The sequence below is a fragment of the Tenrec ecaudatus genome, chromosome 2, assembly GCF_050624435.1.
Source record: "Tenrec ecaudatus isolate mTenEca1 chromosome 2, mTenEca1.hap1, whole genome shotgun sequence".
In the NCBI taxonomy this organism is placed as follows: domain Eukaryota; kingdom Metazoa; phylum Chordata; class Mammalia; order Afrosoricida; family Tenrecidae; genus Tenrec; species Tenrec ecaudatus.
In genome coordinates this window covers 173604047-173729543 of record NC_134531.1, presented here as the reverse complement: position 1 = coordinate 173729543, position 125497 = coordinate 173604047, and the positions used below count along the sequence as shown (strand labels likewise).

Sequence of the window (125497 nt, the reverse complement as noted above, 5' to 3'; positions counted from 1 at the left end):
ATTCAACTGTGTGGAACATAACAAATTTTGGATAACTTTGAGAAGAATGGAAATTACAGAACATAATGTTATCATTTGTGACTTGTATATGGACCAACAGAAAGTTTTGAGAACAGAACAAGAAGAGAATACATGGCTTAAAATCAGGAAAGGTTTGTGTGAGAGTTATATCCTCTTACCATACTTATTTAATCTATGTGCTTAACAAGTCATCAGAAAAACTAAATTATATGAAGAATTTATCAACTGGATTGAAGGAAGGTTTACTAACAACCTGTAGTATGCAAATGACACAACCTTCATTGCTGAATGTGAGGCAGAATTGAAGAACTTGCTGAGGAAGATCAAGAATTGTCACTGTAAACTCAATGTAAGGAATACCAAAATTCTCAAAACTGGACCAATAGATAGCATCATGATAAACGGAAAAAGGGTTAAAGTTGCAAAGGATTCTGTTTGATTGTAACCACAGTCAATGCTCATGGAAACAATTCAAGAGATAAAAAAAATGTATTGCATTATGTAAATCTTCTGCACAAGACCTCTTTAGATTATTGAAGAGGAAAAAAATGTTAATTTGAAGACTAAGGGGTACCTGACCCAAGCCATGGTATTCTCCATTGCATCATATGCAAGTGAAAACTGTACATTCAATAAGGAAGAATGAAGAAGAATCCGTGTATTTGAATTGTGTTGCTGGAGAAGAATCTTGACTTCCAGGAGTGCAAACTGATCTGTATTGAAGGAAGTAAGGTGAGAGTTCTCTTAAAATGCAAGCATGAAGGACTTTGTTTTACATATTTTGGACATATTGTTAGGAGAGACCATTCCCTGGAGAAGGACATCATGTTTGGTAAAGTTGTAAGGCAGTGAAAAGGAAGTAGGCCTTTAATGAGATGAATTGACACACTGACTGCATCAATTAACTCAAGTATATGACCAATTGTGAGGAGGTGCAGGACAGTGCAGTGTTTTATATTTTTTTGGAAAGGGTCCCTATTGGTTGGGGATAACTAGACTGAACCACAAAGTCAAATGTCTTTGCAGATTCAATACAAGTAAACAAGTCTCTGGTATTCCCTGCTTTGAACCATGATCCATGTATCTTAAGCAATGTTATCCCTCGTTATGTGACCTCTTCTGTATCTGATCTGAACTTATGGTATTTGTCTTTAAAGGTCCTGCTGCAACTTTTGCAGCATGATATTAGCCAAACAAACAAATTCTTGCTTAAAATCATCCAAGTGTATTGTAAGATGTCAATATTTTTGAACATGTTGAAACTTGCTTCGTAGTCTAACATGTGATCTAATCCTGAGTATGTATGTACTGTGTTGACTAGAGAAGAATATAAACTGTACTGCTCTTGGACGGAATTCTCTTCATAAGTCTAGAATATCCAGTTGGTTGATTGCATTGTTTAACTTTTCTATTTCTTTATTAAATTTTTTTTGCCTGATGTGTTAGGCTGGGTTGACTAGAGAAACAAATCCAGAGACATTTATATATGCATAAGAAAGAACTTTATATCAAAGTGTAATTGTACATTAAGAAAATGTTCCAGTCCTGTCCAGATAAGGTTTGTAAGTCCAATACTAGCCCACAAGTCCATAAATCTCTTTGGACTCGCACGGCACAAGCAATGATGCAAAATGTAGGAAGATCACAGGCCAGTGGGTGCAGAATCTTGTGGATCCTACTGCGGTAGTAGTGTATCGGTGCTGGCATGGCTCCTCCAGCTCTGTAAGGCTGTCTCCTCAACAGGAAGGTGAAACAGAGGGAGAGTGTGGCCCACATCCAGAGAGAAAGAGAGAAAGTCCCCAGAATCCTTCTAAGAATTCCATACCCACAAGGAGGCATCATCAGACTATGACCTGATTGACAAGCTAGACTACCCATTCACTTATTTATTAAGTTGACATGAAATTATAGAACTACCACACCTGATAAAATGTCGCTCTTCTGGAGTGGTGTGTTGCAATCTCCAACTCTTATTACTGAGTTATTTATCTCTGTTTTCAACTGTGTAGGAATTTGACTGGTAATTTCCAGGGTCTTTCCTTGATTGTGTGTATGCTTATTAAGGTCATATATTCTCAGTTTATTTTTTCTTTAATCATTATGTGGTATCCATTCTTTTTTCTTATTATGTTATTTGCCTTGAAGTCTTTTTTTTTCAGGGATTAATATTGCCACTCCAGCTTTATTTTGGTTGACATTAGCTTGGCATATTTTGGGTTATGCTTTTATTTTTAGTCTATTTCTGTCTTTGAGTTTAATGTGTCTCTTGTAGGTAGCATATAGCTAAATTCTGTTTTGTATTATATACCTTTCGATTGGCACATTTAATCCAGAGACATCTGGTGCCATTATTAATATATATGTATTTGTTGATGTCACTTTGCTGAGTGTCGGTTTGGTTTCTATTCCTTTTTTAGCATATGGTTTATTGATGTCTTTGTTCTTCCTCTGTTTCTCTGTTATTTTTAGTGCTGCTTTCATTGTATTGGTTTCTGAGTGAAGTTGTATTGTGTGATACTCTCAGGTTGTCTGCTTCTGTTTTTAATTCTCTTCCCATAGTGAGTTGGCTAATATTTTTAATGATGCTGGTCCAGATTCTATGAATCTCTTTGTTTTTATCCTTGTCTGAAAATTTCTTTATTTCTCCCTTACATTTGAGCAATGATTTTGCTGACTACAGGATTCTTGATTGGCAGTTTTTTTCATTCAAAATTTTATGTATGCCCTTCCATTGTCTCCTTGCTTGCACAGTTTCTGTGGAGAAATCTTAGCTTATCTTTATCTGTTTTCTTTTGTAGGTGACTGTTCATTTTCCCTATCTGCCCTAAGGATTCTCTTACTTTTACTTGAAATGGGAGAATTTGTCTACAATAAAACTAAGCTGCCAATGGGTTGATTCACAGAGATAGTATCTGACAGACCAAATCTGCCCTGATGTGTTTCTGAGACTACATGGTAGTAGAAAGACTAATTTTCTCTGTATGTAACTCTATGGGAGTAGAACGCTTTATATTTCTCCCTAACACAAGGCAGTCTTGGAAAAAGCTAGTAGAATTTAGTTAAATTAAATTATATTGGAATTTGGAGTTAATTTATTTGCTCTAACTCTACCTATAATATAATAAATGTGTTTTGCTCTATTTCAGTGGTTCTCAACCTTCCTAATGTGATGACCCTTTCATACAGTTCCTCATGTTGTGGTGACCCCCCCAACCATAAAATTATTCTCCTTGCTACTTCATATGTATAATGTTGCTACTGGCATGAATTTTAATGCAAATATATGATATACAGGATGTATTCTCATTGTTACAAATTGAACATGATTAAAGCAAAGTGATTAATCAAAAACAGTAATTATATGTTGTGAAATGTTAACTTCTAATTGCAAACAGATGAAATTTTGTCTTGAAGCATGGTGTAGCATGGGTAACAGCCTTCATTCTGGGTACTCCTATGTGGGCGTATCTGCAGGTGGGTGGACCCATCTGGCCCGGATAGAGACCCCTGTGAAAGGGTCATTTGACCCCCGAAGGGGTCTCAAACCACGGGTTAAGAAACATTGTTCTGTTTGGTCACAGCACCTGGGCAGGTTTAAGAAAGCCCAACAGGTTACAACCAATGCATATAGTAAAATTAAAACAGATGGCCAGCAATAAAACTAAGCCCATTCTTTAATTTGATCTTTTGACAGTTATTATGAAGCTCAACATAAGTATGATTCTAATGGCCAAAATACTCATAACTCACTAAAATTCTGTTTTCAAGGGGTAAGAAACCATTGAATGAAATAGTTCAATAATTTTAAACGTATATTTAAATTGAAGAATTGATTCATTTGGAAGGTCTTAAAATTATGAATGTTTATGTCTTGTGTATTTTAGAAAAGTTGTTTTTAAATTGTCAAAATCAAGCATATTTGGTTTCCTCTGCTTTGCCATCATCAGACACAGAAAAATTTGTCTCTATTATTTTTCCAATTCTGGGGGATTATACATTTTAATCTAGTTTTATGATTATAGAACATTAAAGAAATGTAATAAGATACAAAGATGAGAGTCCATCTTCCAAATAATTAAATGAGAGTCTCTCAAAGTAGATCAGATAATAATTGGCTATATTGATAATAGAACTAAAAGAGCTCTGATTTGTTCTAATATTATATTCTGATTTCATTCTAGTATTTTATAAAATTTGAGTTGAAATTCTATTATTAATATTGGATACCAGAGAGTAAACAAATATATTTTAAGTTATGGTTTTATGAAAATCATTCTTTGGTACATCTTCAAAAATATTCTCTGTAACCTAGATTATTTCCAGAAAGTGGCACCTTGATTTACTGCTAACCTCGCTTATTTATTTTTTTCTTAAGCAGGGCAGTAGGGAGGTCTTGTTGATATATGAAAAGAGAGGCAAACGTTCCACTTTGTAATTGAATAATGTTAGCTTTATTATTATAATAGAATACAATATGACATAAAATTAAGAGCTTTTGCTAACCTCAGTAAAGCAATACATGCATCTGCCATAAACAACCTCAATTCATGTTTGGTTTTATTGCCACTTCACTGCACCAAAGTGCAATAAACATTCACTGTCATCTTTGAAAGAAAATCTGGTTGTACCCAGGAACTGTCCTCTATAAGAGTATCTTTATTCTCAAGGAAGACGTCTCATGTATCACATCGTTTAGCAAAGCACTGTAGAAAAGCTATATAGAATAATTGGTCTTTGATAAGCTGTGCAATCAGTTTATACAATAGAATGCGATTCACATATACTAATAAACTAAGAGATGATCGATACGCAGTCTTTGCATAGCAGAAAGCAGACTAAGAAAAAATATTTGCATCTAATGTTCAAAATACCGACTAAAAGTTAGCCAGGAGGAGTTTGGGAGATACGCGCTCAATAACACATTGGGTTATCGCCGGAAAAGAACAGCAACACAGACATTAGAGCCATATTTTATTTTACTTTCTATACATAATATCTACACGTGGTATCAGAGGATGAAACATCCCTGATCCAGCCTTTATTTGTATTAATTTTATAACCTTAGGCAGAACCAAATCAAACAACAAAACATTTAAAAGAAAAATCCGTTTGTTTAAGAAAACACAAATGGTATATTGTCCTCCATCATTGGATAGCAGCTTTTTGAGAGGAAAAGAGAAAATTGCTTAAAACATAAGTATGGATCCCAACTGTCTTATTTGGTAATTATGCTAAGAGGTTTATATAATAATGTTCTAAACGTGTATACCGTGACCTTGGATTCTGAATGCTAAATTTAAATATCTGTTTAGCTCTATCAGACAAAGGGAGACTTCAAAAAATGCTTTCTGCATAAACAGTTATCTCTAAAACACCTGGGCAGAATGAGACAGAATTTTTCATAGGAAGTATTAATGGACCTCTTATTTTTTAAAGCCCTTACATAGTTTACCTACGATTATATTGCTACAGTATAAATGAAATGTAATAATATTACTCAAAAGCTATTTTCTGTACATACTTTCATGTGATTTTTAAAATATGTAATGCTACATATGTTACACTGCTTATTGAAACAGTATCAGCAAAGAGAGCAGTAATATACAGTTGCTATTATTTTCTTCAACAAATGCTTCTCCATATTCTTTCTAGATTACAATAACCTAAAGTCGAGAGATGCTGCATGACTTGAGTAGATAGCAATTGATCTACTACTGACACCAGTTTGAAATGAGACGCCTTCGTTATGTAAGTGGCTTTATGTTCACATATTTAAGTCGCTCTGACAATTGCAGGCTCTTCTGTTCTTAAATGCAGGCTCTAAGTGGCTTTCCACAGCATTCAACAACATTCTAACAGCGGTGAGTCTTACACAATATTTTAAGAACATAATTTAAGAAACAAACAAAAAGTTAAAAATGTACAATCTCATGCTGTATATTTACATATTTAATTTATAGATTCTATTTTTTGTTTGCTAGTCATAAATTTTAATCTAAAACTTTTAATGTATTGTATATAAAAGAATACATTCAACAATTCTAGAGTTTGCAAAATATTTTGCCTTTCTGAAAACATCTTCATAATAGGAATCAAGTGATTGCTGGACCCAGGTACTAACTAGAAATGAGATGACAAAAGGAATTTTTAAATGTTTTTTAAGAGTATTTTAACTTATGTTATTACATTTAATTACTATTGAAGGTATGTCTTTGTTAAAACAACTGATCATGGAGACTAGTGGTCAAGCTCAAGAGACAGTGAAAAAGCCTATTTAAAGCATATCTGCCCATTTTTAAAAATGTGCTCTACAGTGATGGACTGCACTTTCGCATATGGTAATTCCATGACATTTAAAATAGCATTTAACAACAAAATCATTGCATTAGGCATTTTAAAACAGATAAAAATACGGGTATTTTCTTTTAGCTTTGGAAACAAAGTGTTAAAGCTAAACATTTTAAAGGAAAGAAAAGTATAAGCACACCATAGTTTGTGCAAGAAATACATAATTTTTTCTTTCTCTTCCTTAAACCTGTAGATTTTATTCTCTTAAAATCCTCACATAAAAATATTTTGACATATACAGTGTTTTTTTAAAGACTATTTGGAAATATATATCTACAACTGACCTAGGGATTATAGTAAGTTTTCTTTTTCTTCTCCTAGTTTTGTTGACCCTCCTTCCCTCTCCCTTCCTCTCTCTCTGTCTCCTTCTGAGGGGAGTTTGCTCTCCAGTCCCTGCTCTCAGAATCCTGTCTCTCAGTGGTATTCTCTGCTCTTCCCTGGACTACCAGACAGGGGTCTCTTGTTCTTTTATGGGTTATGGAAATAAGGAAACCTTTAAATTCTTTAAGACAGAGGAAATGAAGCAGGTGGGAATTGCTGCATTGAGAACAGAAAGCAAATCCCAGTGCAGAGGACTGAACAATAGACGGTGACTACAGGTGCCTATTGATGTGGAGTAGGGGCTTTCAGCTGAGGCTCTCTGTTTAAATAGGTAGCCCAATAGACTAAATTAAAGATTCCAAATAGTAGTGGAAAAGCTATTCTTGACAGTCGGTCAATTTTGCTGACACTATTAAAGGTTTTCTTGGGTTCCGGTGGTTTCGTTTCAGGCTTGACTTCTTTTGGTTCTATGGTTGCGCTTTTAGCAATGGTGGCTAAGCCAGGGTCACCCCGGGCCAAGTTCGGGGTATAGCTGGTTGCAGTTGGAGCGTAAGTGTTGTTTTTCTTAATCAGAGGGTCTTTCACTTTCTTTGGCTGTGGGGGAAAGAGGAAAGAATTGTGTTAGTAAAATGGAGGAAATGATTATAGGTTACCGAACAAATGATCTCTTATTTGCAACCCAAAAACTGCAGTTGCTTTGAAATGGAAAAAGTGTAATGTAATATAAGTGGTATAAATTGAGACTATGGATATCACATTTTTTTTAAATTTAGATTTCCCACCAAGAGATGGCATCTATTTCCCCAGACTTTTATCTAGACTGAGCTGGTGTCTTTTGTGGAGCGATACTGTGCAAGTTCACCACCTTCCCATTAACAAGCGGCTCAGTCTTAGTCTTTGCCTTCCTGTTATATAAAGGAACACGGCATGTACAGAAGTCCAGTCAGTGCTACCGCAAGACCAGGGCACAGGCACCATGAGAGGTCCAGCTGAGAGCACACATCTGAACCCAGGCTTGAGGGAGAAACCGTCTTGGACTCCCCAGCCTCTCGGAGCCCCCAGCTAACGATACCATTTTAGAGCACAGATTGGTCAACAGAAGTACCATCGTGTTGTTGTCAGACTGGAATGAAGAATCACAAGCAAGTAGTTGGTTACTGTTTAGGCCAATATGTGATTGCTTTGTTTGTTTTGTAGGAATAAAATTTGGGGACAACTATCATCTAATCCTTCCAGATTTCATTTTCAATTTCAGTACACATAAACACACAAGTAGTTTTAAAAGGTTTGTAAAATTTCCCATTATCTTTTAACTCCTTTTCCATATTTCTATGAGCTCACTGATGTATAGTGTGTGCATGTGTGTAGGTGTGTGTAGTGTGTTTATGTGTAGTGTGTGTAGGTGTGTGTAGTGTGTGTATGTGTTTAGTGTGTGTATATGTGTAGTGTGTGTAGGTGTGTGTAGTGTGTGTAGGTGTGTGTAGGTGTGTGTAGGTGTGTGTAGTGTGTTTAGTGTGTTTAGTGTGTGTAGTGTGTGTAGTGTTTTTAGTTTGTGTATATGTGTAGTGTGTGTAGGTGTGTGTAGTGTGTGTATGTGTTTAGTGTGTGTATATGTGTAGTGTGTGTAGTGTGTGTAGGTGTGTGTAGTGTGTGTAGGTGTGTGTAGGTGTGTGTAGGTGTGTGTAGTGTGTTTAGTGTGTTTAGTGTGTGTAGTGTGTGTAGGTGTGTGTAGTGTTTTTAGTTTGTGTATATGTGTAGTGTGTGTAGGTGTGTGTAGTGTGTGTATGTGTTTAGTGTGTGTATATGTGTAGTGTGTGTAGTGTGTGTAGGTGTGTGTAGTGTGTGTAGGTGTGTGTAGGTGTGTGTAGGTGTGTGTAGTGTGTTTAGTGTGTGTAGTGTGTGTAGTGTTTTTAGTGTATGTGTGTAGGTGTGTGTAGTGTGTTTAGTGTGTGTGTGTGTGTAGTGTGTGTATGTGTTTAGTGTGTGTATATGTGTAGTGTGTGTAGTGTGTGTAGGTGTGTGTAGTGTGTGTAGGTGTGTGTAGGTGTGTGTAGGTGTGTGTAGTGTGTTTAGTGTGTGTAGTGTGTGTAGTGTTTTTAGTGTGTGTATGTGTGTAGGTGTGTGTAGTGTGTTTAGTGTGTGTGTGTGTGTGTAGGTGTGTGTAGTGTGTTTAGTGTGTGTATATGTGTAGTGTGTGTAGTGTGTGTAGGTGTGTGTAGTGTGTGTAGGTGTGTGTAGGTGTGTGTAGTGTGTGTAGGTGTATGTAGTGTGTGTAGGTGTGTGTAGTGTGTGTAGGTGTGTGCCTCCTTATCTCCAGGTTCTGCATTCTCGTATTTAACCAACTGCAGCTTGAAAATATTCAAAAGAAAATAACTCAATTAAGTGGTTAAAGTATTTCCTCAAAGGTTAAAGGGAAGTATAAAATGCTACTTATGGAGCATTTTTGTAACAAGTTATTACAAGTCATCTAGACATTATTGAAAATATTTAGAGGGTATGTATAGTACAAAATGAAACAATTTTATATAATTTTCCTAGCATATTGTTCTTCCTAGTATTTAAGTCATGATTATGATAAGAGTCTTGAGAAATGTCCCGGGATTATTGAAGGAAGATGGTATATGGATGTAGAATTATATAAAATATAAGTACAGGTATGATTATGAATATCACGATGCATATTAAAGATGTGATTATACTTATAGCTATAATCATGCAATCTATGTACACTAAAGATAGTGGATTACAGATTAATATAGATTAAACATTTTCTTTGTTATAAAGCACTGGAAAGAAGGATACAGACTCATAGATTAATTTAATCTGAACAATTAACTAACCAATAAATTGGTCAAATTCCATGCTAAACAGAGTAAAATCAATTCACCTATTAATCATTATCCACTGATATTTATACACCAGAATAGTAAGGGCATCCATTTTCCTCATGTGCAAAAATGTTTTGAAGTAGAAAAGCAACTTTTCTCCAAATTAGCACCTCCTCTCACTAAATCTAAGAAATATTATTATTTTAGTGGTTTATTATCCACAAAATTTAAAACTGGAAGACTATAAAACTGGACTACATCCTAAAACTGAGCATGTCAGGATCACCTCTCTTCAGAATTGGCTCTCTGTAAGATTTCTGCCTCGGGACAAATGGAGGTCCTCATTGCTCAGAAAAATATCTGGCCATAGCTGCATTTCACCCTTCCACCTTCTCTCCTAGTGATAAATGCAGTGTCTTTTTTTCCCACTGCACCTGAGTAAAGGTGCTTGAGTAACAAATTCATATATATCTATTTTTTACTATCTTCAAGCATCACTCATGGCTACGTAAATGTTCAGGGGCATTGCTAGTTTAGACATCTGGGAGCTGTGGAGCTTTCTTGGCTCTAGCTTCATTTAGAAATCACTGGAGAATCCAAATAATTTTTCTGTGACTGATGAATACTTCCATTCAAGGTGCTTTTATTTAACTTTATATTTCTTAGCTATGCATAAAATGATGCATCGTATATTTAGCATATTAACTGTGATAGATGTTACTTCCCCAAATTTTCTGTTACCAAAAGTATTTGAGTAGCAGTGCTTATAGACTGGTATAAGCATAAACACAGTTAAAGCTATCTCTTTAATACAAAGCTTCTCCGGTACTTTCAACACTGTCACCTTCTGGATCTGTATGAAGTATCATCCAATTGTATGGCTATTTAACCACAAACCTGTATTTCAGGGACTGTCTTGTGACTAATACTCTATTGAATCAAACTTGGGAGAAACAGTTGCATATTTAGTTATAACTCTTGAATTATTCCAGAACTCTTAACATGTCTGTGTCCCTGACTCTGTCCCTCATTTCTCAGTCATGACGCTTACCTGTATCTTGACAGGCTTTCTTTTCAGGACCCAGAAACAGAAATATCCTCGTGACTGCGACTTAAAATCCACACTGTGAAATAGGTTCCAATGGAAAGAAAAACAACTGCTATGTTGGGGACGTAATTTTTTTCTGCAATGAGGAGTTTCCCTTTTCTTTCTGTGTGTGTTTATCCCCAAAGCAACTCTCTCTTTTGGAAAGGAAAGTGTCTTCCCTGCCTTGAGCTCACTGAAATCATATACTGTTTGTGGAAAACTTCCATTCAATTTGGACATTATAGTGGCATTAATGATTAAAGTGACAAGGCTTGCAGAACAATGAAAAGACTATGATGTCTAAGTTATTCAAATTATGATGCATTTGGTAAATAACAGTTTTGGGTAAGTTCATCTGCTCTTAATGTCAATTTAAAACTGCTCAAAAATTGATAGAGACTACAGGAAAATACTTTTTGTGGAAAACGATTTAGTGTCTGACCACTGTCTTCTCTATTTTAAATATCTACTCATTCAAACTACCTCTCCCTTTAACACAAACAAAATTCTCCTAGCAAATAAACATGCATGGCATAATACAAACTGAGTCCCAATTATCCTCTCCCTGAAAGCTTCATCAAATCTGTCAGAAATAAACTGTCCGCTTCATAGGATTAAGGAAGCGTAGTAATATTTCTCACGGTCCATGAGAAAGCATTTACCTTTTCTGGAACAACGCTCTTGCCATCCCAAGCATAGCCTCTCTTGGTGAAATAATTTACTGTGGCAAACTCAATCAGCGCCGAGAATACAAAGGCATAGCACACGGCGATAAACCAATCCATAGCTGTAGCATAGGCCACCTTCGGGAGGGAATTCCTGGCGCTGATACTCAAGGTTGTCATGGTGAGCACAGTCGTTACTCCTGAAAGGAAAGAAAAGAAATGAATCAGTACTTTTTGTATTATAAAATGTCATCTCTGAGGATGGGTCTACAAGTATTTTGCCCCCAAAGACACTAACCTTACCATGTAGACTATGGTTTCTGGTTTGGTCCATTTTGGTTTTGAAGGTAGGAGCATTAATTTAAGTCCAGTGTAGTTAAGGGTGTTTCATATGTTATTTTTAGAGGAAAATCCTGAAAAGATAAACTGTTATCCAAAAGCTAATCATAAAATGGTGAATTGTTTCCTTTGAGGTTCTTGATAGTTGTGTGCTGGTGGAAAGGATACACACCTCACTGCTCCCACTTCTGTAAATGGACGACTCTGCGCCCTCAGGACTCTTCAGCACTGTGTCAGTGCCCTCTCAGGGTTTGAATCAAGAAAGTGCAGGCGGGACAAGTGATTGTGTGTTGAGGGGCTGGCAATCCACGAGTTGCCATGAAATGTGTAAAAATTATTGCATGTAAAACATGTATTTTATTGTAAATCTTTCCCTAATTTAAATTTATCTCAGCAATGAGCTATTCTATTAATGTTCACATACTATTATTACTGGTTCTAAGCTAACTATATTGTTAAATAAATTATTTGAATACCTATATATAATTAAAAGGTTTTCATATAACTTGCTCAGCAGTAGCAAATACCAAATTTGAATACAAAACTTTTTGGTTCATATAGTCAATTTTTTCTCACATAAATACTCATCACAGTAACAATAAAAATTATCTTACTTTTTATAAATGTCATATCTTTCCTATTCTACAAATCTGCCCCTAGTGATTAATATCACCTCTATTCAAAGCAGCTTTCAAGTCAGGCTTGTTTCATTTACTTAGATAATTACATGTAGTTACATGAGCTTACATACATAGGAGTGCTAGTATCCATTAATGTTTTTATTTACTATCTTCTTTCTGTTAACTTACTATCTGCACCATAGTGTGCACAGGGCAAAGTTTAGAGTTGGAAATTTCCATTTTCAAAATTATAATATATGTAATTTACGATGATCCTGGTAGCTGCATTCTTTTGAAAAAAAATCTTTACCTCTTCCAGTGACTAGTTCCAACTCCCCCATTTGCTAGCTATATCTATGGTTAAATGTGTTTACTACTCAAAATCTAAGTCATAGAGAATTATTTTAAACATTAAATAAGATAATCTAATAAAATGGTGAATACCAGTATTAGTCTGTAAATATTAATTCTGTTATTAAGCAATTCAATGTATTTTTTTCCATAAATCTTTTCTATAATGAATCACCTTTTCCAATTTTGATTTGTGTAGGCGGTGTCAGAAGTAATTTGGGAATGGATATTCTTAAACCAAAATTATACACAAATTAAGAGTTATTAAAAACAGTCTTAAGAGTGCTTGTGTGTGTTGCAGCACAATTCTGCGAGGGAGTAGTAGAAGAGAACACTGATTTATTGAGCAGCTATTATGTTCCAAGCTTTGGCTTGACAATTTAGATATTTTATTTTTATTATGTAGTCTTCCAAACATCACTTTTTCACTTTCATTTACAGGTGAATTTACTGGAGCTCAGAATTATGAATTATTTTGTTGGCCAAGGTCATACATTGGTTATCCAGCTATTATTAGGTCAATTTCCTTACATGCTAATCTCCTGTGTAAGAGTGAAAAATGTGCTTCATGGGATCTCAAAGGCTGATCATTCTTAAGTGGACTACTAGACCTTTCTCCTGAGTGTGCTCTGACTGACAAGATTTAGTTAATACCTGAGAACATTCACCGTTTGCACAACTGAACACTGCCTTGCAAAATCGAACACACCTAAAAACCTGTCTGGTTACATGAGCACATTGGCTTCAAGCACAAAGAGAGTATGAGAGGTCTAGAACAGGATGCTTCCATTCTTTAAAAGAGACTTCCGCTTTGTGGAAGCCTGGATGTTTTTAAATGCATTATTGGGATATATAACCCTTTTGTTAATATAGGCTTCTTTTCCTTTCTTCTTTTTTATTTCCTTAAATGTTTGTGACCCTCTTGGCCATTTCACAGAGCTCAGAGGAAAGTGCTGAGATCAGACAAAAATGAAAGGAAACATATGTTCTAAATAAATGTTAAAAGACCAAAGGTCTAAGAAAATTGTATTTGTGACTTGGTTCAGATCAAAATATTTGAAACATGTATCTTGAGACACAGGGGAAAAAAATCACCAGGGCTGAAATCTATAGTTATGGTCATCAAAAGGGCATGAGCTGGCTGAAGTATAAGATCATTGAAAATGCTAACAGCAAGATTTTTGATGTATAACACACACTGGAATGCTTTATTGAATTTTCAGTCCATGAAATTGATTACTTGAAAATATACATATTTCACTGTATTTCTTGGCTACCTGATTAAAATACAAACAAAATAAGCCAAGAATTGAATATGCTCCATGCTCTAAATTAAAGGCGCTCTCATGGCATAATGAAGTAAGCATTATCCTGCTGACTTCAGAGTAGGTGAGTCAATGAGGCCATATTTCCCCTTCAACATTAAACCATCTCAGTAATAATTAGGAGCAGTTCTACTCTGCCAGACAGGGCTGCTCTAAGTTGGAATAGAGCCAGGAACAGTGCATTTCATTTGGAACTTAGGGGCCCTGGTGGTGTCGTGGTTATGCATTGGGCTGGAATCTGTGTGAACAGCAGCTCAGCACTACCGGCAGCCCCACAGGAGAAATCCTGGGCTTTCTACGCCTGTACACAGTCTTGGAAAACCACACTTTGAGGCAGCATTGACTCAATGGGAGTCAGTGAGTGAGGGAGTGAGTAGAGAGCATACACTAGACACACCGATAGGAGAGAAATATGTGAGAAACATATGAAAGATGTATATATGTGAAAGAATATAAATATGAAATATATATAAATGTCTACGTATATTTTATACATTCACCACACACATGTATGTGTATCAATATATATAAAAATTTGACCAGAGTTCAATATTCAATTCTAACAGAAAGCATGTTCTTTACATCTAAGCTGAGATCTCCTTAGACTCTCAAAGATTTGATGGCTTTCAGCTCAGAAGTACTTTATCAAATTCTGAAGACAACACAACTTCCTTCATACTAGCAATTGGTCCTGCATTTTTAATCCATGAGCGACAATACATTTTTTCTAAATTGTATGTTGACTCAATGACACTCTGTTTTTGATATTTCAAAGAGTATTATCATTGAATCAATGCACATTTCTAGCTTGGACTATAAACAACCTGAGTTGTTTTGGGGTAGAACAAGGTCTTTATAAAAGCAGATGTCTTATGGATATTTGTGGCATGCATCTTGATAATTGCTCTTTTCACCCCTAATTACAGTTAATAATGCATTCTAAATGAATGATACTAACCCTAAGGGCCCCATCTTCTCTTTGGTGACTGCAGCAAGATCAAATTGGATGGGAAATTCTATAGAAGGAAGAATCTTTATCAAAGGGGCAGTATGTGGAACATATTTTTAAAATCCAGGATGGATTCTCCTAAGACTGAATGAACCTCTAAAGCTATTTCTCTGCGATTGTCCTTTAACCTTAAACCTTGAACCAAAAGCGATCTTCTGGAGTTTTCTTTGAAACAAATAACACCCTGCCATAGAGTTGATCCTCGTTCACAGTGAACCTGGAGAACTGTCCATTAGTTTCCAAAATTTTAAATCCTTACAGACGCAGACAGCCTTGTACTTCTTCATGGGTTGCAGCTAAATGTGCAAGCAACTATTTGACCAGGGCTCCTTACACAAATAATCGACACTAATCAACCAAATTTACTATCATGAAGTAAATTTCAACTCATACTGTCCCTGTAAGGCACAATAGATATGGCACTTTGAGTTCTGAGATTTCAAATCTTCACAGGGGTACAGAAACTCTGCTCTGTGGACCTACTTCTGGGTTTGAACCACTGACTTGGTTAACAGCTCAATTTGTAGCACACTAAGCTACCAGGGCTCCTTGGCTTAATTATTAAAGCATATCCACCATGTTCTTTTAAAGAATTATGTATATGGGATGGAATTGACAAAAGCAATTCAAAAGATCAGCTGAGAGTATAGTTCTAATAATTTATATGTTTGGTGGTGGAATAAGTTGAAAAAGAATAGTAAGATTGTTGTACAACTTGAATTATGGAAGCAATGTCAATGTACTGTACATAAAGAAATTGTTGGAATGACATACATTTTTCACTGGATAGTTTTACACAAGAATTATATAAATGGAGTTAAAAGGAACAGAAATGGTGGTCTAGTATTTTATGAAGGGCGTAGAACACAAAGCTGTACTTCTCTCTTTTCCTAATTCCTTTCCATGGTCACTTCTGACCTTGACAGAACTTCCTAATTGTTTGTTCCTTAGAACTTACTTTTTTCCAAAAGAGAAAAAGTAGTTGTATCTAACATCTGATTTAGAGTTCAGTTGGTATTATATAAGCATTTACTATAATATATAATTTTTTAAAAAAATTTACCTATAATTTTTACTATTAAACGTTTTTAAGCTATGGAAGGTAACTTTCAAAAGAAAGTACTTTAGGTTTAACTCTTGTGGTACTTCAGTGATCATAGTAGGATTCCATAAAAAAATAATTTATCAAAATTTTACTGTGGTCAATTTCCCCCTGAATTTCACTCTGAAAAGTACAATGGAGATTGTGTATTTAGAGGTAGTCAGAAATCTCTCTTCATATGAAATGCAAACTTCTGAAATAATACATTGAGGGGTGAGTTTTCCCAGTACTAATTTAGCATTTGCTATTTATTCAATCTTGCATTATATACTTTATATTTTGAAGAACCTATCACTCACTCACTCACTGCGATGGAGTCCACTCTGAGTCAGAACTGCCCCTTGGGGTCTCTGGGGCTGTACTCATTTAAGGGAGTGGAAACCTTCATTCACCTTCCTCTGGGAGAGTGGCTGGGGGGATAGCAGACTGCTTACCTTTTGGTTAGCAGAATAGTGTGTAACCCAACAGCAGGGCTTTTTTTGGGGGCACTTAAAGGATTTCTTTTTTCCTGGGGAAAAATATATTTGTAACCCTTTGTTGTGGTTCTATAGTTAGCCACCACAAAGTTGACCTATCTTTTGCAGAGTAGAATTGCCTCATAGAGGAACTCATTCTGAACACATGCTACGTTAGGTAAAGTGAGATTTTCTTGTATTGACATGATGGTAATTCATCAATTTTCCTATTTAAGGAAGCCCTACTTATTTTACAAATTAAAAGGTAGATGTGTTTACAATTTATAATACTCTTAAAGTTTACTGATGCATGATTTTGTCTTCTAAGTATATGAAGTGAATATTAAGATATCTGTGTATGTGTGTTTTCAACTGACTCACTGTCATCAAGTCCTTTCCGACTCACAGAAATTCTATAGAGCAGAATGGAAAAGTTTCTGACTCTGTACATTTTTATTGGAGTAGAAAACCTCTTCTTTCTCCCATGGGTGGTTGTGGTTCCAACCCCCATCTTCTAACTTGCTGTTAGCAACCCAACCATAACCCACTATGCCCTGGATGCCCATCTTTCAACCTGGTATAAAGCATTTTGTGTCAGTTTCAGTGTCTCTCCCCAATAACCAAATCAAATGATAATGAACTCAATGAATTCATATGCACTAGAACAGCTTTTCATTTTAAGCAATTATGTGGTTACCCTTTTTAAATATCCATTGTATTGGCAAAATGACAGAAAAAACCTGCTTTGGAGATTCTTGCAAGTACTTGTTAATTTTCACTTACCAAAGACAGTTCTTGCTGGTACAGACTCTCTGTTGAGCCAGAAGGACACTTGAGAGAGAATAACAGTCATTATGCAAGGCAGGTATGTTTGAATAACAAAATAGCCAATCTTCCTCTTCAAGTGGAAATGAGTAGTCATCACAACATATTCTCCTAAAGGGAGAAACAGAAAGGAAGGTTTTGAAAGATTTGACCTTGAAAATGAGTGTCCTTTGAGGTTTTCAACTTTAGCAGCCAAACCTTGGGAGTGGGACATTCTTCTCCATGAGGCATCTGGTTCCCAGAGTGAAGCGAAACATTAACACAAACCAAAATGGCTCTGGCAAGAAGACTGTCGCAGGATCCTTGTGGATTCACTTATGACCTGAACACGGTGCATCATGCATTTAAAGGACTGTTCTGAGCATATATTTACAGATTGACTTTAATAACTGAAGATACAATTGTAGATATTCGTGGCATGCAAAAAATGGATCCGAAATGACAATATCCCCAGTGTGTCTATTCCAAGACAAACTCTGGATATCTAGTGGAGAGCTTTGGTACTCTAGTCAGGGAACCTGAGCTGTGTATACAGCATTTTCTTTAGTAGATCTTTGGTGTTGAATGAATTACTCACTTTAGCCTGATCTGCGAAAAGAGAAAAGGAGTCTAAAATCTTCATCAAAGTGTTCCCCAAAATCACTTGGGTAGATGTTGAAATACGCAATTCTTTGATTCTTCCCTAACTACCCAAACCTTTCTTTGACATGTAGCCAACGAAGTCTGTATTTCTAACTGGATCTTATTTTGCCCCCATTCCCAGCATGCTAGAATATGTTCTAGCTAGACACTGCCCAAGGCTATTGTAGACTTTAAACTCTAATTTTATTTAGAGACCTCAGCGATGGATACACACATTTTAGGGGAGTTTTGTTTTAATTAATGTCATATTTTTTCAACAACAATTCCTAAATGTTGTCGACATGTTCATTGTTTTGTTATCTGCTGGTGGGTAAGAGAGAAACATCTACTCTGCCACACACACACACACAAATCCTTCTAGTAGGATTTATATTTCTCCAGCTTTGTCTTATAAGTTGGAATCTAGTTGAGGCCACTTAACTATATTCTCGTATATACAGTATATACAAAAATGTGCTAAAAAAATCCATGGTTCGGTTTATACACAGGTCAGTGGCAGTGAGGTGTAACATCTCCACTACCCCCCACCCCCACTCCAGGTAACAGGAAGAGTGCCATTGTCTCCTGGGTGATTGTCTTTCCTCCACTGTTCACTCAAAGCCCTGCTGACACTGCAGGGTTTTGAATGTTTGTTTACTCACATCTAACCAATCAGAGCCGTCCTATGACATGGATGGCTCCAATTCGCAGAAGCACCCATCTTGACTCTCTTACGCCAGCAGATGAACTGTTAAGGATGTGTCTGTGGCTACGCTCCATCTCTCCCCTATGGTCTCTGTGTTAATTCACATCCTGCATCCCCTGCCTGCACGGACTCGCCCTCTCTTCCTGGCTAACACATCATGGGGGTGGGGGTGGGGGGCATTACCATGAAAGTTCTTTTTCAAAGTCTTGTTTTTTTATTCTATTAGAAATGGACACTCTTGAACCAAAACAAAAACACAGTCATGTGAGGCTGGTTTCAAACTGAAGGTTGTTTCAAGGGCAGAAGAGAGCAATAACAATATTTCAATTAGGGAATTAATTCTGTATTGATGAAAAGCAAGTGTGGGAGTGGCAGAAAATGAAGGTTGACTTGGAACAGATTCCAAAAGCTAAAAATCTCGTTGGTTTTTAACGTCTTATTATGGGGCTCTAGAGAGTGAATTGCATAAATGGCTTATGGAGTGTCCTCAAAATGGTTACTGCATAACACGCATGGGAATCTGCATATGTGCTCTCCAAATGGCTAAGGATGACAAATATAAAGCACCAGGCATTGAAAAATTTGCTGCATCAGCAGGATGGCATACCCGCTTCATGAATAGTTTTGGCTACTATGTTTGAGACAAAGAACAAAGATTTCCCAGAAATTGCCGCAAGAACTTGAAGAAAAAATTATGCAATTCCAGTCATTTATTATAAAACAAAGAAGGATTTATAATTATGACCTGGCAGATATTGGGAATATGGAGGAAACTGCCATGACTTTTGATCTTCCAAACAACAGAACTGTATCAAGGTTAGGAGAAAAAACCATTTTTCTCAAAACCCAGGAAATGAAAAAAAAACACTTTGCAGATGTTCTATCATGTTTGGCTAATGGAAATAAGCTGCATCCTTTCATTATTTTTAAAAGAAAGACCTTTCCTAAAAAGATCAATTTCCCACCAAGAATTAGTGTGCATGCACATGGTTAAAGGCTGGATGGATGAACACGGAACAAAAAAATGTCTGGAAGAAATTTGGAACCAATGACCAGGAGCAGCCTTAAAGAAAAAGCCATCGTTACTTGTTTGGGATATGTTCAGAGTCCACCTATCAGATGACATAAAAACATTGGCAAACTCTAGTAAAGTTACTTTAGCCATTATTCCAGGTGGGCTTACATCTGTACTGCAGCCTCTGGATGTATCTTTGAATAAGCCTTTCAAAGACCGTGTGCGAAGAATGAAAGTCATCTGGTCAAGCCTGACTAACAAAAAGAGGAAATCTCATGAAGCCTGACATAGATTTAATAGAAAAGTGGGTTCGAGATGCATGGGAAGACATTCCAGAAGACATGGTGTGATGTGCCTTCCAGAAATGTAGTATTAGTAATGCTGTGGATGGCAGTGAAGACTGTGCTTTGTATGAAAATGACAGCAGTGATGGTGATGACGGCGATCTCAGTGAGGACAGCGTCTATGATGACCTCACACCAGCTGAAGCTCTGCATTGGGATACGGATGATGATGAGGAATCCAGTTTTGAAGGATTTACACTCTTTACATTTTAGCTTGGTTGCTGATTGAGTTCAGGGAATAGTACTCTTAAGGTATCATTGTTGATGCCTTATTGTTTTTGTTGAACCTATTTTCCACTTACTGTGCTGGTTTACTAATGTTAAATGACTTGTTCTTTTATTTATGTTTATTATTTAAAATAAACATTTAAATACATTACCCCATCAATGTCTCAGTTTTTAGTAATTTTATTTTCATTTGTTTTGATTATTGAAACTCACCAAAAGCTTCTGCATTTTCCACCCTAGGCTTACACTCGAGTTGATCAGTTTTTCTGGTTTCTCAGGTAATAATTAGGTTCCTTGGCTTATACTTGGGTTGGCTTATATTCAATTATATATGGTAGTTCTTCTGTTTTGAGGGGTGGGGTATGTTGAAGGAGGGCTTTATTCTTTCTCTCTCCACCAAACTTTTCCCTTTCTCAAACTACCATTTATTTCTCAGATCAGGGATGTCAGATTTAGCCCCTTCAAAGTGACTTAAAATTCTATGGCTCCTCAAACTCATAACAAAAAACATGTTCTCATTCTTAAAGCTAGTCATCCACCTTCTTTGCAGCATTAATTAAGGAACAGAGCTGACTATCCCTACATTTTTGATAGCAATCCCTTTATCATTTTCAATCTTAACTCATCAATTATTTCTATCAGATATTATTTAGTGTCTTTCTATAAGAGAATTCTCTTTGCATTGCTACAAAATTATTATAGAAGTTACTGATACAATTCATTTTTCAATTATTTTTAATATTTTGTCTTCCCTTTAGAAAGTAGTTTTTTATTCTCATCTATGTCTCCATTGTCATATTTATTTAGTCATATGGAGAGCTCTGAAATTAATAGCTACAAGCATCTCTTAAGTGAATAGGTATACGTGACTCTCAAAAACAAGAACTGTATTTTCAAATGCATGCTTCACCTCTCAATGATATTCATTTTTCACTTTCACCACTAACTAAATATATTCTAAACTGACATTGAATAACCTTTCCCACAAAAATAATGATGAGCACACAACAATGCTTCTTCATCTGTGGTCACTCTTAAATAGTCTGTTAATTCACTCAGACTAAAACTCTGAAATTCAGGCATGGGTGTCAGCAGATACTTGGAAAGTCAGGAAAGGAATGAATTGATAATTATTACCAATTTTGCCATTGTATGACTTTTCTGGGGTCCTGGGTTATGTCACAATCACTGACTTTATCTTGTTTATAGATTTCTTACAATAAACAGTTAACTATTCCCTGTGTCAACAGCCATATCTCAGCCCCACTACCCTCTGATTTTAATATTAGGTTCCTCTTTCCAAGGTACATATTTAATCATGCAACTAACTTATTTTAAAATAGCTCACTAAATATTATATATATATCAGATATGTATCTATACCTGATACATATATATATATATATATATATATGAAAAATAAAATCTATATTGAACCCCATTCTAAAGAAAGGTGGCCCAAGAGAATGTGGGGAAATGATCAAACAGCACCATGAATATCACATGCAAGTAAGCTTTTGCTGAGTATAATTCAACAATGGTTACAGCAGTACACTGAAAAGAGCTTCCAGAAATTCAAGCCACATTCAGAAGAGAACATGGAACAAAAGGCAGCATTGCTAACATCAGATGGATGTTGGCAGAAAGTAGAAGCAGAGAATATCAGAAAAGAAGGTAAAAACGTGTGCTTTTATTGACTGTGGGAAAGCATTTAACTGTGTGGATAATACAAAAATTTTGTGGATAATATTGAAAATAATTGGTATTCCACAACACTTAATTGTGCTTGCAGAATCTAAACAAAGAACAAGAGTCATTCAAAAAGCTCCAGGGGAAAATGGAATTGTTTAAAAGTAGGAAAAGTCTGACTGAAGGAGGTTTTACCTTTTACCATCCCTTCAATGTGTCAAGTGAGTAAATAACCCTGGAAATGGACCATGTGAGAAGACCCTGGCATCAGAATTGGAGGGCATTCATGAACACATCTTTGATGAGCAGGTGGCACAACCTAGTTAACTCTGAAAAGTATCTCCGGATACTTACTGAGGAAACTCAAAGAATATAGCCTCCCTATTGGATTGCATTTAATAGAAACAATCAAAGCACCAAGTCCTCGCAACAGCATTATGGTAAACAGAAAATACTGATTCTGTCAGTCATTTCATTTTACTTAAATTCTCAAATGATTACCTATGGGAGCAGAAATCAGTGAATCAAACTGATTTGTGCACATGTGTTGCAAAAGACCCCTTTAAAGTGTTACGATGGAAAGATGTTACTTTGAAGAGTAAGGTGTATCTGACCTGTGTAGAAAAGGCTGCCAAATATGTGTGGGAAACAGAACAGAGATGAGTGTATGAGGACAAACTCAACATTCACACGTGAAGGAATCTGGGAGGCCAAGGCTCCTGTGGAAGGAACCTTCATGTTTGTGGGTTGGAGATGCGTCCCACTCACATTCTCCTAAGTAAAAGCTGTTCCCCAACAATGCCAGATCAAAGGTGCTGTTTGCAGACACACCATCACTGACTGTACACTTGGAAGTCAACTGCTGAAGGCTATCTGCTTGAATGATGCCAGCCATCTAAGGCATTCAGACTCTATTGTCTGACCCACCCTAAGGAGGGGCCACTCCCTTCTGAGAGTGATAACAGATTGTTCCCCTGAGTGAGAGCTCAGACTCTGAAGGTTAAGCCAACACAGGGAAGACCATGTTCAGGCTGCCATCTTGACTCTAGCGCACACCTATCCTGTTATGTGTATGCCTTCCTGTCTCGTGTGTGCCCCCAGTGCAACCCCTTTCTATTGCATGTATACAAGCTAGTTAGTCCCTCTTCTGTTACTTATCTACCTATTGTACAGTCGCTCCCTGTTATATGTGCTTACTGTGGCCTGAACGCCCCAGATTATATAAATTTGTGGAGTTATATTACTCGCGCTCTCTGTGCTGACTTGGCTCATGAACTCTTGACTGCAGATATGAGCACTTGCATGCTTTATCTTGTTTGATGTCTACAACTGCCCCTTGAACCTGTTCGATTGTGGGGGCTGGCACCCCACTGAAAGGAACAGTCAGAAGGAATTCATGCATTTGAAATTAAAGTGTTGGTAAAGCCTATTACATGAACTTTGGGCTGCCAGATGAATGAACAAGTACGCCAAAATTCACCTTAGAAACCAGGTTGGAGAGACTTGGACAGTTATGCTTTGAACATGTTGTCAGAAATGACCAATCCTTGAACAGGACTTCATGTTTAATTACAACAGGTCAACAACAATCCAAAAAAAAAAAAAGAACCTTGATAAAAGGAAGTGACACAATGACTGCAGCAATGGGCTCAGTCCTAGCAAAAGTTGTTAGAATGATCCAGGACTGGGCCATGTTTGGTTCTATTGCACATGAAGTTAGTATGCATTGGGAAATTAATCCAATGGAAGCTAAGACAAGCAGATCACGGCACATTTTCTGTACACAGCTTTGTGATTGCAACACACATACAAGGGATTTTCAATTTTATCTTATCAAGAGAGAAGTTTTGTACCAGATAATTCTCTTTTAAACCCTTTTATTGGGGGACTAATACAGATAGCATATTATTACAAAGTCCAATCACATCAAGTCCTACTGTACAACTTGCTACCTCAATCTGTTCAAAACACTTCTTCCTTCTTGAATTCCTTGAGATAAGCTCCCCTTTACCACCCCCTCCCCCATTGTACCTCCCTAGAAACCTTATTTTATTTGTCTCTATGCTTCATGAACTCTCAGTTGCATTTTCTTGTTGGGGATGTAAATTCCTTATGCATTTAGGTTGCTGAAAAACATCCCTGGCCTCTATTCAGTAGATGTCAATAACAAATCCTTCCTCTTTCCTCAAGCGTGACTATCAAAAATATTCTGCTTATATATCACAAGCAAATTATTTTGCCTGCAATTAACATTCTCAATGTCATAGCCCCAATATGTACTTCATGGGGTATGTATTTGTTTGTTTCATGTTTTTTTATCTTAATATATTGATCCACAAAATATTTTGCTCATTTGTGGGTTGTCCCAAGTACAAATTCTTTAGTGAGATAAATGTTCTGTAGAGCTAAACGTACTAGCTTTGGAAGCAAATAGATTTAGTTTCAAAACCCTCTTTTGCTACCTCTTAGGTGTATCCTTGCCTCTCTCGTATTTAGTTTTTCATTTAAAAAGAAGAAAAAAAGAGTTAAAGGAGAGAAAAAGACAAAAGAGCTCTAAGTAAGGCTATGCTGAGAGTTAAAACAAATTTCAATTTCTTTCCCATTTTCTTCACGATCGTAGAGGTGTGGTAGTAGAAATGTGCTCCTTCTTTACATCAGAAAGCACGTCTGAATGCTTTCATTGTACTATTAACACAAATATCTGCCATTTACTGGGCACTAAGTACTTTCAGCTTTGTTTGTAGCTTCTGTGTGTTTTTCTGATAAAATCTCATATGCCATATTTTGGTAACATGTATGGTTATATCCTCCCCACGAAACAGAAAGAAATGAATCGATTTTTTTTACTTAAGAAAGGAATCGATTTTTGGATGTAGTATAACTTTGCCCTTGAGTTTTAGTATATTATTGTGAATACACACACTGAGGATGAAAAGTTCTCAATTATTTTGAAGTCCATGAGTAGTTCTCATTTGAAGGATAAATTGAATATTAAAAGAAGTTTTAATTCATTCATTTCCAGTTTCTCTTTACATCTTTGGTGATTACAATAAATACACAGATACATATGAGGGGTTTTTAAAACATTCATGGGAAAATTTAATTAAAAGATAAGGGAATCAATCCAGGAACTTTTGGACATCCCTTGTGTGTGTGTGTGTGTAATCTGATAAAGAAATTATATGCATTTGCGATGAATACAGAAAACTAATGTTCCATATCTGTTAAAATGTAGTTGTATGGACATAATATGATTACATTTCCCTCCTCACAGATGTGCACATTGTTATTCCAAACACTTCATTCTGTTGTGTATAACAAAATGCCACCATCTCAAAGAATAAATTCTATCTTTCACATTTAATGTCAGAGAGTTAAACATCTACATGTTTTCTATTATCATCTTTTGTTGTTTGCAAAATGCCATTTTAGAAAGTTTCTGCAAAGAATCTTATTTTGGAAGACCTGAAAAGTCATCATTTGATCTTACATTTGTTTCATAAACAATTTCTTCCCTAAAAGAATGGGAAAAATTTCAGAAATCTTTTAAAACTTTCTTCCTAAATTCAGTAATATCTGTTTGGGGTTTTTTTTGTACAAAATTTTAAAATAAGGAACAGAAGAAACAACAATACTGTAATGCACACTGTAGTAGTTGAAAAATGAAACAAAAGCATTACAGAAAATCAGACTCCTACATTGGATTGAAAAGCAAGTCTGGACACCAGTGCACAGAGTGTTCATGCAGGAAGCATGTCACTTTGTTGCATTCAGCAATCTAGGAGAGTTAGGATTTCTTTATTTTCAAAACATCTAACCCTGAGGGAAGCTTATTTTGTTATTTGTGGCAATGTATCTGATACATTACCATGTAAAAAGTAGGAAGAGGAAAAGAAAAGAAACAGGGAATAATTAGTCAAAGCAAGAATTTGTTCAGGCCTGGAGTCTCTCTTTGCTCTCTCAAATTTTAACTACTTGAAAATAAACTTATTGCTTCATTTTCTTTTTTTTCAGCTTCCTCGTGTATTTAATATAAATGATGGTATTAATTATTTTCTAAAATGCCAAAAGAGTAAAATGGAACGATAAAAGCAAAAGTATTTTTAAGGAAGTGTGCGTCGCTGTTAGATCAGTATTGTGCAGAATGAAAAGAACGGAGACAGGGGATTTCACCTGCAGTTTAGGAGATTACCAGTCGTTCAACATAGTTATGGTAAGCACGGATGGCATGTTAGGCTATCATTTTTCTTCCAAGTTTTCTCAAAACATCAAATTATCAATGACTGTGGTGTTTTAACAGGAATTATACACTCAAAATATTATGCAAGAAAGAAATGGCCCTTGAATATCTGCTTCAGATCCTATTAAAATAGGAATACGGGGGTGAAGAGTTGAATTCTAGGTCTTGGAGCCTCTTTGGACTTGTTTCTTCATCTAAAATATGAAAGGGTTGGACAGATGACTGCAGAGCTTCCCCCCCACCCCCTTTAAGCTTTCACATTTTATGGTTATAATTATTTCTCAGGAAATCATGTTCTGGGGCTTGTCATTGGGAGCCCTGGGGCAACCTTGAGCAGTGATCGCCACTGCGACTCCATTAGATGGAAGAGGAAGAGCTTGCTCTCCTCCTTCATCTTCAACTGCTAGCTCATCTGGACGGTAGCCCTTCCAGAGAAAACCATGCTCCTAAGCAAGCAGTTCCATAAATGCTCTTGCTCATCTGTTTTAGTCATTTATGAAAAATAGTTATCCATGTTTAGGAAGGCCATACTAAATTATCACAATTAAGATTTGTCTATTGATTTAGATAAATCACCACTAGTGGATTTAACAAACTTAAAGTGAGTGTGTACTACAAGATTTTGATTGTTTTTTGGCTACTGATATTTTTTATGACTAATTACTTATTTTAATATTTTTACCTCTTTGTGTAGGACATATTTGGATGTCTTGCTCATGGTTGTATATTTGCATATACCCTAAAAGTGTTACTTATGAAGCATAGCAAGGTGTTATAGAAAAAGACAGGATATCATTCCTAGGACATAGCTCCAAATGCCAGTATATATTAGCAACTTATATCACTCAGTCAAGAGCTTGTGTCCATCATCTCTCTGCTCATTTCCTCAGCAGTCAGCAGACACAGTCAGCTCTTAATGTATATTTCTTGAGTAAATGAAGGGATAAGTGGATGAATGAATGAATGAATACTAATGGATTATACTGATGTCAAAGGAAGCTAGTTTACCTTCCTTTATGTCTTCAACAATTTTGCTTTTCCACTTGAATGACTGAACTTCAAACTATGACTGCCACTCACTTTATCCTCTCACATCCCACTCCCATCAGATGGCAAAGCATCTAGTACTTCTAGACTCAATTCAGTAATCTATTATATTAGTATCTATTATATTAGTATCCTATATTTTCCCTCATAGCTATACATTTTATTTAAAGGAGACACACACGTTGTATGTGTGTTTCTGTTGGTAGCAGGCAAAATAGAGTAAGACTGTCTCACCTTCTAAGAAACTATCTGAATTGATTTCTCCCCAGAATTCTATCTGAGGAGACAGAATCATAAGGTGAAAGAAGACTCCTTTTCCTTAATCACTGTCAACATGGGTGCTCTCCTCTGCCATCATTCTTTAGTCTTCTGGCACAAAAGGGTGGTAATAATGCTCAATCTCATTTATCTTAATGTTTTCAGAGCTCCAGGAAAATATGTGAAATGTTCCACTGGAGATTTTGCACAAAGATCTCTGTGTTTTTCCCACTGAAATCTATTAAGGTGCACTCCCGATGAAACAAAGTGAGCCCCAGAGAAGCATAGTTCAGTCTCTAATTATACATTGTGTAGCTAAAAATGTACATCAAACCGAGTTTCCCCATTTGAGAATTTACTCATTATTCTCTTCACTCACTCTATGTTAGCCTATCTAATACAAGAATAGTAAGAGTACATTCTTATTTTGTGCCGGCAAAATTGCTACTTCAGCACAGAATGGACTCAACATGTGCTCAGCTCGTTTGGTGGTAGGGCAATAGGCCTCTATCTGTCATCCTATAATCCTCGTTTGACTATGCATCTTTTATAAATAACAATAATTTAATAAACTCTATTCTTAGGAAGCCAGATATAAGAGGTCTTTAACTTCATTGGACTAAGTCACCCAGTTTATGGATGGGAACTGAGGCATAAAAGGTGTTTGCATTGAGTTGTTCCTTCCAAAATATATATTCTGAACTCCTCCTCTCTGTGCCTCTATATATGACTCTGCTGGGAACTGGCTCTCTGAAGATGTATCAGTTAGCAGGAAATCGTATTGGGGTATGATGAGTCCTAATACCACCTGGGCAGATGACGTGAGATGTCGAGAGAGAGATGGAGGAAAGGAGGTGAGGTAGAGATGACTCCACAAGAAAAGACTAGCTGGAGCTGCTACACAACCTGGAAAGCATCTTCCCCTAGGGACTTCAGAGAAAGCATCCAGACATTCATCTGAATGTGGAGACAGTACAATCTTGCTCTCATTGCCTACCTTCGTTAGGGAGCGTTCTCACAGCGGCCCAAGGCATCTAATATTAAGGTGTATTGCTACATGGTTATTGCCCTCAGTACAGGAGCTAGAGGAAGCACACTCCTGTGAAAGCAACCTTCATGGCTCGTGTATATTTCTACTACCTTGTGCAAGTTTCTGCTATTGCATGGCGTGTTTCTCTGACACATAGGGTCAAGGCTCCATGAGAGAAATATCTGCATGTATTACTCATATTGCCCAGTGAGTCCCAAACAATTAATTGTTTGGTACCCAACCCATGAAGCAATTCTAAATATAATTGGTACATTTTATATCTAAGCTATTATAATAAATAATGCAGATATTAAAGAGAGACATGGTTTCAGCTCTCAGAAAAAGTGTTAATCATAGCACTTACGACCCATTTTTATAATTATAGTCTTTTAGATTTCAGACTCCAGGAGGGCAAGACCTTGACTTTGTCTGCCATGAATCTCTAGTACTTGCCACAGTATCCACTATACAACAGTGTTCAATTTTAGAAGAGTAACTTCTGTTTATTTTAGTTTAGTTTCTGCCTTAATATGTGTGATGAAAAGGAATCTTCACCATTTCTTGGTTTTTTCAATATCGTCAGCATTATTGCAACAGCTAATAGAGAGAACTTAGTGTGTCTTCTGGAGAGTTGCTGAGTCAGAATGGACGCCATGGCAGTGAGTTGGGTTGTGCTTTGGCTACATTGTGCTCCTCTCTGTACGTAACATTCCCTCCTCTCTAACGCAACATTATGTTCCTTCTAACTTTGTGAAGTGACTGAGACATCTAATTGAATAAACCATTGAGCATAGAAGACTTCCAAGTGACAGGGTGAACCCACATCTTCCTCTTAGCCAAGCCTTCACGTCCTCTGCGCAAACCACATGCCTTTCTCTTTATGGCCAATCTGAGAAACAAAACTTTGCACGTTTTAAAACAAGGCACCTAAGAAGCATCTAGGAGAGTTATCCTGCCTTTCCACCCCTTGCAAAGGAAGACACAGGTTTAAAAGGTTAACAGCGGGGCACCTGGATCAAGCAAAACTCACTGCCACAAAATCAGGTCTGACTCATAGCGACCCCATATCCAGTTTTAACATTAACAAAGACATGAGTACGAGAAACATATGTAAATGAGCCAAATTTGAATTTTTAAAGATGCCCAAAAAAGCAATCATTGGCCTTTGTTCAAACTTTTCATCTATAGTCAATGGCTCTTTTAGAATTAGTCTAGCAGCTTTTCTGGTTCTTTCTGGAAACACCCCCACTCAAACACCAAAACATTTTAATTCTTATAAGCTACCCAATTTGTGGAGCTTTAACATGTTTCTAAATATTGTGGTTTGGGATAAATTTTCAAAATTAATATGATCTAAATTTTATTCATAATTATTTTGTCCCATGATCCATTTACTTAGTCTGTATTTGATTTGTAGAAACAACTTCACAAATTTAAGTTTTCGAATACTGCTTTTTAATAGCCATTTTATCTAGTTCTGAATATATCATTAGCAAATCAGTCACATGGTTCTCCCACAATCACCCTCTATTTTATTCAACATGGAGTTAAAAATAATGCTTTTATATTTCTGCAGGTGCTAACTGTGAAAGATCCATGACTAGCGATATAAAGGGACTTGCAGAAGGGACGGGAGCTGTGACGCTGCATGCGCACATATTCATTGAGACTCATTGATGGGTGGCAACAATGGGGCCGAGTGAACACCGAGGAAGGCCTTTCTATGTGGCAGGGATTGCAATGCGTATTCTACATGGATCTAATTCTATTCCTTCCAGCAACTCTGTGATGAAATCAACTGCAAAGATGGAGACGATCTTCCCCAAGAGCTTGAAGAGTTTGCTACAATGATTAAGTAGAACCAGTACTTAATTTCACAAAGAAACAAAGGCTGAGAGACATTAAATGGACTGTCCCAGTTCATCAGGGTTTGCTTTAGTTCCTGGATAACCTGATTCCAAACCCTGTTTAATTTTCTCTCTCCTTGTAGTGTTGAAGAATTCACAAAAAAACCTACATTCCCTTTTAATTAAAAAAAAAAGAAAGCTTCAGATTCTTCCTCCATGTATCCAACTAAAACTAAACCCACTGCCAAGGAGCTGACTGCAACTCATACAGACTTCACAGAAATATTGAACAGGGCAATGTAGAACGGCTCTTGTCTTCCAGGACTGTAAATCTTTGTGGGAACCAGCCTTATGGCTGGTGAATTTGATCTGTTGAGCTATACCCAGCACTTAGCCCACCATGTCACTGGAAGATTTTCCTCTATTAATACAGCAAGCAAATTGCACTCACCTGTACTTGACTGAACAATTCCAGAGTCTACAGTTTGTCCCAAAAGGTCATATTGGTTGAGACGGGACCCATCTTCTGCTACAACTACTGACCGTGCTGGCTCTCTGGTCCATTCATAAACAACTTCTGCTCTTGTATAAGCATCTGAAAGAATGGACACATGTGGTTTTCCATTTCATATTTCCTAATTAGTTGATGCGTTTTAACAACCTCATATTTTCTACAACATATTTCCAAAAGGCTAACTTCAAAACTTTATATCTCTAAAGATAAAATCATGGTGAAGACAAAGCACTTACACTAAGAAATAATATTTCATATCCATTCAGTAGTAGAGGCCATTACAAAGAGTGTTCTCATTCACTCACTCCTTGAAAGAATCAAGCATTCAGCCCCACTTTCCAGTTGGATCTTCAGAATTGAAAGAATCCAAAACTGCAGAACTGATGGTGTGAACCAGTAGGTTAGCGGAGGAAGCAAATGGATACAGTATCTTTCTGGCATGAAGTGAGTGACTTATTTAATATTAGCACAGTGAAAGACTGAGTTTCAACATGGTTAATCTGAGAATATGACAGTATCCCCTGGGATACTTTCTGCTCTGTTTGATAAAGTCTAGTAAGAGCTCTGAATCAAGTCAAACACCAGTTATTGAATTTTCTTGGAATGGTAATTACAGCAGATGCCTTGTTATACATGTAGTTTTTCCCATTCTGTAGCAGAGTGATAGAGGAATAAGGCAGACATTGTCTAGGAGTTTAGTTGACTTAGTTTACGAATCTAAAACATATTTGTCCAATGAATTCAGTTTCCTTTTCATTTTTCCAATTGATGTCTATTAAATATTTACAAAGAGCAAGTGCAAAATATTGTGCTGAGAAGAGAACAGTGAACATAACAAATGTCGCCGCTTTGGCACACACCTTTTAGCGGTATGGTAAATAAATAGGTTGTCAACGAAATCCATCATTTCAAACAGTAGTAAGTGTGAAAAGGCATATGCAACAGAATGAAACCTATTTATGTTAAGTAAGAGAGCCAGAACGGTTCTTGAAATGGAAGTGAAGTTTATGGAAAGGCATGACCATGAGCCAACTGAAAGTTTTGAGAAGGGTTGCTGGATAGCGGGGTAACAGAACACCTCCAAGCCAAGACTAAACTCGAGATGTTTGCGGAAAATCAATCAGGAAGACCAATGTGGTCAGAGGGACATGCAGGAGAGATTAAAATGAAATAAAGGGTAGTAAGTAGTAAATGGAACTCAGAGTATAACAAACGAGGAGAAGATCTTAATAAATGTGGTTGTAGTTACATAATCTGTTGTCAATTTGAAAATTAAGAGCGAAGGGCTGGAGTTTAGCCTTTCAATCTGGTTGTAGCTTGATGACCTCATTTGGAAACGCTAAGGAGATAAATAGCTCGCTGGCAGCAGGAAACACGCTCACTTCCTGTGAGACATTACGGACAATGAGCCTGATGGAGCTATGCTGACGCAGCCAGAGTTGAGCTAGAGGAATCTGAGGGGACTCTGTCCAGTGCTGAGAGATGCTTACAATGCCACTGGATCCACAAGACTTCCCACCCACTGGCCTGTGATCTTCTTGCATTTGGCATCATTGCATGTGCTTTCTAAGTCTGAAGAGGACTTTATATATTGGTATCAGATATATAGGCTAATATTTGACTTATGGACTTGATCTGGACTGGGATGTTTTCTCAATATTCAATTGCTCTTATATATAAAACTCTTTCCTATACACATATGCATGTTTATGAATTTGTTCCTCTAGTCCACCTGGACTAGCACAGATGTAAAAACAAAATACATCAGGAAGTATGCTGTACATCAATTTTCAAAAAAAAGTCTCAATTTACTTCCTTTATAATTAATTAACTTTTTATATTGATATGCCCGGTAATTGTGTTGACAATTGTGTTAGTGGAGATGATAGCTATTGACACTTCTCAGATATTTTAACTTGCCATTTAATTTTTAACCTAGCCATTCTTCGAGATGTGAGGGTCGGTCATAGCCCTGATCTTTGATTTGTACAGGTTGGATGAGGAGAAAAGGAAAAGGAATTCCGCAGAGGTTTTGATTTCTAGTCTCAGATCACACACTTTCTCCCTTTAGTTGCAAAATGATGTTTAAAATTTAAAGACAATCAAATTTGCAAAGCAATTAATTCCTGGAGTTTTTGAAGTGAATACTTGATAGCAAAATTTGACCTTATTGTGATATTTGGGTTCTTTGCTGTAATTTTCTGTTACAGATAGTGACAGCAGTTCTGACTCTATTTTAAGAGCTGTTTTAGTGTACTTTACAATTTATAATAATAAACATAACCACCTAAAATTATTAGTCTTTTTACCAATGCAGCCATAAAATATAATTACAGTAGTCTGAGGGAAGAAAGCAACAGACAAAAGCAAAATTGCCCACGGTCCACAGAAATCACTGTAGCTTTGATTTATTCAACTCTCTCCTCAGGAACAGTGGTGTGAGTGGTGATACTGGGAGGGCATAGGGAGAGTAGGTTGGAAAGGGGGAATCAATTTCAAAGATCTACATGTGACCTTCTCCCTGGGGGACAGACAATAGATAAGTGGGAGAAGGGAGACGTGGAACAGAGCAAGATATGATAAAATAATAATTTATAAATTATCAAGTGCTCATGAGGGAGTGGGGAGTGAGAGGAAAAAATGAGGAGCTGATGCCAGGGCCTTGGGTGGAGAGCAAATGTTTTGAGAATGATGATGGCAACAAATGTACAAATGTGCTTTATACAATTGATGTATGTATGGATTGTGATAAGAGTTGTATGAGCCCCTAATAAAATGACTTTTATAAATAAATAAATAGCTACAAATGTATAAAAAAGAAAAGAACCATAGTTATTTGTTCAAATCAAAACATTTTAAAGTGTTGAATGTTTACCTTTTTATATGATTATGAGGCAGCCTCAGAAAAGATGCTAACCCTACGTGGCAGTCTCTGAACTAGTGCCTCTTTAAGTGACCTGCTTTTCTCTACAGTGCACGGTACAGAAAATTTTAGCTACTGTTCCCTTCGCTTTACATGCAATTTTCTCTGATCAGGCATCCTTTCTAAGAATCAGGTGTTTCCTAGGGGCGAACATTCCCAGAAGTTTAAGGCAATATACTAGAAGTTCATGTGTTGGTTAGTGCCTCTGCTATGATGTATGTGTCGCAACATGCCGTCAAGTCAGTTGCAACTCATCGCGACATCCACCAGAGGGAAAAGTCCAGCACTTTCACTATGTCGCCGCCATGCATGAAGCTGCCATCGCCGGTCTACTAGGACGGCGGCTACCTGTTCTGCTAAGCTCGCGGTCGGCAATTTGACCAAACAGTCATTGTGTGAAGAAAAGAGGAGGCTTTCTGCTCCCACAAAGATTTACAGCCTCAGGACCAAGGGGAGGAGCTTCTACTCCGATGGGTCACGATGAGTCAGGGTTGACCGGACACAGCTTTTATTATTGCAGCAACTACACCATCTATCTCTTTGGAGGACTTCTTCATTGACCCTAACTTTACCAAACTTGGTGTTGCCCTCCTGAGGTTTTGTCCAATGTGTGTGTGATGAAGTGTCACCTATTTGCTTCTAAGGAGCATTCTGGTTTGTTCTTCTCTAGGCAGGTTTCTTTCTTACACGCGATGTGCAAAATTTCCAAGTGAATAATGTGGAAATGTTCCTCTTTGACTTTAAAAATATATTTTAAATAATTCCTTGTTCAAAAAAGAGAAATATTTCCTTGTTCTATGCAGGGTGCATGCATTAAAAGAGAATAAGTTTAATTAAAAATGTCTCTTACAGTTTTTTTTAAAGCACAGAGTACAATAGGTTAAGCAAAGCTATATTGTTTACAATTCAGACTAAATTCAGATAATGAACTATTTTTAAAAATAAGAGTCTTGCTTTCTAGTAACACGGAATGTTCCAATTGAAGTAATTTCACATTGTCTTATGTAATTTCACATTATTTTATGTGTGAGAAACTGAGGCATAAAAACAGTCAATTATTGGTTCAAGGTGCATAGAACGACCCCCCCCAACCCCTCAAGAAAAGATAAAAACTCAGAATGTTATTCATTCTATACTACTGACGTTTAAATTGCTGTTCTAGGCAAACCGTTATTTCTATGTTCATAAGTCAAGTACAGATAGTGGTTACATAATTACCACTTTGAGCCATAATGCCTTTCCATATTACCCTAAAGCTCCTGTCCAATTATACTGCCATAAGCAGCAGTGCCTGGGCCCTATCATTTGCTACTTTGTAATATATTGTTAACTGGCAGCTAATATCGTTGAATAAGCAGCAAACAAACACCTGATCGATAACTTTTCTTTTCACATAGTGTTGATGTCTCCTTTCTTGCAATTTCTTGGCAATCTCATTATATATAAAAATGATAAAAATGTATTCAGTAACTGTGTGTGACATCCACTGTGCAATTGGAGAATAATCCCTAAAGAAATATCCCACAGCAAACAAGTAATTTTATATGTTAAAGTTAGATATTTTAGGATAAATGAGGTCCTCACAATAGGCAATATTCTGTGAAAATTTAATTGGCTTGAGACAATTCAGCATAAATTAAAGCCGATTGAATAAGCCTTCAACTACTTAGTCCATAACATTATGCTTGGCTTTTAATAAATCAACAGATTATATAGTTTGGTTGTTTTATTTTTAATAACTTTTAATAAGACAAAAAAGACCGACAGCGTTGTACACAAGACCTTTGTGAGATAAACACCTTTGAACACAGATACAGTAAACGGACAGCAGTTACTGGTTGACATCACCTTTAAGGACCTCTGGCTTTCCTTTTGTATGTTAGGGTGGTCTAGGACATTTTTAGAGTTGCTGAGAATTTATTTACATTTCTAAGTACCCTTCTCTTCATCTTCACAAAGTATGGTGCTCAGTAATCACTGAATGTTTATTTATGAAGCCCTGAAAAGCTCGAGTACTAGCCTTGAGTCAGAATCCACAATCGGAATCTCTTCTAGTCAAAGTTGCATTACGCAATCCCACTCCCCAAACCCTCAAAAAAAGGTAAACGTTCTATCGTGCTTTTTATTGTCAGGTGATCTGGCCTTATTTATCCCTAAAAAGCTGAGGCCTTTATCATTAATAAGCAGAAAACGCAGTTTAGCATTGATTAACAGAATCCAGTGAATGGTGGCAGAGAAACATTTCTTTTTAAGTTAAGATCTTATAATATATGGATTATGTTGCTTCATAAGCCTCTTGAATATTTATTATAGTTTTCCACTAAATTGAAACCTTATCCTCGCTTATCTCTTGTTGATCCTCATCTCTGATATTTCAACAATCTGCTTGTCCTGAAAAGTAGATTTTGAAAAAAAATTTTTGTCCTACTTTTGACCTCAGTTTCTTCACCTTTGAAATGTGATAATTAGAACAGTTTGGGGATTGAAGATACAAGTGGACCATCCTTAATTGCCTTCCCAATGTAGTCAATACTAACTAGTCATGGTATCCTCGCCCAGTGCGTCCACAATGTCTGAGCCTGTCTTCCACTGTTAAGACTTCCCTGTTTAAACAGAATCTCCCACAGATCTTAAACCTGTTCTTGCAAAACCTCCCCCCTAAAAAGAAGAAAGCCCTCAAGCACAGAGGAGGCAATTTAGCTGTATAATTGTAGCATTTATCCATTCAATAAGTATTTATTGAGTGCTTATACTGTATCAGGCTTTGTACTCTGAAATGGTGAACAAAATAAATTTTTTTTCTTATAGCGGTTAAAGTCTCTAGATCAGCGGTTCTCAACCTTCCTAATGCTGTGACCCTTTAATACAATTCCTCATGTTGTGGTGACCCCCCCAACCATAAAATTATTCTCATTGCTGCTTCATAACTGAAATTTTGCTATTGTTATAAATCAGGTGACCCCTGTAAAGGGGTCATTTGACCTCCAAGGGGTCGCAACCCACAGGTTGAGAACCGCTGCTCTAGACTCTGCCACCCAGATGTTCCCCACTAAATAAGATAAATCATTTTAGCTATGATAAGTGCTATAATAGAAATATCCATTGTGATCAAGAAGAATAGTGGGGTTGTGCAAATGTAGAGAAAACCTTCAGGCAAAGTCTAGGGGATGGGATTTTTGCTGGGACTTGATGAAAAGTAAATATCAAAATAAACCAAGCGTAGAAAATAGCACTTGCAAAAACTCCAAGGTGGAAACAAACTTGTGATCTTCTAGATCAGAGGACAGTGAGGCAAAACACAGTGATCCTTGACAGAGAAAAAAGACCTGCCAGGGGCCGGGTCAGGCAAAGGAGTTTGAATTTACCGAATATGATTTCTGCATGGTAAAATGATGCTGAATAATTATTTTTACAACAAATGCCACGATAATATTTATAGCATGAAATATATCAATGCCAGATAGTGAGTAGTTTGAGATATCATTGGCTAAATTAGTTGGCAAAATAAGTCCACTGAATTCAGGGTATTTGAATGCTGAATTTAGTTGAGTAGAGCTTAAAACTGGTTCAGATGAGTCATAGCTGAAAAAGTGAAACTGGAACTGAACCCAGCTCTGGGATGGGTGGCTTAGAGGAGGCAGAGTGAGCTCCTCCAAGATCCTGAGATGTGACTGGTTTACTGCAAGCGCGGTGAAGAGCAACACATTCAGAGTGACATGGTTGGGTGCCATTTTTAAGTTGAGAACTGTTGGTTTTGACTCAGAGAGTTGCTATGCAACATACACTCTGTCATTATTTTCCAATAGGGAGATTACCCTTAGATCAAGGCTTTGACCAATAATCCTCCAATTCCAATTACCATTTCCATTCGCCCCCTTTAAAAATCTAGGTCTGTTTCAGTTTTACTTCAGAAGCCATGGATCAATCATATTGATTCAGTCCAATGACATTCTAGAAATTATGAAGAGAGAATTTTAGAGGAATGGTGGCAGTGGGAGTGGGACAGATATAAAGTCCAGCATATGAACTATGCATAAGTGGGATTACAATAAGTACTCTTTGAGGAGTGAGACCTGTCCCTGGTACTATACTAGGAATCTGCTGTGTAGTAGGCCCTGAACGCGTGGTGACACCACAGACACCAGAAGGGGCATACTATCCAATCCTGTGTCATCTCTAGGGTAACCTGCAGGGCAGACCATTGGGATTTAGAAGATTTTCATTGGCTAATTGGTTACACGCTGGGCTGCCATCAGCAAGGCCAGCAGTTTGAAACCACCAGCTGATCTGCAAGACAACTTTCTCCTCCCATGGATATTACAAACTTGCAAATTCCCGGGAACTGTTCTAGCCTGTAGTTGCTAAGACTGGGCACCAACTGGATGGCAGTGAGTTTAGTTAGTCAGAATTTTCAGATGAAGATTACCAGGCATATTTTCCTAGTAAGATTTTTTGTTTTTGAAAACAAGGGAAAATGTCTATTTTTCTTTATCTTCAGGTTTTCTTACATGACCAGACACTATTTCTCTACCATCCCCTATTAATTCCCAACACCTCCAGCTTTCTTCAGGTGGCCATATGACACACATCATTGAATAATGAGTTATGAGTAGATGTCTATGAGGACTTTAGTGAAAGGTTTTATTTTCTTTGTAATATGACTGCTTCTTTTTCTTTACGGTTCTTCCTAGTCATCTTGAGAGACGCTGCAGCAGCCATCAGTCACCCGGAAGACCATGTAAGGGTCTCTCAAGATATCAGCCCTCTTAAGATGCTGAAGTAACCTGTGCTCAATCAGTGACGACTTACGTTCAGGCATCTTGTATGAAAATAAAGCTTCTAGGGTAGTGGGTTATTTGTTGGACTGTTAACAACAGGGTCAGTAGTTCTACTTCACAGGCACTCTTTCGGAGGACAATGAATCTGCCGGCAAGTTTTGTAAAGATTTATGGTCTCAGCACTCCAATGTGACAGTTCTAGCCTATCTTAGAGGGTCACTGTGAATTGAAATCAACTTAATAGCATTGAGATGTTGGTTTTTCCCCATGAAAAGTCACTCTTGAAAACATTCCTGCCTTGTCTACTTAATGTGAAATGTATTATTCAAGGCAGAACACTTACGAGGAGGAAATTGGCATACTGAGAATTATACCGGCCTAGGAAGCATAAATCAGTATAATCAGGCACAATGACGTGTTCTGTGGAGATCCTACCTCCAAAGTTATTTTGTGGATTTTATGAGTATATACATCTAAATCATGTAATGTATTGCCCGAAATACAATGAACACAATGTGTACATTATCAGTATTAACAACAAACTGTAAATCAGAAGGAAACAAGGTAATGACAAACAAGAAACTTATTAAAAACAAAATTCCATTGATGACAAACAAGAAACAGTGAAAACAAAATTGGGGAGGTGGGAGTTATCCCCAACATTACTTAAAACTGAGAGTTGATCAAGTAGACTATGCTTGAATTTCAGTTTAGGAAGAGAGTTAGAAATAGAGAAAGTGATCTGGCTTTTCCTAGTGCTGCAAGGGTACTAAAGGCCATTTGCTATTTTCTTTGCTGTCTTCCTACATTACCACTCCTTTCCTTCTGTGAATCATATCTTTACCAAAATAGTTGCTCACACTGCCTGTCTACTGACAGCAGAAAGCTAGAAAGTAGCCTGGGAGTTGACTCAGCCATGTACACAACACCCCTGTAGAAAACCAAGACTCCATTATCCCCCCTCAAAAAGCTGACGGATGGCGTAACCAGATAACCTGCCACTCCTGTCCATGGCTGTCATGGCTTCTCTAGCGTGTGCCTGCCTAACTTCACATGGCAAATGCCAGAGCGTTATTGTAAAAGGGTATCTCAGACAACTTCAAGAGCATTAATATATGCATAAATTTCATGAAACATCCAGATGGATCTAGATCTTTTCTAAGAAGAGGAGTAGGGTAAATTGCTGGCAACATCTGCTAACTGTCGGTTTCAGCATTAAGAAACATTTATTCGTTGTTCTTTACGCCTACCAATTTTTCCATTTTATAAACCAGCTGAATTAGTTTTAAAGTCATAAAAAGGTGATTAATAATGTCAACCAAAAATAATAATCCCAATTTCTTTAAAAGATGTTATCCATGTAGTTAGTATAAACATCCATGGGCCATTACTTTTCCCATGAATATAACTTAAACAAAAAAGTAACAAAAATTTTCTATTAAAGAGTTTAATATATGCTTTCTAGGTAAAAAATAAGGAAATATATTTCCTAAAATCCCATACTTAAATATCAAAGTCAAACAATATTGCTTACAAAATATTCTTGCAGAATTTAGTTCATTATGTTTTCTTGAAAATTATTATCTATTGCTCCATCCGGTATAACAAGTGGGCAGTTTCTTGCTAAAATGCACACATCCCTCGGAAGGAAAATCCCACATTTAAAGAAATGTACTCACAGCTTCCAAATTTTAGCGGACAGGCATGAGCATCCATGGGGAAGTCCTCCAAGTGCATGGGGCACTCGGCACGCACCGTCAGCCTGCTCGACGCCAGAAAGGAAGCGCACACAAGCACACAGCGTTAGAACCATCTGGATAAACACGCCTGGATTGTCACTTACGGTAGGAAATAAAAAGCAAACTGGAAATGTATGGTTATCTGTTAATAATGCTGTTATCAAAAAGAAATTACAATAATAAATGCAATTACGTGCACATGCGTGTGTGTGCGTGTGTGTGTGTGTGAAAGTAGGTGAAATCTGATTTTGTGCGAACAATAAGCATTGCTGTGTTTCCCAAAACAAGTATCACTAACTAATCCACTAAACGACAGAAACGTCTTTGAGAAGAAAACTAAATATAAACCCCGTAAATACTTGTTTATGTACTGATTTCTACTTCATTGTAACCATGTGAACAGCAAGGAAAAGAAAGACATTTTATTTCTTAAGTGTAGTTTTCTTCTCCTCTTCTCCAAAAAAAAAAACCACACCAATAAACAAAAACACCCAATGTATATAAACTGGAGCAATAGGTGAACGAAGAACTGTCAGAGGTTTTGTGAGAATGACATTTATTTCAAGTCTCTTTGAGAGTTAAAATGTGATCACTTCTTGACTTTGTGGATACTCTCTGTCGCTTGATTACACACTCGCTGCCTCATCAAAACTAGGACGCTGCTGTCTTCTCCTCGGGCCGTATGAACTGAGAATATTAATTTACCTCGCATAACTTGTAGCAAATATATTTACTTAGATTATTAATAGTTCACAAAATGTAGCAAAATGATTTTATAGCCAGTACAATCGTTAAGTAAGATCATAATATTGATGAAAACAAACAGGAAATAGAACGCTTGATGAGTAATATTGAATTCATAAGTCAGAGCATTATGCAAAATGATGGTGCTGTAGAACAAGTGCAAAGAAATTTGAGAGCTGGAGATCAAAGCCAGCTAATTATTGATGGACGATAGTGCATATTTAAAAAAGCATGAATTAGTATTCGGGATGTGCTGAGTTTGAGACTCACAAACAAGTGTAGGCTGCTTCGAGGCAGAGAATTTCAGATTTCAAATATGAACATCGCCGATTTAGATGAGTTGGCAAGGTTCCAACACGGTTCCACTCTATTTTCTCTCCATCTTTTTTACGAACTTTTTATTCTTTAATTCGAATTATACCTGAGGTCCCCAACCAGGTTTAATGTCTAAAGTGGCGCTTCAGGTATTTCGGGAAGAGAGGTCCGATGCCTATACGCTGTCTACTTATATACTATGAACTATGACTTTTTCTCTATGTTAAATAAAGCCTGCCAGGTTGAGGGTTTTACCTTCATTCTATTTTATACCAAATAATAGTGACTGGGTGAAATAGACTGTAAGGCATTTACCCAATATAAAACCACAGTACTCTTATAACTCATCTGTGAAGGAAAGAACTTGCCATGAATGACAAGTCCTAAGCAAGTCTTAATGTCTTATAAATACCTAAGTGATGATTTTCTCTTTAAAGACTACCAAGTACTTTATTTCATGCATGTTCTCTTCATACAACCATAAAAAACCAACAAGATTCTATATTTGATAATAAGAACAAAAGGAAGACACGTTTATAGACAATAAAATATTCACATAATCATAGTTTAAACAAAGTTAGGCAATCATTCTCTGTTTACCTAATGATGATTCACTGCCATTAACTCACTGACTCATAGCCACCCTAAAGAATAGGTAGACCTGTCCCCATGGGTTTCCAGAACTGTCACTCTTTATGGGAGTAGAAAGTCTCATCCTATCCCTAGTGAATTATACTAATGAGAATCCATATACATCAAAAAATACATTTGGGTCAGGGTTTGGGGTTGGGGATAAAATGGACACAATGTCAAGGAGTCCAGAAAGAAAAAGGATGTTTGGAAATTGATTGCTTTAGTAATTGTACAATTCAGCTTGATGAGATTGAACTATGGAATGAGGTGATATATATATATATATATATATATATATATATATATATATATATATATATATATATATATATATATATATATATATATACTTTCAATTAGTAAACACATACATATATTTTACTTGAGTCTTTTGTTTTAAGAATATATTTACTTTCCCTGATTTTCCTTTCATTTGACTTCTTTTTAATGTTTACAAGGATTTTAGGATATATACCTTAAGATAGCGTCTAAGAATTTAATGTAGACCTTGTTAGAATGCAAGAATATATGTGATTTACAATAGAATAAAGAAGTTCTTTATATTGAAATAGAGTGTTTGGAAAACTGAATTGTACTATTGTTCTACTTAACATGTATTGCCAAATTTTTTCCCATTTCCCCGCTAATAATTCTATTTAGCATTTTCGTGCTTTTATGATATTTAAGCAAGTAGGGTATTTTCATAGAAGAGTAATTTTTAAAGTTTAATAAAAGCACAGAAAACAGAATGCCAAATCCCTACCTTCAGCCATCAGTTGATAGTTGGTAAGTGGAGTCCAGCAGCACAAAAATATTCCTGAATAAAATTAAATGCAGTCCACTCACCTCATAGTGTACAGCAAAGTCCCATCCTCTGTAATACGCAGCAGTTTGTTAGGCATGGTCATGTTGTGGGCCACTGACTTCTTTCCATTGTGAAAAAATGTATCCGGAGTCCAGATTTTACTTGCCATTAGGTTGTTTAATCGAAGAACTGTCATGGGTCCTTTAAATTTTAACCTTTCATCCTTCCAGCTTTGCCGGAAAAATACATCTATTGTATATTCCTAGGAAATTTTGGGAAAATGGCAAAGTTCAATGTACTGTATTTTGCAATGCAGTTACTTTATACAGAACAAACATTATTTTTGTTACTGAGAAGTAAAATATGCTCTAAGCGATATTTTAATAATAAATGCTTATAATCCATACACACTGATGTCAGGAGAATCCCTGGCTCTTTATTATTAATTATTATTATTATTAATAGAAAGTTTTGAAAGCATTTCTTCATCAGAAAAAATTCTGCAAACAATCTCCTAACATATGTAAAACAAGCAAACACACAAATATCCTCCAGTGCCCACAACACAACCCTAGAATATATAGATTATATTACAAATGGATGCCAGATATTTGTTAATCAGTACTTAACTTTGACTCATGATAACCCATGTGCTACCGGATAGAACTGTGTCTCACAGAGTTTTTGTTACTGTAGACTTTTGGAAACCAAATACTAGACCTATCTTTGCAGGTGCCTTTGGGCGGGGTTGAGCAAGGAGCCCTGGTGGCATAGCAGTTACAGTGATGACAAGTTGGATGACTAAACAAAGATCATCAGTTCAAAACTACCAGCCACTTCACAAGAGCAAGGAGATTATAGTCTTGGTAACCCAGGGGGCAGTTCTACCCTGATCCAAAGGGACAATAGGAGAAAGAATTAACTCCATGCAGGGAGTATGAGTCTGGGGTCCGGCAGGGTTGAAGGGATTACCTTTCAGTTATTTGCCCATGTTTACCTTTTGTAAGGCCTAGAGGTGATTATCTTCATGAAAAATAATTACTATGATTATCCTAGGCCTAAAGATAAGAAGCAATATTTGGGAGACACCTTGCTTGATATCTGATAATCTCACAAGGAAGCCCAGGTCAACCATGGTTCTAATGTAGTGCTGAAAGTCCTCCTTCCTTTTGGCCAAATAAAAAAAATTTTCCCAGATATTGTACAGGGATGTTTAGCTCTCTACAAAATGAACATTATAAAAATGATAAGAGCATTTGATTGGTACTTTGGAACACAAAGTGTGCAGGTGTGTGAAAATGTGTGTCAGTGTGATTATGTGTGTATAAAACAGATGAAGTATGTGTGAAGCTCATCATCATTCACAGCTACACATCTATTTATTTGAATAGAGAAAACATTCTTAGGGCAATACCCAGAGACAAACATCCACTAATCTGAAAACAAGCAATGAGATTTATCAGTTCTTACAATTGAAACAGATAATATCCATCTTTCTGCAATACTTGCCACAATAATACTACATTTGGAACTCAATGGTTCAAAATGAAGACAAGTATATTCTGTTAGTGTGGTCTGAGCTAGAGGGAGGTCTAACTTGGAAACCTAAAAATCATGCCATGTCTTCATAACTCTAAATTCTCAGCTGTCAAAAATATAAATGAAATATACACACATGTGTATGCATGTACATAACCACTTTATTGTTAAGAGCTATTGAATTGACAATGATGCATAAGACATGATATTACAGAATATAATGACCTCATAATATTTATTTTTAAAATAAATCATTTCATTGGGGGCTTGTACAACTCTTATCACAATCCATACATCCATCCATTGTGAGTCAAGCACATTTGTATATTTGTTGCCATCATCATTCTCAAAATGTTTGCTTTCTACTTAATCCAGTTGTATCAGCTCCTGATTTTCCCCGCTCCCTCCTCACTGCCCCCCTCCACTCATGAACCCTTGATCATTTATAAATTATTATTATTTTGTCATATCTTACACTGTCTGACAACTCCCTTTCCCACTTTTCTGTTGTCCATCCTCCAGGGAGGAAGTTATATGTAGATCTTTGTAATTGGTTTCCCCTTTCTACTCCTCCTTCCCTCCACCCTCCCGGTATTTCCACTCTCACTACTGGTCCTGAAGGCATCATCTGCCCTGGGTTCCCTGCATTTCCAGTTCCTATCTGTACCAGTGTACATGCTCTGGTCTAGCTAGATTTGTAAGGTAGAATTGGGATCATGAGGGTGGGGAGGGGAGGAAGCATTTAAGAAATAGAGGAGAGTTGTATGTTTCATCCTTGCTACACTGCACCTTGACTGGCTTGTGTTCTCCCCACAACCCTTCTGTAAGGGGATTTCGAGTTGCCTACAGATGGGTTTTGGCTCTCCAATCTGTATTCCCCCTCATTCACAATGATATGATTTTTTGTTCGTTGATGCCTGATACCTGGAAACTTCGGCACCTTGTGATCACACAGGCTAGTGTGCTTCTTCCATGTGGGCTTTGTTGCTTCTGAGCTGGATGGCCACTTGATTATCTTCAAGTCTTTAAGAACCCAGACACTATATATTTTGATAGTCAGGCACCATCAGCTTTATTCACCTCCTTTGCTTATGCAACCTCATAATATTTCTTAAGGTATAATCTTTTGGCAGTGAGGTCCAGGTCTTTGCAGTTGATAGTTGTGGTCACTATATTTATTCATCTCCTTGAGGTTCCTCTTTTCACTGATCTTCTAATTTAGCAAGTATAATGTCCTTTTCCAGGCACTGGTCTCTTCTTAGAACATGTCCAAAATATATGAAAAAAATTCTCTCAAATATCCTCGATTCTAAGGAGCATTTTGGTTGTCTTACTCCCCTAATCTTCTAAAAGCCACCTTTGCCATTCATTCATTCATTCATTCGTTCATTCATCCATTCAAACTGTCTTGTCTAGCAGTTTTGCTCCATGCAATAGCTTGATTGAATTCTGAACTGCTACATCCTTGACTGTAGCTTGTGACTCTCAGTAAAACGTTTGGAAAATTCAAAGCTTTCTCTATTCATCATGATATTGTCCACTAGAACAGTTGTAGGATTTTTGTTTCTTTACGTTGAATTGCAACAGACAGTGAAGATTGCAGTCTTTGATTTCCATTAGCGAATGCTTTAAGCCCTCATTGCTTTCAGTAGGAAAAGCTATGCCAACTGAACATTACAGATAATTAATAAGCCTTCTTCTAATCTTGATGCTGTGTTCTTTTTCATATTGTTCATCTTCTTGGATCATTTGCTTAGCATACTGATTTGAGTAATTATGGTGAAAAGATACAATGCTAACATTCACTTTTTCTGATTTTAAACTGCAGAATTCCCTTGTTCTGCTAGTATGATTGCAGCATTATCCATAGTTTGCTAGAACCCACACAGTTAAATGCCTTTGCATAACCAATAAAATGAAAGGCATTGCCTTTCCGATATTCTCTGCTCTCAGCCAAGGCCTGTCAGACATCAACAATGACATCCTTTGTTCTAAGTCCTCTTCTGAATCTGACCTGGAGCTGTGGCAGTTTCCTGTATTTTTATAGCCACAGCTATTTTTGAATTATCCTTCATGAATTTTTTTTGATTGTGATATTTTTCAATAATGTTTATATTGTTTTTGGCCTCTTTTTTCAGAATGAACTTAAACAAGGATCTCTTGTGCTCAGTCGTTGTCCTCTTAATATCTTGACATGAATCAGCGTTCACTAGTACGTACCAGCTTCTTGACATATTTTGGTCGTTATCCTGTCAATGCCTATAACCTTGTTTTAGCTAATGCCTTCAGGGCATCTTGAGCTTCCATCTGCAATCCAGCAGTTCCTGATCTTAGGCTACCTCTTTTTTGAACATGGACAAGTTGTTTATCGTACAGTGATTCTTTGTATTCCTTCTACCCTCCTTTGATGTTTTCTGAATCTTTTAGTCTTCTATCCATAGAATCCTTAAAAATCACAATTGCCAACTTATATGTTCCTTCATATCTGCCAGTAAGATAGATACTAATACTGGTCTTCCTTTTTGGCTTTCTAGTTCTTGGTCTTTGCACATTTCACTGTAAAACTTAATTTCTCTTAAGTTTCTCTTTGAAATTTTCTGTTTGGCTCTTTTGTTTCATCGTTTTCCCCATTACCATTAGCTACCCTAAGTTCCAGAACAAGTTTCAGAATCGCTTCTGACATCCACTTTGGTGTTTTCTTTGGTTTTTTTTTTTTGTTCTTATTTTTTCAAGTGTGATATTCATGTTGTTCTTCCGTACTTGTCCATCCTCCTGTCACTAGTCTTTAGAGTCAAATCTCTTCTTGAATGTTCCATAAATTCCGATGGTGTATTTGAATGGTTTCACTAGAGAAGCAAAAGCAGTGACTAAATGTGTCTAAAAGTGCATGGAGAAGTGTATTACACAATTGAAGAAGGGTGTAACTTCAAGTTCAGACAGGTTCCAAGTCTGTGAGTCAAATGCTAGCCGAGTAGCTTCTCCTGACTCTCACCAGGGATGAATGAAACCAAAATTGGCAGAAAAACCACAGGTTGATGGCTGCAGCAGTGAAAGAATTCATGGTCAATCAGCCAGGCTCGTGGCTGGCCAGTAGGTCAGAAGGCAGGTTTCTGAGAGTTCCCAGGATCATCAGTGTGGTAGGTCTATCCGTGTGGTAGGCCATTTGATAAATTCCAGTGAACAGGAGATACAAAATACCACATACAAAATCTGGGCCCAATGAAAATCAGAAAGCTTCCCCACTTGAGGTGAAGTAGATCTTTTTAAAGTGTTGAAAAGCAAGGATATCTCTTTGAGGACTAAATAAAGTACACCTTGCCCAAACTAAGGTATTTTCAATTACCCCATATGGAAGTGAGAGTTGGATATTGAGTTAGGAAGAGTGAAGAAGAATTGACACATTGCATTATTGTGTTAATGAGGAATCTTGAAAGCACCATGAACTGCAAAAGGAACCACGTTTGTCTTCAAAGATGCACAGCTAGAGCGCTCCTGAGAGGCATGAACGGTGAGACTTCGTCTCATGTACTTTGCACAAGTTATACATGTTATCAGGAGAGACCAATCCCTAGAGAAGGACATCTTGTTTGGTAAAATAAAGGGGAACAAAAAGAGGAAGGTCTGTGACTTGACAAGATGGACTGGCACAGTGGCTGCAACTCTGGCTCAAATACAAGAACAATTGTGAGGATGGCACAGGGCTGGGCGTTGTGTCCTGTGTTGTCCACAGGGTCAGTGCAGGCGTGAAGCGACTGGACAGCACCTAACGGCAACATCAGAAGTGGGCTGTATCCACAAGGACGTGTGATTGCTTGCAGAGGGTCTGTGACCTGAGTAATCTCACCATAACCTTGCATCTCACCATAACCTTCTTACAACTGATGGGGTGTGATTGCATTGGATTAGGTCAGATCACAGGAAACTTAAAGTTCTTAACTACCAAATCACTAATAATCCCTGTCCAGTCAAGTTAACATAAAACCGATCACAGATCGGGTATCCCCAAGGTTATACTTTTTCTAATGCACTAATTTTCATTTTCTTCACCTTAAACCTGAATTCACTTAGGAGCAATTATGTTTTGTTCCTCAGTTGGACTCTGGTCTTATTTTAGCTAATGATTTTTGAGTTCCTGCATTATCTCTTCCCACAGATATAGTCAGTCAACTTGACCTCTGTATTCTATTTGGTGAGGTCTACATGTATAGTCACTGTTTACATCATTGAAGATAGGTATTTGAAAAGAAATCATCTGTGGTCTTAAAAAATTCTATCACACGGTCTTTAGCTGTGTTTCCAGCAACTGGATCATATTTTCCAACAATTAATCCTTTTTCTTTCTTCCCAACTTTCACGCTTCAGTCACCATTAATTATTAATCCACCTGGATTGAATGTTTGATCAATTTCAGCCTGAAGGGGTTGGCAGAATTGTTCCATTTCTATACCACTAGTGTTAGCCATAGGAGTCCTGCCAGTGCATTGGGCTGCTATTCAGATGGTTGACAGTTCAATACCACCAGGAGCTCCTTGGGAGAAAGACTGGGTTTTTTACTGCTATAGTTACAGTCTTGGAAACCCCCCGGTGGATCACTATGAGTTAGCATTGAGTTGATAACAGATAATTTTGTTTTTGGTTTGAGCTTTAGTGGTTGGTGCATATATTTGACTAATAGTTGTATTGACTGGTCTCCTTGTAGACAGATAGATAGACCATCACATATAACTTTGTTCATTAAAATAGCTCTTGAAATGACTAGGGAGGATCAGGAACATTGAGTATGGGAATTCTATTGCGGAAATTGTTCAGTTTTGCGATTTGGAAGATGTAGGGTGAATTATCTTAGAATCAGGAAGGAAATGTCCCAGAGCCATTGAGAAAGAAGAGCTTGGAGAGGCGTACATCCAAAAATCCATGCGGATACACTGACTATGTCACAGAGTTCATGAGACAGAGTAATGGTCTTCCTGGAACACAGAATGAGTAAAGAGGGCTTTCAAAGGCGGCTGGTTTGCAGAGAATTGGGCCCTTTGGTTATTTATCAGAACTAAAGGAACTTTATAACATTTTCAAGATATTGGCAGAGACCAAGTAGCCATGTGGTTGACAGACTCAGGACCAGAGACATATGGGCTTACTGGCACTGGCTGAAAAGAAACATTGCAGATGAACAAACTACACCCTTAACATTTCTGAAAATAACTTGTGACTTGTGAGATTCACTATTAAACTTTCATAGTCATGAGTATTGTCTGGGAGTTGTGTGACCACTGTAATGAGTTACTGAGCCCAGCAGAGAAAGCAGAGTGTCATCAAAGGGATACTTGGTTTTAGGATAAAAACGTTGGAGGATGGGATTTATCTGTCCTCAGTCTCATAGGACTCATCCTTGGGAAGACAGATAGCTATATTCTCCTCCCTCCAAATGAAGCACCAAGCCATTCCCTAAGCAGGTCTTCCTTCAGGGCTAATGGAGAAGCTTGATAGGTAAGAATATAATATAAAATGGCATGTGAATGATTCATCACTTATCCACTTTGATTTCTAGTCAGTCATCTTTAAGGTGGTCAAGAAAAGAGCAAATAGCCACCTAATTATAAATGAATGTTTCAACAATATACAAATTGATCAAGTTCTCATGAATCTAATAATGTACACTTCTTTGTTTGCTGTAAGGAAATTTTGTGGTATAATAATTTTAAATAAAAACTTAAAACATACTGTATATCATATCTTGGGCATAATATATTCCAATGGAAATCAGTCCACGCATTAAACTGCATGTGTTGATTGCTTATCACATGTGAAATGAATTCTATGAGATTACAAAATCTATTGAAAACATTCCTTTCAAGTACTGTCTGGTCAAGTACACACTAATGCAGAGACACCCAAACAAAACCAAGCAAAACTGATGGGAAAACCATTTATTTTTCATACTCTCAGTTGGTAGAATTCAAAATGAAAACTGAGTAAGCAAATAATAGCAGTTGATGATGATCAAATCCTGACTAATCAACAGTACAAACATTTGGTCTCTAGTTTGCTGCAAACTGTCTTCCGCATAATTGTCATGGAAATAGCCGATTGCTGCCAGTACCTACTTATCTAACATGACGTTGCTTCTACGGTAAAAATGTATTCGACACGATGGACATCTAGATGAACTTCTTCAGGAAGTTGAACAAGAAAGTGAGGTAGGACACGGTGATTATGAATACAAATTCTAAACCCACTAGCTATAACTGCGACATCAATCTGTGAGAGGAATAGCCCGAAGTTCCTTGCCCTCTGTGAGCTCATTTCCTAATACTTCACCCAACTAATGTGGGAAGTAATTAGTTACCACACACGAACGGGTTTTAAAAATGCCTAGCACGTAGAACACTCTCGGTAAATGTTAGAAGTAAATTGCCTTGGTACACTTAAAAAAATCAACATACGTTTATGTGAGACTTCTTATGTAGTTGAGAATGAAAAAAGTGTTATTTCCTTGGAAAAGTGGTAGGGAAAAAAATCCCAGGGAAGTGAGAAGCTGGGAACAAGCAAGGCAAACAACAAATGAATGTGGAAAAGGACGAGCAAGGAGGACTCTCTGCCGAAGAACTGCTCCAGCCCCACTGTTCCAAGCCCTACTGATCTTGTGCTACCCTGCTCAACAAAGAACATCCCCGGAGAATATGAACTGTACTTGCAAGACTGACAAAAATACCCTTTACATTTAAAAAAAGTATTGTGTGGAAGTGTTACTGCTTGCACCGTTTAATACCATCCGTGTGTGCTTCAACTTAATGCATTTCAGCCTCTGTGGGAAAGAGAGTTCTATGAAGGTGTTGCTTGGCTATTTCGGTCAGAACCTAGGGCCCTGGGAATGGGCTGTTTGATTGCAAATTAATGGTTTTTAAAATCAAGTGAAGCAGTTGTCCTAATTCTGTTTTCTATTCTAGAAGAAGTCAGATGCCTTGGGAGGTAGGGTGTCTCTAGGGCTGAATGGACTGGGTTCAAATCACTACACATAGCTAGCTAGGTCATATTCCTCCTCTGGAAATGTGCATAATAATAGTGCTGAGCTAAAAGTTTTGGCATGAGGATAAGAAGAAATATGACCCATCAGGCCGTGAGCATGTTGTCTGTCTGCCATAATGTAAGCCTTCGGTAATTTTAATGTTATTATGGCTATAATTATTAATTAGATATTTTATTAGCTCTCTTAATAAACTACAAAGCTTTTCCTATTATGAAAAAGCAGTTTTATCATTCTGCTCCTAACCTGATTTTCTCCAAGTCACGTTGTTTTTCCTGTGCAGAATTCTATCACAATGTGACTTACATGATTTATCTTCTATAGCAAGGTGGTCAGAAATAATTTCCACTAGCTGTTTTAAAAAGTCAGTTGCATATCTAAGGCTAATTGGATCCATTGACAGAACAGTTTAACAACATAACCAGTTCAGAAGTTTCAGACAACGGGGAGTCTTGCTCCCTCGCACTGTTCTACACTTTGTCCCCCCTTCTTATCTAGTCTTTGAGCCAAGATCATATATCACCAAGTCATGATAAGCACAGGACTAATCAAAAAGCTTTGGTGACACAAACAGCCAAGCACTCAGTTGCTAACCAAAAAGTTGGTGGTTTGAAAATACCCAGCTACTCTGTGACTGAAAACCTCAAAGAAGCACTTCTGTAAAGATTACAGCCAGGAAAGCTCCAATTTGTTACATGGGAGCTAGGTGAACCGAAACTATATAGGTTAAAATCCACTCCATGCATATTGCATAGGCATTAGTAATTGTATATCAAAAATCATAGCACTTTATATGATTGAACTAAGGAATGGTGTGTTGTCTGGATTAGCTACTCATAAAACGGTGTGAACAAAATCGAAGTGCGTATATTGATTCCAAGACAGGACATAGCACATGATTAATCTGAACTAGTTTGGCTGCTAACTGCAAGTTCAGCAGTTCAAACCCATCAGGAGGTCCAGGAAAAAAACAAGGATGAGGCTTTTTACTCCCATACAGAGTTTCAATCTCAGAAACTCATGGGATGGTTCTACTGTCCTCTGAGTCAAAGTTCACTCGCTGGCAGTGAGTGCAAGCAAAAATAACAATAGCTATTGTTCACTGACCACTCCTGACAGACACAGTACATCAACTCATGCTCTTCTGAGGGTAGCTAAAAAAAATTACAGATGTTGAGTCTAACATTTTTAAATGATTTGCTCAAGGTCACATTTTTGGTCTGTTAATAATCTTGAACTCAGACAACCTGACTGCTAGAGCCAGTCCTCGGAGCCCCAAAGTACACTGCTAGTTCTACTTAGCAAATGATGGTAAAATGAGTGAGAAAGTGTAGCTATTGTTTTTTAAATGTATTCAGGATAAGCCAAAGTGATAAACTTCACTGGGAGCTAATAAAATGTCTTAAGTAGAAAAGTGATAATATGGAGGAGAAGGTAGAGGCCTTATTCAGTGCTCGTGGGACTGGGAAGTGGTGAAATGACAATGAAAAGTGGCATGGCACTTCCTCACAAAAGTTGGAACGCAAATACTTCTGTTTGGCATATATCCTCAAGAAATGAGAGCTCTGCATTCCATGATGCTCACCTTCCCGATACATCCACCGAAGACAAAGCAGGTGAATAAGCAAATGTGGTGAAGAAAGTTGATGGTGCCCGGCAATCAAAAGATACAGCATCTGAGATTTTAAAGTCTTAAGGTAAACAAGCAACCATCTAGCTCAGAAGCAACAAAGCCCACATGGAAGAAGCACACCACCCTGTGAGATCACGAGGTGCCGAAGGGATCAGGTATCAGGCATCATCAGAATAAAAAATCATATTATTGTGAATGAGCGGGGAAGTGCAGAGTGGAGACCCAAAGCCCATTTGTAGGCCACTGGTCATCCCCTTACAGAAGGATCTCAGGGAGGAGACTAGCCAGTCAGGGTGTGATGTAGCAACGATGAAACACACAACTTTTCTCTAGTTTCTAAATGCTTCCTCCCACCCATTATCATGATTGCAATTCTACCTTACAAATCTGGCTAGACCAGAGGATGTATACTGGTACAGAGAGGAACTAGAAACACAGGGATTCCAGGGTGGATGATTCCTTCAGGACCAGTGGTGAGAGTGATGCTGGGAGGGTGGAGGGAGGGTGGGTTGGAAAGGGGGAACCGATTATAGAGATCTACCTGTGACCTCCTCCCTGGGGGATAGACAAGAAAAAAGTGGGTAAAGGGAGACATCAGAGAGTGAAAGATACGACAAAATAATAATTTATAAATTATCAAGGGTTCATGAGGGAGGGGGAATCAGGGAGGATGGGATAAACATGAGGAGCTGATGCCAGGGGCTTAAGTGGAGAGCAAATGTTTTAAGAATGACAAAGGCAATGAATGTACAAATGTGCTTTACACAGTTGATGTATGTATGGGCTGTGATAAGAGTTGTATGATCCCCTAATAAAATAATTAAAAATAATTTTAAAAAATTTTGAATGTGGGCAAAGAAATGAGAGCCCTGGCAGAATAGATGCTCCCATACCAGTGTTCTATGCAGCACTATTTACAATAGCAAAATAATGGAAACTTAAATGTCCTTCAGTGAAGAGCAAAGTAATAAATATTGAAACATACATGCAATAAAATATTACTAAGTAACAATAAGGAATAAGAATGAATCTGAATAGCATCTAATAACATGGTTTAACTTGAAGAACTTTCTGCTTAGTGAAAAATCAATCATAAAGATCAGACATGTAGGATACTGATAGTGTAAGAAGTCAAGAGGCAGCCTTCAATGATAACCAGCAGTTAGAGAAGAATGGAGGTAAGACACTAGCTATTTCTAAAATTGATAGAAGAGACGGCAGACACACCTGCTAGCTTGGGTGAAGAGGAAGGCAGTATGTAACATTATGGAGGTTGGAAGAGATATGACGGAGGCCTCAAAGATACTTGAAGGCTCAACACACTTAAAAGACAAGAGAGGCAAACACTGCTGTGTACAGTGCTACAATAGGGGTGATCTATAAGGAAACCCTAGAAATAACTCATTGCCATCAAGTCCATGCTGACATAGCAAGTCTCTATGGGTTTCGGAGACTGGAACTGTTTACAGGAGTAGAAAACCCAGTCTTTCTCCCTCGGAGCTGCTGGCAGTTTCAGACTGCTCTCCTTGCAGACTGTTGCCCAGTGCATAACAACTACACTTTCAGGGACAAAGATATGATGGAGTTGAGAAAAGATTCTGGAAGCCTTGCAAGAGTTAAAAGGCAAGAGAGGCGAATACCGTTACATACACTGTCCTGCCATAGTGGTGATCTCTGAGTGAACCAAAGAAACAAGCTCACTGCTTTCAAGTCGGTTCTGAAATATTGAAGCCGAACAAATTTGGAGAAGAGAGTGGGAATATTGTCAAGAACATATAGTTTTGACACAGAGATTGTTTGTATATGAATATTTACTTTTGATGCAAATACATCCATAAATGTGATGGCTCATGCAGGGGACAATGTTATGAAAACAATATTAACCAAATGCCTGGAGGAATGAGTCGCTGGGTATGAGGGCTCAAGACCAAATCCCTCGGCTTAACACTTCACAATGCCAATGCCCTACCTTGCACTTTTGTCAGTAACAACTAGGGTCTAAAACATATTTAGGACCCCAGCAAGATACAACTACTGGTCTCTCACGGTCTCAAGGATAGGATGGTGATGACAATTGAAAGATGCATACAAACCATTAATTCACTGGACTAATCGACCATGCAAACATCAGGCTCCACAACTTTCACACCAGAACTACATGGTGTCTTGCTACGCCTACACACTGCTCTGTAAAGAATTACCCTAGAAAGTTCTGGATAAAGTGGGAGAAAAATATTGTTCAGCTAGAGATTGTTGTGACCCATATGACTATGGTTCTAAGTAACGATATAGGTATGCAACTGAGCTCGAATCAGTTCAATGAATCAGTTTTGTAAAGATCAAAGGGCAATATTTATCTAAGGACAGTGGGTTAGGTAATAAGGAGAAGTGGAAACAGGAAGCACTTCAAGGAGGTAAAATAAAGGTAGGTCATTGCGAGGATTGAAATGAATGAGTGGAAAGAAAATAGGTATAAGTTCTCGGGTGTAAAACTGATGATCTGCTGGGTAAACTTTCATCTAAATCATAATATAAAGTTTCTAAATGGGGGGATGAGGAGTGAATAATGAATGCAAGAGTTTTTACAAGGAAAACATCACAATGAAATACGAACAATTTAGTTAAAGAAATTATATTTCACAATATTCCAATAATGCCCCGTATGACTAAATTAATTGCCAGAGTAATAAATCCACAGATATGATTGAAATTTATATTTGTGTCCCATGGCTAGTCATAGTGATTAACCTTGGTCATTTGCTATTTATATGTCAAGAATAGGAACTGTTTTAAGTGATTTGCTAAGGCGAGCTCAGGGAGGACAGAAACCTCCCGTGGAGCAGAAGGGCAAAAGCTCGCTTGATCTTGATTTTCAGTACAAATACAGACTGTGAAAGCAGGGCCTCATGATCCTTCTGACCTTTTGGGTTTTAAGCAGGAGGTGTCAGAAAAGTTACCACAGGGATAACTGGCTTGTTTTAAAAAAAGTAATTTGCATATATTAACTCAATCCCTGAAATAACCTCATAAGATATTATTGTTATCACGTTTACGTTACACAGGAAGAAGCATATGTATGGAGATACTATATACCAATTACATTTCCTGAGGAGATACCAAGGGCCTCAGATGATTGATCATCTCAGGCTTCCTGCTTCAGGAACTTATATTCTTACATACCATTCTGCTGTCTCGTGTATACTCTGCTAACTGATTTGCATAACAGGTAAGTATTATAACCTGACTTTGGATTAATAATACCTTCAGCTATAATTTCACAAGGTTTGATCCAGAGATCATGAGCCTGACAGAATATTAGCAGATATTGGGGAAGAAAAATGATTTTGAACAAATATTATTGAAAAGATACTTGATGGCTAAAAACAGGTTTTCTTACCAAAGCTTGACGGTCAGAGTTTTACACACGCAAGGTGAGTTTGTTACCGCAAACAGGCACCTTTTAGGCATGGCTGGCCTACACTGGTGCTTGTCAGATTACTCAGAATCACCCTGAGCTTCTGTGAGATCAGAGGACATTGGCTTTCAGATGATGCCAACACAAAGAGCATTGCAAAATATACTGCATCAATGTATTTTGAAATATTCTTAAAAACTTATGTTCATGACCTTTTGATGACGTTTTCCTTTCATAGAAACTTTGCTGTTATTGGCTTTAAAACTGATATACTATTTTCACCACCTTATGGATTCACCAACGCCCCCCAGATTAAAGAGACATTTATTTTAGCATGGATGGCTTGAGAAAAGAATGAAAAGGTATTCAGTCTCTTAAGTGATATTTTAGCAGTAAAGCTGAACGTTTGTCAATATAGTTTAACCATTTTTGATCTAAATCTGGTCAAGTATGTACTAAGCTTTTATCCTCAATTTCCCATTTTAGTTCTTCAGAAATGATCATGCCTGTGACTTTCAGAGAACAACGCTGGCTGTCTGGGCATGCTTGCGTTAAAATGACCTCCTCATGTTAATGACAAAGTGACAAAAATGAAAAAAGTCTTGTACTATTGATTGTGTAGTACAAGATCAATCAAAGGCAACACAATCATTTCCAAGGATAGAGAAAAAGATGGCTGCTGTGGCTGATAATTACCAGGAGAGACGTGACCTGAGATTACACGGGTGCTTTTCTATGATATAGATCCGCTGAGGAATCCTGGTTGCACCGTGGTTAAGAGGCCGGGTGCCGCCTGAAAGGTCGGTCTGTAGAAGGAACTAGCGGTCTGTTTCTATAATGCTTCACCGATTTGGAGACACTGTGGCACAGTTCTTCTCTATCCTGTAGTGAAACTGATTTGATGGTATAGAGCTTGAGAGGTGGGACTCGATGTAGTGTGTATTACATATTATATATACACACTGGCACAAATGCATGTCCAACGTATATAAGGATGCTAACTAAATAGTTATTGTATTTTTCTTTTGAAAATTAAGCTTAAAATAATCACCTCAAGAAGTCCAAAGACACGGTGTCACTTACCATATCGTGGTCTGAAACTGGTCCAAAACTGGTGACGAAGATGTCAGTCTTCACTTCGGTTACACGCTCTGATGAAGCAGGAAATAGGGACAGTGAGTGTCTATCCACAGCACTTACTAGATCGGACTGCCACATACTCTGACACAAATGGGAAATTTATTGTCTTTGATTAGCTATTTCTAAAATTGGTCCGCTGTGTAGTCCTGATAATTTACTGCTTACGCATGAAATTTCACAGCTAATATCTTCCTCAGAGAAAGGAGCCTAAATATACCACTTTGGGAGGAAGAGTCTTTATGGAGAAGCCAGCTTCTGCTAATGAATTCTTCAAATGGACACAATTTCTTAAATGATACTAAATTGTCTCACATGGTAATCAAAATATGATCGCATATAGGTTATATAAAAGAATCTCACACAGCCAGCTAGCTCCTCCAGGTACTGAGGTTGCTCTTGGAAAGTGCATAAGATACTTTATTAAGCATTATTAAGTCTTGATTGATTCAATGGTACATTTCATAAATGATTGATTTATTGCACTGAATCCTAACTGAATTATCCTAATTATGATCTGAACAAAATATGACAATCTGACTTATGTAAGGCTCTTCAATTTTAAAGATGGGGATTGCCTATCACAGCAGAGAAAGAGTTCATTAAATAGATTCCACTTTAAGTTCAATGTGATTTTATCATATTGCCCTCTAATGGCACATATTTCAACCAATAAAGCATATTTATTGTCATTCTGTGATAACTCAATAGAGGCATTTTCAGAGAAAGACAGGCACTCACCAAGAAATAGAAAAAGGTTATTTTTCCCGAAAAGGAAACAATTTGTTGAGAGGTCAGAGTAGGAAAGATTACTTTGTAATTTTCACCATTATCTCTGAGAAATAATAATCCAATACTTTAGGCATCTTTTTCCTTTACCAGAACATTCATATGTATCTCCAACACAGAATATTAATGAAGTGAACTAATGCATGTAATAAAGATTTCTTTGGAAATCAAGAACTAGTCTTTAGTCCAGAGCAATTCATTTGTATATAGTTAATATTTTCTATATAAATTTCCATCAGGGAGCTATGCTTTATACTTCACATAATGTGTACTTCAAATATACACTTATCTAACTTATCCAATTGATTTGCTTCAATTTCCCCCCCCCCTATATTTCATAGGTACTAAAATGTACACAAACCTTGTGCTGTAGAATCCCACAGAGTTTACTCTTTAGAATTGTGTTTGTAGAAATCACTTCCAAGCTGGACTTTATCATGCCAATTGAGAATGACTTGAGAGGCACAGTTATAAGTAATAAGTCCCAGCAGTCTTATGGAAACCATTCTACTATAATAGTGTCCCTGTTTTCACCCATCAGCTTATAGTGTATATATATATATATAGAATCATAACATAATATATATAGAATATATATAGAACCATAACATAATATATATAGAATCATAACACCTCTCAACATTTTATATCTTTCTTCATACATATATGTAAATTTATATATAGGTACACACACATGCATATATATATTTCTTAGCCAGTACTTCTGTTCTTTATTAAGATTCTATCAACAGCTCACATTTATTGGAATTTCAGGAATGCTTTTCAGTGAAAACAATAATTATCTACTTACAGCAGTCAGAATTTATCTCACTATTGAGATCATATTTTACCTTTTGCTTTAATAATTGCCCTTTATGGATCAAGCAAAAGAATAATCACTTGAGTTTTCATTGATATTATATGATATGTATGTATTTGCATGAAAAAAAACTAAAAAGACAAAGGCTAAGAGATATTGATTAGTTTCTAACCATTAATTCTTGCATGTTCCTGACATGCCCCTTATTAAGAATAATGTCTTATATAATAAGATATAACATATATTATCTTGAAGGACCTGTAGTGGTTCAATGAAATAAGTGTTAACTTGCGAACCTCAAAGTCAATAATTCAAATATACCAGCCAATCCAAGGGGTAAAGATGAGGCTGGCTATTCCTATAAAAACTTTCCGTTTCAGAAGCCATAAGGAGAAGTTTTACTCAGCCTTATGGGAGGATCATAATTAGTTGGAATTAGCTTGAAGGCAGTGGCTTTGGTTAAACTTTGGTTTTCCCCTTCCTTTGAAAGGATCCTTGATAGCTAAGCAGTTGAGCGCTCAGTTGCTAACTTGAAAGTTGGAGATTTGAACCCAGTAGTTGCTTCATAGAAGAAAGATGTAGCAGTCATTTTATATTTCAATTTACAGTTTTATAAAGCCTATAAGATAGTTCTACTTTGTCTTATATGGGCAATGAGTTGTAATCAACTTGATAACATGAGCTTAGATATTACATATTATGTTACATATAAGAAGCCATAATAAAATTCTTGAAAGAATGGAATTCAAAGATCATCTTTATCCTGATATGCTTTTTGAAGATCCTTCTTGTGCATAATTTTATTGTTTTATATTTTTATTATTTATCTATTTGTTATTGCAATTAATAGTCATTAAACTATACTTAAAATAGTTCTTAAATAATTCATATCCAAATTTACTTTCTACCTAGCCAGAAACACCTATTGATTTCTTTCTTTGCCAATAGATTGACTCACTTTGTTTGTGAGCTTGAACTATAATCCACTTGACGTTGTAAGAATCAATTTTATGGAGAATAGTTTAAGAAACAAATGGAACCAAATTGTATGATTACTATAATATTTCTTTTTGCAGCAGGAACAGACTTTACTGTACGCTTACTTACAGACTATATGCTAATATCTGTCTGCTTACACACATGTGTTTGACAGCCTGAGGTTTCTCTCCCAGACTTCCTTGTTATAATTATATAGTTCTTGAATGTACAGAGAGCATACATTCTATACTTCAAGCCAACTCCCCAATATCTGAATTTGCTGAATTTATTTGGCTCCCAAGAAGTTTTAGGTGCAACCCAGCATGATAAAATTATGCAAAACATTTTGTTTGCTAAATTTCCCTCCACTCTTTCAGATTGTTAGAAGACAGCAATACTATATGAGTAGCAAATCAAACAGACCTAACAGTGCATGGGTACATAGTACTGCATCTATCAAACAGAACACAAACTGGGGTGAAGAGCACGCTCACTTTCACAGATACTTGTCATTGAGCCATACAGAAATTAGGCATGCATGGACAACAATTCTTTAAAAAATGCCTGTAAATACAATAATCTTATATCTCCCCTTGTTTCTAAATAATTTCATTTAGAAACCTGTTCATTTTCTGTATTTTAATTTTCCACTCATCACTTTTTTAAGATTTTAGATTTCCTAAAAGTGACCATTGAAATGTAGGTCAAGTGCTCTAACCAAAAGCCTCAGCTCATGCGTCCTGCAAATGAGGTTCTTGCACGACATCTATCTGACCTCTGGAGTTCTGTTTTTTTGTTTATGCACTTTCTCGTCTCAAACATATTCACATAACCAGATTTAAAGTAGCACAATTCTCAAGTTCCAACATCAAAATTTGCTGATTGGGATTGGCAGTGACCACGCAACCACTAAATGGGAGTAGTGAGTAATTACATAAGAAGGAGAAGATGAAGGAGCACAGTGTACTGGAATTCTGGACGTTTTATGGAGCTGGAGGAGCAAGAAGAATGACACAATGAGAACAATTGCATTCTACAATTTCCTTTGCCATTCGTCCCCAAATTATCTTTGAACTGTCATCAATGGTTAGTGAGTGTGTGTACCTCTGTGGAGCAGGCATGATACAAAACAAGACAAAAAAACCTATACTCATTGTCATTGAGTCAATACGGACTGAAAGTAACCCTAAGGACAGGGGAGAACTTCCCCGTGAACATCCAAGAGGGTGACTCTATGGGAGTGGAAAACCCCATCTAGCTCTCTTCGAGTGGCTCGTGGTTTAAAACTGTGGTCTTTAAGCATCGTAACTTATAACCATTCTGCCACCAGAACTCCTTCGTGATGCTAAGGCCGCTAAGAAATCATCTTTTAGATACATCTGCTCACTCTTTAATCTGTACAACACATTTTAGAAAACTCCAAATCATTTTATAATTGAGTCAGCTTGAAAATAATATATAACAATAAATGTTAAGAAATAATAAAATATAATATGATGTTTGAATAAAAATAAAGTACATCTTTTGGGTGCTAATTTGGAAATGCAGAAAATTATGAAAGTAAAAAGTTCCTAGAATTCCACATTCTCATAAGTTTAACATTAACATCTTCATGTAGTTCTTTAATGTTTTCTGTGTAAAGATATATTTAATATACCCTTTTTTAGGAGAATACAATTTCAGTGACAAAGAACAGGCTCTTATGATCACCAGACTATCTTTCACTAAAGCTCAGCAAGATTTCCCCTGGTGGTGTGTGATATGAGTCCGCTCCAACTTCTATCAACCTTATGTACAACACAATAAAACATTGCATAGTTATGGGCCATGTTCATGATCGTTAGTATGTGTATGTGTATGTGTATAAATACTTATGCATGTAGCCAAAGCTAAACATGAGCGAACCTGTTATATAAGTGGAAACTGGTTTGAAAATGGAAATTAAGTTAACTAACAAAGTTCGAAGGAAGAAATGTTTTTATACAAATAGAACACACACCTTCTACACTTGTTTGCCAATGAGTCCTTACATCTCAGAAGAGTTTTCATAGGCACTTCTACATCATTTATCTCTTGCATATTTCTGCTATTAACAAAGCATGTTTTAAAAAATACCTCAAAGGGATAGGTGTGGGGAGCAAATGGAAAACTAACATAGTAAGTGTGTGTTACTTGTTAAAAAATACAGGATTATCAAATAATTTCTCTAACCAAATATTTTCTTCATCAAAGTGCTACCACATCCAATGCAAAAATATGATGATATAATCTTTAAAATTAGTATAAATATACATAGATTTCAAAAGTAAAATTTAAAATATAATTATATAAAATGAAATAGAAGTATGCTGATGATTATTGTTACCATTCAGTAGTATATAGAGAGAAATGAATTGACAATTATATTAAATTAGTTATATTTAAATGGTGTGTAAGTATACTCATATATTTATACTATATTATGTACAATATAACAGAAAAATAGTAGTAGAATTTTCTTTACTTGAAATTTCATAAGCTGCTGAAAATTAATTCAATAACAGATGTTCTAAGTGATATTACAAAAAAGATGATTAGTGCTTAAGGCAGGAATGTGAAAGTCATTCTGACATAGGAAGTAGTAAACACATTGAATTCAGAGTCAAAACCTCAGATTTAAATCTGATTTAATTCAAGAACAGTTATGTGATTTCCATCAAAATATATTTTCTTATTTTGAATAAAGAAATAATATATTACCACCCAAGCACATAGAAGGAGTAAATATCACGTAAGGTTGTATTTGGGGGACATTCCATTCACTTATCAATGTAGTGTTTCTGAGTGTATTCTACTGTGCCAGTTAGAAAATTGAACACAGGTAAAAATGTCACTATTCTACTATAATTCACCCAAAAGTTCTAGGGAAAATAAATTAGATATACTGAGCACAATGAAAGAGGGAGGGAGGAAGATGTATTCATATATGTTAGAGAAATGGATATAGACAAGCACAAACTAACAGACTGATTATTTCCAGATAATTAAAATGATTTCAAAGATTGTCTTTTCCAAGAGATGATATTTGAACTATGACCTGAAGCATTAGATAAAAATCTGACGTGACATTTCATGGAGAGAGACAACCAAAACAAATCAACTGAGGTGAGGAATGAATACATTGTGCATGGCAACAGAAACCCCACTCTATCTGCAATCTTGTTATGCTGCCAAGCAGTACAAGATGAAGCTTACTCCCAAGAAGTGGCTTACTCATAAAGAGCATTGAATGTTTGGATAAGCAACAGAAAGGCTTTGGTTGATGGGATGAAGTGATGAGACTTGCGGTTTACATGGGCCACTGATGGACATAATGACTCTATGAGGGACTATAGAAATAAAATTGGAAGATGTAGAGTGAAGAACTGTGGTGATATTTCATTAAGAATTCCTATTGAAACATTTTGCTCTTTATGACATTGGCCATGTTTTTACTGGAAAAGCTATCTATTGAGAACTAGGTCTAGTTCTCTGAACTCATAATTAATGAAGCAGGTGTATTGCTTCCTTTAAGATACTTTGTGCCCATTAATCCACAGAAAGAGTCACTACATGGGGACAACATTGACTAACATTAGTCATGATGGTGAAGTGTATCTCAAAGTGCCACTTTGAAATACTTCTCTTTGGAAATTGAAAATATCCTGGATTCCTCAATTATAGCCATGCATGCTCCTAGATTGACAATATCTCAGCTCCCTGCTCTTCTTCCTGGAAGACATACATGCTTTGTGTCCTTACTTTCCTATTAAAAAGACTGCTTCCATTCCATTATGCCTTAGACTGGTTGCCCACTTGCCTCTAGTTGATATATAGTCCCTTAATTTTGTTTGTGATGTAGAGACTCAAGTTCCAGGTGCTTAACTGACATGTGATCTTTCTGTCCTTTTGAAGTCCACAAATCCAGAATAGAAACCATATCTCAAGGATAGAGGGTAATTTTTGTTTTGCTGAAGACATTTATTTAATTTCCACTGATACATTCCCTCCTTTCCTCTTGATACTATAATACAGATACTTTCTACTGGGAGACTGACCTTCGGAGCCATTGAGTGGAATGGTCCTCCTATTGCCTTGCTCAAAATTGTAGAACATTTTGATAACTCTGAGTCATGATAAGGTATGTGCCCAGTGCATCATTTTGCTATTATATTATAGTCACATAACAATATTGAAATGAGACATCATTTGTTTAGATTTTTCCCTTTTCTTAATTTATCTAAAGGTGATTATAGTAAAAAAGTATTACAAATGAGATTTTCTTCTCAGTATTACTATGATAATTTTCAAATATGAGATTTAGATCCTACTGAAAAAATAAGCTTTAAAGGGCATTTTTAATGTTTCCACATTGGTACTAGAACAAATATAGAAAATGAAGGCTCTAGGAAAAATAGTCAAAGATAATTTCACAAAAAATAAACTAAAATTTTTAAATAATAATATGGCCTCTACACCTTTAGAATTATCTCAATGGGTACATTGCATCTTGGGGACTGTTTTGGCCTGATTTAAGTAGACAAACATGAAAAGATGAGAACAGACCATGTGCTAAACATAATAGAACATGTTTTAGGGTATTTAGGTTGGATTCATAAGGCAAGCAACCTTCTTGAGTTGACTGGTGTTCTTAGTCAGGAAAGGTTAAAAGGTATTCTCTGCCAATTTTCACAATTCCTCCTGGGTTTTCCCCAACTCTTTTTACTTGAAATGCAAGTGAGTTTTGGATGCCCAGAAATAATTGCATTTTGCAGGTCTGAGTACTAGTCTATATCTTAAATTAAAATCATGAGATACAGCAAAGTAAATTCAAAAGGAAGGCTTCCAGAATTTCCAAGGATAATATTAAAACCATTTCTCCAGTAGTTTGTGTGGCAAACAAGAAGGAATTTAATGATGCTTATTTATTTTCGTTGTTTTGATGCTGACAATGATCTAGAATCTTCTTGTATTTAACATTATTATGTTCTGCCTAACTACTTTCAACACTAAAACCAGGTCAGAGGTCAACTGTGGAACATACTGATTGCTCATATTTAAGTTCAGGGTGAAGATGAAGAAGATAAAAACAAGTCCACAAGAGACAACATATGATCTTGAATCCAAGTCGCCTAAATTTCAAGAGCATATCAAGACAGATTTGAGGCATTTAGCAGTAGTGCCAGAAGACCTGATGCGCTGTGAGATACCATCTAGCATATCATATGCGAAGGTAGCAAAAGTTCATTGAAAACACTGAAAAAAAAGAAAAGGTCAAAGTCCATGTCAGAATGGAATCTGAAACTTGCTCTTAAAAGCAGAGTAGCTAAGGCAAATGGAAGAAATGATGAACTAAAATAATTGAACAGAAAATGTCAATGAGCAGCTTGAGGAGGCACAGAAGAATTTATAATGAAATGTGAAAATACCTACCCTTAGAAAACCAAAAGGGAAGAACACACGCAGTACATCTTAAACGGAAAGGACTAAAAAAAATAAACCTCAAACCTTAATTGTAATATTGAAAGATTCTGTGGCTAAAATATTGAATGATGCAGGAAGCATCCCAAGAAGGTGGAAAGAACGCATCAAGTCACTGTATCAAAAGGAGCTAGCCAACAACCATTTTAAGAGTTAACACAGGAAGAAGAACCAGTGGTACTAAAAGGAAGAATTCCCATCTGTACGGAAAGAAGTGGCCCAAACCGAGGATCCAGGAACGGAAGGAATACCAATTGAAATATCTCATCAAGCTGGTCAAGCATTTGAAGCACTCACCTATGCCAGCTTGCCCATTGAGGGGACAGAATGCGAAGGGCTGCAGCCTCTTTTAAAAGGGGACAGAGGAATGCCATTGAATGGTTCTTGGCTAAAACACATTCACTGCCATCAAGTCAAATTGTTCTGGAAAAACTATTGGACGTATCTATAGGGCAGGGTAGAATCATATGGAAGGTTTCCAAGGATGTAAATCTACTGGAGATGAATGCCTCTTTGCCCTTCCTTGGAGAGACAGATGGTTTTGAACTTCTTGACCTTGTAGTTAGCAGCCAAGTACCTGTGTAACCCCGCACTCCACCAGGGGTCCTAAAGTATCATCGATATAAAAGATTCAATCGGTTAGGGAAAAAGGGAATCAAAGTAGACAGGAAAGGAGGGCAAAAGAATAGAAGAGAAAGTAGAAATACGATATAGAAGTCAAATGGATGAAGAAGAGAAACAAATGAAAGAAGAAAATGAATATATGTCATGAGGCACCAATGGCTCTTGTTTAATCAAGGGTCCCCTTTTAGTTTCAAATCAGGACTGCACAATAATATTCCTATTTTTTTTTCTTCCCAAAGTTTCACTTTATTGCCTGTGAGTTTAATGAACTGAAGAAATTGGAACTTTCTCCTGTATCCTGAAGAAATTATTTGATGATCCCCTTACTTTGCATCCATGGCTGAGCTATAAGTTAGGTATTTGACTGCCAATGGCAAGGTCAGAGGTTCGAATGAACTAGCAGCTACTAGGGAGGAAGATTAGGTTGTCTGTTCCGGGAAAGATTGTCAGTCTTGGAAACCCTAGGAAGCAGTTGCACTCTGCACACTGTAGGGTCATGAAGAGTCAGCACTGACTCAATATCAGTGAGTTTGTTTTGGATAACGTTACAACCACTAGCGGTGGAAATAAGCAAGATCATCTGCAAACATAGAAATGAAACTAAGCTTAAAGAAAGATTGCAAGCGTTTAAGAAATTAGTGCCCTTCTAGAGACACATTTCCTTCCTTGCTTTTGCCTCACCATATATACAAGAGGCGCTTCACTTTCTTATGACACAATGACAGGATAGTCCTGGCTGATGTTGGACAGTTTTCAGTCTGGAACACACTCCTTTATCTTGTCCATAGGCTCATTCTCACCCAGTAAAGCACATTTTACTCTATGAAAACTTTCTTTCATTTTTTGGAATACACAATAAGTAAAAAAATAATATTTGATTAGAACTCAAACAGAGTAACATCAAAGACAGGAAATTTTGGTGGAGACAAATATTGAGGAAATTCCAGAAAAACTTTAACCATCTCCTTCCTTGTTAATGGTAGTGCCTTAAAATATTTTTGTAATATCTAAGCTCAGTGAAGTTTAATCTTGATAAATAATGCATATGATGATGGGTGCCTCATAAAGATTTTATCCGGAAGTATAGAAGATGAAAAGAAGGGGTGCGTGCATACTCATCATGGAGCACACGCAGATAGGTGGGTGAAGAAGAAGCTAATAGAAGGCAGGTAAGAATGTACATACCACCAACTGCTTTCTAGACGATTCCTTCCCACAACAATCTCATGCAGGCTTTCCAACTCTGCAAATCTTTACATAAGCAAACACACTCATAGTTTTCTCAGGGAGCAGCTGTGCGGAAGTAGTATTTATTTATCCATGCTAAATATTTCAAATGTTTTTAATGATTTAATTGGCTTTCCTGTGTTACTGTTTGTTTTTAAGATTTCACTTACGTGTTATTTAAATACCTGTACCTAGTGTTTCTTCTCAAATTGGTCTAGCACTACTATTTCAAAGCAGGCTTTATCTTCTTTATATTGCATTCTAGGATTATTGATTCCTTTATGAGATCTTTTCACTTCCTTGAATCCAATTATTGCAAGAGATCTGAGTTACAAAAACAACTAAGCCCCTTCCTAAAAGAAAGGCAGATAGTTTAGTTAGACACACTCTGTAGTTGGCAAAATAGGGCTAACTGCTTAGCAAATCAGCTTGGGATCTGGGGCTCTCATTCCTTCATGTCAAAATAAAGTTTGAAAGCTTAGAAAACACTGGAAAATATTGCAAGGTTAATTTGTGAAATTGTGTGCGACTTCATAAAGTTTAGGTGACTGAAAGGGGAAAGCCATATCATTAATAGCTCTACTTTAAAAAATTAATCTTCCATCTAGTTCCAAGATTATAAAATGCCTGATAATCACACTCTCCTTTATTAGTTTGGGGTCCAGTGTGACACCGAGATCAGAAATAACTATTTTATTCATGCTCAGCTAAAGTAACAAACATGTTTTGCATTTATCACATAAAGTAAGAATTTAAATACTAATGAGAGAATGAGCTAATTTAGTCAGTTACTCTTCACTCTAAAAAGATAGTACTTTAAAATAATGTGCAACAATATCTGAAAACTGATTTTCATCATCTGGGACAATCCCCTATGCCCTATGTCCTTAGTTACTCGTACCAAGGGGTATGTCTCTGAACATGAATGCAGGATGGAATTCTGAAAAACAGGAGATAAGGAATTTTCATACACAAGAGTTTCTTTCATTACTGTGAATTCTCAGGTTATCACACATCTTAATGATTCAGAACAAATTATATTTTCTGCACATGGTTGTTATTTTTATAAAAGTAGATTGTGTCATGATAAGCACCTTTTCCTTTACTCTACCTGTGGCTATGAGGTGAAGAAGAAAAATTTACCCCTTTAATTTACCCTTTTCCTACACATAATCTTTTCATCTTAATGTAAATGACTCATGTAAACCAAAAGAGTTCTCAATGGTGAGCTAGTTAAATATATGTTTTACTAAAATGATCAAAATTTGATAAAGAAATTTAATTCTTTTATTTCTGCATGAGAAATATATTCCATGATTTTAGCTTTTAGGAGCTAGCAATCAGGGTGGTAGCATTTTATTTCATAGCAGCATGCATTATAAAACATAAAACCTGTATTTATTATTTAAAGTGTACCTTTGTAATGTTAGGGAAACATTTTCAAAATATATTTAAAGTGTCAGTGACTTCATAGGTACATATCATGAGCATGAGGACACTGCTCAAATTCAAAAGGCCTCTTCAAAAATAAGAAACATTTAAGCTAATATTGACATTTTCAAAAATTCTTATAGCAATAATATTTGAATTGAAGTCTATTCTAGCATTATACATTTATAGAGAAAATATTTGGGCAATTTTTCATGTGTTTTAATGTTGATTATCAAAATCAGTATTTTACAGAATCAGAATTAAAAAATATATAAAAGCGAAAATACATTTTTTTATTTTTCCTTGTATTCTGCATTTCATTATTATGCTATATCAGTTTCAATTAAAAGTAGATACAATACCTATATCTGAAAAACTGACTTCTGTTTTTTAAAAACATTTTTGTTATTTCTCACATTGCATGCCATAAAAATGGATTACAACAAAATAATTATTGTGAAATACACATATCACTTTAACTTCTTTGAATAATTCTACAACTATCTAAAGTCTTGAAATTTACCTTTGAAGCTATTCTCAGTCTATCTTCAAAATTCCCATGTTTCAGTGTGTATATGAGATGTAGTCAAAATTCATGGTTTCAATGTGCAAATGAGAGGTAGTGAACATTTCTCTTGCGTATACGATATTTAATTAATTAATTAATATTCACATTTATTAAAGAGGCAATATGTACTATAAAATAAAAAAAAGAACACTCATGGGCATGTAACTTTACTCCAAGCAATCATTTGACTGGTTGATAAGGGAGTGCTTGTGCTAGTATGTGTGTGTATACATGTGTGTACAAATCTCTTTAATGAACTAAAAATTAAGGAGAAACAACCCAGAAATGGTCTTATTATGGGCCATGTAGTAGACAGAATTCCACAAAGAGGTTAAATATCTGATTTCAGATATCCTATAAAATGCTGTTAATTTGGTAGGCAGAGATATCAGATATCCCAAAGGAGAATTAATCAAGTAATCAGAAAATTTCCATCAGTATTTTTCAAAGTCTATATTGGTAAAAATTACATAATCTTAACTTAGAATTCCCTTTGCAAATTCCTCTTCTAACTGTTATTTTTAAAATATTTTAATTTTTAGGAATCTAAACATCTTCCTGGGTCTAATTCAGATTTTCAGATGCACATAGGGATTACATTGATATATCACTATTGCTGTATAAACCTTCCCATTTGTGATCCACTATTTGAATCAAAATATTTTTCCTAATAACTTAACATATCCTAAAATGCATGTTCAAAATTGATGAGAAAGAATATGAAATAAGACTTTTGACCTATACTTGAGTTATGACATAGACAAGGTAAACAAAAACAAAAATAACAAAATTACAAACTCAGTACCACTGACTCAGTGCCAACTCAGAGCAACACTACAGGACAGGGTAAAATTGTCCCTGGGAGCTTCCAAGACTATAACCCTTTAAAGCATTGCAAACCCTGTCTTTATGCTAGTTTGTGGTTTCCAACCGAAGACCTTGTGTCCCTCCTCAGCCCACTACAAAGCAACCTCATGACATCTCAGGCTTTCGTCCATTGGTTGCGTTGTCACTGTCGCCTGGGGTGAAGGAAGTGGCTCCTTCTCTTGGGATCCTCATGTATGCCATACCAGAGCAGAGTCTTTCCTCAGGTGTTCTTTTCCCGTCTATTGCTGTGTTTGATGTAATCATTGTGGCTAGTGTATCAACTTAGTACCCTCAGAATGGATCTGTGATCACACTCGTGGTATTGCATGAACCAAAACATATATTTTTAAATGCGACTCTAAAATTAGAGTTCCACTTTGAGGTGAAGCCAGAATTTGAATTCTTAACCTTCTTAGACTTGTGAAACTGAGCTGTTCAAGGCAAAGACTAGGTGACTTTCTTAATATTGTTTTATAGTAGTAGTAAAAGTTATATTAAATATGTAATAGTGTAGGACAAAAGTTATAGATGGGAATCACAGATACCCTTGTGACTTTGAAATATAATATATTTTCATACTTTATTCTAAGATCAATATTTTGTTTTGGCTACTTTAATATTTGTATAACCAAATACAATAGTTTATTTAATTTATTCAACTGCTATTCAAATCATGTACAATGCTTAGGACAGATTATACTTATTGTAATAATTGTTTCATAATTAAGAACAGTATTCTTCTCAAGTAGAATTTCTTCATTATAATAAATACCTTATTTTATATATAAGAAAATTTAAATTAGTATGTAAGTTCAAATGTGTAATTTAAAAGAAAGTCCCCCAAAATACCATCTATCATTAGCTCTTCGTCTTGGAGTAGTGGCATTTAACAGATCCATATTAAATATCCTCATATAAAATATTTATTTTCATAGAAGTAGAGAGATCCTTTTTGAATTCAGTGTGGACAGAGCCATGCTGATTGAAGCATGTGCTGTGTGAGCTGGACAGGGGAGTATGACTCCCATTTTCCTTCTATAATCAAATCATTACACAGAAAACATCGTGCTTTTCAAATAAACGTAACATTCATTTCATGCCAGTGTCAGGAATTGGTCTCTGCCTTTTATTATATAGGGGTAAGTGTGCAAAAGTGCCATAGCAAATTGATTTTACATTGAGCAATCGATTAAAAATAAAAGTAATTTATCAAATTGCATGCTACTGCTCATATTACTTACACAGTAGGAGGGAAATAAGGCTCTGAGACTAAAAGTTTCGTGTATCCTCTGAAATAAAAATACACTGACTTGACCCACCTCCTAATCCTGGTCTCAGGCGATTGTCATAACCGTCTAGCAGTCGGTCCAGGATCCTGGTGAAGACAGTAGTATTGTCTCTAAGTTCATCCTGCAGGGAGGGTTGTCCAGAACTTCAGGAGAAAAAAAAGTGGTGATAACTAAAGTGAACCTTTCCAACAAAACGCCTCTCCCAATAAAACATTTTTAAAATTTACTATCTTCTGTCTATTGAATCTAAGTTTGATATCTTCTAATAAAGTTGGATATGGTATATTTTAACCCTTATCATTTCCCCAGATTTGTTTTCATAGATAACATGTTTGTTATTCTTATATTTCTTAATTTGGAAATGAAAGAGCAGGGAATAGACTTGACTCCATTTATGAAATCTCAGCATGTCATGGTGTAATTCATACCTTCTTTTGGAAAACAAGAAAGTTAGTTCATGGGAGGAAAATAGCAAATTCATGAAATTTCTTTTCAAATAAAAATATATATATTAACAGACATTTTCACAATAATTAATAGTTTTGACTTTGTTTCATTTGAATGCCACAGAGTCGAAGGCTTTCCATATCTACATCTCCCATGTAAATATCCTAAGTAAGTATAAAAATGTCAACACAGATGTAAATGAAGTGGATGAAGGTAGCCATGTTGATCCTCATCTTTGACATATACACAGGAAAATAGGTAAGACTGATTTCCTAAGATAATTATACTTCACATCATGTGCACTTGCTTATATACCTTAGGATTTATTCACCAATTTTTATAAATAATCAATTTTAGCCTATAATTCACTCATTCTTTATTAGTTCTGGCTTGGGAAGAGCAGAAACCTTGGGAAAGGCCCCTCAATGTGCTCGGGTTAGATGTTAGCAAACTTTAGCTCGGTTCTATGGGACGGTCCAGGTGACACATGTCTATGATCAGAGCTCAAATTAGAGCCCAGAGTTTTCTCACCTCTTAATCTAAACCAGGGCTTTTATTCTCATATATTTAAATAATAGTTTCAGCTACTTAATCCTTATTAGGTGAATCCAGAATGTTTAACCCTTACCATTTCTAAGTCTTTAAACTTCAACCACATTATAAAACAATTCAAATATCGTGCATTCGTTAAGCATCCCAATCACATTTTACATTATGATTAGCATGACATCCCCAAAGTCCTTTGAAAGAAGTGTTTTCTGTCTTGGGATGGATCACACTCACTGAAATATTTGTGATACGTCATGATTTGGGGTAAAAAAATGGATATCAGTGTAAACTAAGAAACTGCAACATAATTTTCAAACCTTCATCTATCAGTATTGCTATAAAAATATAACATCTATAAAAATAGAATATTTGAAAGTAGAATTTATTTATTTTCCAAGAGCAAAAAATACAATCAAATTTACACTTTAAAATTAAACATGGTTTCCTAAGTAATTGATGTAGTAGCAGTAAAATGCAATCACTATTTTTTCTGATAGCAGTTTAATTTAATATAGTTGTAATTATAAGATATCAATGATATCAAATGCATTAAATCCACGAGTTATATAAACCAAATTGTATCCTCGTAATTCAGCATTAAATTTCCAGTTTGGGGCTTTGCTTTGGGCACAATTAAATATCTTGCTATTTTTTTACATCCCACTGTCAATGAACTTTTTGTCTTCAAGGTTGTTATTGTCAGATGACAGCTGTAAGCAGAAATAGTTTTCTGAATGTCATTATTTATAAAAACTCTTTGTCACAAAACTAAGTGCTATGCCTGCATTTTTCAAGGATATTGGAAGGTCATGTTGATAGGGAAGGGAAAGAAATGCTAACACACCTTAAGTTGTGAGGAAAACCTAATTAAGTTCAATGTGGGGGAAAAAGATATACAATGAACGGATCTAAGGAGGAGTTTGGTATGACAGAGCACAATTAGGATTTTTATTTAATCTGCAGGATGTGGGGTTTTTCTAATACTTTTACCTGTAATCCATACAGTTTTAGAACATATATCAAATTCAGATAATTACTTTGTACCTGGTTGTATCTTTTAAATGTTGCTTTCTTAAAGTGTTTGCATTGAAATATAAATCCCCACCTCCCCCCCACCGACATATAAAATCATTTCCTGGCCCAAAGAACAGTAATTAGGCCTTTCCAGTTCGAATGATGATCTTTATGCTATGTGGCTTTCTAATTAGGTTTTTCGTGATTATTACTATTTGCCTATGTCCAATTGTAATTGCACAAGAAGAACCTCAGGAAAAGGAGCAAGGTTATTTATTTGTTATTAAAAAACCATGTCAATATAATTACTTCTAAAATGAATATATAATTTGAGGAGAAATGTCAGTTATAATACCTGATTTTGATTCCATATGAACCACTATATAATGAAACCCTGTGCACTACCTCCATCTACAGGTCATTACAATAGTAACACTTCACATCATTTTTCAAATGGAGTGAAGAAGATTTAACTCGTCAAACTAAGGATACCTGGCAATAATGCATTTCCCATCTGTCTGGAAGACAATGTTTCCCAAACAAAACAGCAAAATAAAAAGATATACAACTTCTCAAAAGACCTTAGATGTCATTCCCTCTGATTCCATTTCTCTGTTTTAACTCATAAAGATTTACTTTAGAAGAGTTTTCGGTTTAAAAAAAATAAGTGTGAGAAACTCACAAGAGTATCATAAGAAATAAAAAAGAAGGAGCTAGCATATTTGATCATTTTAGACTTACTAATGCATTGATCTTTTTTAGTTAGATTATTGGCAAATAATTTGAACATGGTAAAGCATATTAGTAGATGTTTCTTATAACTTGTCTCCATAATTACAATTCAATAGAGAAATCTCACATTTTTACCACGATTTGTTATATAAATGATGGTGGCAAACCTGCATTTATAAAGCCTGGTGACTTTCAAATGACCAATATTATTTCGAACTTATTATTTTTGTGTAGTGACAACTTACCCTATGATCATTAGAACTGTCAATCAATATCCTTGTTGGAAATTTGATTTTCATGTAGATAGGCGTTAATTGGATTAACTTTTCTATAAAGTAGGAAATTGCATGATTTTTTCCATTGAAACAGAAGAGTGAAAACTTCAATTTAAAACTTAAATGTTGATTTAACACATTCTTATAAAAGGCTTGTTTAAAGTGTATTCTAACTAGCATGCCATGCAAATAAGATGATTTTTTTTCATATTACTCTCCTTTATTCTTAGCTGAAATTTTATGGCAGTTAAGTTTTTTGAATTCCCTTAGTCATGAATTCATACAAGGCAAGGGCAATTGTCTTCCCCCTGATGGAAAAAAATGAAAAGTTACAGAAATTCTCATGCAGATTTAAAATAAAGTGCCCCCACCTTCTTCCAGTTAATGTGCTCAAAAGGAGGGTCCAGGCCCAAAGATAGTCAGAGAGACCCGGACTTTTCTTCATCGCGAGCTTGTGCAGCTGAAAAGTAGAACAAGTGGAGATCAATGTCTCTGGCAAGAAACATCAGCTTATAACCACTAGGGCCGACTGAGGCAGTTCAGATGAAGGCTTTGAAGTCAGGAAATGACCTCACTGGGATATGACACCTCATTGGAAGCAATGGAAACCTGGACCATCCATTCTCCACTCTCCCTTCCACTTCTCCATTCAGAAATATAGCAGTGTCTTAATTTCTCCTGCAAAAGAATACAAGTTGAAATGCTTTCAGGTGAGAATATTCTTCAACATAAAAACTGTGAGTTGTTTTACACTAGGCTTTACATTTCCCATAGAGTTGGCTATCTCTCTACTTGCTGTCTGTCATCGAAAATATTTGACCTCTCTGATTTGATTCCCCGTGAACAAATTGTGCAATGGATTCCTTTCAATTGGTGTCTATCACAGGAAAAGCATGTACTGGGGTGGGAAAGGATAAGTTAACAAGCTTCGATGGCAGAATCCATCTTTCATTTCTAGATATGCTTTGGTTTTAGAAGCAAGTGCATACATCTCTTTTAAGACCATAAGAAACACACTGTTGAATGCCGAAGTCGTGCTTACATCCTCTGCTTATGATTGCCGGTTAAATATGCTCTGTATTGTTTTTGTGAGGCTAAAGGACACAATTTACAATCAAGCCATGTGCTGATTTCTCTCACACACAAACCACACCACACGTAAATGAGCACAGACATTCCCACATATATCCTTTAAGCCTTCCAAATTCTGCCAGGTTGCTGGGAGAGAATGTTTCATTTCAAACAGATGGAAGCTTGAGTGCTTTCCGTTGCATGCATAAGAGGATTTTTCCCCCTTTAGGTAAAGTGCCATCAATCACCAACTGATTGTTGGATTTAGATTAGGTAGTGGGTTGCTGGAAGAATGGAGGGGTGGGCAGGGCTTAGGAAATTTAAATTGAAAAAGAAAATATTTGCAATCTATTTGTGGTGTCATTGTTTGAAATCCAAAGCACTACCTGGTTAAGAACAGATCTGCTAATATTTTTTAAATGTGCTCTAGTTAATTCTAGTTGGGAAATGTTAATGGATTTGTGAGCACATCTCTGAGAGTGTAGCCCTTATTAGGGCTAATGATCAATGGCTTGCAAATCTTTTAAAGCACATTTTTCAGTAGTCACTCTGTAGTGCAATGTAGTATACCTTTAAATACATCTACACAAATGCTTGCCACACTCTTGGGGACCATTTAAATCAGTGAAAAAACCATTACAAACAGGCATGTAAGCATGAAACATAATTAATGTGCGCAGAGTGAAATGATGTGGAGATCAGAACTGTGAGTTTCATCATGGGTTTGACTTAATTTAGTGACTAATTTTGACACAGATGAGTTGATTATGAAAAGAAATATTGGGCAATAGTGTTAAGTTAAAATATTGTATCTAAATTTCACAAGTACAATATACATACTTTAAAAAATTTTAACATAATTTTTTTGGAAAGCAAATACCGCCTCTTAACCCTACTAATTTCTGTTGCTCTTTATAAAACAGGGGGATTTCAGAGGGGATAAGGCACCCTACCTATTTGCCCTCTTCTGACATTTTAAAGAGAGAGAGAGAGAGAGAGAGAGAGAGAGAGAGAGAGAGAGAGAGAGAGAGAAACGTTCATGGCACTCCAGTTGTTGAGTAAGAAAGTTTCTTGCAAATACAAACATAATAGTTTAAAAGAAATCTCAAGCTGCCGCCTCTCCACCTTCAAAACACACACACACACACACACACACACACACACACACTCACTCCAAGTACCCATCCATAGCCCCCATGCCACCCGTGTCAAATATTAAGTGGAGCTTTTCGTGTGCAGAATAAAAGAGACCCCTACACCAGAGGGCATTTCAGCAGCGTCCCCAGGATGGAAGGAGCCTCCCCGCACTTCTTCTCTTTCTCAACCAGCAGGACAGAGCGCCTTCCCCGGGATGCAACAGCGAGGCAGGTTTCCAGTCTCAGCGTCTCAACTTTCGACGATGCCCCCAGCGCCCCTCCCCACCTCACCCCCCAGATCCCCTTTGCAAAAGAAGACCAAAACATGACACCACCCACCCCGCGGACTAAACCCAAATCCGCCTTGAAAGGGAGAAAGAAAAGCTGAGAGGGAGAGAGAGAGAGAGAGAGAGAGAAAGAGAGAGAGAGAGAGAGAGAGAGAGAGAGAGAGAGAGAGAGAGAGAGAGAGAGAGAGAGAGAGAGAGAGAGAGAGAGAGAGATAGAGAGATTGATTGAAAATAATGCTCCACATCGCTGCGGTTTTCACCCAGAAAGAAAAACATTCGTTGTTTCTACCTGCTGTGGGATCAGCCTCTTGCCCGGCTCCCCCTTTCCCTTTCCCCCTCCCTGCAGCGTCTCCGTGCCTCCAGCGAGGACGAGCCAGGTTTAAAGCTCTGTGGGTCGCGGTCCGGAGCCTTACTCACCTCCAGCCCCCTCCGGGCACCGGCTCGCTCCCGACCGGGGAAAGTGAGCGCGAGCGAGTCGCGGAGCCCGGAGCCGGCGCGAGTCTGCGAGCCGGGCGCGCCGCGAGCGAGCGAGCAGGCGGGCGGGCGGGCGGGCGGAGGGGCGTCCTCGCGCCGCCTCGCACTCACTAGGTCTGAGCCAACATGGACTCTGCGTGCTCCTTTGCTGAAGATTTCCCACCCAAATTTGCTCCCCAATAGCCAAATCTGCAGCTATAAAACAAAAGCTTTCTCTTTGCCGAGACAGTAGTAATACGTCCCAGGGCAAACCGGATGTGAAATAGGCGGTGACTTCATGCCAGAGAGATTTTATTTTAGAAAGGAAGGTGGTACCAGCCTCTGGATCTGGAGAGCAATCCGCCCATTTTTTATGTGCAGCACAATTTAACTTGTACTTCTCTGTCCCTAATCCCCTTCCCTCTAGCTGCAACCTCACAAAACCGAGCACAATCTGCTGCAAGCTTTCCCACCTCGCGGCTTGGAGGTGAGGGTAGGGATGGAATGGGTAGAAGGGGCTAGACGCTTAGGGACTGCACTTTCCATCTTTTCGCACTTGCAATTTAGGAGCACCCTGTTTTAAGGTGTGCCCATTAAAAATCCCACTGATCAGTCTAACTCTTGCACCTTTGATCAAATATTTATCCACGGCATACATATGAATGAACACGAGCTATCAAACAGGGAGATGCTGGCTTATCCATGTGGAGAGCGCACTCTCCTCTAGCATTCACCTCACACACACTCCAACACGTATGCCTAAATCGCCGTCACCCAGAGTCAGGAATGATGAGGGGTGGTAGGGAAGAGATCAGGTCTGGGGGGATTGGCTACAGCGTTTAGAGTCTGTTCGCCTGTTCACAGGATTGAAGTGTTTTAGCCCCCGCCTTCATTCGCTTAGAGGACAGGAAGAACAAGCTCCAGACCATTTCTTTCTTCATTTTTCCCTCACTTCCCTTCTCGTATCTTTGGACACAACTGTTTGCTGGTGTGTGCTGTAATCTAGAACACCAGGGAACACAGAAACCTGTACATCTGAATTATGCTGGGCTCCTAGGGAGAGGAGCATTGAAGTTTAGAGACATTGTTCTGATCTTTTCTAGGCTGGTGAGTCCTATCTCCATTTCTTGAATCATTCTTTTGCCTTGAACTCCATCATTCTCTGGATTAAGAAAATGGGACAGCAACGATGATGAGAATATTCTTATAAATCATGAGGAAGAAGAAAACCCTCTTTTAGTACCACTACCCCTCCCCTCTTCTTTTACCCTCCCTGGTGGCCCTCCACCCACGAATAATTAGATACTTAAGAAAAGTGGGTGTGTTTGAACATCAGTCTAACTAAATGCCTAACGAATTAGGGTTGTTCACGGGTTCCCTCCTCTGATTTTGTGAATGGCTGTGTGTAGCAGAGAGGCTGTGGGTGAAATTATCCTGGGAAGGATTAAAGAAGCAACTCCAAACCCTGGGTGCTGTCCATTCAGCACCTTCGTCCAACTGTGTAGGAGTTGCTGAAGAGAAGAGGTCTCTGAAATATTTCTGGAGGGTAAGATCGCATAACTTTGGTCAACTCTGGGGTCTTTTTTTTTTCTTGGCAAGAGAAGTTCTAGTTGAGCAAGCTCTTCAGTAGGGGCGGAGCTTGGCTAGGCTAAGGAAAAACCTAAAAGGCCTCTCTATACCACTTCCAGGTTATATTGCTTCTTCAAGGGCTCCACTTTCCCATATGTGATCTTAAACAATTAGCTTTCATGATGTAAATTTAAGACAGGCCAGTAAAATGATAAGATTGAAGATGAAGCAAAGATTTGGGCACTTTTTCCTTCTGAGTTTTGAAGTTAAGCATTATTGGGGGATTATTTTAGAAGAAAACAGAAAGCAAAGTTGAAGATCATCCAATTCTAATTCATATTTTTTGTTTTTAGCTAATAATTACGTTGATCATACACAATATATGCCAATATATTTAAAAATATTTTCATTGAAGAAATATTGTAACTTTTCCATGTGAAATTTTGATTCATGTTTAATTATTACTTTAATTAATATTTTAATGCATTTATATTTTAATAACGTTAAGAATAAAAATAATTTTCATATAAGGTTTTGGAAGACTGAGATACATATTTAAACACTATTTCCATGTATATGTGAATTTACAGGTAATTCCATAATTTTCCCAAATACCAATAGTAATAAAAATGTGATATATTAATAATTTCTTTTCCTAGATACATTATCACATCTTACTTTAATTTTATTCCATAAACTGAGAATATTGTCTCCTATTTATCCCACAGGGTCGCCATAAACGGGAATCATCTCGATGACAGTGATTTTGTTTTCTTCTTTTTAGTACCGAATTACACGTGGTCAAATCACTACTGATCACGCTTTTGCATACAGTCACCTAAACTACATCATTTAAATAATGATGCCTGAGAATATGCTAATCATATTCTGCTTCAGAGTAAAAGTGTTATCTGACTATGTACAGGATACAATGGCATAGCATTTTTGTGACTTCTTAACCATATGACTTTTCAGGAATAAAGTTTATTAATGTTGAACCTGTCGTGAGAATATGAAGATAACCACACTAATACTCTATCTCTTAAAAAAACTCGTAATTTAACTTTTACTAGAAAATTCTGTAAGCATATCATCTTGTATAATTTCTAGTTTCTTAGAAATATTTCTTTTTTCAATACATAAATATGATTGTTTAACGTGTTGCTAATTTAAAAACTACATCTCTATGTTATGAATCTGTTATTATTGGTAGCATTAGATTTCCAAGTAATAAAATTTAGGGCAATAATGACACTAAAATAATATATTTTATATTATCTTGTTATATGCAATATTAGAAATGGTATGACATTTGTAATGTTTCTCTCGCTCAAATAATACAGCATTTCAGAGTATGTGCACTCGATTGAACTACATGAAAAAAATGATAACCTTGAAATAAAAACAAATTTATTCGTAAACTACTTGGTGCCAAACAAAATGCTAAGCTGTTTTCATGAATAAGCCCATTTACTTCCCAAAACAAATCTACATAAGCTATAGGATCAACATCTCAGTTTTATATATTAGTACATAACTTATTTATTCAAGATATCAAGAAACTCCACGAGGATCACAGAACTTCTAAATGTCAGTGTGTCAGGACTAAAATGTGAACCCAGATAATTTGTAATCATAATTTACTCTCTTAATTACATCTCTGTTAGCTTATATACACATTCCTTATGTGAGCTCATGAATACATGAAATTATATCGATGATGAACCATCTTTTTATCAGTCACAAAATACTTATTTCTGAACATATATTTTATTACAGTTACTAGATCATTCCTTTGATGATAAAGTGACTCAAATTCCAATAGTGTCAAGATCACTCTTGTTATGTCACAGTGAGTGTTATTTTTCTTCAGTCACAGGAGGGTACTAGCCACGACCCTCCTAAACCACCAGTTTTGGCAGAGGTATTTGAGGTCAACCAAAGCACCAGGATTCCTGGGGAAGCCTAATAGTGCTGTCTACAGCGTTACAGTCGGGCACATGGTGCATTTTCTGTCAATTTTAAATGGCAGGAAGCCCTGACCTAATTGAAGATGTGGTACTGACTCTATTTAATAGGGGAAACATGTTTTTACTTTCTTCTACTAAATGTGAACTGAATGAGAAAAAAATAGCAAGCGTGTTCTCATTTATTCAGTGTGGCATGAATCATTTACAAAATCACTTGGGATAAAGGAAAAGAGATAAGTAAAAAAAATCACGAAATATCAAATATGCCTCAGCTGTGACCTAGAATATGTTTTTGTATTTGTATCTGTACCTCAAATATGAACACTGAAAATATATTGTAATGTTAGCATGTGTTTATAATGGCTGATATGGTTATAATATGGCTACCAATATGTGTTTCATATGTATGTCTACATTGATATTAAACATTATACCTAAAATTATGTATTATAAATGATTGTTTGCACCGACTATTTTCATTATACTCACTGAGCTAACCCCACGTTTATGTTTTTGCTAAATATAATGCAGACCATCGTTTAAAATGAAGTATACTGGTTTATCTAGAGGATTGCTCCATTTTTTGTAATTTGTTTTGAAATAATATCTCAGAAAGTAAAAATAAAATAAATGCCAATTAATAGAATATTAATAGAGTATTTTTATCCCTTACATTTTTTCATATGGAATACAGAGATACATTACTTTTGGCAGTTTGTAAAACTAGCTTGGCATTTCTGCACCTAGAAAATATTGTCGAGGCTAAAAGAAAAACAAAATTGTATTGTATTTGAATCATGGATGCTAGCTACTTTAAAGAGGCTTAGAAATTGTTTGCTCCTACTACTTTACGAAATCACAGAAACTATGTGATCTTTCCCAAGATTTTGCAAAAAAGTCAGTAGAACCCTTAACATAACCTAGGTAATATACACATCTGAAGTAACTAAAACATGATAAAATCATGAGTATGCCAGTAAAGGCTTCTGAATAATATGCTGCAGTGATAAAATGAGATAATAAACCTTGTAAACTGATTGTGGCATTATAAATGAAAAAAATGTAGATAATACAGCTTTTTTTCCATTACATACACTAAAAAGTCAATGAAGCATCTGTTTTATCATACCACGCACTTATTATTGCTTCCAGTATCTGACTGTAATTTAAAGTATGTTCAAACACTTCCTCATGCTATGGTTATTGTTCACAATTTGTGTAAGATATACTGGAAACAAAATTTTCAGTGACCAGAGAAACACTATGATGAGCTAGCTCCCATGACTCCTTAATCGTAGGCACATTTTATTATTTCTACAGTATGAGAAGAACTATAACTCCCACTATATCTGCCTTATACGCAGAGCATTTTTTCAGGTACCCTAAACTACGAAGAGTGTATGATCAAACTTTAGCCAACCTGGTGCGTGTTCCAAAAGCAGCTACTACAGTTAGTCAGTGTCTCCCCCGAAAGTGTGTGACACTACGCAGTTTCCCAGAAGATTTAAGTAGAGTCCAATCCACCGGCACCAAGGAAAGTTAGACGTGTGGAAAACAGGCTATAAGATTAAGTAATAATGTAAGTAGGACAGTATCCAATTTTCCTCAGATTCAGTTCATTAACAACTCACGGTTAACCTAGATTTTCCTATTTTCTTCCAAAGCCTTTTATTTTCACAGATGTCAAATGCATCAGTTTGGAAAGAAAAACCCAGATTTATTCAGTTAGAAGAAAGAAACTAAGCTTCTAGATGAATAATATTAATTTTCAAAATCCAGATAAAATTATTTTCTAACTTTGAAGAAAGGTGTTCAGATGATTTAAATTGCCCAGTAAACTTAAGAACAGCAATTTGAATCTAGGTGGCATTAAAAAATTCTATGTGGCTTCTTAACATGTAGGTGGTGGTTGCTTACATGTGAGACTGCTAACCACAAAGTTAGCAGTTCGGAACCATCAGCCACTCCTTAGGAATAACAGTCTTGGAAAACCGTAGCGATTTTCCGATGAGATTTTTTCGATGAGGGTGTCTTTGAGGTGGAATCAACTTGATGGCAGTGAGTTTTGTTTAGTTTTTCTTAATATGTTATAACCTTTCTACAAAAGGTGTTATATTATATATTTAGTGATTGAGGGTATCAACAATTAAATGTTATGGAAATATTAATGAATTCAGGATGGTAATGTGTTTTAGTAAATTTAAACCGTGTAGGTATACACAGTCAATATGTAAACTCCTTTAAATCCAATCCTGTGTATGCATATTTTCTTTGGTAATGTCAACAAAATGAATAGATATTTAATCAGTAAATCTATTGTGCCTATGTGCAGAACAAACTGATTTAAGAAGTCAATTTACAATGATTAATTATCAAAGATAATAAATTATAGGTACATTGAAACCAAAACTCTATATTTAGCCTATGCAAGATTTTTGGCATGAGTATAGCATGACTAGTTTAGAATATTTTAAGACTTTAATGTGGCCTCATTATCCTGTTGGACAGCTGGGTTTACATATTTGTTCATAATCATAAAACACACAAAATGATATAGACATTAAAGCAAGTCCTAAAAAAATAATTTATCATGTCCTGAATGGCCATAGGATTTGTGAAAAGGATTTGAAATGTAGGGATTTACTAGAATAAAAGAAGATAAAAAATTAAGACACTAATCTCCCATCTGTCCAATAGTTTCCAAATGTTATGTTTATTACAATTGTGTTTGAGGCAAAATGAAAAAGCATTTGTGGATGTGGCTGCATTTTGGATATAATTGTTCACAGATATACTCAAATGTAACTAATACCCGGGAAGTAAATGTAGGAAATGGAACTAATAAGATTATTTTTGGTAATAATTTACAATGCACATAAAATATCTCTCAAACCTTTTTAAATTTTGTTCATAATATTCATTAAGATTTTCCTGTGGGTTTTCCAACTTCAGTGTCGATATATATATATATATATATATATATATATATATATATATATATATATATATATATATATATATATATATATATATACATATATATAGAGAGAGAGAGAGTGAGAGAGAGAGAGCGAGAGAGCATGTATTACACATATTGTGTATATGTATAGCTGCATATCGGCTTTGGAGGAGCAACAGAGCTTTCAGATAAATGATAACTTTAAAAAAATCTTATTAGGGGCTCCTACAACTCTTCTCAAAATCCATACATGTAATTTTATGTGAAAAAAAAGATAAACTAATAAAGACTTTTCCCCATAAGTTTGTCTCAGAAACCACTGTTCTGGACAAATAAAGGACACAGCATTAAAAATTATATCGATCAATCAACATGATGGAATAATCAAGAGAACAAATCAAAGTATATAAACTTGTAATGTACTTCAACTACTTAAAAAGATGACAGCACAAAATTGCCTTTGAGAGATTTATAACAAAGTGTCGAAAGAAACTTAAATTGTTTCTATTTGTCACTACTTTTATTTTTGTTCTCCAGCATATATTAACATATTTAATCATTTGACACTTAATCATTTAGCGATCTTTGATATTTGTATCTATCAGGGAGGCATGCCAAAGTCAGCGGTGTATTTTTAGTAGGAAAAGACCCATACAAACCCAGTAGAGATTTTATTGTTAGGTGCTGTCAAGTTGGTTCTGACTCATAGTAACCCTAGGTACAACAGAACAAAGCATTCATTTTTCATTGGTCTTCCAAATTCAGTGTCCAAGTTTCACATGTACATGAAAAACCAAAAACACACTCACTGCCATCGAGTCCAGGTCAACTTAGAAATGTCCTATTTGTCACTCCTTACATTCAGTCTTAGAATCTCCATAGACTGCAGCAGCTGCCATAGAGTCAGTGGCAATTTTTTGAGACATATAGCTGATTATTCTTAAATTTCATCAAAATGGATAGGAGGATGGACTCCAAGTCTGCATGTGGGTGTTAGGTGCTCTGAGATTTTGCCAATTCATAGTGATGGTATGGCCAGTCATGCGCTTTCAGTTGTTGCTCTGATGGAGTCCCTTGTCACAGCTACTGTGTCCATTCATCTCCTTGCGGGTCTTCCTCTATTTCGCTGACCAACTACTTTATGAAGCATGTTTTCCTTTTCCAGGGACATGTCCCCTCAAATAATGCATCCAAAGAAAATGAGATGAAGTATTGTTATCATGCTTGTAAGGAATATTATTGATTAATTTCTTTCCAGAGAGATGTGTCTGTTCATCTAATCTATAAGTCCAAAGTATATTCAATATTCTTCAGGAACAATATAATCCAACTGCATAAATCCCAACACATCTTCATGCTTTGTCCAGCTTTCACATACATATGAGACAATTGCAAAAACCTTGGTTGGAGCCAGGCACACTCTTCTCTTCAAAGTGACAGTTTGAGAAGTTTAAAGCGGCCTTTTGCCACAGATTTACCCACTGCAATATTTCATTGGATTTATTGACTGCTGCTTCCATGAATGCCGATTGTAGACTAAAGTAAAATGAAATCCATAACTACTTCATTAATTTTATTCTGTTCATCATAATGCTGCTTATTTGTTCAATTGTGAGGATTTTTGGTTTCCTCTATTTGATTGTCATCAGTAAGTATTTTAAGCCCTCTTAATTTTGAGCAAGCATTTCACAGGTGGTTAAAGGAGTTTCTCCTAGCCTGATGCACATTATTCTTTATGCATAATGTATATTATTTTTCATGCACTCCAGTGTCTAAGATTATTTTTTCAGCATACACATGGAATACATATGATGAAAGATAACATCCTGACACAAACCTTATTATTTTAAATTATTCAGTGTGTTCTGTTCTGTTAAAAAGACTATTTCTTAGTCTATGTACAAGTTTTTAAATAACACAATTAAACCCTTTTGAATTTCCATTTTCACAATATTATCTATCATTTGTTAGTCATCACACAGTTGAATGCCTTTTCATAGACCGATAAAACACAGGTAAACATAATTCTGGTATTGTCGTCATTCAGCCAAGATTCAACTGATCTCAGCAATAACATCCCTCATCCCAAGCCATAAAGAATCTATCTTTATATCTGACAGCTTCCGTACATGTATTGTTGCAACATATTTTGAATGCATGCCCTCCTTCATAAATGAGATTAACATACACTGTGTTACCCTGAGTTGTCTAGATTTTTAAAAAAACCAAATAAGTGAGATTCATATAAATTTTACATACTTTGTACAATGTGTCAGGAGAGACCAGTCCCTGGGGAAAGACATCAAGCTTGGCAAGTAGAGGAGCAGAGTTAAAGAGGAAGGCCCTCAACAAGAGACTGACATCATGGCTGCAACAATGGGATCAAGCACAGTCACAATTGTGAGGATGATGTAGAACTAGGCAATGTCTCATTCTGTTGGGCAGAGAGTCCTTATGGGTTGGAACCGAATCAATATAAGCTAACAACAAACAACATGTATAATAAGGAACTTTATTCCAAGAAGTAAGTATATATTTAAAAAGCATCCCAGTCAGTACAACTAAATTTCATGCATCCAATGCTAGCTGAGTTCTTCTTCAAAGCTGCAGGCTCAGGATGAAGGAAGGTGAATCTGGATGCAAGAAGATCACAGCTGATGGGTGCAGAGGCTCATGGACACAAGGTTGGTGGAAACACGGTAGGATGCTGAAAAGTTCTCCTGGGTCGGCATTTCACAAGGGGCTGCCCATGGAAGAAAGCACAGAGTCCCAGCAAGAGGGAAATTGATGGGTAGAGAGAGGGAGAACTTTCCAGATTATCTCTTATTAAAAAGGCCACGCCCACAAGAAGTCATCAACAGACTTCAACCTAATTGGCAGGTAGGATTCCACCCCTATATGTTCATATACATTTCAGCTGACATAAAATCTAACTGCCACTAGAGTAACTCTTAAGTTACCAGAACCTTTACAATTTCCTCATACGCAAAAATCTTTGCATACGCATCCTCAGAATAGTGTTGTGTCCATACAGATAGATCAAATGCTGCAAAGATTAATGAAACGGTGCAAGGATAAACTCAAAGCAAATTCATTAACTGTTGGGTTGATTTAACTTGTGATGACTTCATGTATTGTAGAGTAGTATTATACTCCTTATAGATTTAAAGACTATTAATTTTTTCCCAATTATATTTGGGTTAGTTCCAATCGTCAACTTTTCACTTAGTAACAAAGTGCTTGTCCATATGCACCAACCAAGGTTCCACATATTGAGATAGGACTTAAATATAAGCATACAAACTTGAACTATAAGATAGTTCTGATCACTAAAATAATTGCAACCATGAATGTATTTATTATAGTTTTATTTGTTTAGTTTAAGAAACAAACAAAATATAACATTTCAGCAAGTAAAATTTAGGACCATTAAAAAAAATTCTCTGGCAATTACTACCTGACCACTTAACTTCACTGAATGTCATCAGTTCCTTATTTTGTGAAAAAGAATGAATACTTTCATTGAACATAGAACATATATGAGATAATTCATGCAAAAAGAAACCAAACAAGCTAGTTGCTATGGAGACCATTCTGGTTCATCTGGATCAACTCCACATGTGGCAGAGTGGAACTTCTGTTCCTGTTTTTCAGCTACTGTTCTCATTGGGAAGTAGCTCACCAGGGTTTTCTTTTGAGGAGCACCAGGATGGGTTCAAATGGCCACTCTTTGGTTTAGTAGTTGTAGAATGCTAAACCATCTGAGACAGCCAGGGGTGCCTTAATGCATGCTCACAGGTTAAGAAATCTAAAATTTCAGGTTGACTAGCTAAGGTTATTATCAACACAATATTTATAATATAGCATTCAGTCATGCCATGTAGCTTTTCTTTGTATATGTCTAAGAATTTCAAATGCAGAAACTGCAGCTTAGCTTGTGCATATATATCTACCAATTCAATTGAAGCCTTTTAGTTGTAGTTGAATCAAATCATCCAGCCCCAAGAAATTCAATACCAGATTGACCTGTTTTGTTTTGTTTATCTCTCCATCATATATTTTCTGTTTGGAGCAGGAAAATATTGGTCTTGGCAAGAAGCGTGAATTCCTTATTTCAGAGGAATTTGACTCAGCAGGTGGTAGGACATAGACATAAAATACTTAAGGCTGAAGATACTGCAGAACTTGATCATAAACTCACAGTTAGAGATGAAGAATTATCTTTGCATGTGACTTCTGCTCAAGCATGTCAACACCATAATGCAGGCTTAATGATATTTTATATTATAAATCACAATAAAACTGAATATGAAAGAAGAGTGACCAAAATGAATAAATAAGAGACTATTAAAACTTACATTTGATGCCCTTTAACAAAGTCATGGAGAGTTTTATGTGTTGCTGAATCAGGAATCAGTTCATAAAATTCAGTCAGAAACATTGAATGTCATGCTATTTAGTATGGATTCCGAAAATTTTGAAATTGAAAAAGTGCCATTCACAAGCCATGGATCTTGCTTCCTTACAATGTTTGTTATTTTATTTATTTGTAGGAATATTTTAATAGAAAAATTCACTCCATGATGAAGCAAATAAATACTATCAATCTTCTGAAATAATATTTTAAACACAAATAACATTTGTTATTAAACAAAACAGTTTGAGGCTTAGAATTCTTTATATAGACGTAGACCAATATGAATTAAAATTCTGACTTGTTACCTAAATTACCAAATAGAAAAGCCTAGCATTCAGAAACTGTCAGAAAACAGCCTAACTAAAATGAAAACCTGTTTGTATTCTTCTTTACTGGTTATGTGAACCACATTAAAATACTAAAGTTACTCTTCAGTGACTTTGAGAGACTTGATAGCTCTAGGGAAGCTAGTTATTTATTGGATCGAACTATCCTAAGTTAGTCTGACAGCTATATGTTTAAATCATGATTTCAGTGCCTAGAGAAATTCTTATCAGGCTCCCAAACAAGTCAGTGATTTCAGTAGTATTGCCTTGTGGCATTGAAGGAACATGATTGGTGAAGGTCAGTCAAGGGTCAAAAAGTCTATGTGAAAGACTTAAGGAGGTCAGAAACATGTTATGTGCTGGGAAAGAGTAGCATATGTCTTCCCTAGATCTGTTTAAAGAAGGACCATATATTACAAAAAAAGAAAATCCATTATAAAATTTGGCTACCTCTACTTACATTTCCTAGAATCAATATCTAATTTGATTCTGAGCCATTTGTAAGAACAACTAAATAAATAAAGATGGAAGGTGGACTGTTATATCTCTTGATAAAATCTTAAGAGACACCTAAAAATGGAATATATATATTGCTGCTTAATATGCAATTTGTTTGGAACCTATTATATCTCCTGTACTATAGCGCATGAACATGGTGGAGAAAGTGTTTTTACTTTTAAAACTGGATTCTCTCATTATTCTTCCCTTTTGGAAATTTTATGTACCCCAATGTTGCTCCATATCCTCCTTTTCTGAAACACATTAATTCAGGCATAGAGAAAAGCACAGTCCTCGTGCTCAGTGTCTCAGGTGCCATGGGACAACCAAGTGTTAGACAAAAGTAGAACATGAATAATTCTCAATAACATACACAACACTTGCTTATCCCATTTTTATGTAAAAAAAGAATTAATAACCAACATTTGACTAATGTGTTAGTCCAGGTAGACTAGAGAAACAAATTCACAGACACTCATATGTGTATAAGAAAGATGTTTATAGACAAGAGCAATGGAATATTGAGAAAACACCCCAGCCCAGTCCATATTAGCCTATATGTCTGATACCAATCTATAAAGTCCTGTTCAGACTCACGAAATACCTGCAATGATGCTGAACGCAGAAGGATCACTGGCCTGTGGGTTGGAAGTCTGGTGAATCCAGTGGTGTTGTAAGCATCTCAATACTGGCAGGGGTCTCTATATGACTTCTCTGGTTCCAGAGGTCTGATTGTATCAGGACAGGTCCTTGTGTCTTGTCAGTAGAGTGTCTCCCAGGTAATAAGTAGAGATAGAGAAGTGTCTCCTACTTCCAAGGTAGGAAATACCAGGGTTCCCAGAATTCTCAGAGGAAGGCCATGCCTCATCTGATTGACAGACTAGAACCTCCTCTTACCTTTTAATCCTCTCAAGTCCCAAACTGACACCAGATTATGTAATTACCACAACCAGCTCATTGATTTAATTAGCTTCTGAGTCCATATCAAATTAGCTATTATAAAAATTAGCAGAATATTTGAATCAATGACAAAAGTCAAAAGAAGTACTGGTTCAATTTCTCATAAACACCTTCAAAATTTGTATTTATTTCTTTGATGTTTTTAGAACTAATTTATTTTCAAATGTCCTAATAATCTAATCAGATTATTTTTTAGAACTGAATAAACTGATTCAATGCTCTTCCAACAGAGAAAACGTGAATAAAAGCTTTAAATATTTTTTTGGAAAAATCAATGAAATAATAGATAGTTCCAGGTAGATCTTCCAGATACAAAAGCATACATGTGGGCAATAATTAAGGAAGACTAAAACACTTAATGTGTTTGACTAACTGTGTTGTAGAAGAATATTAAATTTACCATAGATTTCCAGAAGAAAGAACAAAATATTTCCCAGAAAATGCTCAGCCAGCATGTTCCTTAGAAATCTCATTTACTTTGAGCATTGAATCAAAAGTGACCAGTCCTTGGAGAAGAACACCATGATTGATAAACTAAAAGTATCAGGGAAAGTTGAAAGAACGCCCTCAGCCCCCCCAAAATAGAGTGCATTGGAGAGATGACTATAAAACACCAAAATGATATACCTGACCTGTCCCATTTAAACCTGGTCACATGTCCCACCTCTGATTGGGCACACTTGGCCTGATCTGGTTTTCAAGTTTCCTTATTTTTGTTCGTTTGTTCATATTGGGGTTTATCTCACATGTGTTATGTCATTGACGGTCACCCTCTTAAATTTGTTATATGGTTGTCTGGTTTCAATGCAGGACATCCAGGATTAATGACCCTATAGAGACAGCAAGTGAAACAAGGGTTTCTGGAGGGTCCAGTGGGGTGGGGGGCGGAGGGTGAAAGTGAGCTGACATAAAAGTGCTCAGGAAGGAAAGAATGTTTTGAAACTGTTTGTGGTAGCAATCGTACAATACTGCTTGATGTGACTGAATTATGGGATGATATGAAATATGTATTAGCTCACAATAAAAATGGTTTTGAAAAGAAAATGATACAATTCTCACCACAGTTAAAAAAATAAGTTATAACAGATGAATTGACATAATGGCTGCAATGATGGGCTCAAACACGGAGAGGGGAGGGTGCTATAGGACTGGATTCTGTTTCCGTCTCTTGTGGATGGGGTCATATGAGTCAGAAGCCATTGATGACACCCACCACCGTAACTCGGGAAATTAAAGCAGAGTGGTACACTCATGTTAGAGATATGGAACAGGTGAAGAGCCTGCAGAGACACTACGCATGTAGGAGATAATTTTATTTGGAAAGTTAGTACTCAAAATATTTAGGATGCTATTGATTATTTAACACAGGGAGCAGGATTATGACACCAAAAGTAAAATTAATAATTATGTCTACCTATAAGTGAAAATGGTGCTTGTTGAAGGATTTTACAATAATGTCTTAGAAATCATTAATAAAATTTCATTAAAAACCCCACAAAAATGACTACTCATGATAAAAGCAGTTGTAAGAAAATTTTGCTAATGGTTAATACCCTTTGAACACATTCAAAGCCACAAATCTGATTACAGAAGTGAAAAGTGAAAGAATATATCATGATCAAATTTTAAAATATGTGATAATATTCAGTATTGCAAGATTTAAAATCAGAGTTTGAAATTTATGTAAAGTGGCACAAAGTTGATAACAAAAATTGAAGTCAATCTGTTCATATATCTGGAATAATACCTCTATACAAAATTTAAATCAATAATCCTATATCTAGAAATATATTCTATAGCAATTTTAATACAAGTATAATGTGTTTTTGGAAATGGAAATTTATTGTAGGATAATTTGTCATTGTGTTTAAATTAAAAGCATTTTAAATGTTCAAAAGAGTAGAATGGTATAATAAATTTTAGGAAAGCCACATCTTGAAATGATATGTAGAATTTTTAAGTGAAATAAATCTTTTCCTCTTGACCTGAAAATTATATTTGCAATGTATTGTTGAATCAAAAAGCAAACGCTAGAATATTCTGATTTCTGAGTTGTAAAAATACATGTTATAGGTATAAAATATGTGTGAAATGATATATATTTCAGACACACAAAACTGCCAAGGGGGATTTTGCTTTTGGAACAGAAGAGGATTGAGTAGGTTTTCACTTTTTATTTTATCCTCTTTTAAGTGAGAGCCTCTATCTGTCATAAAACATTTTGCAAACAACAACAAAAGGAATATGCCTAAGGTTTCTGGATGCGGAAGAAATGAATCGGTGGCAATTAAAATCCACTTAAAAACCCAGAGATCTGAACTCTGGGTTTACATACACAAGTTTTTTATAATTTTCACCCAGGAAGAGTTGGCATCTCAATTTGCTGAGATTTCATTCACTTCTTTTAGAAGTTGAGAAGGAAGTGGCAGCCTAGTGCTACATGCTCATACTCACTTTCTGCATCTTCCTAATTATATAGCCTTCCAGGAGTATCACCTATTTTCAGAAATAAGATACAGATGGGGGTACCCCCCAAACAGATTTTTTTCAAGGCCATTCTCTCCCCATTACACTAAATACATTTGTCAAATCTGTGATTCCATTCCAGGAAACATTTTTTCGAACTCATCTAAACTCTTCTGTTTGGATAGCCGACAGCACCTCCCTCATTGTCTTCTTCATCCTTCCTATGTAGTCAAAGCACGATCCTTTCCTCTGCATTCATGGAAACAAAAAGAAGTCACATAGAGCGAGGTCAGGTGATTAAGGTATGGGGTCAAAGGAGGCATGCTGGCCCCAAACTGGCCCACTGAGATGGTTATGTGAACAGGTGTATTTCTGTGTTGGCAAACCACTCCCCATCTGCCAAAAATCAAGCCATTTTCATCGCACAGGATTATGCGATCTTTACAAAAACTCTAAACAGAGAGCTTGATTAACAGTCTGACCCTGTGTAACAAACTCTAAATGCACTACAAGACAACAATTTCATCAAAATTTTCAACATTTAACCTAAACAAGGTTTGTCATCAATCGAAATTTTACCCATTTTTGAAATGAGAAATCCACTTGTACTGTTGAGTTTTTCCCATAGTGCTGTCCTTGTAAGCTGTGTTCAACATCACAACAGTTTATGTGGCATTTTCCCAAACAGGAAATAAAATTTCACAGCTCGGGCTGTTCTCTCTTAAATTGATCATCACAAAGTATGAGTTTGGAGTGAAACAGCTTTTATGAAAAAATATACTGTGACTAGAGGGAACCTTCCCTAGAGATGCCACTGGGTGCACTAAGAGGGAATTACTGGCTTTTTCCAAGTTTTTTTTGGGGGGGGAGGTGGGCTACCCACTCTTATTTCAGAGTTTTAGTGCTTAAAGTAATGTATTTATGGGTAAGCAACCACAAGCAACAAATCTAGCTAAGCAACAAGTGCCACATGGAAGAAGCACATCAGCCTACCCCAACAGGATAGCTGATGACAAAGCGGGTGCACAAACCAATGCGGTAAAGAAAGCTGATGGTGCCCAACTGTCAAAAGATATAGAATTTTGGGTCCTATAGGCTGGAAGATAAACAAGGGGCCATCTAACTGAGAAACAACAAAGCCCACATGGAAGAAGCACAGCAATCTGTGAGATCACAAGTTGTTGAAGGGACCAGGTACTAGGCATCAAAGACCAAAAAAAAAAAAAATCATAGCATTGTGAATAAAGGGGAGTACAGAGTGGGAACCCAGGGCCCATCTGTGGGAAACTGGACATCCCCTTGCAGAAGGGTTGTGGGGAGGAGCCGAGCCTGTCAGAGTGCAGTGTAGCAATGATGATATATACAATTTCCTCTAGTTTTTGAATGCTTCCTCCCCCCACTCTTTTTATTTAAAACATAAACAAACAAAAAGGCATTTATTCTATAGACTATGTTTCTTCCAACTGAACTGGCCACTCCACTCTGGGGTATAGAATAGCCAACAGACCATAGTAAGATATGGCTCTTGGTTCCTGTTTGAAACCAAAAGCTACTGCAAACCATTGATCTTGATTCAGGGCCTAATCTCCCCCCACTTCCATGATCCCAATTCTACCTTACAAATCTGGCTGGTACAGATAGGAGCTGGAAACACAGGGAATCCAGGACACATGAACCCCTCAGGACCAGTGGCGAGAGTGGCGATATTGGGAGGCTAGAGGCAAGGTGAGGGAGAAAGGGGAACCAGATTACAAGTATCTACATATAACCTTCTTCCTGGTGGACATATAGCGGAGAAGTGGTGAAGGGAGATGTCAGATGATGTAAGACATGACAAAATAATAATAATTTTTAAATTATCAATGGTTCATGGTGGAGGAGGGAGCAGGGAGGGAGGGGAAAATGAGCTGATACCAAGGGCTCAAGTAGAAAGCAAATGTTTTAAGAATGATGATGGCAACATATATACAAATGTGCTTGACACAATGGATGTATGTATGGATTGTGATGACTTGTATGAGCCCCAATAAAATGAATAAAAACGTAGAGTGACAATCAACTGAAGACAGATGGTTGAGTAAGACTCTCTTATGCAGTTTATAAATTTTTGTAATACTACTAATATAGAGACTTTGAGCCACTTTTTTGCTGATTTCAGGCAGACATGATTTTTTTGGTGCCTTAAAATTCCCTATGGAGCAAATAAGCAAGTGATTTAGTGTCATAATGCTGGGGTCCAGGGTTCTTCAGCTAATTCTCTGGCTAGAGAATTTAGAACTATTCGTCAATCCCAATATTCTCAAACCAACTGTTGAATGAATTTTTCCTCCCATAGATCAAAGGGTGTATACTTTTGACTATGTTTTTTGTTAGAGAAAATTGTTACATAAGTAAACAGTTTCAAGGTTCTATGGAGCAAAACCTTTTCTCTCATTAAAACCTATATTGTCCCAGAGAGCCTCAGTAATGAGTGTAATTTCGAAAATAAGGAATAAATTTGAATGTTTCCAACTCCTTTCATTTCACCTCTATAAAATGTGCCATTATCAGTTCAAAATGTAAAGAAATAATTAATATATGCACAATTATATAAGATGTGTCTTTGTGCATTGAAAAATATTTTACATATATTTATACATATATTTTAAACATTTATTTTGGAGTTGAAAATACATTCAAAGCCCAGTTTTCTCTGGAAAAGCAAAAAAGATCAGACCAGATCACTGATAAATAAGTGTCACTCTTGGTGAGAGGACGTGACACAAAAGCTGCAAAGATGGACTTCACCCTACTGCAGAGTGTCCTAAGGGGAAGGAATTTTCACTCTTTTCGGATATCAAGAGATGAGAGAGATTGGAGTTAGGCATAAAATATGTAGATGTTTCCAGTGTTGGGTAAAGACAAAAATGGTAAAGAACTTTTGCTAAAAATTATCTTAGTGTCATAATTGTTCATTTCAAAATGACACTCCAACCATCTGTAACCAGTGCTTCCCTTTCTGGAATATCAGGAAGCAAAGGTTTCAAGAGTTAGTGAAATGTTCGCCACACCCCCTAGAGTGGGAAATCCAAACTGAATTACCTAGTGTGGAGAGTAATCGCCACACCTATGAATAACTTTGAATTATTTATCATGAGCTAGACATTATTGCAAGCAGTTTTTCTGTTATATAAATGAGATTTTCTAGGAAAACATTTAAAATTTTCAGGTGAAAAATTTCTGAGGTGCACTAGGTTAAAAAAAGATTATTGAGCAAGGGTAAAATTCCCTGTTTGGCAGAAATTGCTCTCTATATGATCATAAATATTTCCATATTTACTATGCCTTATCACTTAGTACATGCACAAATTATATATATATAAATCTTGTTTAAGTCTTGGCTGCTAAATAACATCACGGTGGTCCAAATCCACTTAGTGGCTCAGGGGATGAAAGAGTTAGAATACCCCATTCTCAAATACTCGCTAAGGAAATATTACTATACAGACTCACTTTTGCTATTAGGTGCCCTCGAGATGGTTTTCATTCATAGGGACATTATGGAGACATCAAACTTGCAACCTTGTTTTAAAGAAAATCCCACTGTATCAGTAACTTTTGAGACTGTGTGTATTCTATACATGAAAGAACAGTCATTTCTTTGAAAGCAATATGAAAACATAAGTGTTAATGGATGAATCCAAGATGCTTTCTTAGCAAAATACCAATGTGCATTATGTAAGCAGTGCTTAAATATTTTAGATAAATTTTAAAGTTTAAATAACTCATAAAGACCCTATTCTACAAAGGATTAGAAAGTTCCAGGAATTAGGAACACAATGGTTCATCAGGCTGCATGCACAAATCTTATTATTCAGAAGTGAAAATATACAAATATTATGGTTTATAAATTATTTATGTCTCTCCTTCCTTATTATATATCTATTTGAGCACTGCGGACCATGTGGACTAACATGAACTTCCAAAATGACAAACAAATATTTCTTGGAAGAAGATCAGCCTGAGAGCTGCTTAGTGGCAAGGATGTCTAGAATCTGTTTTACAGTCTTAGAAATGCTGTCAGGCGAGATCAGTCCATGGAGAAGTACAGCATGCTTGTTAGAGCATAGGGGCATTTAAGAAGCCAAAGGCCCTCACAGAGATGGATTGACACCATGGCTGCAACAATCAGTTCAGTGACAATTGTGAGGATGGCCCAGGCCAGTGCAGTGCTTCATTCTGCTGTGCATCGGGTCACTGTGGGTTAGAACTAACTGACTCAAAGGGCCCTATCAACAACAATATTCATCTATTGAAGGACATTTCTACCTGTGGACTATTGTAAAAAATATTTCCATGAACTTTGAAACATAATTCCCATTTATCTTACTTCTTCAGGGTATCATTCTTATATTGGGATCTTTTCCTAGTAAAAGGTAAATAAAAGTTCTTTGTTCAACCTTTTTAGGAACCACTAAACTATTTTCTACAGTGACTGAAATTTCACTCCCTCATAAGCAATGGAAAGCCCCCCACAACTCTCCTAATGTTTTCAGTTTTCTTATTATTTAAATTTTATCATTGATCTTATAACATAGGGGTGGTGTCTCATTTTCTTTTGATTTGTATCTCCTTAATATATGGTTCCTAAATTTGTTTACCAATCTAAAGTTATATATTTTTGTTATTGATTACAGTATTGGATGCATGTAACTATTTGACTGTTAGGGGCTCCATTCATCTAGTGTGTGTTTTTTGTCTGTCTATCTATCTATCTATCTATCTATCTATCTATCTATCCACCTACCTATCATCTAGCTATATTTCTCTGTAGTAAGGGACACTTTCTTTAGTTAAAATGGACAGGGGACAGGGAAGACAGTTCTGGAGTGAAAGCATGTGTAGTAAGATCTGTGCAGAGTTTTGTAAGTTCCAGAAGCTGAAGGTGAGGGAAAAGACTGAAGGAAGAAAGAGCGAAAAGATGTTACCTAGCGGGAGAAGGTAAAAAGAGAGAAAAAGACAGAGAACTGCAATGGTAGAGATCCTGAAGTTTTCACACGCTTGGTATTTTTCCAGGAACAGGGAGAAAAAGCAGTTTCTAAAAAGACACTGAATGCATTTAGCAAATTGTGCAGAAGCCAGATCATATTTGAAATTATAGGCTACAGAAAGACAGTCAGATGGAATAGATTCTGTCGCTTTTCTTTTATAAAAGCAACCTGGCACTTTTCCCTAATTAATTTAAGAAGATACAACTTGAAACTGTTGATGCTATGAGGATTCTAAAAATAGTAATATGTTTGCACTGTGGAATTAGGGTACACAATTATCAGAAACAAAATGACCCCAAAGTGCTGTGCCTAGGAGTTCTGCAGAATAGAGGTAAGCTTAATCTAACTGACTATAGCTATCAGCACTACTACTATAACTTTTAATAACTAACTATAGGTATCACTACTACTACTGTAATTATTACTACTAATAATAATAGAAATAAGAGGAAATGGAGAATGGAAGCAAGAGAAAAGACAAGAGAAAACTGACCAAATCCAAAAGTCACAGAGTCTCCTATAGGTCAAGATTATGATGGATGCTTCACAAATCATCTTTGCTAAATGTTAACGTTGTTCTCAAATGCTTGTTGTTTCTTGTTTCTTTCAGTTATGAACGTTGAGTCTCTTGGAGGTAAAGTTTTTGGTCTAAGATCTCCTAGCTAATAATTATTTGCACTGGAATGTGAAACTTGGACCTCTTCTGATCAAGGTGAGGGTTAGGAAAACAAAAATCTATAGAAACAAAAGTTTCTAACGTTTGTCAATCATTCTTGTCAATCATCCCCTTGGGGTATAAGCAGATTGTACTGATACCATCATCCATGTTACCAATGGCATGGCACTCCAGACACTGTCAGTATGAGGAGTCTACGTGAGTACTGGGAGCGGCCATCCATACCTTGTTGCCCTATATGTTTCAATCTCCCATTTGATTGAGTTTTGTTTATCCTAAAAATGGGAATTGGTGCCAGGGGAAACTTCCTGTATCACTTCTTCCAAATGCAGATCCCTGCCCGACAGATAAACAACGGGAACGACAGTTCTGGGGGACTTGCGGTGGGGGGGGGGTAGAGGAGGTAAGGAAGTGGTGTTAACAAACACAGGGACAAGGGAACAACATGGGACCCAAAATGGTAGAGAGTGGGGAGTGGCAGGCCTGGTGGGAAATGATCAAGGGTAAGGTTGCTTAGAGAAGAGGTATACTCTAGCCTAGGTGGCGACGAAGCATGGGAGTAGGGCAGGAAAGTCAAGGGAGATGGAGGAAAGAGCTAGGAGTCAAAGGGAATTTATGGAGGTCTAGACAAAGACGTGTACATGCAAATATATATAGGAGGATGGGGAAATAGATCTATGTGTCTATATTTATAGGTCAAGTATTAAGGTGGCGGAAGGACCTTGGGCCTCTACTCAAACACTCCCTCAATGCATGAATACCTTCTTTTATTAAATTGGAACTCTATGATGCTCACTCTCCCGACACAACGGCTGGAGCCAAAGTGGGTGAACAAGTAAATGTGGTGAAGAAAGCTGATGGTGCCCAGCTATCAAAAGAGATAGTGACTGGGGTCTTAAAGGCTTGAAGATAAACAAGCGACCATCTAGCTCAGAAGCAACAAAGTCCACATGGAAGAACACACCAGCCTGTGCGATCGAGTGGTCCCGAAGGAATCAGGCATCAAAGAACAAAAATTCATATCATTGACTGCACACCTCCATGACAGGATCGCTGAAGACAAATGAGTGCATAAGCAAATGTGGTGAAGAAAGCTGATGGTGCCCAGCTATCAAAAGAGATAGTGTCTGGAGTCTTAAAGGCTTGAAGATGAATAAGCGGCCATCTAGTTCAGAAGCAAAAAAGCCCATATGGAAGAAGTACACTGGCCAGTGTGATCATGAGGTGCCAAAGGGACCAGGTATAAGGTATCATGCAAAAAAAAAGATATATGTGTGTATATGTATATATGTATGTGTGTATGTGTGTGCATGTATATATATATGTATATGCATATATATATATACCATATTGAATGAAGGTGGAAGTGCAGAGTGGAGACCCAAGGCCCAACTGTCGGCCAATGGAGATCCCCTCATAGAGGGGTTTAGGAGAGGAGATGGGTTAATTAGGGTGCGAGGTAGTACCGATGAAGAACACAGCTTTCCCCCAGATCCTGGATGCTTCCTCCCCCCAACTACCATGATCCAAATTCTACCTTGCAGGGCTGGATATGGCAGAGGTTGTACACTGGTGCATACGATGGCTGGAAGCACAGGGAATCCAGGGTGGATGATAACTTCAGGACCAAGGGTGTGAGGAGCGATGCTGGGAGAGTGGAGGGTGAGTGGGTTGGAAAGGGGGAACTGATTACAAGGATCCACATGTGACCTCCTCCCTGGGAGAGGGACGGAGGAGAAGTGGGGGGGGGAGGGAGACTATGGATAGCGCAAGATATGACAAAATAACGATGTATAAATTACCAAGGGCACATGAGGGAGGGGGAGCGGGAAGAGAGGGGCAAAAAAAGAGGACCTGATGCAAAGGGCTTAAGTGGAAAGCAAATGCTTTGAGAATGATTGGGCAGGGAATGTATGGATGTGCTTTATACAATTGATGTATTTATATGTATGGATTGTGATAAGAGTTGTATGAGTCCCTAATAAAATGTAAAAAAAGAAAAGAGGAGAAAAAAAAGAAAATGATTAGGGCAAAGAATGTACAGATGTGCTTTATACAATTGATGTATGTATATGTATGGACTGTGATAAGGGTTGTATGAACCCCTAATAAATTGTTTAAAAAAAAACACCACAGAAGTAAACCTGAGTCTGACCTAGTCCGTCGACAAGCAGATAGACACTGGGCATCCACTTAACTCTAGGCCCAATCCAAGAACAGTTAGTTCTGATAACATGGCCCTACTCGGTATTTACCTTCATGAAATGATCTCTGAAGATAAAGGTACTACAGTAAAGCGTGGTGTGAAAGCAGATGGTGCTGGACTATCAATCGGAATAACGTCTGGAGCCTTGAAGACTTGTCTGCAAACAAGCAGCCATCTAAGTGATGAGGCAACTAAATACACATGGAAGAAGCACAAGAGCTTGTGTAACCCAAATATGACAACAATTAAATCCAAATATGATGACGATAAAATATCAGAGCTTAAATTGTGAACACCCACTTTGTAGAAGGCTACTGTGGACCGTGCGAGCCTCAAACCCATCTGCAGAGCATGTCGTCAGATCAAGCCTCTGGCAGATACCCTGCAGCCACAGGCAAGGGTCTCTGACAGCTTTACTATCAGAAAGAGATCATTGTAAATTTGATTATGCTGGATCAAACACGAGAGTTGGTCAGTTGACCTTCCTCTTGACCCAACCTGAATTTGTTCTTGCCATAAGTATATCTTGTGTTCCATGACAAAATTTCCATCCCTGAAATGTATTGTTAGAAAAGACTGACTCCATACAGTGACTTAAATGAAGCATCCCCACCCCCTACTTCAACCCCCACCCACAAGATTAGATGCAATAAGAAGGGCAGAAGTGCTTAAATTGATGATCTATCAGAAGAATAAAGCTGATACCTGCTTAATTCCAGCCAAAGTCAAAACCAAACTCAACTGTGATTATATCAGTACTGACTCATACATAGTGAACCTGTAAGTCGCAACCCACTCAACAGCAGTGAATTTGGTTGGACTGTTACATGACCAGTTTATAAATTTCTGCCCATCGTGTTAATATCTTCGAATGTTTATCTTTGCTTATAAAATTTGGAGCTTCAGTAAAAAATGATGATGTCTTGAAAAAATATGTCCAGGGGGATATTTTGTTTATCATTCTTGAGAAAATGAGTCAATATATACACAAAGTTAAAAGTCAGGGAAGACATAAAATGATCTTACCTAAAAAGATAGGGTTAGGGTTAATAGACCACCAAATACACTGGGATTTGAAAAGTACACTTTATGTAAGTCCAAGTTATAACACTGTGGTAATATAGTAGAACCCTGTAACTCAATGCAAACTGAATGGCCAGGTGTATGGCTCATAGTTCTGCCCATTGGGAGGAATTCCCTTCACCACAGTCCTTTAGAGAGATCCCAGAGAAGGTATGTAATGCTGCTGCTATCTGATTCCGAGTGGCACCTGCGTATCGTGCAGAGCCATCAGTAAGCCAAGCATGTCTTTTCTTTTCTTCAGTTAAATGACCATAAGGAACTCCCCATGAGGCCAGAGGTACACACTGGGAGAAGGGAGGTACTGTGACAGGAGTGGAGACTATGAGCATTTGGGCCACTTCACGCAGCTTACTTGTTCCTTCAGGTCCTGCTTTAGTCCAGTCTTATATATAACACTTCCATTTAACAATGGAGTGTTGCTGTGCACGTCCAACTTTATGACTCTGTGTGTCAGACAATACCCAGTTCATGATGGGCAGCTCAGGCCTCATGGTGACTTGGTGGCCCATGGTGACGTGTATCAGTCTCCACTAAGGCCCAGTAACAGGCCAACTGCTTTTTTTAAAAGAGGAGTCGTTGTCTACAGAGGGTGGGAGGACTTTACTCCAAAATCCCAATGGTCTATACTGTGATTCACCAATTAGGACCTTTCAAAGTCTCCATACTACACTACATCTATATATACAATTGACACCTCTAGCACCATTAAGTCAGTTGGATTATATGGTCCCAGTGGCAAAGCAGCTTGCATGGCAGCCTGAACCTGTTGCAGAGCCTTTTCTTGTTCTGGGCCCCACTCAAAATTAGAGGCCTTTCATGCCACGTGATACATAGGTCAAGGTAGAACACCCAAGTGAGGGATATATTGCCTCCAAAATCCTAAGAGGCACACTAGGCATTGTACCTCCTGTTTAGTTGTTGGGGGAGAGGAGTTTGGGTGAGATGCAATAGCGTATTCTTCACTTTCGTAGGAATGTCTCAACATGTCCCATACCACTGGAACTTTAGAAATTTATTAAAAAAAAAAAAAAAAGAAAGAAATTTATTGAGGTGGAGAGTCCCTAAATCTTCATTGGGTTAATTTCCCAGCCTCTTGTACACAGATGTTGGACCAATGTTGCTAGAGTCTTTGATACATCCTCCTTAATGGGTCCAATCAGCATAATGTCATCAATATAGTGGATGAGTGTGGCATTTTGTAGAAGAGACAGGTGATCAAGATCCCTTTGGACTAAATTATGTCACAGGATGGAAGAGTTGATGTACCCGTGGGGGAGAGTTGTCAAAGTGTATTGTTGCCCCTGCCAGCTGAAGGCAAACTGCTTCTGGTGGTCCTTTGAGACTGGTATTGAGAAAAGGCATTAGCCAGATCATTAGCTGCATACCAAGTACCAGGAGAAGTATGAATTTTCTCAAACAATGAAATCACATCTGGAACAGCAGCTGCAATTGGAGTCACCACATGTTTAAGTTTACAATAATCCACTGTGATTCTCTAGAATCCATCTTTTTTTTTTTTTTACAGGCCATATAGGTGAGTTAAATGAGGATGTGGTAGAAATCACCATGTCTACATCCTTCAAGTCTTTGGTGGTGGCACTAATCTCTGCAATTCCTCCAGTAATGTGGTATTGACAGATGCCAGGATTCGACTGACCCAAACTCAAGCAATGTATACACCAGCAGTGTGGTGAAGCAGGTCTTGAAGGAACCTCATTTCTAGCAGCACGATCCACGGTTGGGTGTCCCACAGGTAGTGTAGCTCACAAGTGGAGGCAGAGAACTAGTTAAGGCAGTCGCAAGTTGATCTAATCACCAGTGAACCAGAGAGATAGAGTCAGGACTCACCAACCCATTTATCTCTTTGCCCTCCAAACTGTGACCTTATTAATCCCACATGTTCCTAAGGTTCACATTGGAACAAGAAACATAAAAAACACAGTGAAGGGACACCATGTTTCGTGGTGGGATCGGACCTATGGTCCTCGCTGTGCCTTGTCTGCTACAAACAGGAGTGTCATCCTTATGCTTGGGGGCAAGGGTAACTGGGGTTAGGGCCGCCCCCACAGACCTCTCAGTTAGTTCTCTGCTTCATGCTGGTATATTGAACTCAACACTTTGCATACCAGTTTGCAGTCTGATCATGTCTCCCTTTCCTGTGGAGACATAAAAAAATACTTTCTCCGTGGGTAAGTTTGTGCCCTATTCCCCCACTACCCATATCATTTAAAAAAAAATACTTTTCCCCTCCTTTCTGTTGCCTGTCATATGCATCTCTGGGTTGGGTGTTGCCCCGGTCAGAGTGAGTCCACTGAAGTACACTTAAAAATCACAAAGGACGTAGGGAAAAAGTCAATAAATGCATAATCCCAGTGCAAGGCCCAGGCATCTCTTATCCTTAGAAATTTAACACAACTTCAGATGCATCCTGCTAAAGTTTTACAGGACACATTTGCTCAGATAAGATCCTGAAAAGTACTTTCATAAATAAATCTGTGAAACTTTAAGACCATGATAATTTTTCAAATACATTTAATCAATACCCCATATAAGGTGTATACATGTGTGTATACATGTTTTAAAATTCTGATGATTATATTTAACAAAACTTTCAGAAATACTACTGACACTTCGCTAAATTATAGTATTGGTTAATTGTCATAGAAATTTCATCATATTAATAATTTAATTTGGGATATTCCAAAAGCACTTGAGAAGCGTGAGAATATTAAAAAAATTGTCACTAATGCTATTCCATTATTTCAGGAGTTAGCATGTGGGCAACAACCCATGGTGCTGAAGGAAGACGTTAAAGCTACTCTTAAAACATTAGCCAAAACAGGGCTCCAGGGTTTGATGGAGTAATATTTGACATGTTTTATCAAACTGCAACAATCAGCTAGGCACAGGAACAATTGTGAGCTTGGTACAGGGTCATGCAGTGTTTACTTTTGTTGTGCACCGGGTGCTGTGGATTGGAACTGACTTGATGGCACTTAACAATGACTACAACAAATGTCAACATAGAAACATACATCTACTGACATATTGACTTTTGTCCATCATGTAAAGACACGTTCCACTTAAACTTATTTTTAATATGCTGGTAAGGGTCTAAGAAATTGTAACTGAAATCCAATAATGCAACTGTTAACTATGAAATTAGGAAATGCAAGGCACTGCGCTGGATGCTGAGGATACAGTAGAATAAAATGGGTGTGTAATTGAAGTGATTGACTCTCATATAACAAGGAAAGCTCAATTCACTTCTAATGGATCAATTTAGGGGCTTCCAAACAAGTAACAAATAGTCATAGAACACAGGAGGAATATATGATAAATGATGAGATACAGATAAGGCTAAAATTGTAGTCAATGAAAATATATAGAAACATGATGTATCCTAAAGACTTGAGATCTTCTGGGTGGATGCACATTTTTGGTATACATTTGCAAGGACAGATAGTGATGATATTTTGTATTTTCTGTCATGACAATCTAAGGAATTTGTGTATTGTTCTCCAGTAAATATTTCAAGCAAAGAAAAACTAGATTAAATTTACATTGTTGAGTGACCTCTCTAATATCCCTCTGGAAGACCATACAGGATAAGGAAGGCGGTAGAAATTGGGCGAGATGGATGTAAACTGGACACAACTAGCTAGCTTTGAAGTGACTTCCATGCTCCAGAATAGATATTAAAGGAGTCCAAACTACCACAGCAGTAGCACCTATTATGCAGCACTAGTGTTTATTTATGAGGCAATACCATTCCCAGGAACCTAGCCAATAATAAACAAATATAAAAAGAATACTAGGGTTTTTACCAATGGAAAGCCATTTTTAAAGAATTAATTATTGAATTACAATTTTACAATTCAATTTTCTTCACTTTCTTTTTTCCCCCCTTTAAAAAATAATTTTATTAGGGGCTCATACAACTTCTATCAAAATCCATACATACACAATTGTGTAAAGCACATTTGAACACTCATTGCCCTTGTCATTCTCAAAACATTTGCTCTCCATCCAAGCCCCTGGCATCAGGTCCTCATTTTTCCCCTCCCTCCCCCACCCCCTCCATCATTAACCCTTGATAATTTATAAATCATTATTTTGTCATATCTTGCTCTGTCCCATGTCTACCTTCACCCATTTTTTCTGTTGTATGTCCCTCGGGGAGGAGGTGACATGTAGATTCTTGAAATCAGTTCCCCCTTTCCAACCCAGCCTCCCTATGTCCTCCCAGTATGGCCACTCACACCACTGGTCCTGAGCGGATCATCTGCCCTGGATTTGCTGTGTTTCCAGTTCCCATCTGTACCAGTGTACATCCTCTGGTCTAGTCAGACTTGCAAGGTAGGATTCGGATCATGACAGTGGGAGGAGGGGAGAGGAAGCATCTAGGAACTAGAGGAAAGTCGTATTTTTCATCGTTGCTACATCTCACACTGACTGTCTCATCTCCTCTCCAAGACCCTTCTGTAAGGGGATGTCCAGTGGCCTAGAAATGGGCTTCAGGTCTCCACTCCATACTCCCCCGCTCATTCATTATGGTAAGATATTTTGTTCTCATGATGCCTGATACCTGATCCCTTCAACACCTTATGATCACACAGGCTAGTGTGCTTCTTCCATGTGGGCTTTGTTGCTTCTGAGCTAGATGGCCGCTTGTTTACCTTCAAGCCTTTAAGACCCCAGACCCTATATCTTTTGATAGCCAGGCACCATTAGATTTCTTTGACACTTTTGCTTATGCACCCATTTGTCTTCAGTGGTTGTATCAGGGAGGTGAGCACACAGTGATATGATTTTTTTTTGTTCTTTGATGCCTGATAACTGATCCCTTAAGCACCTTGTGGTCACACAGGCTGGTGTGCTTCTTCCATGTGGGCTTTGTTGCTTCTGAGCCAGATGGCCACTTGTTTACCTTCAAACCTTTAAGACCCCAGACGCTATCTCTTTTGATAGCCGGGCACCATCAGCTTTCTTCACCACATTTAATTGTTCACCCACTTTCTTAAGAACCACTTATTTCTTTAAAGAGTTGAAATATATAGGTAGTTAGTTAAATTAATCTGATTCCCCAGTTAACATTGTAAGTTTCCTGCCTAAATTATTTTGAATTAAACATTATTTTGCAAATCTCTCATTACTGCACACCGTCAACCTTTCCTCTTTTACTCCAATTGAATTTGACTTGTTATTTATATGAGAAGTGTTTCAAGAATACAACTGGAAATAGTTTTGAATTTAGAAAGTTAAAGAACCAATAAGCACAAATTTTAGTTTCCACAGATAGAGCAACCACTGGTATAATATCCTGGAACTGAACCTTTAAAACATTTAAAAAACAAACTTTTAAAAACAATTATATACATCCCATATGTTTTAGAAATCCCCCCATTACAATCTCCTAAAATAAAAATTAGCACTCTTACAGATCTAGCCATGGAGTAGTTAATGGACTGACAAGTCTTAGACAATAGTTATTTACATCACAGAAGGCTAAACAAAAATCTCAGAGTAGTTAAGTAATTTGTCCAATCACACACAGCAATATAGGCTTATCAGAGCTTCCAAGAGCTCTTTTAAACTATTGCTATTAGTAGCTGATGATGCATTTCTAACCAGTTTATTGTAGGGAGAAAGCCCTGAGCCTAAGATTCTTGCCACTAAAAATCCTGCTTCCTAGAATCTTGCCACTAAGATTCTAAGCTTTGCCACTTTCACAAAGTAACTAGAGAGGATCTAGGACAGTTATTTAATGATTTGGCGTAGCAAGTATCATCCTGGAAAAAAAGGTCTATGAAAAAATAGATAAAGAAACAGTATCTGAACCAGTGTTAGAGATCAAAGAATGAAAAATCTAGTTAGAAACAAACTGTGATGTTATTGAATTAAAATAAAAATATGATATCAGATTTTTTTAACTATTAAAAGCACTTGGTTGGGGTTACTTCTACTAAAGAAAGAAAATATAAGAAAAATATTTGAAATAACAATATGACTATAAATTCCTGTGATAGAACCATTTGGGATTCTACCACTAAAAGATGAGAGTATTCCTTAGGTTTCTAGAAATACTTAGTAACCCAATTTCATAAGGTCCCATTATGACATGGCAGAATAAATACTTGAGAGCCCTTAGATATTAAAAGTTCAACTTAAGGGCAGGAGTGGGGAGACAGCCAATGTGGTGGAGGGAAAGTATTCACTCTCTAAGAGTTTCACCTTTAGTGATGGAATTGATCAAATGAATATTTTTACGTTCCTTTCATAAAACGCATTTCAGGAATCATTCACATATAAATTGCTCTCAGAATCATGCTAATTGGATCTCTGATAATTCAAGCAAAAACTTCTTAATGAAGATGATAATGATAAGCTCATGAGGGTATATAAGAAGACTTGATTTTAAGAGCAGTCTTATCCATATGTTTTCAAGATATAAATGAGAATAAGTGCTATACAATAAATGCTTGAGAAAGGTTCCTTAAAGGGATAGTAATGCTGGTGATCATTTATTTTCTTACTTTCAAGGTAAAAAAGGAGAAACATATCCTAATTAAAGTCAGATGAATTGGATAATTGTGGAAATTCTCAGATGAAGTTCTATGATCGACATAGTTCTATATTCATGTTTTTTCTCCAAAATGTAAAGACTCTTCAAGGGTTAATATTTCATGATTCTCTCTTGAAAAGAAAGGCCATTTTTGTAACCTCTGTGCTGCAACACAGTCATTTAAAATGTATAGAATATACAAGTCGTGGCGTTCCTATAGTTCAGGAGCTTAAGTCGATAAATGTGAATGAAGAGTAAGGAATGTAAATTTGTGATTTCCAAATTGGCCCAGCATCCCACCTTCTAGAGAATCCTGATCACAAGTCCCATTTTAACGACTCGTTAACTGAACTCAACAAAGCGAAATAGACATGACTTCTGCTGCCCCGCTTTGACCTGGCGGAATCCCACCACTGAGTGAACTGACTGAACCCCGATGCACAACTTCCTTGATTTTTACAGCATGCAGTGATTCACTTTCTGTTCCCATAACTGCGTCTGGGTTTATGTGCAGGTTCCACAGGAGGACAATGTGGTGTTGTCGGATTCTCAGTCTTTTCAAGAGGTCCCCTGGTTTGTTAGACTGCCCACAGTCTCCCCGCCAATGTACTCCTGCAGCGATTGAATTGCCTTCAGCAAAATTGTACTTGCATGTGATCTTGTGATATTGTCCGATCATTTCACATTCTGTTGGGTCACCTTCGTCTGCAGTGTATTTTCAGTGGCTTGCCATTTGGGGCTTATCTTGAGGCGATTTCTGACAATGCTCGGCTGATATTCATAAGCTTTTCAGAATGGGAAACTGTGTCATTGCTATTCATAGGCTTGCAGTGACTAATTCCTCAGAAGTGGACAGCCCATTTCTTCTTCACATTCTGTTCTTCATCTGGAAGCCCCACTGACCTTTGCACTTCCGGTGGCTCTTCTGTTATTTGAAATTTCCAGTCACCTAGCTTCCCACAACACAGCAACAGAGGCTGCCACAGTACAACAAACTGATAAGTGGTAGCCTTAACTAGATCGTCATTAATCTGTAGTTTAAAACACCCCATCTACAAAGGATAACACTGCTCCATATTTTGAAAGAGAAGTACAACATCGCTCTTGAGGTATGCTTAGTGATCCTGTTGAGTCATGCAGTGCGGCGTGAGGTCGTGAAATCATACTTCTGGAACCTCGAGAAACAGTGGTTCCTTTGACCCTATTTTCTTTCTTATTAAATTCGTATAGGAAACCTTCCCTAGTAGCGTAAGCATAATGTTCTCCATATAGTTCATATGGTCATGTATTAGTGAATAAAATAATTAAAATATTATGTTAATATTCTCTAAAAGAAGCATGCATATTATTAACATTTGCAGCATATATTTTTTCTTCTATGCTCTTTCAAACCTAAATATGTGGGGACAAGTCCTCAGTCTGTTTTATCATACTGCTAACTAAGCAAAAAGCCTACTGTCGTGTTGCTTGTCGCCTGTGCCCCACGGTGGCACGTGCACAACCTCGTTTCTGAATAATCCTACTGAAAACACAGCTCAGAGGTAAACCAAGAAACACTGAGTGGACCTAGATTGAGTAAATCCTGTAGACTATACAGCCTGTTCCATTGAGGAAAGGACAGAATCGCAAAGGACTGTTTGGGGATAAACAAACCCGAAGAGGATTCGGAAGTAAATACAACATATTTTCATCAATACAAACAAGAACAAGTTAAAGAAAAGTATAATTGGGACAATTGCCGCCCCTCCCCCCAAATAATGGTATGCAGACCCCACTGTATTAGGACATCGTGTCTATGTCATTTATTTTTGGAAGTTTAGAAATGGCCACATATATAGGGGAAATAGACGGGCTGGGCAAAGGAACAAACTGTAGCAATTGAAGGATATGAGTAAGGTTTTAAATATATACATGTGTCAAGTTTAGAGCCAATAGGACCATTTAAAGTCATATAATCACTGTAATTAAAATGTAAGTTAAGTATGTATTATATCATTCAATAAGCCAATTGCTCTTGATTGCATTCTGACTCATGGCAAATTCATGTATGTCAGAGTAGAACTGTGCTCCACAGGGTTTTCAATGTTCGATGTTTTTAAAAATAGATTCATAAGTATTTTTTGTTTGTTTTATTTCTCCTGTGTCATCTCTGATTGGAGTTGATTAGTCAATCCAGGTTTTCAGCTGACTGCACTAACCATTTGGCCCACCCGGGAACTCCACTTACCCACTAGAATCTGCAATTGCACCCTCTCCCCCAAGCCTGCCCTTCCTGCGCACACATGCACAGTATTAGATGTAGAAGTTAAAGGTAATTGAACCTGATCTGGCCCACTGAAATTTAGACTGTAGTGGAATTCTTATATGCATGTTAAATTTTGTGGCCATTTCTCTGAAGTATTAATTCATTTGAACACTGTCTTCATTTATATGATTATAAACATTCCAGTGAGCTCCTGGATTTATATGAAGCAATCTAAAGAAAAAAACAATGCTTAGTAGAATAATATATATGTTTATGGAAAATATGCTCTATTCATTAATTCCTGGGAACTAAAGTCTAAGAGATATGTCTTATTCTGTTATTAATACCAGGAAAATAAATACAGTTTTGCTTTTCCCCCCAAAGTATTTTCTTCAAAACCATGCTCCTGTTTCATCAGCGCGGAAGGCGGTCTGTGGCGTGCTTCTGAAATGCTAAATACCTTATTCTTTTCCTTCCAACTCCCAGTGGCTCGAATTTCTAACATCAGCAGGATTCTGGGTACAAGGAAAAATTTTTAAAAAGTATAAATTGTTGTGTATGCCGTCAGAGGAATTATTATTTCCAAAGTGCTTAAAATGAAATAATAAATAAGGTGATTTTCACAGTGCATTGACACATTACTTCCAAAATTTTCTTTCTTTTTTTCTTTTTTCTTTAACAAAAAACAAACTTCTTTTCTGATTCTAATTCTTCCTTTACCATGGGTTATATCTGACCTTAACATAGGATTCTAAAACTTGAGAAGAAGAGAGAATATGAAAATCTCTGAGAATGATTGTAATCCTTCTAAAGATTTTTATAATGCTGTTTGGTTGTCGCAATATTTTTATAACTATGAATTGACAAAGTACTAATAAGAAAAGCAAAAGTCTTTATTAATCCTTTACAATAAAAAAATAGATCTCAGGCTAGAAGAGGCAGTTGCTGGAACCCCCAGGAAGGGTGCTGATATAGTCATAAAGGTTAGTGAGCAGAACTGTAATTAAGCATGTTTTCTCATTTTGTTTTTACTCTTTTTATTCAATCTTTTGGTTTGTATCCCTTGTTGTTGTTTTGCCTGACTTGTATAAGATAAGCATGGGAAGCAAACCTGAGGAGAAAGTTACAGGACAGAAGATTGGGCTTACTGGGAGGAGGAGGTAGGCGGGACAGGAACGATAAGCACACAATGGCCTAAATAGAGGAACAACTATGGAATTAAAGCAACAACGAGGAGGACACAGAAATCCTGGGGGTACTGGAGCAACAGCAATCTAGCTGAGAGGAGTTACTAAACAGAAGAAGGGTGAGCGTGATGGTGGGGCAGGAGGAAGGTAAAAGAAAACAGGAAAGATGTAGGAAGCAAAGCTAAGGATAGAGGTATACACGTATGAGTGCATTTATGTAAATATATTAATTCATAAAAATAGAAGTATTGGCCTAAGTACATATATTTATATGGCAATGCATTGAGTAAGAGGTAGGACTTTGGGCCTCTGCTCAAGCCCTCCCTCAATGAAAGAATAATTTGTTCAAACAACCTGGCATTCTGTGATTGTCACCCTCTGGACAGGATTGCTGAAGACAAAATGTGGTGAAGAAAGGGGGTGGTGTCCACCTACCAAAAGCCTGGGGTCTTAAAGGCTTGAAGTTAAACAAGTGGCCATCTAGCAGTAAAGCAACAAGCCCACATGGAAGAGAACACCAAGCTGTGTGATCATGAGGTCTTAATAGGATCAGGTAACAGGCATCAGAAAACCCAAAACAAAAACATATTGTTGAGAATGAGATGGGTTAGAGCAGACACCCCAAACCTATCTCTGGACAATAGGGCATCCTTTCACAGAACGATCACACGGAAGGTGTGTTAGTCTGGGTAGACTAGAGAAACAAATCCATGGACACACATATGTGTATAAGAAAGAGATTTATATACAAAGGTAAGTGAACACTGGAAAAACATCCCAGTCCAGATCAAGTCCATAAGTCTGATATTAGCCCATATTTTTTTTGTAATGTTTACATCCAGACTAGGACCAACTCCACAGGAGGAGTCACTCCACTCTCAAAGGTGCAAAATGCTGCCCAGAGGTTATGCGACCATAACAATAAAACAGTGCGTGGAGCCAGACCACAATGGGCAGCGCTTACTCTTCCAACAGTGTAACACTGTCCCAGGCATTGTGTTAGCCTGGACAGCTGACAACCGATGGGGATTAGCTCATATTTCTGATATCAATCTATAAAGTCTACGTCAGACTCATGAAACACATGCAATGACACCGAATGCAGAAGATCACAGGCAGTGGGTAGAAAGTCTTTGGATCCAGTGTCACTGGAAACATCTCAGTGCTGGCAGGGCTCTCTCGGTGGCTTCTCTGGCTTCTGAGGTCTGTTTGCATCCATGTGATTTGTCTTCTGCAATGTCTCCCAGGGAGCAGCTGAGAGAGAGGTGTCTTCCGCCTCTGCAGGAGGAAGTACCAGATTTTCCAGAAATCTCAGGAGAAGGCCATGCCCACAGAAGTCTCATTGGCTATCTCCAGAATGACAGCCGAGACTTCACCCCTACACTCTTAATCCTTAAATTGACACCAGGTTAGGTGACTGCCACAGAAGGGATGAGTCAACCAGGTTGCAGTATAGCACCGATGAAACACTCAATATTCCTCCAGTACTTTGAGGCTTTTTCATGCCCCCGCCTCCTCACTGTCATAACCTCAGGCCTGCCTTTCAGTTCTGACTAGACCAGAGCATGTGCACTGGTACAACATGGGGAATCCAGGTCAGATAAACACCACAGGAACAGAAATAGGAGTAGCTGTACCAGGAGGGTAAGGAGAGGGTGGGGAAGGAGGGGAGGAAGGGAGAGAAGATCACAATGATGGTTGCATAAACCCTCCAGCCACCAGAGGGTGAGCAACAGAAATGTGGGTGAAGGGAGACAGGGGTCGGTGTAAGATATGAAAATAACAATAATTTATACTTTATCAAGGGGTCACATGGGTGGAAGGGGGATGGGGGAAAAAGAGGAGCGGATACCAAGGGCTCAAATAGAAAGTAAATGTTTAGAAAATAATGATAGCAACATTTGTACAAATATGCTTCATACAATTGATGTGTGGATTGTTATAAGAAATATAAGGCCCCCAATAAAATGATCTTAAAAAATCATTTACAAAAACAATAATAAAAAACCACTGAAAATTAAACTCATTATGACACATAATGAATTATAAGGCAAATCTGTTAATATATTCATGAATAAGAGAGAAAAATTATGACTCTGATTATGGAAGTACTGGGGCATGATTTTCTGAGATGGTGATAAAAAGTAAGGTTTAAGATAACATAGGGGAAAAAAAGAAAGATAACATAGAATTTTGGTAGTTCAAAAACAAGTTTCCAAAGAGTGAAAACATGAAAGGTGCAAAATGTCTTGGGTGGGGGGGAGAGGGAAGAGATAAAGGGGAGCTGATATCACAGAGTTCAAGAATAAAAATGTTTAAAATTGCTTGTGGCAGCAACTGTACAATTATTCTTGATCTAATTATGGATTGTTATAGTATCTGTAAAAGCTCCCAATAAAATAATTAATAAATAATAAAAGTGATAAAAATGCGATGGATGTACTTAATACAGCCTCAGTATAATATGTGAGCACACACACGTGTGTGACTATGAAATTGAGTGGATAGTTGAGTGAGGATTTCTTAATGATGTAACATCTGAGAGTAGCATCAGGTTGAGATCATGAATAATTGTGAATTCTTAAATTTTGCTCTATAAATAGATAAAAATACTGGAAAGCTGAAGTACAGTGCTAGATTAGAGGAAATACACAATCAGAAGGGGGAACAAAGAGAAATCCATTTTTAGTGATCGCATTAGACAGAAATAAGTTTTTAATGAAATTTGATTTTATCGAGTTGATTCTGAATCATGATCACTTCATGTGTTACAAAGGACAGTTATTTCCCAAAGAGTTCTTGGCTTAATCTTTACAAAAGCAGATTGTTAGCCTTCCCACCCACCCCCACCACCCCACTGGTGGTACCACTATTTTGGTTGGGAATGCCAACATTTAGGTTGGTGGGCAAGCACAAATGCTCTGTGCCACCTAAAGATCTCTAAAATTCAGTGAGAAATGGCAAATGTAAAAGCTATTATAATACACAGAGTATTTTACCTATGAAATTGTGCCTAATTTAGGGATCATTAGTATTAATTTGGTCACGTCTACAATAAAGAGCCCCAGGGCCTCAGGAGATTAAGCACTAGACTGCTAACTACAACACTGGCGATTCTAATGGGAAAAAAATGGAGGCTTTCATTTCTGTGAGATTTACCATCTCTGAAACTTTAAAGGAGCATTGAGACTGTCGCGCAGTGTTGCCGTGACTCAGAGTGAACACAATGGTAGTGAGCCCATGTTTTAGATTAGGGCATGATTGCATTCTTTCTGAGGTCAACCATGCGACAGTAAAGGGCAGGTCATTGGAGAAATTTGGTGAAACATATCCGTTTGCTCATGTTATAAACTTCACTGCTGCCATGCAGTGTAAAATATCTCTTTATACATTTCATACACGTCACAAAAATGGTATGTGGACTGTGAAGGTGTGTGAACATGTACATTTGTATTTTCATTTCCTCCATTCTTTGTCCATATTCACACAGGAGCCATGGTGACTTTTCAAAAACTGAAGATCATGCTGCAACTCTATTTTAAAATTTCGGTTGATTGCTACTGCACTGAGGAAAAAACATAAACTCCATTTTATGGCTTACACTCTTACAGGATCCTGTAGAATCCAGATGTTACCTATTGTGATAGCTAATTTTTGTGTCAAATTAGCTGCGTCAGAATTTTCAGTAGATTGGCAGTAAGTCCTTCTTACATACTCAGTAAGCCACAACCTGAGTATGTCTCCTTGAAGGTGTAGTATATTTAATATGTATCAGTAGATGAACTGGCTCCTCCTCCTCTTACGCCTGTTGTCCTGGATCCTGCATCTGATTCCTTGGGACTTAAGTTTGTGGGCCACCATTTGGCCTGCCAGCCCCAGGAACATTCATCTGGCTGTCTTGTTGCTGGCCTTGGATCCACTCATCTCTGCACACATTAGCCATTCAGGAGCTTTATTCCCCTGCTTCCTGACTCGTTTGTTGGCTCCCTGTTCCTCAGCCCTAACAGGTGCATGTGACGCACCCACTTGAACTGGACTGGGCCTGCCACTCTGTGACTGTGTGGACAGCTTTATTGAGTGTGGATATATTTCTTTCTTGATATAAATTTATCTCATATACATACATATGTGTCACTGGTTTTGCTTCTCTACAAAACCCAGACTACCACAACTATTTCTCCAAACTCCATTCAAACACTGTCACTCATCTATTTCCAAATATTTTGGCTCTCTATTAATTTCTAAAATAACCAATGCTTTTCCCTGAACTCGAACTTGTTATTCTGCTCTTCAAAATATTTTCCGTTACACAGGTAGCACTTTTGTGTACTTCATGTTGGAGATTTAATGTCACTTAACTCAGAAAGGTAATTTTATGTGGTTCAACCTAATATCACTTTGTGTGTTGCTCTCCATAGACACCATAAGATGAACCATTGGGAACAAGGTGAAAACGGTTGGCACAAAGGCATGCTTACAGACTTGGACTCAAATCTGTATTTTAATGTCACTTGTGAGTTCTTGGACAAGCTCCTTAACCCATCTCTGAACCTTGAACTGCATTCATTCTATTTTATTACATTCATTCACCTATCTGCCAGGCACAGTTGTAGACACCAGGATTAAACATATAACAAGAAGACAATATCCATCCATCTATTAAGTTTCCATTGATGTTGATTTTAGCTCATATTAAAACAGTAAACTGGAAACTGCGTGCAAGGCTTAAGATCAAGAAAGGTCTTTCTCAGGAAATACAGCGTCTGGGGTCTTAAAGGCTTGAAGGCAAACAAGTAGCCATCTAGCTCGGAAGCAACAAAGCCAACAAAGAAGAAGCACACAAGCTTAAGTGAACACGAGGTGTTGAAAGGATCCGGCAACAGTCACCAAAGAACAAAAACCATCATTGTGTGATCGCCTTCCCCACATAAACGCTGAAGACGAATGTGTGCATAAGTGTGGTGAAGAAGGCTGATGGTGCTCAGCTATTGAGAGAGATAGCGTCTGGGGACTTAATGGCTTGAAAGTAAACAAGTGGCCATCTAGCCCAGAAGCAACAAAGTCCACATGGAAGCAGCACGCCAACCTGCGTGGTCATGAAGGTCCGAGGGAACCAGGTTTCAAGCAACAAAGGCGGGGGGCGAAAATCATATTATCGTGAATGAGGGGAGTGTGTGATTGAGAACCAATGCTCATCTGTAGATAACTGGACATCCTTACAGAGGGGTCAGGTTTCAGTGTAGCAATAATGAAACTCACAACCTTCCTCTAGTTCTTAAACGCTTCCTACCCCTAATTATCATGATCCCAAACCTTGCAAACCTGGCTAGACCAGAGGATGCACATCAGTACAGTTGGGATCTGGAACACAGGGAATCTAGGACAGATGAGCCCGTCAGGACAAAGGGTGAGAGTGGCGATACCTGGAGGGAAGGGGGGGAACTGATCTCAGGGATCTACATATAACCTCCTCTCTGGGGCATGGGAAACAGGAAAGTGGGTGAAGGGAGACGCCAGGCAGTGTAAGATAAGATAAAATAATAATTTATAAATTATTAAGGGTTCATGAGGGCAGGGGGAACGGGGAGGGAGGAGAAGGGAAAAAATGAAAATGAGCTGATTTTGGGAACCCAAGCGAAAGGCGAATTTTGAGAATGATGAGCGCAATGAATGTATAAGGATGCTTTACTCAATTGATGTATGTATGTATTGTGATAAGAGTTGTATGCGCCCCAATAAAATGATTAAAAAAATAAATCTATACATTGATAGGTTTCTTTTCAAGAAGTTCAGTGTAGTATAAAATAAAATATTTCAAATGTTCAGAAAAAAAGAAATGATCTATGATATAAATTTAGTGACAGAGAGAACATAAGCAAATGCCAACTCAGGAGAAGTACTAGCATGTCCAATGACTTAAGTTCACAGATATCAAAACCTATGTAACTTGATTGGTCTGGTAATTAAGTGAAATAAATATACGGTGTGCAACCTAGTGCAGGAAACATAATCAATAATCACTGAAAGCTGGACTCCTTCCTTACATTTATATAGTGTCTCAATATGTCTTGGGATTGACTATATCAGTGATTCTCAACCTTCCTAATGCCAAGACCCTTTAATACAGTCCCTGCTGTTGTGGTGACCCCCAACCATAACATTATTCTTATTGATTCTTCATAACTGTAATTTTGCTACTGTTATGAATCAGGCGACCACTGTGAAAGGGTCGTTTGACCCCAAAAGAGGTCATTACCCACAGGGTGAGAACTATTGGACTAGATAGAAACTAACAACAATAATATTGATTTATTTCCGAGAAAACCAGATATTATGGGGGCTTATTTGGAGAAATTTTAAGAAAATTTGAAAGTGTCATTGGTTAGAAACAAGACCAAGATAGTGTACTGAGGATTTTTTTCCCCAGTGCAATAGTTCAACTGCTTATTCTTCAAGGAATCCAAGGGCTGCAGTACATTTTTAATAGGAAACCTCATCCCATCCATCCAATGGGGCTAGTATTTCCCCTCCAGACTTTTAACTTTCATTGCCAAACTCAAAGAACACTTTAAGAAACATGCTTTCAGCCCCTCAAGAATTCTAAAACTGTTGTTTTGATGTGATATAAAACATAGCATTCAGAATTCTTTGGGAAAGGTTTGAAAAGACAGAGATACTGCCTTGAGAAGTGTCTAGATTTGGATGAATGGTATGGTGAGAAAAACAACTCATTATATTGGAATTTTTCTGTAATAAAAGTTTCTATGATTTTACAGCAATAGTTTTTGACTTATTCTCTGTGTGTGTGTTTGTGTGTGCATGAGAGACAGAGACAGAGAGAGACAGAGACAGAGAGAGAACAGTTTTATCAAAGCAAAATATTTGTTTTGGAAATAGTTTAGATTTCTAGTTTCTCTTTCCACCCTGATCAGTGCCTTATAGCTTTCATCTAGCACGAGTTAGTATTTCACTAACTCATCAATGAACAATAGCAAAATCTAGTTCTTGAGTGCTTCCTTCCCCCCACTCATGATCCCAATTCTACCTTACAACTCTGACTGGACCGGAGGATGTGCACTAGCACAGACAGGAACTGGAAATACAGGGAATCCAGGACAGATGAACCCATCAGGCCAGTGGTGAGAGTGGCAATACCGGGAGGGTGGAGGGAAGGTGAGAGAGAAAGGGGGAACAGATTAAAATGTCTACATATAACCTCCTCTCTGGGGGAGGGGGGATCTGGGAGTGAGGAAAAATGAGTTGATACCAAGGGCTCAAGTAGAAAGTAAATGTTTTGACAATGAAGAGGGAAACAAATGTACAAAAGTGCTGGACACAATTGATGTATGTATGGATTGTGATGAGTTGTATGAGCCCCTAATAAAATTATTTAAAAACAAAAACCAGCAAAAGCATTGTTAGCATTCTCTCACCTTCAAAACAGGTATATAAAAGAGAATGTCACCATCCATGTTGCAGCTTCTAACACCGCTCGCTTTGGTTCTTCTTTAATGGGTACTTAAAGACTACACCCAAGAAAGAGGTCTACATGTGATTCTGAAAGTCACAAATCTGAAAAATAAACTGGTGAACTTCAGGAAATTTATTCCTGAATAATGGTTATTGCTGGCTGTACAGAAAGGGTAGGGATGAATTATTCTTTAAAGTAGTACAGAACATTCTTAAATTGAGAGGCACTTACAGATTTAATCCTTATCTATCTATCTATCTATCTATCTATCTATCATCTATCTATCTAATTTATTTATTGAAGAGCTAGCACTTCACATTTTCTACTGCACTTGTTTGTATCATGTCTGTATTTTGATAGGTAGGTTTCACAGATTTGGAAGTGTTATCTCTAGACTAAGGTGTGAAACCAACACCTTTACATTTGGTATTAATCTAGACCTAAGGATATGTGTGCCATCTGCTGAATTATTGCTTCCTATCTCACCCAGATTAAAATTTAGAGATTCAGAGTCCTTGGATTTGATCATCTGTTACTGCAGTGTAAAATTCAAAGGCATGGTGTGTCACTGGCAACCATTCATTGTAAAATAAAGCTATTAAATTAATTATCACAAATAATTATTTAATTTTATGTTTATGGATGCTTAAAATGTGATGTATTTCTTTTGAAGATATTCTTTAACCCTTGATATCTGGCATTAAATAATGCAGAGATTAAAAGAAAAGAAAGGGAAAAACAGAAATATCTACATTTCTCGTAAGAAAAAGCTTTCTTTAGCTTTATTGTTATTGTTTTGCTAAAATAAAAGGAAGGGGGTTGGGGGGATTTTCCCTACTTATGGAAACCAACCAGTTGCCCTCAAGTCAGTTCTGATTCATGGCTACCCTATGCATGTTCATGAACATGACCATTTGAAACCAGATGAGCATTTCTTTCTTCCAAGGTATCTCTGTATGTTTCCACTCCACTGACCTGGTGAGTGCGTTTCCACTTGTAACTGCCTCGTGTGAGAGAGCTGGGTCACACCATATGACTTTATAGGCTGTAACATTTGTAAGAGCTAAGTGTAAGTTAATGGTTTAACTGTGTATTTTCTAAATGCCTCCGAATTTGGACAACGTTTTAAAACTGAGATGGTTTCAAATAATGTTTCATTATATGCATGCCTTATTCTCTTTTTGAGTTTTAAACAAATTGCATTTAAATTAAGTATTTCCACCCCAATAGAATGATCATAGAGGGTAGAGATTAGTGAAATCAGAATACAAGAATATCCATACTTTATAAATCATATTCTCCTTTTGAAAACTTTTCTAGCTCTGAATCTTTGTGGCTCAGAAGACTTAAAGGATTTAGAGCGATTCCTACTGCTGTTGAAAACATTTTTTCCCCACAATCTCTAAACAACTCAATTTAATCCCCCTCAGCATTCCTGTAAAATGCTGCCTCTATTGTTTGCATCTCAAGGCCTTGGAAGAAAATAAAAAATATAGAATCAGAAGTTTAAATTCATTTACTTAAAGTACAATTCTTTGTAGCCTTCTTCATAAAGTAGGTTTTTAAAGTTTGCTTTTATCAACTCAACGTCAGTATTTTGTGCTGTTGTGATTTTATCTAAAAATGCTCCCTCCTCTGCTTGGCCGCATGTTCCCTATGTGTAGTTCAGCCTTGCTCACACCTCCACAGGCTCTTCAAATGTGTGATTTCAAATGATTGTTAGTGAGAAAAGGGGTAACGCAAAGTTCTGAAATAAGTCATAGTCAAAAGTAAGCAATGCCTAATAAATAAAGTCAAAATTCTGCACTGTATTTAACTAAGTTTGTGGCTTTAAGAATGTCATTTCCTTTCTCAGGGGCTCGATTTCCTAATCAATAAGAATAGAAGCACTGAACTGGAAAGATCTATAATTTTTTTTCTATATTTTGTGTCCAATTAGTCTAAAAGTCCACTTAATACAAATCCTCTTCCTGGTACTGGAGAAAACTCACATTCCACCATTTTCAGTTCCTACCACCCTCTTCCCATCCTCTAGCCTCTGAGTCAGATTTGACTTCTACAGCATGTCGATTACACCTCCCTAACAGCGCCTCTGACTTCTGGCCTTATATAAAAAGCTGTTTCCCCCCACTGACCACTTATGACCACAGACATTGTACACTTCACAGTTCTCAATGTCAGCATCCAGAGAGCAAAAGCATATTAGACACTCAGAGCACTGGGCAGGGCAAAGCCCCACATAGCCATGACTTTCCAATTTTCTCTCCTCCTTTGTGGTGGATTTGGCTTTAGAATGTAAGTTGCTTGAGGGCACATATTGTATTTTTTTATATCCCCTGAAAAACACAGACGCAACCTAAAACTTTGTACATAGTGGGATTTCAATAAACCCATGCATACACAGTCAATAAAAGAATGACACATAAAACCTTTTATTTGGAAACTAAACATTAGTCAGGTTTTATGTGGAAAACAAGCTCATCCATCAGTTTTGATTGCAAAATTAGATAATGTCTCTTTGAAAATAAATGCACGAATCTTTGTTGCTAGACGTAATTAAAGTCAAGTGAAGGAAGATCAGAGAGAGGATGCTAAAATATCAAGGAAGAAGACGGAATAATGAAGTCTGGAGATTACAGCACTGCAATTCTCCTCACGTATATCATTATCTTATTTTGTTTGCTTTTGTCTTACTCTTTTTTGTATTGAGGGTTTCTAGTTAAGGAGTTATACAGGTTAATTTTTGTCAGATTTTTAAAAATTTTCTTGAAATAGTATCTTTTATTGGGAAACCAATTTGAAAGAAAAAATATATGCTAAGTTAAAATGCATTATGCCAGGATGAAATTTCAAATGAAGTCAGCGACTAATGTCCAAATCAATGATAAATTATTCAGTTTAAAGGCAATGTAACCTGCTTAATTTTTAAATAAATGTCTAAATCTGGAAAGATAGTATCCTATGTATTAGGACAAGTTGGACTTGATTACAAGGGGATTTCTAAAATAAGCCGAAGCTGTCTAACTTACATTAGTAGCATCTGCTCAGTGCTTGCTTCTACATATCAAATAGCACTCCAGGTGACAGGCTTAAAAAAAGAAAAACACTATCACCAAGTCAATAACAGCTCGTGGCAACCTCATGTGCTTAGTCCCCAAGATTGTGCTCACTGGACTCCTTTGGCTATCACAGTTTGTTAATGACCCTTCCTCCAATCCCGGCGCCACATTGATAATGCACTATTTGCTCAGTATACAGAGTGAATACATATGGTGAAAGACACGACACGCACACACAACTTCCCTACTTTTTAATTATTTGTAGTTCAACCCAGTTATTTTACACCAATCATACATTTTAAGTGCTGATCCTGTTTGGCTGCTGCCTCTTTGTTGGTGTATATGTTCCACGTGAGTTCAAAGACAGGCTCTGGGATTCCTGTTCTTTTCAGACTAGTTCATTATAATCCAAACATCTTGTTAAAAGGTTTTATGGACACTCTATCCACACACAATTCAATAGTTCAATCATTTTAAGAAGAGTTGCACAATCATTTTCACAAACAATTTTTACAAATTTCCTTCTTCCCTGTACTGATTGCTATTAGGGTAATTATATTTTAATTGTGGCTAAAGGGTACATTACAAAGCACTCTCTAGTTCATCAACTTCTGCGTTATAATCCAGTTCCAACAACCTCTTTATGTTGTACAACCATTACGGATGTCCTTTCCAAATTTTCTACCGCCATTTACATAAACTCAATGCCCTCCAAGAAAAATACCCTTCCTTCTGCACCCATGGTAACCATTAGCCAGTTTTGTTGCTTCCCTTTTTTAATACTAGTTTTCTTGATATAATATTCAAATATAATACACTTCATCTTTAAATTAATTTTTTAAAGAATTTTATATATCATCGCAGTCTTAGTGTTCCCTCTCCCTTCCCTAATTCATCGTTCCCTGTGTCATCTTTCCCATTGGTCCCTAACTCATTGTCCCTAATTCCCTTCACACTCCTCAGCCTCTGCCCATGACAAACAATGCATCAGTTAATATCTGTATGCATCCACTCTTCTGTGCTTCTTCAACTGGGAAACCTAAAAGAAGCAATAATAATTTTTTAAAAAGAAAGAAGATAATGATAATAATATAAAATAAAGAAAAAGAGAAAAGATCACCAACAATATTTAAAAAGCCAGAGAAAAAAATTGAAAAAAGTATCATATTATACCATGGTTTGATCCACCATAATCAAATTTATATTAATATCTGTCTTATAGTAAAGCAGTTTGACTCCATTGTGGCCAGAAGAGATCTGGCAGAAGCGTAATCTGACTAGATACTCTGCTGGTGTGATCCACACATCGTCCTCTCCAGAGTCAATCAAACACAAATAAATCTATTTCTGATATTTTCTACTTTTAGTCAGCATCCAGTGATGATATTCTTTATTCCTCATCTTATATCGTCTTCTGTTCCCTGATGATATACTGCTGCAGCTATTTTTTTATTATCTCTGGAAAAATTTACTTCCACATGATTTTAAGGGTAGTGTTAGCTAATTTCCATGTTCAGTTTGCTCGCCTTTCTTCAAAAATTAAATCTAGGTAATTCGTCTAGGACAAAAATTTTGCTCCAGTCAAGGATGTCAATAATTTTTAAGCATCCAACTAAAATGTATGTTTTCTTGGGCTTCTATTCAAGAGCTAGGAAGATATAAGCATATGCATAAATGTATATGCATATATAATAGATTATAATAACTACAAATAGGTTATTACATAATACATATGTTATGTTGCAAGTTAGTAGGTATTACTTGGGGAAATTATGTAAGAAATGTAGACGAGACTGTAGCTCAGGAGTTTTAAGTTTTCCCTGAGGCTGACACCTGAGCAGTATTTTGAAGTAAGTGGAGAGAGAGTCTCGGGTGAGTTAAAGAAGTCCCTGAGCAAAAAGGCACAGGCAGAACACAGCGTAAGCACGCAGTGCTTCATATAGTAAAGGAGCCGCGACAACAAGGATCCAAAGTAGCTTGTGTGGAATATATTGCTTTAAAAAATACTATTAAAATTTCTTCACAAATAATAAAAAAGAAAAATGTTTCTAAAATTATCATGCACAAATTTGGAATTGTTAAGGCATGTATCTTCACTTCCCACCGGTTATGTCGGAATGCCCAGAAAAATAGACACTTTACTTTCTAACGAGCATGGCAGTTAACAGGTACAGCTGGAATCGATTCCACAGAGCAGAACTTAATTTTGAGACAAAAAGTTTTAAACCACATGAAGGTTCAACATTTTTCCAACTTCCTTTTATACTTTCATCAACACTAGCAAATATAATGATGTTATATAGATGCATAGGATTCACTGACAGAAAGCATAGTCAATTCTGTCTTTTCTATAGAACCAAAGTAAATTCCCAAACTCACTGCCACAGACTCGATTCAGTCTCACAGTGAGTCTATAGGGTAGAACATACCTTCCCCTTTGTGCTTCCAAGGGTGTAAATAATTATAGGCACAGAAAGCCTCACTTTTCTTCAGGGAAGAAAGACATAGAATAGATTCATGAAAGGTCATTTTGGGGGAGTTACAAAGATGATTACTGGAAGAGCAACGTCAAATTATTCACCACCCTTCACATGCCCAAGCGTGCTTACAAACACCAGAAACTAGGAGACAGAGCCACTCCAGACAACTTTCCATTTGAGACTCTGCTTTGGAATTTTAGCCTCCAAAGGTACAAGAATATCACTTTCTGTTCTTTAAAGCCGTCAATGTGAGCTATATTTTATAACTTCAGAACTAGCAAACTAAGCCAAGCACTGTAGAGGCACCTCGTTTCTTGGTCACTCCGGCCTGGATATCCCTTTCATTTGCTCTTTAATGACTTCAGACTCCTGACACGTTAGCGATGATTCTCTCCTCACACATCCCTCCCTAAAGAAATAATGAAGATGGACCTCATGTAGTATTTCTTCTAATATATTTACATTTTAACATGAGGACAAAATATTGTTTGGAAGGAACATGATTTGGTCACTAGGTAGCAAGTTGAGACTAAGTTTGCAAAATGAGAGACCTTTTCCAGCCCACTTTGAGGTGGACTGACTTTCCTGTCTAGTGTATGTTCAACTCTAAGGAGAACGTAGGTCCCTGGGGAAAAGAAAAACAAATTGCTGACCCAATTTTCTGCTCATTCTTATACTTTAAGTCATAGAAGAGAATACGAATAAGTATATTTGGACCCTCCATATGATGGGGTATCATAAACACAGTCATCTG

The 125497-nt window shown here is 37.0% G+C and overlaps 1 protein-coding gene and 3 non-coding genes across 4 annotated transcripts; 1 reads left to right on the top strand and 3 right to left on the bottom strand.

The window, feature by feature from the left end:
* Positions 1-6972: 6972 nt before the first annotated feature.
* On the bottom strand, positions 6973-75074 carry GABRA1 (gamma-aminobutyric acid type A receptor subunit alpha1). The gene is made up of 9 exons (XM_075543187.1): positions 75001-75074; positions 71643-71755; positions 57467-57534; positions 42814-43034; positions 40216-40298; positions 30773-30916; positions 17255-17407; positions 11268-11470; positions 6973-7284 (listed from the first exon to the last, which is right to left on the bottom strand). The coding sequence occupies exons 1-9, from the start codon at positions 75072-75074 to the stop codon at positions 6973-6975; spliced, it is 1371 nt and encodes a 456-aa protein (XP_075399302.1).
* LOC142442053 (U7 small nuclear RNA) lies at positions 29664-29721 on the top strand. The gene has a single exon (XR_012783311.1). It is a non-coding gene; the product is annotated as a U7 small nuclear RNA (small nuclear RNA).
* A 19115-nt stretch (positions 75075-94189) lies between the features above and the next one.
* On the bottom strand, positions 94190-94324 carry LOC142441549 (small nucleolar RNA SNORA2/SNORA34 family). Its single transcript, XR_012782921.1, has one exon. It is a non-coding gene; the product is annotated as a small nucleolar RNA SNORA2/SNORA34 family (small nucleolar RNA).
* Positions 94325-112560: 18236 nt separating this feature from the next.
* LOC142442061 (small nucleolar RNA SNORA74) lies at positions 112561-112760 on the bottom strand. Its single transcript, XR_012783316.1, has one exon. It is a non-coding gene; the product is annotated as a small nucleolar RNA SNORA74 (small nucleolar RNA).
* Between the last annotated feature and the right edge of the window lie 12737 nt (positions 112761-125497).

Bases quoted from the DNA above. Each gene is read 5' to 3' on its own strand.
- GABRA1 (XM_075543187.1), bottom strand. From the start codon at position 75,074: ATGAAGAAAAGTCCGGGTCTCTCTGACTATCTTTGGGCCTGGACCCTC. The intron at 17,408-30,772 runs GTGAGTGCAATT...TTCTCCCTTTAG, and splicing joins AATTGTTCAGTCAAGTACAG to GAGAATATGTTGTGATGACT. The intron at 7,285-11,267 runs GTAAATGCTTTC...TTTCCCCCACAG, and splicing joins AGAGCGTTGTTCCAGAAAAG to CCAAAGAAAGTGAAAGACCC.